Source organism: Nannobrachium achirus (assembly GCF_963921795.1).
Source record: "Nannobrachium achirus genome assembly, chromosome: 19".
Taxonomy (NCBI): Eukaryota; Metazoa; Chordata; class Actinopteri; order Myctophiformes; family Myctophidae; genus Nannobrachium; species Nannobrachium achirus.
The window spans coordinates 6,936,325-7,080,503 of record NC_137826.1 but is presented as its reverse complement, the minus strand read 5'-3'; the positions used below and the strand labels follow the sequence as shown (position 1 = coordinate 7,080,503).

Genomic DNA, 144,179 nt, shown 5'->3' with positions numbered 1-144,179 from the left:
AAATAACAGATATAGGAGAAAACAAGGAAAGTAAATATTCTAAGTAACATGAGCAGAATTAATGGTGCATGGTTAATAAGATGGCAAGGGAATGAGGCAGTTAAAATAGCAGCAGATATTTGTAATGCAGGGGTGCCCAAAAGGTAGATCGTGATCTACCAGTAGATCACCAAGGGTGTGCAGGTAGACTACATGACATGCCTCTAAAATATATATAATTAAAATATAAAATATATTTCAATATGACATCAAGAAGGGCCTGTCGGCTCCCTTCGTGGCTTCTAAAGTAGGCAAACCTCCAATGCAATACTTTGTTCAAGAGTTAGTAGCATTACAAAGAACCTCAAAACCTACTGTACCACTTCCATACAGAATGGGATGAAGACATTTTCCCCAGTATTTCCCATTTATTTCCCCCTAAAATGGATATATAAATAAGGTGCATATTTATTTTTAAACAAATAACAAGTGTCACGTGCAGGTGAGACATAAAACAGCAGATATCAGATTTCAATGGTGAATGATTTCAAGATTCAATTTATCCCCCGAGCAAGCAGGCAGAATTTATTTAATAGGTCAATGGAAAAGCAATGTCAGCACTTGAACCAGGTTCAAATCCAGAGCAGAAGAGGACAGTTTAGTGCAGCTAGAATTGGGAGAAGAGAAGAGTATGAAGATTTTAACTGCCTCTCAGAAACAGAACACCAAATATGAATAGGTTCAATAAGAGAGCTGCACTTGTGAGTGGGAGGTGCTGTTTGTAGAGGAAGATGTGGGTAGTAATAATAACTAAGACACATCTTTCTGCATTTTTTGCTTCCTGTTATTTCTTTCTTTTTTTCTTTACACCAGGTTCCCCCAGTTTCCCTTTCTCTATCTCCTTTCTCTATAGCTAACAAAACCCCTCTCTCCATTTAAGAACACACTTTAAAACCATTTTAATAACTATAGATAGGTCTATACACTAGGTCTCTGTAAACAAGAAGGCTGAAAAAGGAATCTAATCAAGCTGAATGTGGTATTTTATGTTATGTTGTGGAAATTGAACATTTCCTCTGTGAGAGAGTGAAGAGTTGATACAGTATATGCATTTTAGAAGATTTATTCAATACAAAAGATGACAATAATATGACAATAATTCCTATGTGATAGGCCTATTATAATAATGAGAAATATAACAATGAGATATAATAATGAGAAAATAAGAGTAAAGAATAGAAAGGGAAAAGGAAGGAGATGGAAGAAGGAAACACGGACAGGGACAGGTTGACCCGGAAGGCAATGGGAGTCTGACCCCGATCTCGATGTTGGGGCAGCTTAAAGTGATAGTTCACCTATTGTTTACATAAAGCTGTGTGAAATACTGGCCATTAAAACAGTGGTTAAAAATGTATTAATTGATTACCAGAGTCCCGTGGTCAGAGTTCTGGTCAGTTTTAGATGAATATTAAGTAGTTCCAATGGGGTGGGGGCCATTTGGCGTGGCCCAATCATTGAAAATAGATTAATCCACAAAACTAGCGTCATTTGTATTGTTGGCCTATTTCTACCATATAGACCGAGGTTTCGTTCTGATCAGCTGACTGCAAAGCACCTTGTTTTGGGGAAATACGTTGCAGCGGCGTAGTGATACTGGACACAAAAAATAGTACCATGTGACAGAGGGGTCAAAGTTGAACGAAAGTTGGTCTATTTGGTAGAAATAGGTCAACAATACAAATGACGCTAGTTTTGTGGATTCATCTATTTTTAATGATTGGGCCATGAGCCCCTGCCAAATCACCGGAACTACTTTATATTCATCTAAAACTGACCAGAACTCTGACCACGGGACTCTGGTAATGAATTAATACATTCGTAACCACTATTTTAATGGCAAGTATTTCACACAGCTTCATGTCAAAAATAGGTGAACTATCACTTTAAATACAGATTCTACGAGGACACATACAGTACACATAATTCTGAGGACTGACATTCCTTCCGTCTGACCAAAAGCACTTGAGTATGGAAGGTAAAGTCTGCTTGACTATGAATTGTGCCGCTCCACACTCGGCATCCGAGACTACGTCCAACCAACTATAGCATGAACGTGTGTTCCATTCTTATCGACTGAGAATGGAAGGCCCACTGCTATATGCCGAGGCCATAGTCACTGCCCTAGCCAGAATACTGACGCCCGATACGAGAATTCTCCTTGCGTTCATAAAACCTTACAACGTGTCGTCCTGCCGTCTGTCTGAAGCTGGCCTACAGAGGAACCGCTTGACCTTGCTGTATGAGCCTGCTGCTTAATGACTACACCGAGGGTGTACTAAAATCATAAGACATCATTTATCAGACTAATTTACTTCCCTTGCTAGGACAATAAATTCAGACAGATCAGCATACAGCCTATTAATACCAGTAAGACACCCTAAGGGCAAGAAGCAACCTTGCCCTAAAGGGTTGAGGTCGCACACATGGGTGCGTGCACACATCCGCCTGGGTGGAGAGACTCTTACTGTTTTTTCCTTCTTTTTTGGTGCAAACTTAATAAGGGTAATAATAATAATCTGTGATAAAAGTCATATGGGCTCTATTATGATCCAGGTCTTATGCCTTATGCCTTAACTTCTTTGCCTTTTTTTTTACTATATATACATTTTTTTTTTAAATATTTCAAATAGCTGATCTGCAAGCTCACAATGTGCAGATGTAGATCATCAGCATTTGAAGTATTTAAAAATGTTTTTCAAAATAGTAAAAAAAAAGGCAAAGAAGTTATAAGGCATAAGAGCTGGATCATAATAGATGTCTTAATTCTCATGGTGAACATGCTGGAGAAACACATTTATTTCACAAGAGCATAATGCATCTGTATTGACCTGAAGTGAAGAAATAATAATTATTAAAAGAAATCACCTAACACGCCCAAAATAGGGAAACCAGGCTGATGGTTAAATATAAAGACGACATAATTTGAATGCACAGGACAGGTTCAGGATCTTCCTGAGGGGCAAAACACACTGTATTATTGATATAGTTAGATTCTGAGTTTATTTTACCTCCAGAAAGCTCCAACATGTTCTCTAAGTAATTGGGTAGCAACTGTTCCTGAGTCATGTGGCCCATAGATAAATACATGTGAACATGTCCTATCCATATAATAATTAGGGAGATAGGTCAGTCAGTCAGTCAGTCACACAATGCATTATCTATTCACTCGCTTCAGCTACTGATCTCAAATTTAACATGGCATTGGCCATTTAGCATTATACACACGGTGACGGAGCCCGAATTTCATTTTTCCCAAATTCAAGCTATTTATTAGCGTTTCTTCACTCTACAGCTCTACAGCCTGTTGTCAGGGTTACGGTCCGTTCCTCCAGGCCATGGGATCTGTAGCCCCGGGCCCACACACACACCTCTCTCACAGTTAGGAATGTTGCTCTCTCTCTCTCTCTCTCTCTCTCTCTCTCTCTCTCTCTCTCTCTCTCTCTCCATGCATCTCTCTCTCTCTCTCTCTCTCTCTCTCTCTCCATGCATGGGTCATGCAACGGGTGATGTGTGTCTCATCTTCCAACGGGTATGGAAAAATTATGTGGAGCAAGCATATACATCTATTCACCTAATTTTGCTGTTAAATAATTTGTATCCATCATAAATATACACTCCTCCATGGGCTGCTCCTTACATTATGATGCTCCCACATATTCTCACGCACGCACCATGCAGTTACAGTTACCTGTACTTTCCCCATAACCCACACTCTGCACATATTTTGCAGCACATATCTTCGAACGGGTAAGGTCTAGTACATTCAAATTAAACATTTCTTCAATCAGGCTGCTTCCGACAGCCACTGAGTGGGACTGAGTTACTAGGGCCCAAGGTGGAGGGGCCTTAATTATTTTATACTTTAGCTAATGAATCCGTCCGAGCGTCCGCCCGCCCGTCCGTCCGTCCGTCCGTCTGCCCGCCCGTCCGTCCGTCCGTCCGTCCGAGCGTCCGTCCGTCTGTCCGTCCGTCCGTGAGTCCGAGCGTCCGTCCGAGCGTCCGTCCGAGCGTCCGTCCGCTCCCACTCACGCTCACAGCCCGTCCTCACACATCAGCCTCCGCTCACACATCAGCTCCCGCTCACACATCAGCTCCCGCTCAGTCCCCGTCCGTGTCCGCTTGCTCCGTCCGGACACGGACTGTCCGATCAGCGGCTCTTACTGTTTTTAAATCTGTGAAACAGATTTTATTAAAGACGTGCGATTGTGCTGAGACATTCAGGGGACCTAGGCGACCTAGGCGACCTATTTGCCTATTGGCTGTCCCCATGTCACATGGTAACCGAGCTAGTTTCATGATTGGGAGCGGCCAGAGCAGTATAATCAGAGAGTGGTGTCACCGCGGACACGCAACTCTCCATTCTAGGGCTCTGGGAGCGGCCTTGCGCTGTTCTTCTTCTCGAGTTTGGAAAAAAAGGATCCGTTCCGTTTGTCACATTGTTATGATCGTAAAACTATCTAGTTTTAACGTTCAGAACGTTTTCTTTTTGAACAATAAAAACATTGACAGCCAGGGGGAAAAAAATCCATGAAGGACACGGAATGCAATCGTTCACTCGCCGTTGGAAAATTGACATATATTAGACTATTCTGGATGTGTGGCTAACGGCTAACGCTAACGTTAGCTAGCGCTAGCTGCAGGCTAACGCTAGCTAGCGCTAGCTGCAGGCTAACGCAGGCATGTTATACACAATTACTCATGGAATAAAACGGCGACCCAACTCGGAATGCAATCGTTCACTCGCCGTTGGAAAATTGACTTAGACTATTCTGGATGTGTGGCTAACGGCTAACGCTAACGTTAGCTAGGGCTAGCTGCAGGCTAACGCTAGCTAGCGCTAGCTGCAGGCTAACGCACGAGTCACGGTGTGTAATAAATTCACTTCAACCTCGTGTTGAGCAGTTAAACCTATTTGCTACGTACGTCTACAAAAACGTTCATATTTCAAAGATAAAGTGCTTACTGAAGTCTCACAGATGTCACAGTATGGTACGCTCAAGCAGAATTACCTGTATCTTTCGTATTGTTTAATAAACAGCATTTTAATCCGATCAGACGTCATTTTCTGTTGTTTTTCAGCCATGCGACCCCATCGGTTGCGAGGTGTACTGCACTTAGATACATTAATACCTTTTTAAGGAAACGACGACCGATCGGATTAAAATGCTCCTCTTTAAATAATACGATCATTACGGGACATTCTGCTGGAGCGTACCCTATGGTGACATCCGTGAGCCTTCACTAAGCAATTTATCTTTGTAATCTGACCGTTTGTGTAGACGTACGTAGCAAATTGGTTAAACTGCTCAACAGCAGATTATGTTGAATTCACAGTTGGCGCAGCGTAGCGTCTTTACATTTAGCACAATAATGCTAATCTACAAAGCAATAACTGATTGATTGAAGAATTTATTAGAAGTTTGCAATAGAAAAAAGTACAGTTTCATGACAGTACAAATCACTGGTACAAGGTCAACTAGAGATCCTAGAAAGCCGAGGCTTATTTCCACAGGAACCACACTTTAAGTATCTCATATAACATTGAAAGACAGACGGGAATGGTCGATAGTGTGTGGGGTTGGCTAACTAGCTAGTACATGCTAACAGGGTTTTTTTCTTTCTTTAATTTTCCTATTTCCTTTTCTGACGAAAATACGCAACCCTTTTTTGACTGATATTATATGATCAAACGGCGTATGTAGACATGTCCGTTCCAACGGTTAATGCGAACCACTTGTTTACTCAATTGGGTATTTTGTTTACGGCGAATTCTATTGCGCCTGTGGTATGCTAATATGCGCTGTTTCTTTCTCTCCGTACATGACGATTACGTTACGGCGGTTTAGTTAAGTGTTAGAGAGCGATCGAATGCTTTGCACTTTATGATGACATGATTGTAGTCGAGACTTCTCGACATGTTTTCGTTATTTTTATACTTCATCTTCTTACGATGTGGCTCTAATATGCTGATAGCCTGAGTTGGTTGTTTGTTTTTGGTCGGTGGCCGCCATTGTGTGCCTCTGACAGGATGGACCAAACTGTGAACTCTGAACTCTGAACCACGCTCGACCTATGCGCTCGACAATTAATGGTTCTACGCTGCCTCTGCCGGCTGGGAGGTGGTATCACTACTATTTTTGTTACTTTTTCTTTTTTGGTTGTAACAGCAGCCTCTCTCGACTGGCAGGCCTTACTTTATTTTACAACTGACTCATGGACATTAGTTTTTTTTTCTCTTTTTACCTTTTAGATAAATATGTCGCCACATAGCACCTTCCCTCTGGGATTATATAACCTATTATGTTTTTGTTTTGTTTTTTTAAATTTCTGATGTCTGGGGGCTGCCTTTTGGGACCTGGTGGCAGTCCAGTATTGGGGCGTCTTGGTGGGCAGGTTAAACTTCCTGTCCACCACCATGGAGCACTACCTTCATGGTGCATTCGGCTTGGCCGGGCGCTCCAACGAGCACAATTGGCTGTGTTCGTGGGAGGGAAGTCGATTGGGGAGGAGGAACAGATTTTGTCTCTGCATTAACGGTTCCCACAGTGGTCAGGGCGCCTGTTCAGAGAGGGGTGGAACCGGGGAGGATAGCGTGTACCTCCACATGCGTTACGCCCCCCTGGTGAAGCTCCTTAATGTCAGGTGAAAAGAAGATGGTGGCATGACGGATCGGGTATCGGAGGAGACCCGTTGTTGTCTTTACCCTCCCAATGACTACTGTGGGGATTAGCAGGGATAGGTCTTAACGTAGAGTATGGGGATGGGGGAATTGGCTTGACACTAAATTGGGTATATGGAGGGAAAAAATGTTTTCTTTTATTATCTCTTAAGGGCAGGGTTTCTCTTCCTTACAACTGAATGTGTACGTACCGTGATCGCCTCAGATCTTGTGTTATTTTGTACCAATGATTATTGTGATTGGAATGTGATTTGGGGTGCCATCACTATGTGTGTACCTGCCTCATTGTGACATTGTACCTTAATAATAAAAAAAGATTTGAAAAGAAAGACAGACGGATAGAACATAGTACTTTATCTAACTTTAACTAAAGTTTAAAACATACATAAACCACTTTAGCCCTATGTTATACCAAGGCTTTTTGAAAATAGCCGATCTACAAGCTCACAACGCATTGCGGTGCGACGCGTTGTGAGCTTGTAGATCTGCTATTTTCAAACATTTTGTACTTTTACTTTTGGTACTTTAAGTACATTTGGATACCAATACTTTTGTACTTTTACTCAAGTACATTTTTAATTCTGGACTTTTACTTGTAACAGAGTGATTCTACATTGCAGAATTGATACTTTTACTTAATTATAAAAATGTAGGTACTTTTTCCACCACTGTGTAAACGTTTGTGTTCTCATGCCAATAAAGCTTCTTTGAATTGAAGATTGAATTGAAGATTGCTCCCCATGTGGCGGAGTACACAATAATGGTAAATAAAGTAGCTTACTCTAAAATAATCCATCCATCCATCCATCCATCTTCAACCGCTTATCCAGCATCGGGTCACTGGGGTAACAGTTCCAACTGAGATTTCTAGAGTTCCTTAATAATAATAATTAAAATAAACAATACTAATGATTATAATTGCGACCGTCAGGTCGCAGTTACTATGAAAACCTCCACCGCCTGTCTGTCTGTCCGTCAGTCTGTCTGTCACGTCACACTTTTTTGCCCCTATCCATGTGAAATTTTCCACACACAATCCTTGTCTGCCAATCCACAACCTCCACCCTTCCAGGGACCCCCGCAGCTCCAGGGACCCCCGCCAATTTTTTTAAAACACATTTTTGAATACTGCTCCTACAGTTTTTGCCCTAAAATCACACAAATCGCTACACAGTATGTCTACACTTATCTCATCGACATGGATCTGTCCCATATAGCGCCACCATCAGGTCGATTTTTTAACACATTTTTGGACCTAAACTTTTTTTTTTCTAAATTTTTTTTTTTCAAACTTTTTTTACACTAACGTCAACACACCAATCCACAGATTTTATATTGACTGTGTGTCAATTCTTGTTTCCTTCTTTTTTGGTGCAAACTTAATAAGGGTAATAATAATAATCTGTGATAAAAGTCATATGGGCTCTATTATGATCCAGGTCGTATGCCTTATGCCTTAACTTCTTTGCCTTTTTTTTACTATATATACATATTTTTTTAAATATTTCAAATAGCTGATCTGCAAGCTCACAATGTGCAGATGTAGATCATCAGCATTTGAAGTATTTAAAAATGTTTTTCAAAATAGTAAAAAAAAAAAGGCAAAGAAGTTAAGGCATAAGGCATAAGAGCTGGATCATAATAGAGCCCATAATGTCTTAATTCTCATGGTGAACATGCTGGAGAAACACATTTATTTCACAAGAGCATAATGCATCTGTATTGACCTGAAGTGAAGAAATAATAATTATTAAAAGAAATCACCTAACACGCCCAAAATAGGGAAACCAGGCTGATGGTTAAATATAAAGACGACATAATTTGAATGCACAGGACAGGTTCAGGATCTTCCTGAGGGGCAAAACACACTGTATTATTGATATAGTTAGATTCTGAGTTTATTTTACCTCCAGAAAGCTCCAACATGTTCTCTAAGTAATTGGGTAGCAACTGTTCCTGAGTCATGTGGCCCATAGATAAATACATGTGAACATGTCCTGTACATTCAAATTAAACATTTCTTCAATCAGGCTGCTTCCGACAACCACTGAGTGGGACTGAGTTACTAGGGCCCAAGGTGGAGGGGCCTTAATTATTTTATACTTTAGCTAATGAATCCGTCCGAGCGTCCGTCCGTCCGTCCGTCCGTCCGTCTGTTCGTCCGTCCGTCCGTCGTCCGTCCGAGCGTCCGTCCGTCCGTCCGTCCGTCTGTCCGTCCGTCCGAGCGTCCGTCCGTCCGTCCGTCTGTCCGTCCGTCCGAGCGTCCGTCCGAGCGTCCGTCCGAGCGTCCGTCCGCTCCCACTCACGCTCACAGCCCGTCCTCACACATCAGCCTCCGCTCACACATCAGCTCCCGCTCACACATCAGCTCCCGCTCAGTCCCCGTCCGTGTCCGCTTGCTCCGTCCGGACACGGACTGTCCGATCAGCGGCTCTTACTGCCCTGGGTGACAGCAGACTGGTTGTTGTTGGTTGTTTATGTTGGACAAAATGTGTCCATATTTTCCCAAATATGGAGATGAATGATGTCTGACAGTCAATGTTGTCATTGTGATGTCAGAACAGGTCAGTGCAAATGAATTATGTCTTGGCCATATGGAGCGTGACATGAGTGTGACATGAGACGTGACTCAGGCAGGCAGGCACGCACAGGAGCTGCAGGTTTTTTTTTAATAGTAAATGCAACCTATGCAACCTAAGAAAGTAACACCTCTGTAAAGAACCTGGGGGTGATCATTGATGCTGAATTAAATTTTAATACACACATTAATCATGTCACGAAGATTGCCTTCTTTCACCTTAGAAATATTGCACGAATTAGAGCTTATCTGTCGCTGAACGATGCAAAAACGCTGATCCACGCTTTCGTTTTCTCTCGGCTGGATTACTGCAACGCACTTCTCTCTGGTCTGCCAAAGAAAACAACTGACAGACTACAACTTGTTCAAAATGCGGCAGCCAGAGTTTTAACTAAAACTAAGATAAGAGAACATATTACTCCAGTCTTAGCGTCGCTACACTGGCTCCCGGTTGTTTTTAGGATTGATTTTAAAATACTTTTACTTGTTTATAAAGCTCTAAATGGTCTGGCACCTTCGTACCTCTATGACTGCCTGCATAGATATGTTCCAACCCGCCCACTCAGGTCCTCTAGTGCAGACCTACTTGAGGCGCCAACAATGAAATATAAAAAATATGGTGAAGCAGCTTTCTGCTTCTACGGACCGACAGCTTGGAATAAACTCCCACTACACCTAAGACAGGCAGCCTCTGTGGATAGCTTTAAAGCACAGCTCAAGACCTATTTCTTTACTCTTGCTTTTAGCTAAATTTTTAAATCCCTGTGCTGCTAATTGACGTCCGCACTGTTCTGAAATTGTTATTTCTCTGCTTAATTGTAATAATTTTAATTATTTCTTTTTATTCTGTATTTTTTATTTTATTTTACTGTTTCTCTGTTAAGCACTTGTGCTTCATTTTCTGCTCTGTAAAGCGCTTTGAGCTGCATTTCATGTCATGAAAGGTGCTATACAAATAAAGTTTTATTATTATTATTATTATTATGGTCGCAACAGATAAATCAATAGCCTAAAAGGAATATTTATTTCCGTCACATTTTACATATGTTTTAATACTTTTCAGACTCCAAATGCAGTAATACACATTAGATTTGAGCCTTCATTACTCATATCATGAGCATCCATCCAGTCTGGCCAGGAGGTCAGTCAGTCAGTCAGTCATAAAATGAAAATAATGCACGGTTTCCTCTGCTGTCGGTCTGTAAATGTGTGTTTTAATGTAATGCACATTGTAAGACTTTTGCATATATTTTCAATTTGGTGCAAACACACACACGCACGCACGCACACACGCACGCACGCACGCACACACACACACACACACACACACACACACACACACACACACACACACACACACACACACACACACACACACACACACACACACACAGAGTGATTTTTTAAAATATAAATCTTTAATCAAACATTATGACAATAATGACATACAATTAACAAGACAATACGAAACAGACAATACAGTACAGTCAACACATCATAGCCAGGGCCAGGGGGAATTACTAAACGAAAATATTACACATTGAGTGAGTGAGTGAGTGAGTGAGTGAGTGAGTGAGTGAGGTCACTGAGGTCAGGTCACTGAGGGAGTGACTGAGAGTGTGTGTGTGTGAGTGAGTTCAGTTGTAAAGCCAATAGATTGATGGCACAGGTCCCCCAGGGCCCTGTTATTTTCCTGACAGCACAGGAGGCCGCCAGCAACACCCACACACGGACCATAAACACGGTGGAGTGGTCCTTTATTACCATCCTCCGCTCCACCAATGGGAAGCATCGGTACAGATGTGCTGTGGAATCCAGCCCTGGCGTCGACCAATCAGCGACCGATGTTCCCTTTCCCCCCCCCCCAGACAGACAGCAGCAGCGTTTCGTTTCACTTCTGCTGCACGACCTGACGTTCTGACTTGATACACTGTAACTTCTGCTGTGTGTGTGTGTGCTGGCTACACACGCGTTAACGTCGGCCCGGGGATCTCATATTTGTAATCACTGTAATCGCCAATGTATGACAATCATCGTCAATACAAGACGGAATAAATCGACCCAGCAGACATTTCAATCTTCGAACGCGTTTCAGATCTCCAGTGGAACTGTGCAGACATGGGTGAGTAGTTGTTGTTTTTGTAATTTTTGTTGCCATCATTGTGGGTTTTCGGAACCCGGGCCGGCGGCCTAGAAGAACACAGAACGGTTAGGTTGATAAAACGGTTCGGTTTCATAGGTTACATGATGAATGAATCGGATCTTTGGCGACAGACCCTGTTTGGTTTGGAGGTAACGTTTCCAGTCAGTGTTGTGAACTGGCGATGGCTTCCTGGCTGGCTGGCTGGCTGGTCGGGTCGTTCACCTGGCTAGTGTGGCTGCATTCCTGCTGTCAGACTGGGCCGCTGCCAGGAGCTTTGTCTATACTATAGCATCATCCAGATGTTTAAGGTAGAGTAGACTGATAAGATAACCTTTGGTTAGGTTACATCATGTACCCTCCCTCTGAGAGTTAAACAAATGGATGAAGACTGAGGACTTCGGACTGTGTATCCATGGCCAGATGTTTTTGAAGGTATTAATAGGCCTATATACCGTAGGAGATTTGTCTGAGCATTGTCTAGCATCACCCCCAGCCAGATGTTCAATGCATTATATAGGAGCTTTGTCTAGCATCAGCCAGATATTAAAGCTATTAGATGAGCCTGCAGGCTTTCATAATAATCCCTGTCTACACACACACACACACACACACACACACACACACACACACACACACACACACACACACACACACACACACACACTACTTTTTATACTGTATTTTTATTTGGTGCACTCTCACCACATGTAGTCATGATCCTATGTACAGTAGTAGTAGTGGCTGAAATACTTACACATCCATATCTTTTTAGTGCGTTTTATTCAAGAGATTTGTGGACCGGCTTATCTCAGATCAACACATGCTGTGTAGCCTTATCTAGGTCAATTCCTAGTTTCATCAGAGCTCATACAAATACCACTTAACTATGCAACATAATAGTTGTGTAACTTACTCTGTTGAAAAACATGCTACCAAGGTATTTGCACTACTTGGGCCTACGGTATGTCTCTCCATGATGTGGCACGTACGTTGGCTAAATCTCTGCGTGGAAATGTTTTAAACAAAGTTAATGGTAGTTTCCCAAACCTATCTGTGCTGTCCTTGGTTGCAGATGCTTATGTTAGAACTAGGATGCATGAGCTATTACTACTACTCTAGCCAGATGGAGAGGAGCGGTTACTTACCTCTCCAAACACACACATGTCTACCATATGCCTGGCTATCTTCCCACCCAATGCACAGAAAAGAATATAGTAAATACCCTTCTTTCTCTAGTGTAGGAGTGCAACAGTTAATCAAACTATAAAAAGTAGGAATAACAAATTCCAAAAAGGTAGTACATCCAAATCTTTAAATCAGTGGAGGACAAAGTACATTTCTCCACTTTTTTATTGACACACAGCAACAAGAACGCTTACGCGTTTCAGCTATGAGTCTTCATCAGAGCATTGCTCCAAATGCTCTGATGAAGACTCATAGCTGTACGTGTTCTTTTGGGAATTTTTAATTCCTACTTTTTATGTATACTGGACTTTAATTTTAGCACTCCACTGAGGAAACCCCAATGCTGATGGGCAACCTCTTTTTCTTATTTAGTTAATCGAACTAATCCATTTTAATTTATTTTAAATATACAGTAGCAGATACACACATTATTGTAATCTTGTAGATATTCAATTTTCGTGTGACACCATTGTACGTCTAAGTATAATGGTTATGGATGAGCAGATAGTCTGGGTACTGTGTAATATTCTCCTCAATGACAAGTGTCACCAAGGCCTTCCATAGTTATTTCTGCAAGTAGTACAAATGCATCAGACAGTTAAGACGATATTTAACCCATTTAGAACGGGTACACATCATTGTGTATCATTATTTTATGCTTTAACTATTGAAAAATAGCAGATATACAAGCTCAAAGCGCGGCACCGAGTGCCGCGCTGCGAGCTTGTAGATCTGCTATTTTTAAAAAATCGTGAAAATTAGAATTTTGACCCGATTCTATAAGTGTCTTTTGAATCCCTCTAAGGTTTTTTGAAAAACCCTATGTTTCTATGTCAGCAATCTGGCCAGCCATCGTCAAAGAAAAGGTCCTTTTCACTTAACTGACTCAGAATGTATAAATAGGCTTTTACAGATGTGGTGGGGAAAGCTTTTATGCTTTAACTATTGAAAAATAGCAGATATACAAGCTCACAGCGCGGCACCGAGTGCCGCGCTGCGAGCTTGTAGATCTGCTATTTTTTTTTTTATCGTGAAAATGAGAATTCTGACCCGATTCTATAAGTGTCTTTTGAATCCCTCTAAGGTTTTTTGAAAAACCCTATGTTTCTATGTCAGCAATCTGGCCAGCCATCGTCAAAGAAAAGGTCCTTTTCACTTAAATGGAGCTCAGTTAGTCTGTTCTTGAGAGACTACTGTGTCAGTGGTTCTCAAACCTTTTCATGTGAAGGACCCCCAAAATGATGTTTATTTGGCCACGGACCCCCATCTAAAAATATTTAGTTCCAGGGACCACCCAGAAGCAAAATTCGAGTTACAAACTTCTCTTTGAAAATACATATATTCAAAGATTTGCACACATTTTCACAACTTTTTCAAAAATAGCAGATCTACAAGCTCGCAGCGCGGCACTCGGTGCCGCGCTGTGAGCTTGTAGATCTGCTATTTTTCACTGGTTAAAGCATTCAATAATTCTAGGCCTAAATGTATAAATAGGCTTTTAAAGATGTGGTGGTGAAGCCTTCGTCACGCTGCAGATTGCAGAAGTGAATGTGGGAAGTTGCAGCGTGGCCCCGTGCATTGAAACGTGATCTTGAAACGGTTTGCCTCGCGTTCGAGCGCGGTCTAGACTGTCACTGAAAACGAAAAACACGGGGAGGTAGCAATTAGTGGCTTTGCATACACCGTGTGAGTGTGTCCGAGTCGACGTTGAAACGGCCCGGCCGTTTTGTGTCTGCTGCGCCTGCCTCAAATACTGCTTATAAGAGAGCAGTGTTACTGGGCTGCCTTAAGCCCCAGTTCTTGGCTTGTGTGTGCTCACTTATGCTATGTATACAGTAATAACAGTATACCAGGGGTCTTCAGCGTTTTCAGGCCAAGGACCCCTTAGTCAAGAGAGAGATGAAGCAGGGACCCCCACAACCTTTTCATAGATTCCATATAGTTTCATCGCTTGACAGCACAATCGTCAGTGTATTTTGGATTCATGTCAATTTGTGTTTTCAGATATTTAACCACTTGAACCTTCAATACTTACTGAAACCTGACCTTTCACTCTGTAATTAGTCGTCTCTTTTCCCCCTCTACACCAAACTCTTTGCCAAAAATAGACGATCTATAAGCTCACAACACCTCGCAGCGTTGTGAGCTTGTAGATCGGCTATTTTTGGCTAGTTCTCAGAACAAGGACACTTAGGGTTCACGTGGTTAAAAACAAAAAAAAAGAAGGAAAAATGTTTCTATCACACAAAGATTTGGAGGTCCCCCTGTAGTAACTCTGAGGACCCGCTAGGGGTCCTGGACCCCTGTTGTATACTATTTAATAATATATCATGCCTCGCTTCACGTGTGTAACATTATTCCTCTGCTGTCTCGTGTAGGTCTGATAGGTGAGCCGTGGAGGAGCCTGGCAGGCATGGACGAACCCCAAGGCTGAGGCCTCAGGTCAGGAGGAGGGTGAAGAAGAATCCCCCCCCGGGGGACCACTATCTCGTTCACACCTTGTTCTCGGCCCCCCTCGACCACACCTTTTTGTCTGCATACCAGAGGGCCCCACCCCGTCGCTGTCATCTTCTCTGTGAACCTCTCCTGGGGCTGTCAAGTACAAATAAGACATCGTTCCTCTGAGTTCTAAACCGGTCGGTTTAGAACTCAGTCCTCCGCGGCTCCGCCGGTGTTCTCCATGGAATCACTGATGTCGATCTGACCCCCTCCTAGGTAGGGCTGTCACGATATGACATTTTACATGACGATTAATTGTCACTCAAATAATTGGCGATTAACGATTTAATTGTGTTTTTGTCGTTGATAATTACATTTCTGTTTGGCTTTTAGGCTTTGAAGTTGTACATGGTAGATATGACACATAACCTAAATATACAAAGAAATGACTGATATATTTGACAACTTACTACTTAAAAAATAACTTTGATAGTGGAAATAGCCGATCTACAAGCTCACAACGCGTCGCGATGCGACGCGTTGTGAGCTTGTAGATCTGCTATTTCCACAACTTTTTTTACTTAAAAAAAATATATGAACTTTTTTCAACATGGAAACGATTATGACGATTATGACAAAATAATTGCGATAATGTCAAATAATCACGATTAGACGATTATGTAATAATTGTGACCCCCTCCTAGGCGACCACCAACCATGAGGAACAGCAGGTCGACCGTGCTGTTGGGCTGCGTGCTGCTCTGCTCCGTGTCCCTCCTGTACCTGGGTAAGGGTTTACGATATTTATCGCGTTAAAGTTATACCATGTAACTTTTTTTATAAAACAAATCTTAAAATTGTCCTAACTCTTAAATCGCTAAAGTTTTAGAACACCCACTCCGTTATTTTCAGCTTCTGAAGCCTTCTCTTTATATATTTTCTTCTAGCAGTGACAGGGGCGGGATTTCCCGGCAAAATGACGTCATCATACACTACCGGCCAATCACAGCGAGGGTTATACACTGCCGGCCAATCACAGCACATCTTGAAGTGGGGTCGCTAGCTATCACAATAGGGCGGCCATATTTGTAGGCGCCCGTGTGTCTCTATCTATACTCGGGTGAAACACTCCGTTTCTCCGGAATGCCTGAACGCACAGGAACCAGGGACCCCTCCAAAGATAGATCTCGGCGAGATGGAGGCAGACGCGGGGGTGACGCGGGGGTGTGAGGCCTGGTCCGCGGCGAAAAACGGCCGAAAGACGCGGACGCTACTGACCACTAGTTGAGCAACTTACACAGTATAGCTTTAATCAAAATATCCCCAACATCCATTATCCTGGGGAGGGACATTTGCCATAAATGGCAGATCTACAAGCTCACTGCACCGCGTTGTGAGCTTGTAGATCGACTATTTTGACAGAGATTTGGTAGAAAGTGAAAAAAATATGTTATTTCTAGAGGTTATTTCGTTTTTACAAATTATAGAGGGTTTATGTGGTATCAGATATGCAGCTCGGCAAATAAAAGGTGAATTGATCCCAGTGCATGACAGAAAAAAATGTATCTCCACGATACGATTATTGCGAGTGTTTTTTACAGCGATAAGTTCTCAGTCCTGGGGACTGATTTCAGTCTTGAGGATTCCATAGGGAATATTTCTGAGATCAGTGCAGATCTGCAAAAAAAGTCTTGGGGTCCTTTTTGGCTTTAACCTCTGCGATAAACGATATTAACGATTATCGTCCCATCCCTAGGCATGAGCGGGGTGGAGTGTCCGCCCAAGAGCTGGCGGCGCCACCGCTGGGGGGCCGAGTTCGGGCCGGGCTCGGCCAACCAGAGCCTGTCGACACCCGGTCCCCCCGAGGACACACCGCTCATCTTCATCGGCGGCTTCCCCCGCAGCGGCACCACGCTGATGCGCGCCATGCTGGACGCGCACGGCGCCGTGCGCTGCGGCGAGGAGACCCGCGTCATCCCCCGGCTGCTGGGCATGCGCGCCACCTGGAGCCGCTCGGCCAAGGAGAGGATGCGGCTGGAAGAGGCCGGGGTCACGGACCAGGTGCTGGACTCGGCCGTGCGGGCCTTCCTGTTAGAGGTGAGATGACGTTCACGTAGGGGGGAGGGATATGGTGATGATTATCGTTGAGATGACACGATGTCTCCACGATATGCCTTTTCAGAGGTATCGTATATATCGTGATACAATTGAGGGAGCCTTGTAAATAATCCTGTGTAATCGTTAATACAGGGATTCATTGCCGAATTAAATAAACCAGCATTTTGGTCTAAATCAGAAGTTCTCAAACTTTAAAATGTCAAGGTCTCCACTTAACTCTGACAGTATACAAATGAAACCAAATGGACCCGTAAGGGTCCATTTGGTTTCATTTGTATACTGTCAGAGTTACATACTTGTAAAGTTCAATTTAGACCTCCCAAAAGGAACCCAGCGAGTCTAGTTTTTGTCAAGTAACTTGAAAAATAACCATAAAAAACTATGTGAAAAAGAATTGTGATAAGATTGTGTATCGTGATACAGCTTGGGAAAATATTGTGATATTGTATTTTTCCATATCGCCCACCCCTACGTTCATGCTTGCAAAATAAGCGGCAGAGTGTGCCTTCTGCCTCTGTGACAGAACTGCAGTGGAAACGAGAAATGAAGTTCAGCACGGCACTCACACAATAATTAAGCAATATTACACGAGAGGGTGTGCATTATCGTGGTTATTGGCACGCCAGCGTTGCTGCAGGAACGACGCGACAGCCGAGTTCCGTAGACAGTAAGTGCCAATAACCAAGATAAAGCCCGATCCTCGAGTGTAATATTGCGATTATACAACAGTTACCCTTCAAAAAAACACGTCAATGTAATTTCATTGTAATTAAGATATTCGATTGAAATGTATAAATCTTTAATGCCAGATTTCGCGATTATGTCCCTGAATTTCACATGAAAACTGCTAGTGTTGCCGCTTAGCATAGTGCTGGGACACGACCCGGCACAGCTGATGTTTACATTTGATTAGACCCGTGTGGTAATGCTCATTATTAGCACGGATAGAAAGCTATTTCAAACAATTCGGCTTCGGCGGAACTACCTGTTGTATAATATTCAATATTTCAATGACATATACCGGTATATTCTATTTTCTGAAGTTGTCTTTCTAAAAACAGGTCAATTCGCATAAACAGAAAAGCACTTAAAAAAAATCCATGAGTTTCACATCATCCACTTGACATGACAGCTGGCGTATGGTCAACAGTCAAACCTGTTTGCTTGGCCCAGCAGTAAACTGACCCATTGAACCCCTAACTGGTTGCCTCCACCGTGTAGTGTACTGTTCACATTGTAAAAATCAAACCTCGGTTCGAAGTGGAGCGGTGAATTTGAGCAGTTCCAGGTAAATATATATATATATATAATTGAACTCAAGTGTCCATGGCATGAGTAATCAATTTGAAAAAAGTCAACTCAATCTGAGTTCCCAGAGGTAATTTCTTCCGCCACTAGGTGGCGAAAACAGTTCAAACTCAACCAGATAGTTGTGGGACACTGGACACACATTGTTGTGGGACACTGGACACACATTGCTGCTCATAGCGGAGCTGTGCTTCACACCGCTCCAAAAATACTTAGACATGCAGAACATTTGCCATTCTTAATACATCGTTTAATTTGAAAGCATATCCTTGTATCGTTTTAACACAATCTTCATCGTGTTGTCACATTTATTGTTGAATTACTGTATATACGAGGGTTCCCAAAAAAACTATTTTCTAGGCCTGGTAAAGGTTTGGAATCAATACAATGTTTGGATATAATGTACATCATTTTTGGCCATTGATTTCGTCTAGCATTACGGGAAATAATGGCCTAATGTACAGTATGCAGGACGTTAGCTTGTACAGTAGATCTGTTATGTTTGTCACGTGACCCCTTTGCCCGAGTGTGTCTTGGTGCATTGACAGCACACTGGATTAAGAAAGGGCCTCATGGCATACTATGATTGCTATAGGCCTGTAAACAGGGTAAAATACTTTAGAAAAGTTACAGAAAAGTTTTGAAAATTAATTGTTAAAAATATATCTCCAGTCATGGAGTCAGGAGGCCACTTGTCCTCCTGAGCCCTTGGTCTTATTTGCAGCACTCCTTTGCATTTAGCTCCTTTTTATTGTTTCTTTGCGTTTTAAAAGCACTATATAAATGATCTTTATTATTTATACTTGAGGTTGTTTTAACTGAATATTAACTGTGATGTTCTGTATGACGTTGTGTATTCCAGATCATAGTGGGTCACGGGGAGCCTGCAGCTCGTCTCTGTAACAAGGACCCGTTCGCCCTCAAGTCCATGGCTTACCTCGCACGCATCTTCCCCAAGGCCAAGTTTGTCCTCATGCTGCGAGACGGCAGAGCGACCGTCCATTCCATGATCTCACGAAAGGTGCGTACAGGGTTGCTCCTCAGTAGCCTCACCTGGCTTGGCCAGACTATATACTAATGCAGCTAACTAACTGCAGTACATGCCCTCCTTGTTTTAACATGGGTGGATTGTCTAGCTGAGCTAGGCTAGCTCCTCAGGGCTGTGGTCCCACGAAGGTCCTTACGACTTTTACGTTACAAACATACTGTCCTTGCCTGTTGTTCTCATCTCTGTGAGGTATAGCCAGCACATAGAAGGTGCTCTTATTTGACGACGTCACTGTTGGGGGGGAAACCTTGTCAGCTATCTTTTTCGTCCATGCCTTACCCCTTATCCCTAAACCTCTTTGACCTTTTTTCTACTATTTAGATTTTTTTTTTTAAATAATTCAAATAGCCTATCTACATCGACACGTTGTGAGCTTTTAGATCAGCTATTTGAAATAAAATAAAATATATTTTATAAAATAGTAAAAACAAAAAGGCAAAGAAGTTTTGGGATAAGCGGTAAGGCATGGACTAAAATAGAGCCCTGTATGTCCAAGAAAAGAACCTGTGTACCAATGGATCCAATGTAGTTTTTAGTCACAATCTCTCAGTTCAGACAGACCACTTTCACTTTCAAAATGTAGTCAAAAATAGCAGATCTACATGATGCAACGCGTTGTGAGCTGGTAGAGCAGCTATTGTCTCTTCTTTTGACACTGAAGTAGTACTATAAAGTAGGGCATGCAACATACTGAAAGATGGGGTGCCATGATTTCCCCCCAATACATGATGATCAGGTATTATGATTATACTAGGAGGAAGACATTTTCAAAAAAAGGGTACAGAAAGTGCTGCAGGAGGCGTCTACCTTTTTATGTCTATGTGGGTGGTGACCAAGCTGAAGTTAGCCACACCCACCCACAGTGTTGGATGTATGGTAAAAGGGGAGAAGATGAGTTTATGATGTCATTAACTCTGTGTTTTTCGATCAGGCCTTTTGCACATGTGCAAATTTGCATAACCCCACCACATTACTCTATTAGAGTAATGTGTCTATCTACTCGATAGACACATACAAAACAGAAAAAGTACAAAACTATGGCACAACCTCTTGAAGTATGGACATAGTGGTATCTGCCCAACATATGTCATAGATACTGTATATTCTCAGGGCTTTTATTAGATGGAGCAATGTCGAGAAACGGCAACACAATTCTCCTCTCCTCCCCCTCTCCTCGTACAGGTGACCATCTCAGGCTTTGACCTGAACAACTACAGGGACTGCCTGACCAAGTGGAGTGGCGCGGTGGAGGCCATGTTCAGCCAGTGCCAGGGCGGGGAGGCGGAGGGCCGCTGTCTGCCCGTGCGCTACGAGCAGCTGGTGCTGCACCCCGAGGAGGAGATGCGCAAGCTGCTGCGCTTCCTGGAGCTGCCCTGGGACACAGCCGTGCTGCACCACGAGGAGCTCATCGGGAAAGCCGGAGGAGTGTCCCTGTCCAAGTGAGTGTGCACGCGTGTGCCGTGCACGGGAGACTTTGAAGAGCATGAGAAGTTTAGGCCTGACCTCGATTAGTTGAATAGTCGAATAATCGATTGAGGGAGTCTCAGTTCACTGCTTGCCTGGGATCCCTTCACTTTTCGGGGTTTTGATCCGGTCGGGAGCGGAAACCACTTTACGTCATGTTTGTAGTCCTAGACAGACTACACTTTCCCCCGAGAAACCCTGATGACGCGAGGTTAGTTCACTAACAATCTCTTAATCGAATAATAATAAAATTAAATATAATGTGTTATATGAATTAACAAATAGTTTGAAAAAATAGGATATATCATGATTTATTGGAAAAAACCAAGCAAGTATTCTTTAATCAGACATTAACTCATACCCTGCCAAGCCCGAGGAACCCGAGAATTTTGGGATGTCCCTCCCTGCCACGCCCGAGGAACCCGAGAATGGCCGCCATTTTGAAAGAAAAAAAAAAAAAAAATCATTTTTTTTTTATTTTTTTTTTGGACCCCAAAAACGTTAGTAGGCATGATAGCGATCGCGAAATTGCTTGTTTAACCCCCATACAACCCCCATACAACTCAGGTAGCAGACCTCCAAGCTCACAACAGTGTAAAACATAGTGGCTGCTATCTCATGAATGCCTGAACGGATTTCCATTCGGATTCTTTTGTTTGAAAGCTGTGAGCAATGTGGACACACGTGGTGCATTATCTAGGCATGGGTGTGCATGATCCGTGCACTATGAATTACATGGAAGTCTATGGAGACAGTTTGGCAGGATTGGAGTACGAAGGTATTGTTAAATGGCAGCAAATGAGTTAAGCACCCCCCACAGCCCAAATGGAATGATCTTTTATTGCATAAGATTGTTAATGCAATCAGATATATATACGCTAGCGCCAGACCGATAAATCAGTTTGAAAATATATCCAGCAATAGACATCCATATTGGCAATTATGCAGCTGATGTGTCTTTTGATTTTTAACCACTTTCACCATGACGTCCCTATTGTGGGCACTTCATTATAGGTGAAAATGTTCAAACTTTTTCCAATATAGCACAACTACAAGCTTCTAGATTCAATTTTTAAATGTTCAAACTTTAATGACGTCTAATATACACACACAGGGTTTGTAGTCCGTTTACTGCAACTGGCTCCAGTAAATTGGCAGGTTAGGAGTTTGGGTGAAGCCTGGTTGAAGCCATGTATTTCAGTATACAGTGTCAGTTAGTAACCTGCTCATACACACCTGTTGCTTGAAGACACACTGCATGGTGTGAACACAATATGTAACTCATCTTACATCACACTTTGTATGGTAAGTGGATATTGTATGCCGTTTAGAATGCAGTCATTGTTTACTTAACGCTTTCAGTCTGGGGTGTCTGAGAACCAGCCAGTGGCTCTGTCATCTGTCATTACAAAGCCTAAAATTACGTCTCTCTCTCTCTCCCACGCAAATTGGCATGCAGATTGCTGCTCTTGTCTTCCTCGTAATACTCTTCCTCATAATATACTTTCAGTACACTGTATCTATCCTTTTAGAAAGAAGGTAAATATTTACAGTACTTCTCCTTGTATGGGCTGTTTTTTCGTTAGTTAGTTACAGTAGCTCCATGGATGGAGGTCCGTGCTCAAATGGACATAGGGACCCACACACAAAGCCAGACCTAGGAGCATGTTAGCACCGCTCAAAAAAATATATATACTAAAATACCAAGAGCAAAACAATACACAATGAACATGAGACAACATACTGTTTATTATAGACACATTGCCTTGTGGAAACAGTAACTCTCAGCCTGAGTCTTTGAACGCCAAGGAGTAGACCTACAAGTGAGTTTTCAAACGTGATTTAAACACAGGCTGGGGTTGAGATGCTTTAACATGGGGTGGATGCTCTTTCTGGACACAGTTTGGGCACTACATCGTCACTGTCGGGCAGAAACCTCGTATCTCCAAGTTTCAAGTGTGTATGTTTTTTCGCGAAGTAAAGCCCTGCTTCATCAGACAAGGCCGTCGCACAAAAGTAGTGAAAACGGCAGATCTACAAGCACACAACGCCTCGCGGTGCGAGGCGTTGTGTGCTTGTAGATCGTCTGTTTTCACTAGTTTAGTTCATTTTTGTAAATGATGAAAACGAACAGTTTTGGACATACAAGGTTTCCACCCGACAACGACGATATATAGATTATGTTTCCGTGCTACTCTGCTTGATGTTTTTGAGAATCTACAGTAGGGTGTGTCCAAACCAGTGTGTGATACCAGGGGAAAGGCATTCTTATTTGTTCTTTGGCCTGTAGAGCAGGTAGAGCTGGAAGGCTTCCCGGACCTCTTCATACTGGTCTGAATAGAAGAACATGGCTTACACAGAATGCTCGGAATCCTCTGGCATTCTATTTCATACTGTAATTAAACTACCTCCAGTGTTTTAACCACTTGTGTACAAAAGAATGTGTACAAAATTCCTCAAACAAAACTGAGAAGGTTTTAAAAATAGCCAATCTACAAGCTCACAACGTGTAGTGATGTGATGCGTTGTAAGCTTTTAGATCAGCTATTTGATAAGAGCTTATGTACAAAATAGGGCTTAAGGCAGTTAATACATTTTGGATGATCCCATTTCAATTGATTTGTTCTTATTGAGAAAACTGCTTATACATGACCATTTGTACATGTCTGTCAAAAGGATAAAACACCCAAGTAGCTCGAGAGCTTACTTCCATTGTGGTCCTAGTGTGTGTGTCGTGCATGACTGGATTGCTACTGCAGATGCATTTTGACACCAAAGACGTGTACATGCGGACGTCCACAGGGAATAAAGCTGAGTGTGGTTCTTTCTAGGGATGGGGCGATAATCGTTATTATCGTTTATTGTGATAAAAAATACTCACAATCATGCAGTGGAAATTTAATTTAAATTATCCTCCGTCATGCACTGGGATCAATTCACATTTTATTTGCCGAACTGCATATCTGGTACCACGTAGAGATGGACCGATTGCAAATTTCTTGGCCGATACCGATCCACCGGTTTTATGAAAGTCTGACCTGCCAAAACAGATTTTTCCGATACCGATTTCTTTAGCTAAGAACTAGAAAATAGAGTTGCTCCAATACCCTTTCTTTTCAGGTCAAGTAGGCCTACAAGACATACTTTAATTTGAGTACCAATAAGCTAGAAGATCACTAATGCCAAATCAATCACAATAGTACAATATCCAAAATCACAGACAATATCCAGTCTAATATGACCGTCTGGACTAGGCAGGAGGAAAGCAGGTGACGCATGCTTTTTTTCCCCCTTCTTTTTGGAGATGACATTGACAAAGGATTATGGAATATATCCTTACATTGCAAAGGTAATCAGCACCATCTGTATTCTGTAGGCTGCCACTAAGTAGACTGGCTGCTACTTGCTAATGTTTACTTTAGTCACAGGACCAGAGCATCATGCTGTGCAGGGCCATAGACACAATTGGCATAAAACCGGTATTTATGTCAGTGACCTGCCGGTCACCGATTCGTCCGGTTTGATATCATACCTGCTGATTTTTGATATTGGCCGATTCCGATTTCCATCCCTAGTACCACGTAAAACAGACCTAAATAACAAATCTCTTTGCCAAAAATAGCACATCTACAAGCTCAATAACGCTAATAACGCTAGCTAATAACGAGCTTGTAGATCTGCTATTTTTTGGCAAATGTTACGCCCCAGGATAATGGATTTTTTTATTTATTATATCGTAAATCGCAATTTCTTTGGTCACAATAATCGTGACATGATATTTTCATATCGTCCCATCCTTAGTTGTGTCTTTGTGTGGTGTGTGTGCAGGGTGGAACGCTCCACAGACCAGGTGATGAGGCCGGTCAACACAGACGCCCTGGCCACGTGGGTGGGCCACATCCCTGCCGACGTGGTGAGGGACATGGCCGACGTGGCCCCCATGCTGGCCCGCCTGGGCTACGACCCCATGGCAAACCCTCCCGACTACACCAGGCCCGCGCCCATCCACCCCGTCTTCAACTACTCACAGGTCAGACACTCAGAGTGATGTTTATGCCTAAAAATGTGTAGTATGATTCAGAAATTGTATTTGATTGTTTTGAGGCATGTCTTCTTTATTAGTTCAGTTTAGTTTATTTCCAGCTCTTTGGACAACAACATCACAAGGCACAATCACATGAGAGAGAAAAATAATAAGTCCAAGGCACAGGTTGTCAAGTCCATTTGACATATCAAAGTGTCCAAGATACTGGAAAGGGGGACAGGGAGAAGCATAGTGCTTATCGAGCCCTACCCCAGGCTCAGTTTGCAAAAGAAAATAGATAATAACTAGACCTTACCCGTTCAAAGATAATTATGTGCTCCAAAATATGTGTGGGTTGTGGGGAAAGTTACTGTAACTGGTGCGTGAGAATATGTGGGAGCATCATAATGTAAGGAGCAGCCCATGGAGGAGTGTATATTTATGATGGATACAAATAATTTAACAGCAAAATTAGGTGAATAGAGGTATGGGGATGTATGCACTTACTCCACATAGTTTTTCCATACCCGTTGAAAGATGACCCGGTGCATGCATGACCCATGCATGCAGAGAGAGATAGAGAGAGAGAGAGAGTGTCTCTTCACTGCAACATTCCTAACTGTGAGAGAGGTGTGTGTGGGGCTATGGGATCCCATGGCCTGGAGGAACGGACCGTAACCCTGACAACAGGCTGAGCTGAACAGGCTGTGCTGTACAGAAGTGGTGAAGAAACGCTAATAAATAGCTTGAATTTGGTAAAAATGGAAATCGGGCTCGGTCACCGTCAGTATAATGCTAATGGCCAATGTCATGTGAAAATTGGGATCAGTTGCTGAAGAGATAAAGGTGGAAATGCATTTTGTGACTGACTGACTGACCTACTACTGACTGACCACTGACTGACCGCTCTCCCTAATTATAGTATGGATAGTAATAATAATATTTAATAATAGATCAAAATAGATAATTGTCAGGGTTTTCAGCACTCTTCAAAAAGTATGTGATTAAAGTGGTATATTTTCACACATTCATACTCTGCATCCCTCCTGCACATGTGACCTTTATCATGTGATGCATTTATTAGACAGTACAGTGTAGAGTAATGGGGCAAAGGGCGGATAAAGGGAGGTGATAGGCGATGTAGACCATGAGCCCTACTCAATCCCAGGCTGTCGTGGGTGGTCTGTGGTACAAAGTACCTTATTGAACCATCAGGGAAAATGACAGAGACATGTTTACCAAACTTGGATTTTGGGACTTTGTTCCCCAAACAGTCCCAATCCAAACTCCACGTGTAATTTCAGAGATGTATAAATGGATTGTTTTGCTTTGTTACAAAGAATGTGAAGACCTCTACTCTGAGGGTGGGAAACTTGAATGTTTATCGGCCGTGCAATTGATGGGTTCACAAGTTTGACAGTTCAATTGAACTCTCTCTTCATTTAAGCGCCAAATCACAACATGTTAACACACACACACACACACACACACACACACACACACACACACACACACACACACACACACACCCTGAGCAAGCATTTACTGCGACAGAAGGAAAAACGTCCTCTTGACTGGAACAAATATCAGACAGAGCCAAGCACTAGGGTGGGCGGCCATCTGCCTTGACCATGTGGGTGGGAAAGGCAGTTGATTCGGTACAGTAGGGCGCTCACAGACTAAAAAGGCCCAATAAAAAGGAACAACCCACAAGTACACTGGCTTTCATTGCTGGTCTGTGTGATTATCCAAATGAAGAGGAGGCAGGAGGTAATTGTTTGGCAGTTAGATATGGCAGTCAGGGTTATGGGTGCTGAACTGGTTTTTCAAGTTCTTCCCGTGAAACAAAGTATGAGATGGCTAGGGCTGCAAGCGAACCTTCGGGGATTCGAACGTTCGTTCGTTACGTTGGCAATCGAAGTTCGAAATTAATGGGTTCAGGTTTTTTTCTTTTTTTTTCTTTCTTTTTTTTACACGAAAAATAATTATCAGAATGTGATAGGCCTATTCAGAATATCACAGTAGTAGAGATAGCCAAATTCGAAATAAGTTAGGCCTACCGGTAAACACTAACTGTTAATGGTGACCATTATAGTAGTTATAAAATGCACCAGAACAGCTTGGAGCGATCAAGGACCGTCCTCCGCTCCAATTCCGCTCCTATTTGGGGCCGCGAACCAGCCTCGCTGACACACGCTTGATCACAGTAGAGTGAGAGCAGCTGAGCTGGGCAGAGACAGACGTGTGTGTGCTCTGAACAGCAAACACCCATCCATGCACCCAAAGATTAAACAGCCTTTCTCCTAAGCATGAGCAAAGATGGATTTCATTGCAACCCCCTAAAGGATTATATAATGCGATTTCTGGGGTTGTTACATCGAGACCAGTTCAGCCTGAACGCGACGCGCTCCGACGCAGTCACCAAGTCTAATCATCATCCGTGCAACTCCGCTATACATTGAGCCTGTTCGTCAACAAACTGCGCAACATTTTCTCCGATTGGGTTGGATTTTCCAAGTGTTAGCCTAGGTGTTAATGCGGCCACGCATCCACGCGTTTTCAATGGATAAAACAGCGCATTTAAAACATTTCCTACACTGTTTTAGCTGGTTAAAGGTACAGTACGTTCGATGGTTCGAAGGTTCGAACGTTCGGTTTTTATTCAATTGAACGAACCATCTAAGGTTCGATGGTCCGTTCGGAAAATCCCCCCGAAGTTCGAATCCCTAAAACAGGGCTAGATTACAGCCCTAGAGATGGCACAGAAGTAGGCCTACATATCTTGGCCAGAAATGAAAACGAAAGTTGAAAAAAGAAAGTAGAAATAGCGTTTTTGTTATCAACTTGTCTGCTTGTTGATTTTTGTCACTTATGGGGATATGTTTTATCCCTGTTTCCACAAACTTTCCAGCCAGTCTTTTATGTTTTATAATATAAAAATGTAACTATGTAAATGTGCCATGTGTTCCTATTTTGGACTGTTTTTTCAATAAATAAATAAATATAATATTTTTAAAAATACTCTATTTTCAAAATGTGTTGTTGTACGAAGAAGCAAGTATATACAGCTTGAGTCGTTAAGAACAACCCTCTTTGTTTTTTCTTTTTGCAGATCAAACCCTGAATGTAATGCATTGCAATGATCCCAGTAATGACAGCAACTGATGTCTTCCCTCTCCCCAGAGTCCGAGAGCAACAGAAGCCCCGCATCCCAGTTAGAAATCCAGCAGCTCTGCCAGGGACTTGCTGGAATGGCCTTCAGCAAAATGATATCGCTTCATACGCTCTGACTGCCAGCTCACCAGCCTTGCTCACCCTTACAAGAGGATTTTGAAATGTTCCACGCAGATTTTCTTGTCATAAGCCATAGCCATATTTGGTTTCAAGTCATGTCACTAGCAAGTTTGTGTTAGTCAGCAGGAGGCCTCTGTGACTGTGCGATAGTTTAGCTAGCAGAATACTTCAGACAAAGTCAAATTTATTTCAGCTGCAGCAGGCCTGGCTGAACAAAAAAAAAAAAAAACTCCTTTGGCATTCTATTTTCATAATCTAATTGAACTACCTCTGGTGTTTGAACCACATTTAACCAAATTGTTAAAAAGTGTGTCAAACATTTCACATTACATAAACAATAAATACAATCAAAACATTTTGAAAATAGCCCGATTCACAAGCTCACTCGCAAACTTGTTTCTATATGCTAAACAGTTTCGAAGTACGCAAACTGGGCTTCTATGCTCACTGCAGCTCCACTCGACCCGCACACTGTATACAGTGTTGTTTTTTTTTTTTTTTTTTTTTTAATCGTGGCGTGGATCTCCTCTGTTTGCTTTACATAACCTCCGACACATCATTTGTCTCAGAGCTTTGTACACCCTCAGACAGCCCTATCTTCAAACCAGTCCATGGTGCGTTGCTGTTAGATTGTAGAAAGAAGACGATAAATCACGAGCTGACCAAATCTGACCAATCACACAAGGTGCTCACATCGGTGCCTCTGCGGTGATGTTCGGCTAGACAATCTTGGAGGTGCTAGAAATGCCGAAATGAACTTCGGCAGGACAACATGTTTGTTTGTTTTCTCTGCTATGATGTCATGTTCTCATTGATCTGCTGAAGCTGAAAAAAAAGTTTGACTTGTGCTTGGAGTATGCTGCAGGCTTCAATCCTTGGACTCCTGCTCAGGGAAGTTACTTGTTACAACAATGTTACATCCTATTCAACGTTAGTTTTGTCTCTCTCTCAAAGTGTATCTGAAAGAATTTGTAATCAATTCACCACCAATATGAATGTGCTTTTAGACCATTGTTTCTCTCTAACAGGGTGGCAACGGTTCAGAGTATGACTGTATATTTTTGAAGTACGTTTATTTTCTTAATAAATTATTTTGTTGTCTATCATTCATTAAAGAAATTGACATTGCTTGTTCTATGACTTTCATTTTACTTATGATGAACAGAAGGGTGAAGATTATATTTTTAAACCTGTTTCATTCACTTGTGTTCTTGGGTGTTTTCCTAACACACAAATAAATAAATGGAAATGATGTCCATTAACTACTTTAAACCTGGCATCCCTATTTTGGCCATGTCATAACTGACAACTGACACATTTCAGAATTGTTATTATTTGTATATAAATATCAGAAATAAACCTGCAAACTCACAATGCAGTGCCTGGCCTATGCATTGTGTGAGCTTATATTTGCTGTTCGTCATAGGACGAAGTACAGTAGGTATATAGGCCAGTAAACCCATATACTAGCAAAGATAGCCAATCTGCCATATCCGACACCACCGTTCTCATCATGGGCTGCTGAGGCATTGGCATGGAGGTTAAGTCTTAACCAAATCAAGTCTTAACAAAATTCGGGATTCCAATTCAAAAAGTAGCAAAAATAGCAGATCTACAAGCTCAAGACGTGTCGCAGTGCGACGCGTCTTGAAAGGCCCACTTCACCTCTGGGACAACCAGATCTTATTTTGTTGTTGTTTGGGATACGATCAACACAATCCTGAGTTATTTTTTGTGTTCAATCTGTTTTGAGATATTTTAGTATTTCAGCATGACTAGTGATGCATTTTGCATCATATGATGCAGAATGATGCATCATATGAGCACTGGAATGGATTATTGTGATATACAGTAGATGAAGGCACCGCATTGACCTCCAGCTGGTTACAAGTAATGGTCCTCACCTGCTCACCTCAAGGCTGGTTTGGCCGTGGGGCCTGGTGTAGGGTGAACGTAATGTGTGTGTGTGTGTGTGTGTGTGTGTGTGTGTGTGTGTGTGTGTTTTTTCTTCCTCACCTGCCAATGAGGAGGCCCCACCGGGAGGACGTAGCACCTCTGTCCCACTCTTGTTCAACACCCCTTGCCAGTCTGTGGGGGGTGTTGAAAATGGTATACCAAGACTATTGCTCACCAATGGACTCCCAATAGACAGGTTGACTCCAGTCACTCCAGTATATGGACTCTCCACAGTGGCTGGCCACCCTGAACCTCACCTGAAGCTCATAGCGGGAGTTACTGGAGGGCAGGTTGGTACAGTAACTCAGTCTGCATGCTGAATGAAGAATTCTGAACAAAATGAGAACAATTTACAGCAGAGGTTGAAATGAAAGCAATGGGGGAGTATTTCACTGGTTAAATGTTAAATGAATAGATGACTTTAAAAGAAAGAAAGAAAGAAAAGAAAAGATGAATAGACAAAAGAAACAGATGGACAAAGTTTTTGTGATTCTGATATATCTTGTAAAATTCTAGCTTTTGGTTATTTTTGTAATAATTCTATGCCTATACCTCCCATTGGTTGTTGTTGGTCCTGTAGTGAACTTCATTTTCCAAACATTTGTACCAACCATTGTTGTGATTCCAATAGAAACACAGGTTGGAGACGTTCTTGACATTCACGTTGACTGGAGGATACAGCTTGACTGAAAGTTTAACACAGAATGAATGAAAGGAGGCAAAGAACCAAACAGCTGAGTAAAGTTCACAATAATAGCATTAGGAGCCTTCTATTAGGCCAATTGTATTTTAATGTTGCCCCCTAGTGGCACACTTGAATAAGCCATGACATTTCAATGGCATATAAGGTTTGACATATGGGTCTCTGAGGTATAGAATGTACACTCTTGGAAATTATCATCTGATCTGAACCTGAGCACAGAAACATGATCAGATATCAGTCATTGAACCCAATATCTTCATGGTCTGTGAGTGATAAAAACAAATCACTTTGCTTCTATACCGTATTCACTATTCATGCCTCTTCCAGCCATCCATCAGATCCATGTAGCTCTGTGATGAAGACACGAACCTGCTGGTGCCCCTGTTTCGAATGATATCAACGCACTTAATGTGAAATTCTCACGTGTTTTCAGACGCTTCAATGCAGAGGTATCCGTAGATACCGGATACTGGGTATCCCGGTATCTCACAGTGGATGGTTGAGAAAAAAACAATGAAACAGTGGCTTGATTAGTAGTGAAATGTCGACATCTAGTGGTCAACCTCAGAGGTACACATACACAATAATAAAACCTGAGCTGAATCCCAGCATCGAACTGACGCCATGGATTCTCTGTTCCCCGGTGTAATGCTCCACGCCACAGACCCCGACGGAGCAGTGCGGTATTGGGCGCCCATGACCCCCGTGAGTCGCCACCGAGGCGAGCGCTAGCGAGCCGAGTTGCCGCGACGAGCGGTGGGAACGGCGACCAATCCCACTCAGCCGCGTTACCGAGATATGTGTGCCGTTATGGACAGAATAGTAAATATTCAGTCCCTCACTATCCACGTCTACCCCACTGCACGTCTACCCCACTATCCACGTCAAAGATAAATGCACAAAAAAGGAGTCACATCATCCGTTCATTAGCTCAGTCATTAGAGCACGGATGCAACAACAAACCCACGGCTTGGGTTCGATTCCCGTGAGGGGAATATAGAGCATCGCAGTTGAAGCCCCACCCCGTCCTCACTCTGGTGTCGGAAGCGTTTTCTGCATTCATTTCTTCCATAGACATTTCATAAAGTATTCATTTAAACGTTTTTAAGCCTTGGACAAAGCCACCTCGGCTGGAGAGGAATCATGTCAATATTCACATTTTTTTGAATGCAAAGATTAATTAGAAAGCTGAAAAAAAGGGCAGGGTACAAGACTGTGTACATGATTATTTTTAAAATTGCGGAAACTACACTCCCAGAATGCATTGCGAATGACAGTCTTGTTTCCTGAAATACAGCCCTTAAATCACGCTCAGTTTAGTTATCCAGGCCAGCATATGGCCTGAAATGTAGTGATTGTCATCTCTGTGGACGCTCTTATCGTCATCCTTACATAGTGCATCATATTTGTAAATGTTACGGATGTGAGTATGCAGTGAGTTGTGTGTCAGTGTGTGTGTGGGTTTAGTTCAGTGTATGTGTGGGATTGTGTGCTTGTGGGTGTGAGTGTTAACTTCCAGGTGCTGAACATCATGATTGCTGGCTGCCAATCACCCCTGCCTTCTGGTGATTGGGTGGAGAAGACTACTTAAGAGCTGTGCACACCTGTGATCTCTGGCAGCACTTGCAGTAGTGCTGTCCACCCACACACACTTGGTGTTAACTGCATTCGTTTTTGTTAAAGTTATGTTCTCTGAAAGTATTGGCAAATAGTCTCATGACCTTAATGAGAACTTTAAGTTAACTTGTTATGGCCACGGAAGCCTGCTTTTTGTATCCGTCACAGTTTGATAGTTTATAGTAGAGCAGGTAAGCATCAGGGTTTTTATGTAACCTTATTTTGTGTTTGTTAGGTCAGTGTTTAATTGTCCAGGTTAGTCTTAGTGTGTTTATATTTGTTTCCCTGAGTTGCTCCGTGTGTCATTATGATTTGCAGTACGTTTCCAAATTCTGTATATATATTAATTATCTATTTTATGAATAAAAATGGGTTTCACTCCCACTCCATGTTACTTCCTCTTTTTCCCCTAGACGGGAACGTAACAGTAAAAGAAAGACGATCGCTCACGGAGTTCTGCTGACGTGCAATAATCCGCCGGGAAGACAGGGGGCAGTAGCTACTTCCGCGGTAACCGCAAGATATGTGAAAGAAGAAGAAGCTAGACCAATCACAGACGTCAATTTCACAGGATGTACATGTTTAGCAGCATGTAGTCTCGCGTGGCCAGACTGTTGCCTCCGCGATTTGGCCAAATGCTCCCGGCCGGCATACAGTCTGGCAAACCGGGGAAGAAACGATGAGTGCGAGATAAAGCGGATGTGACGCAACCGCTCCCTTGGTGCAGTAACAATAACATGTCCTGCTGGAAGCGTTAAGTCTCCTTTCAACATTTCTGGGGGCTTTATTTCGTCTTTCTCTGGTGTTGTTGGTGTCACCTCCATGATGTTTTCAAACGTTTTCTTAAACTATACACCCATAACAAGAATAGGCAGCTCGAATGACTTTGTCTGAGCTATTGTGTTTCTGTTATGTTTCCAATGGGACTACAGTTCAGTGCAGCACTGGCTACTTCCGATACTCGCCGTTCGGGAGCTGCTCTTCCAGACTCTATATAGCATTCGGAGATTGTGGAATAGTTGTCTGGCTACGCGAGACTAAGCAGCATGGGAAATGCAGTTCTTCTCCGTGCGATCTTGATTAAAACGTGTTTTTACTAAAACTATAGTGATTGCATACATACTTGGGGGTTCTACAGGAGCATATAGAACCATTTTACAACCACCAGCCTAGTGGTAAGTGTACATTGAATTGCTACGACTTTGTGGCTGATAATGAAAAACCCTATGGTAAAGATGAATGGCCAGCTTGCTTCCGACACCTCACTGCGATGCTCTATAATATTCAAGGCGACAGATATCGACGCATGCGTACATCAAAGTGCACGGAAACAGGATACCCCATGGATACTCCGTGGATACCCTGTGGATACTCTCTGCATTCAAACGTCTGAGAAATGGTGAAAAAGTCTGATTGAATGCGAAGAGAGCAGTCGAAGCTCACCTATAATGTATAGGCCTAGATCCACTGTTCCATTAGTAAACATGGGTTTACACTGCCATCTAGCGGCCAAACACAACAATGGCTAAATCACCTCATGCAGTTACATGTCTGCATTCCGACATGTCTCCTTTCCGACACTAACCCTATCCCTAACCCTAACCCTAAACCTAACCTCTATGGAAGTGCTGCCACTCCGACAATAAGAAGTCACTGTCGGAGTGGCGACATGTCGGAATGGCACCTCATGCACATGCACAACTACTTGACATGACGTTCACAAATCAAATCATTAGTATTATTTATAATAACCATGTCCATAGCAACATAATTAATGTGAAAGGAAAGTGCGCTAAATAAGGTTAATGTTTGACAGAAATCATCCCCCGCTGCAGATGAGGTCTGACACAAAGTGTGTTAGAATTAGGTGGGTCATGGGTTTAAGGCTGAGAGCTAGATAATTGGACTCGAGTCATGATGACTCGAGCCGAGTCTGACTCGAGTCACCTATTTGACGACTTGTGACTTGACTTGGGCAAAAACTTGAGACTCGACTTGACTTGGAAGACAATGACTCCCGACTCGACTCGACTTGAGACACGCTGACTCGGACGACTTGCCGCTACGCCACTCACCAAAGCAGTCGTGAACGCCACGCTATAGGTTCACACTTTTATTGATTGATTGATTTGATTGATTGGAGACAGGCATGTAAGCGAGAGCACAAGCACTATGATCAGACTGGGCACCGACCCCACACACACACAGCACGAATGGCTACTGCTGCCCCCCAGCCTGATACAGCCACTGCCGGTTCTGCTGCTGCAGTTCCAAAAGTTGTGCAGTTTGCATATAAAAACTTCCACTCCGATGGTAAACAGAGGATCGCTCAATGCAAAATATGCAACGCTAAACTCAAAGACAAAGAGGGAACGACGTCAAACTTTGTCCGCCACTTGAAGACGGCGCATGAAGAGAAGTGAAACCAAACATAAACATAACATTATTAGAAGTGTGTGCGCGTGTGCATGTGTGTGTTGGTGATGTACTGTCGGTCGTACATTTTTTGAACATTAATAATAAGACAACAATGTCACTCACCACTGTCACGAACGTTGATCTATGACTGCATAAATAATATCCAATTATCCATCATGGTAGCAAGCCTCCGTCTTCCAACACTTTATCACTTTTCATAACATACATCCAGTCGTCAGCAGGGTTAAGAACTTCACTAAATAACTCCCACGCAAAAGCTTTATTCCTTCTCATTTAGCTTTGATTGATTGATTGAAGACTTTATTAGAAGTTTGCATAGGAAAAGGTACAGTTTCATGACGGTACAGTTCACTGGTACAAGGTCTACTAAAAGGAGATCCATGAAAAGACTAAGCTTATTTCCACTGGAAACCATTGAAGTATCTCATATAACATTGAATGACAGACAAATAGAACACAGTACTATGCAGTAGATATGTAAAGAAAAACAAAAAAGAAAACAGTAAGTCTAAATAAACAGTATATACAAAGAAGGGGCAGGGGAGGGTAGGGTTGGGCTAGGTTAGTTTTTTACCAGTTGCGAATGGCTGCTGCCTGTAAGTGATTCTTCAGGGCAATTTTAAAGGATGCTAGTGATCCACACTCCTTTATGACCTTCGGTAAGGCTTTCCACATTTTGGTGGTATAGCAGAAAAAGGAGTTTGACCCTTTGTTGGTTTTGACTCGGGGTTGAAAGTGATCTGTGGCGCTGCCTCTGGTGTTGTAATTATGGACATCCTTAATGTTTATAAAGTATTTTGACAGGTACTTGGGTATCATAGTGGTGTAGTGTATCTTGTACACCAGGCCCATTGCAAGTTGCTGTACTCTGTCATCTACTCTGAGCCACCCCACTCTTAACTGGTGAGTAGCGGTGAGGTGAGTCTGATAGGGAAGGTGAAGTAGGACCCTAATTAGTTTATTTTGGGCTGTTTGGAGTTTAGTTTTTAGGGCTTGTGGGGCGTCACGATACCATACGTGGACTCCGTAGTCAAAGAGGGGCTGGATTATTGCACCAGCTATGGTCTTCAGTGTGTTGAAATTGACCATTGGGGCGATCCTCTGTAGGAAACGAGTCCGTTGGTTGATTTTATTTATTACTTTAGAAGTCATCTTTTCACTGGAAAGATTAGCTTCAAGGATACATCCTAAGTAAGAGATTTCGTTTTTTCGTGTTATGACCTTGTCACCCACTTTGATTGTGAAGTTATCGACTTTTTTGAGGTTATGATTTGATCCAAAGAGGATGGACTCAGTTTTTCCCAGATGAATTGATAATTTGTTGTCATTAAGCCATGTGCAGATCTTACTTAGTTCAGAGTTAAGTGTCTTTTCAACCTGCAAGCGGTCCTTGCCCGAGACTAGGAGAGCCGAGTCATCCGCGAACAGGAACAGGTTGCAGTCACAAGCAGATGCCATGTCGTTCACATATATTAGGAACAACAGAGGTCCCAGTATGCTACCTTGAGGAACACCACAGCTTACTGGGAGGGGGGGGGACAGGGTACCGTTAATCTCCACCACCTGTTCCCTCCCCACCAGGTAAGATTGCATCCAACTCACTGCTGCGCTGTCAAGACCGATGGCTTTTAGTTTCTCAATCAGAATAGAATGATTTACGGTGTCAAATGCCTTCTGGAGGTCCATCATGACCATGCCGCTATATTTGCCGTCATCCGCTTCGCGTTTGATTTGGTCAGTCAAATACAGAAGGCATGTGTCAGTGGAATGAGATTTTCTGAATCCAGATTGGAACTCGTAAATCAGATTATTCTCATCGAGATATCTTGCTATCTGTTCGTAGACTATTTTCTCCATGACTTTGGATATGGAGCTAAGAATGGAAACGGGACGGTAGTTTCCAGGGTCTAGTTTGCTACCTTTTTTATGCAGGGGGGTTACTTTTGCTAGTTTGAAGTCCTGTGGGACATGACCCTGTTCGATGGAAAGGTTAATTATGTGGGTAATGATCGGTGCAATGGTGGCGGCTGAATCTCTGAGAAATCTAGCTGGAATTTTATCAAGGCCAGTGGCCTTGTGTTGAGGTAGGGCGCTCAGTTTTTTAAACACTTCATCAGTTGTCACTGTGGCAAGTTTAAAACTGTCTTTTCTGACGCCCAGTTTATTGTAGAATTTCTTAACAAATTTTACACCATACCTCCCAGATGGGGCGACCAGTCTTTCAACCAGTGAATGGGCCATGGTGGTAAAGGTTTTGTTAATATGGGTAGCCACTTCACATTTGTCAGAAATGAGAGCGGCGTCCGTTTTGATGTTTATGCTATGGCATATGGTTTTAGGTTTTAAGCCTAATTGGTTGTTAAGCAACTTCCATAGGTCTCGTGGTTTGTTTTTGTATTCGTCAATTTTGACGTCGATGTAGTCTTTTTTGGCGGATCTAATTAGGGCGATTGTCTGGTTTCTGAGCTTCTTACACTGAGCAGTGAGATATTTGATTTGGATTTGGAGGTCATGGTTGAATTTTTTTCTAAGCTTTTTGCAGCACTTACGTTTTTCATCGTACTTTTTGTCTCTGAGTTTAGCTGATTCGGTAATATCTGAGTTATACCATGGCTCTTGGCGGGCTTTAACCCTGGTGGTTTGCAAGGGGGCCACGTTGTCTAGAGCATCGGTCAATTTGGTTTTAAAACCACACCATGCTCCTTCGACATTTGTACACTGCAGTTCAGTGGAAAAGTCTGTATTCGCTAGAGTGTGATTTAAAGCCTCACTGGAGTAGATTTTGAGGCTTCTAGCTACAACTGTTTTGTGGCCACTAGCCTTGGGTTTGTGTATTTTACGCGTACAGTAGATCATGTAATGATCACTAAGACCGCATACAATAGCCCCGCTAGCGGTGACTTTGGATTTGTCTGTGGTTACAATGAGATCTATGAGGGTTTGGGAGTGCTCCGTCACCCTAGTGGGTACGGTAACAAGCTGAGTGAGGCCATATTGATTACATAACCCATTAAAGGACTTGAACAGGGGTGTTTCTTTACGCAAAACATCGACATTCCAGTCGCCCAAACTGTAGTACTCAATACCGTCCACCTTTGCTAAGCTCTCTTCAAACAGCTCAAAGAAGTCATTCTGGTCAGGGGGTCTATAGACAGCGCATATTAGTATATTTTTAGCATGTTCAAAAATTATCTCGACCCATACAGTTTCAAGAGAGCTGTGGTGTAGGTCTGGGCGAGGGATAAAATTTAAATCATTGTGAATATACATGCAAACACCACCTCCCTTCCTGTTCCTATCATTCCGAATGACAGTGTAATTGGCTATTTCAATGCTAGCATCTGAGAATGAGTCATCGAGTTTAGTTTCTGAGAAGGTTAAAATTTGGACCTTACCATCAAGAAACATAGCTTGGATTTGTTCCAGTTTGGGTTTCAAACTGTTGACGTTGAGATGAATCATTTTCAGTCCTCTTTTCACAAAAGTACTTTTCATGTTGGAGGTGTCCAAATAACCATTGTCAGGGCTGGGGGAGGAGGGTTCCCCTTTGTTCACGTCCACAGCTGGAGTGTCCGTCTGTAGTGGGGGTGGGGGGGGCCGGGGGGCGCTGGGGGTGGGGGGGAGGTCAAGTTCCTTTGTTGTCTGAGACCCTAGACAGTGAGATATCCAGGATAATTCCTCGGTGCGGGGGATGGGGAAAGTGGCACAGAATGGATTCCATCCTAAAAATGTAGCCAGCCATGAATGGTTACGATCCCTGTAGACCCTCTGATCCGAAGCCTCGGTGCAGGGTGCCGCCGTGGTGGGCTGCTGGGTGGTCTGCACGCCCAGGTCTAGTGTCGTGTTGCTGCTGTTTACCTCGCGTCGACCTGTTTCCGCGGTAATGTTGCAGCCTGGGTCCAGAGACTCGGTCGCGGGTGTGATCGCCGAGTGTTCGCCGGGGGTCCGTGAGTCAAGGGCGTCACGGTCGATGGCCAGTGTCTCGGGCTCGGCGACACGGCTGACCTCACGCCGAGCTGTTTCCGCGGAGATGTCGTGTGCGGCGGCCGAGTGACCCTCGAAGATCCGTAGGTCCGTGGCTCGCGGCGGCGAGTTGTACACGGCGGCGTCCAACTCTTGTTCTCGTGCAAGGCGAGCAGCTGCTTGCCTCGTCAGTACCGGGCCTGGGTTACGTTCCACATCACCACAAAGTAACAGAAGAAAAACAAACAAGGAGCGCCTGTTTTCACTGAAATTCGGGGGTTTGTTTCTTGTAGAGATCAAGCCATAGACGGTTGCATCTCCGAGGCTGAGATGTTTATTCTCTAAGCCATCATGCATATAGAAATCGCTGTGTGACTCCCGTTGATTACGTACATACAGCTCCTTGTCCATTGTATGTACGTCCCGTGATAAACTTTGGGACGAATCCGTGATCCACGTAAGCAGCACCAGCAGTAACATCAGAAAAGAAAAAAATATCCTGTCCTTTGTTACCGATCGTGAAGCCGGCGTTAGGTGAAGTCGCCTGAGGAGTCGTTTGCGTGCAGAGCGGAGAGAGACACGTCTGTTCGTCATGGCTGCAGAACTCATGATCTCCGACAAGTTTTGCTTAGCTAGAGTTGAATTTAGTCCACTCCACTCTGTTATATTCCAGTTTGTCGCTGGAGCGTGTCGCTGTTACTACATGTCATCTTTTCGACACCTGACTCTATGGTCGAAATAATGTCCGTTCGGAAAAGTGAGATTGCCCCGTATCCTTTTGGAACATGGTGGGACCCCAAACAAATGCACGTGTAGTGAGTATAGGCAGCTAAATTTGTGCCTGATGAGAAATGACATTAATATACAGTACTAGTAGTACAAAACAAAGCATGCACGTTAAGATTATTGTGTCTTGTTTGTTTTTGTTTTTAAAGCAATAGGCCTGTAGCAGTATTAAATACATTTAAATAAATCTTGCAAAATGTTGAAAATAAACATTTGTCAAACATGCCATTTCTTTAATGGAGTGTAGCCTTTGCCATCTACCTAGGTTCTAAATGATCAGACATGTAATGGATAAATGAATAGCTTTTAAGCTGTATACTGGTTTAATTCATGCAGAGTTGCAGACTAATCTGCATGGTATTTTTTGACATTTACTTTAGGAAGAAAGGTTTCTCTCTTCAAGATATAAACCTGAGATACAACCTGTGACTCGACTTGAAAAGCGTGTGACTTTGTGACTTGACTCGACGCGACTTGACTCGACGCGACTTGACATGACAACCTTGTGACTCGACTCGACTTGACTTGACATAACCTTGCGACTCGACTCGACTTGACTTGCCCACAACAGAAAAAACTTGAGACTTGCTTGAGACTTGGACCAAATGACTTGCTACTCGACTTGGACTCGGATCAGAGGGACTTGTACAATTGTCTGAGTCATATCCATTTGTTTTGGGAGTTCTGAAGATTAGTTTTGTAGTGCTCATCGATTGTCTTGATCTAGCTCAACTTCAACAAGCTAAACAGACAGTTTTTCAGTCTCTGAACCTTCAGCTGAAAGGTTTCCAGGATCCAGCAGTACTTTGTGGAACACCTCAGAACTATAAGTGAGCTTCTTCTCAGATCCCCTATACACTGCAGAGGACAGTCACAGTGATGCTTGCATCAGTAGAGTGGTGGAGCCATTATGATGACTAGAAGCTCGGCCGCCCTTCGGGCGGCCGAGGGTCTAGCCCTTCGGGTGGCCGAGGGTCTAGTCGGGGACCGGCCTACACAGGAACGATGTAAATAGGGAATGAATGCTCCACCCTTTAAATCAAACCCCATTATACCTGTTGTCATAGGACCCGTTTTGGCCATCTGTTTGCCTGTGTCCATTTATGCCCATCTGTGTGTGCATTTATGCCCATATATGGAGCTATCTGTGTCTGTGATATATGGACATCTCTGTATGTGTCTGGGTGTGTCCCTTTTATGCCCGTATATGGAGATCTCTGTGTCTGTCTGTGTCCATTTATGCCCATTATCCTAAAGGAGTTCGCTATAAACAATGTTGTCAGTAATGCCCTTGTCATTATCCACAATGAAAACTTTTACAGCGCTGGCTCTCTTTCCTCTAGAGAAGGCTGTGTAGAGTTGGCCATGAGCGAACACAGGTTTAGGCAAGTAGATGCCAACTCGTTCATTCTCTTGGCCCTGACCCTTATTGATTGTAACAGAGAATGCTAAGCGGATAGGGAACTGTCGTCTAATGAAGGTGAAGGGAAGCTCACCTCTGTCATAGTGAGGTATTCTTGGTAGGAAGATTGTTTCACCCCTGTTTGTGCCTACTGCAATCTCACACTCAATGACTCTGTCCATCATTTGCATTACCACCATTCTGGTGCCATTCTTGAGAGTGCGGTCAGGACCTGATTGCAGGTTTCTAAGCAGCATGACTGGTGCGCCTACTTTCAATTTGAGGTTATGATCAGGGATTCCAGAGGGTGTCAGTGAATTGAGTAATTCCACAGTCACGTAATCCTTGTGGTCGTCCTCCTGAATTGAGTCGGCTGAAAGGTAGACTCTCTCTTCTGTAGGTAAGTCAGCCAAGCATATGTTGTTGATTTCTCGGATGTCATTGTTCAGAGGAGTGTATACAGTGCCTTTGAGAAGGTTGTCTTTGTTGATACATCCATTTTGCAGGTCAGGAAAGGTGTAAGAAATCAGAGTATTCAGATCCTTAACCAAGTGTTGTGGTGGAATTCGGATTTGAACTTCTGTGTCCTCGTGAGGGAGTTTTCCGTCCCCTAAAGCAAGAAGATAGTTGGAGAAGTCCCTTTCAGCTGTTTCTGTCCTCATGTTGATGTTAAGCTTGTGGTGCTTCATGAGAGGATACAGTGGTGACATCTGGATGCATGCTGTAACTATCTGGGCTCTGCTTGCTCTTTTAATAACAGGGAGTGTCTGCCTAGGGTCTCCACCCAGAAGGACAGTTTTGCCACCCCAAGGTTGTTGTGAGTGCATGAGGTCCCTCAGTGTTCTTTCCACACACTCAACATTAAATCGGTTAACACTGAATATCTCGTCCCAGATTATCAAGTTGCTCTCTTTGATGAGCCTAGCCAGGGAGGACTCGGCGTTGATGGCACAGACAGAGTCTTCAAAAATGGGGATTGGGATCTTAAATCTTGAATGAGCTGTCCTACCACCCTCCAGGTTCTGTGCCGCTAAGCCTGTGCTGCCCACACACAGTACAATGCCATTCTCTGCGCGAATCTTAGCTGCAATTGCCTTAAAGGTAAAGGTTTTGCCATAACCTGCTGGGGAGTTTAGAATGAACTGCCGTGTGATGGTTTCTTCTTTTGGTGCATGTACTGCCTGATAGACAGCTTCGTAGAGTGCCATTTGTTCTCCATTGAGCTTAGGAGCAAGTGACTTTACAATTTGTTCTTGCTGTGTTATGTTGAATTTTTCAGATCTGAAGATTTGTGTCAGTTTTTCCTGCTCAGTTAGTGGTCTTGGCTGTGGCATATCATTGTGTTTGGATAGACTACCTCCCATTTGCGAGAGCTCGTTTTCAATTGCAAGTAGTACCTGATTGTGTATAAATGTTGTGTCTACTGCATCTGTAGGGCACCTCTGTGCAGTGGCCTCCTCATGGACAAAGTCTTCACTAAGCTGTTCAAAGAATCTTTCAAACAGATCTTTGGGCTCTGAAGGTTGACAGTAGTGGAGGATGATGGCAAAGGTTTCTCTTACTTTCCTTGAGGAAGCGTAGCTTGAGACGTCACGCATGGCGGTAATCCATTCTCCATCGTCCTGAAGCAAGCCCATGGCTAGAGCAGTGTCTTTGAAAGTGTCATAGTGGTTGCCGTTATATACCTTAAGGTCATCATAGGTCTGTGGTCCTCTGATATGTCCTAGGAGCAGTTTCAAGTAGAATCTTTCTCCTTGGAGCACTGATACATTGGACATCCTGCCTATTGTACTTGGAAGTTCTGCATCCTTGAGTTGGTGGACTCTTTTTTGCCACATGTGGTCCTTTGCATCCCATTTGTAATGTTCTGGAATCTGCATGTAAAGATATTGCCTTGCGTCAGGGTCCCTGCTGTTTAGTTGGAAGAAGGCAAGCAATGTAGTTGGTTTGGCTGCCGCTAGGGCCTCCTGTGCATAGCCTTCTCTGAAGATTATGCTCTGCTGGCCATCTGTGTGGATAGCGAGATTGGTGACAGCAGGGACTCTGTCCTGGATCTTGTATTCCATTGTTCTCCAGTGTGCATCATGAGCATCAATGGTTCTGGCATTGATGAATCTGGAGATCTCATCCCTGTCTTCGAGAGTCTATCGAGAGTGCCAACATCAACTCCTTTATGGACGTATTTGTACAGGTACTTGATGGTACGGAAGGAGCCAACAAATTCAACATTGATGTGGCATTTATATTTAAGTAGGACCCAAGCGTTGTAAGGAACGACCCACCTGCTGTCAAACAGAAAGTCATTCTTCTTATGGGTGTGACCGACAATGGGCCGTCTGTACTCTGGGTAGCCATGACCATCATGAGGCAGTCGTGTGTTGGCACAGAAGTTTTTAGGGAATTTCTTAGTACAGATACCATTGACCATGCAGGGGCTGTTAGGGTAGGCCGGGCCACAGGGTCCATGTAGCATGAATCGACACACCAGCTCATACAGCTCTGGCTCCTTTTGTTTGTCAGGTATGTCTGCTCTAATTATTTGATCAATGTCAGTGACAGTCAAAATCTCATGTAGGAGTAGCAGTATGTGGGCATGTTTCAGTCCTCTCATCTGTCCTTCAATAGTGTGTATTCTAGCCTTCATCTTCCCAAAGACGCCGAGCTTTGTGTCGTGGAGGAGCTCATCCAAACTCCTTTTGAAAACTTTGTTAACAATGTCTGGTCTGTCAGTGGGCTGCTGTCCTGGAAAGATGTTACTCAGTACACCTTCACTCCTTGCGTTTGACGTCATGGTAATGAAGAGGTCAAACCTTCTATATCTGGCTGCTATGGCAAGGGCATCTTGAAAGCGCTTGAATTGGTATCTGGGGCTACCAGTGTGTGAGCCTGGAAGAATTATCTGTTGACCAATCCTGGTGGCCTCAGTCTGTCCTGGCTGTGCTTGCTGTGCAGTTAGGGCATCATCCAGACCTGAATACTGGTGGGCCCTGTACTTGTCTTGTTGTTCCCTACTCCTGTAGAATTTCATCCGGCAACTTTCAATTTTGGAGTATTGATCACAGAAGTATTCTTGAGTAAGTCTCCCTGACTTCAGAAGGGTGTTGAAAGAATTAGTTCTTTGTTGTAGATGGAATCTGAAGAACTCCTGAAGAGTGACTTTGCCTCTGGCTGAATTTGCATTAACCTTGAGGATGGGATTGTCGATGCTGAAGCCAGCATCTCCATATGGCAAGATCAAGGGATAGGCAGCTGGGTCATACATAGGGTGGAGTGAATTGATATGTGTAGTTTGTCTGTGATTAGGTGCATCAGCTGGAGTTCTGTACAGAACAATGTCTCGAGGTTGTGTCTGGTCTCCTGGTGCAAAAATAACAACGTCAGGGACATCAGGGTTAAGATGTTTTTTCTTAGCTCCCTGTGAGCTTTTGGACTTGAACACCATTTTCAGGTCCTGAGTTGGATTTGCATTGAACATCTCGGCTCCGGTTTTAAAGAATCTTACTAAAGGGTTAACTGTCTTTAACTCATTTTGAATGAGGGTCAGAGTGTGTTCCTTAATAAGTCCATCTCCCTTAGCCTGATGAAGGCGGTTCTTAATTTCATTGTCTTGATCAAATACAAAGATTTGTGAGAATTTGGGTTTGTTAGTGCTGTCAGGAAAGATCGCTGAGGGAGTGATGTGGTACATTCTGGAGTACTCATTTTTTTGAGAGCTGCTTATAGACTATATGCAGAGGTCTGTCAAGAGTGCTGGACTTAGTGATGTACTCCAGAATGTGGTACATTCTGGAGTACTCATTTTTTTGAGAGCTGCTTATAGACTATATGCAGAGGTCTGTCAAGAGTGCTGGACTTAGCTTAGAAGCCGGCTTATATACTTTCATCTGACACGTATGCCACGTGATGTCAGAGCCCTTTATGATGTGATGTCACAATGAGTCAGCGCTTGCGCGAGAAGTCTCTGCCTGTGTCCCTTTTATGCCCATATACGGAGATATCTGTTGGGTGTCGGGTCGAGTCAGAGCGAAATTTGGAGTCTGTAGCACCAACCATGTGTTTTCAGGGCTCTCCCGCTAATTCCCCTGAACCCAACCGCTCTGAAGAGCACCCTGAACTTTGCTCACCTCGGAGTGAGAGGAAGAAAGACTATAGTTTATGCCACACTCAGAGATTTTTTGTTGACTCATCTAGTGTATGTGATGCCTTTTATGAAGTGATGTCACAATGAGTCAGCGCTTGCTCCGGAACAGCCCGATGTCAGTCATCTCCGCATACGGAGATTCCAAACCTTTCGTGCCGGATCCGAAAAACTGTGTATCGGGTCGGGTCGAGGCCTAGCTAAGATCGTAGGCAAAGGTCTGAGCTATCTGTGTGCGAAATTTGGAGTCTGTAGCACCAACCATGTGCTTTCAGGGCTCATCCATGCGATTCGGGCCAATTTGGATTCGGCGTCCATTGGCTTCAATTAGTAGTCAGGACTCCGCATATGGAGATTCCGAACCTTTCGCGTTGGTTCCGGAAAACCGCATATCGGGTCGGGTCGAGGCCTAGCTAAGATCGTAGGCAAAGGTCTGAGCTATCTGTGTGCGAAATTTGGAGTCTGTAGCACTAACCATGTGCTGTCAGGGCTCATCCATGCGATTTGGCCCAATTCGGCCTCGGCTTCAATGATTAGTCACGATGGCATGTTGTGTGTGATTTGGAAGGTGGAAGCCGTTACAAGTCACACCAGCAGTATCCTAGGCCTATTATTGCTCGCTGGAAGAAATAAATAAATCAAACAAACACACTCCACCATGCATCAGCACATCATTTACACTTAGCCTACATGTGAAAGCTGGCATTGTTGAGTTTTATTCTTATAATTGTGTGACAATCAATGTATTTTCTCATGTTTATTTATTCATGGGGGGGGGGGGGAGGTGAAAAACAAGTAACAAGTAAACAAGTAACAGATTTAAGAATCTATCCACGAGTTTCCAACGCCCCATAGTGCATTGCGCAGACGCTGTACTGAGCTTCCGGCGCCGCAGCCGAGTGTGATTTACAAGTTCACAATGGGTTGCATCTGCGACGCGACGTGAGCTTGTATGTCTGCTGTTAAACCGGAAGTGTGGTCCAAACAGGTCCAAATAATCTCCAGTAAACTCCCGCGGAAACAGTTGGATAAAACAAAATTAAAACTGAGTGAGGCACAGTGAAGCGTTATCTAATGGTTAATTTTATATAAAAACAAGGATGTTATAAAAAGGTAAAAAAAGATTAAACAATGCAACATATTCAGAGGTATTAACTGTAGCATAAACCCCCGCGCTCTCTGCGGGTTCCGTAGCACCAAGTCTTTGGGCTGGCGTTCTGCCAGCAAGGTGTTGTTTGGAGAGCTCAAGTCTGTATGGCGTATGGCGATTTATAATCCCCCAGTTCATAGCATGTGTTTGGGTGCTTGGAGTTAAAGGAATAGAGAGAGGAAATGGGTGTGTCCTATTTCTTTGGTCTGACTTGTTCCAGAGAATTATTATTGGGACGTTTAAAAACAATAAAAATAAAAACTGGATATTTACTCGCAAGTCCCACAACCCATAAACACACTGGTATAAAAGACATATTTCTACCCTAAATGGGGAATGAAGTAAGACAATCACACCTAACATCAAAACACCTCATAGCTAGTTCTGAACAGTATGTGTCACTGTAATAGAGACAGGCTGAAGAAAAGGGATAGAGAGAGGACACAAAAAGGGTGTTTCTTTGGTGGGTTTCTGGTCTGGCTGATTTGGCCAGGGATTTCAGGGGCCCCAAATCAAAGAAAAGAATAAAACCATGCATAATAATATGACCATCAGACGTAAGACCTGATGGGTCAAAACAAACTAGTGGTGTCCTCTCCTGAACAAAACAAAACATAGGTTAAAAGGGGGCTAGGCCCAACATCCCACAACCCATAAAAACATTGGTATAAAGATAATGACATAATGAAGTGTCTCTGGAATGCATGTTTTTGTGCTTATATAGAACGTCCAAAAGCCATGGTTTAAATCCATGAGGAGCTGGTATCCGGCACGACCGGCAGTGAGGGCTTCAGTCTTCCTCCAGTAGGAAGTCTACATCAAGTGCCAGGTCTGGGTCTGACTCTCCAATCCTTTCAAGCTCAGAGTATAAGTGGGCAGCGGTGGCATTTTTCTTCTGGCATTTGCTCCAGTATTGCAGCATTTTAAAAACTTTGTTCCCATGGTTCCCTGGATTGTCCAGCTCGATCTGCTCCATCTTAACCTCAGGGACACCCAGCTCTGTGCCAATCGACTTCCATGGGTTTCCAATTTGATTAGCCACCTGCCTCAGCTGCTTCTCAGTGACTTTAGAGCCTGTGAAAGTTAGGGAGAGTTAGGGAATTATGACACGTTTCTACATGGGACCTTGCAGATCCGAGTTTACACTGAGTTCCATTAACACTGAGGATGTGACTGTGATAGCCTAGTATAAGAACCCACCAGCAGCAGCCTTGTTTGTAGATGGGACAGTCTCTTTTGGCCCAGGGGCTTCTTCTCCTGGTATAAAGAAAAACATTTCTGTTCAATATACTATTTTCTTTATCAACTGAAAATTAAATTTACATATGAAATTATCTGCTGCTGTAATGTTTGCTGTGCAATGTTTTTGTCCTCAGCCAGTGAAACATTTGCATAAAAGTTACAACTATTCTAAACTGCTTTATTTTTTAAATAAATTGCAAACAATGTTTAATACCTTTTCACAAGTAATATGGTATATACTATAGAATATAGAAAGAAAGTTTATATACGTACAGGTTGTGCATTATACTGAAGTTATACGGTGTATATTTATACAGTGATTAAAAGAGGATAATTATCTATGCAGAACGACTGCACTTTCTACCTGAAGACCAATGACCCTAACATGACAAATGGGGGCAGGTGATATAGACCAATGATCCTAACATGGCATATGGAGGGCAGGTGATATAGACCAATGACCCTAACATGACATATGTGGGCAGGTGAATGAGGTGATATAGACCAATGACCCTAACATGGCATATGGATGGCAGGTGATATAGACCAATGACCCTAACATGACATATGTGGGCAGGTGAATGAGGTGATATAGACCAATGACCCTAACATGACATATGTGGGCAGGTGAATGAGGTGATATAGACCAATGACCCTAACATGACATATGTGGGCAGGTGAATGAGGTGATATAGACCAATGACCCTAACATGGCATATGGATGGCAGGTGATATAGACCAATGACCCTAACATGACATATGGATGGCAGGTGATATAGACCAATAATCCTAGCATGGCATATGGGGGGCAGGTGATATAGCAGCCCGTTCTCACCCCCTCTGCTTCAACCTCCCGACACGATCCCAACTCCCTTTCAGCTTCACCCGTGCGACGCGTTGGGACGCTTACAGCTTACTGGAGCTCTATATCTGGAGCTTATGGTATGATCTGAATTCATTACTCCCTATATCTGGAGCTTATGGTATGATCTGAATTCATTACTCTTTATATCTGGAGCTTATGGTATGATCTGAATTCATTACTCTCTATTAGGGATGTGGAAATTGAAAATCGACTCGAAAATCGACTCATGCTCACCGCGACTCAAAAAGTATGAGTCGAAAAATCGAAAAATATATATATTTTTTTATTTTTCAAAAGTTTTTCCACCAAAAATCTTTCAATCGCTTGTTCAGAAACGTTATAAGCGTTAATGTTTTCCAAATGTGAGAGGACCGTGTGTGTGTCTGTGTCGGAGACGAGTGCATGTTGTGCATTCGCATGCATGCGGCGCTAGTCAGGTCCATGGACTACTGGTTGAGAAACACTGCTGGACCGGTCTGATGCACGCGTCATAGCAGTGCGTGCTGACTTGCCTGACTGGACCAGCTCTATGGACTGAATGCGTTTTGTTTACCTCCTGCCTCTGCATGCATGCTTGACACGAAAGCTCGCTTGTTAATGGCAGTGTCGCCGTCATGTGCGATGATCACAAAATACACTACTCATCGTTAATGCGACACACCCGTGGACGCGGTCGGGGAGAGAGCGAGGCAGACACTGCTCCACATTTGATACACTAGACTGGGGTGCCAGCCTGAGCGCTCCCACTATGTTCCATGGACTTTGTCACTCCGCTTCTAGTCTCTAAAGAACAGACTCCATGCTAATGCAAGGAAGAGCAATTATTTATTATAATTATTATTAGGGCTTTGATGCTTCTGATGGGTCCTGATGGGTGCAGCTACATAAGTTGTGTTGCTTAAAGTAATGTGCAGTTGTGCTCTCCTCTCAAGCTGCTGCTTAGCGGGAAAAAAAGTGAAAATAGTCGATTGACGCGTCGATTTGCAGCCGCGACGCGTCGATTCTACGCATCACACTAAGTCTGACCTCACCAGCCCATATTTGGGCATGAGCAACTTATGTCTCCATATATGGAGATATGATGACATCACACAGTCCTCAGCCGATGATGTGGCGTGATGTCATACAATACACAAACGAGCCCTACAGTATAAAGGGGCAATTCTTGCCAGGAAAGAAGCATTTCTTCGACTCAGACCTTATCGCCAGGGTTGGCTTATAGCAGCTGTCGGAAGATAATGCCGGTCTTATATAAGGGTCATTTGTGTACGGTGTGATGTCATACTGATGTCAGCAGTGTGATGTCATACTGATGCGGAGATATGAGCAGGGCAAAGGTGTGAAGTGTGACGTGTGACCGACGGACGGCCGGTGGAGGTTTTGATACCAGTAAGACTCCCTAATCGGGAGATAAGCGACCGTTGGTCGCTTATCTCCACAATCTGTCGGTAGATAATGCCGGTCTTATATAAAGGTCATTTTGTGTACGGTGTGAGTCATACTGATGTCAGCAGTGTGATGTCATACTGATGTCAGCAGCTATGTCTCTATATATGGAGTTATATGTTGTTCGTGTCCAAATATGGGGCTTGTGAGGTCAGACTTAGTGAGATTCGTCGGTTATCTCCATATATGGAGGGATGTAGGGTAAAAAACATGGTTGCTATGGTAAACAGTTGGTTGCTAAGGTAAAAAAAACATGGTTGCTATGGTAAACAGTTGGTTGCTAGGGTAAAAAAATGGTTGCTATGGTAAACAGTTGGCAGCTATGTCTATATATATGGAGATAACATGGTAAAAAACATGGTTGCTATGGTAAACAGTTGGTTGCTAAGGTAAAAAAAAACATGGTTGCTATGGTAAACAGTTGGTTGCTAGGGTAAAAAAATGGTTGCTATGGTAAACAGTTGGTTGCTAGGGTAAAAAAAACATGGTTGCTATGGTAAACAGTTGGTTGCTAGGGTAAACAGTTGGTTGCTAGGGTAAAACCATGGTTGCTAAGGTGGTTGCTAACGTACACTAACAGACCAGCAACAACAGACTGTTGCCACAGCAACGTACACAAAGGTTTGTGTACACATGTGGTGTGATGTCATACTGATGCGGAGATATGAGCAGGGCAAAGGTGTGACGTGTGACGTGTGACCGACTGATCGACGGACGGACGGCCGGTGGAGGTTTTGATACCAGTAAGACTCCCTAATCGGGAGACCAGTAAGACTCCCTAATCGGGAGATAAGCGACCGTTGGTCGCTTATCTCCTGTCACACTGCTGACATCAGTATGACATCACACCGTACACAAATGACCCTTATATAAGACCGGCATTATCTACCGACAGATTAGTAACAAGATGTCAAAATCATTGAAGGTTTACCCTACTAACCAACTGTTTACCATAGCAACCATGTTTTTTACCTTAGCAACCAACTGTTTACCCTAGCAACCAACTGTTTACCACAGCAACCATGTTTTTTTTACCCTAGCAACCAACTGTTTACCCTAGCAACCAATTGTTTACCATAGCAACCATGTTTTCTTACCCTAGCAACCAACTGTTTACCCTAGCAACCAACTGTTTACCATAGCAACCATGTTTTTTTACAGGGCCTGGGATTGATGACATCAGAAATCTCCATATATGGGCATGAAAGGGATTTTGTTTCTGGAAATATGTCTGTGGGGTGCCACATTTGGAATAAAACACTTACATCACACATCTGGATATCCATACAGCCCATCTAGTTTGCCTGTGTCCATTTATGCCCATATATCTGATGACATTGGGACAATGATCTCCATATATGGGCATAAAACTTATGTTAATTAGTAAAGCCTGGAGATCTCCATATATGGGCATGAGGGGTACCCTAAAAGGGCATCATCTGGGAATAGCAAATATAGTTATCCTAGAAAGTGAAAATCTTACATCAAAGGCCATAACTACCTACCACCATACTGCATTCCTCATTAAACTACCTACCAGTAAGATGCCTAAGGGAGAAAAGCAAAGGGCGAGGTTGCACCATTTCTTGGTCTTCTGGTCAGTGATGTATATCGGACCATTTAACCATATATGGAGACATCTGGTACCCATAGATATTCACAGATATGGGCTTAATATTGATGACATAAGGGATCTCCATATATGGGCGTAAAAGGGATTTGGTTCCCCTGGCATCACAGGGATCTCCATATATGGGCATAAAATGGATTTGGTTACCCTGGCAACACTGGGATCTCCATATCTCCATATATGGGCATAAAAGGGATTTGGTTCCCCTGGCATCACAGGGATCTCCATATATGGGCATAAAAGGGATTTGGTTCCCCTGACATTACAGTGATGTCAGTGGCTGGTTCTACAGAGGGGATCTCCATTTATGGGCATAAAAGGGAATGTATGTATGATGATGTCAGATATCATAGACGTCATAGGACTTTCACATAACGAATAACTGAGTAAGCATGTAAACCCGTAAAATCTATATTTGGGCATGGCTGATTTATGACCTCATCATGATGACACGAGCAAACACAGCTGAATTGTATAAATGATCAGTGCAGAAACCAACAGAAGTATTTGACCAAGACCTGTATTGTTTGGTCTCAATATATTGAATCCACTTTCACGATGTAAAGTCCAGTTCAACATTTCAAACACCAAAAATGGTAGTCTGACCTCACAAGCCCCATATTTGGACACGAACAACATATAACTCCATATATAGAGACATAGCTGCTGACATCAGTATGACATACCTTTGCCCTGCTCATATCTCCGCATCAGTATGACATCACACTGCTGACATCAGTATGACATCACACCGTACACAAATTACCCTTATATAAGACCGGCATTATCTACCGACAGATTAGTAACAATATTATGTCAAAATCGTCTAGGAAGGATGGTGTGAGTCATGCTGGCAGTGATGACCTGCCTCGGACCCTGCTTGCATCTAATCTGTCGGTAGATAATGCCGGTCTTATATAAGGGTCATTTGTGTACGGTGTGATGTCATACTGATGTCAGCAACGTACACAAAGGTTTGTGTACACATGTGGTGTGATGTCATACTGATGCGGAGATATGAGCAGGGCAAAGGTGTGACGTGTGACGTGTGACCGACCGACCGACCGACCGACCGACCGACCGACGGACGGCCGGTGGAGGTTTTGATACTAAACTGCGACCTACGGCCGCAATAAGCGACCGTTGGTCGCTTATCTCCACAATCTGTCGGTAGATAATGCCGGTCTTATATAAGGGTCATTTGTGTACGGTGTGATGTCATACTGATGTCAGCAGTGTGATGTCATACTGATGTCAGCAGCTATGTCTCTATATATGGAGTTATATGTTGTTCGTGTCCAAATATGGGGCTTGTGAGGTCAGACTTAGTGAGATTCGTCGGTTATCTCCATATATGGAGATAACATGGTAAAAAACATGGTTGCTATGGTAAACAGTTGGTTGCTAAGGTAAAAAAAACATGGTTGCTATGGTAAACAGTTGGTTGCTAGGGTAAAAAAATGGTTGCTATGGTAAACAGTTGGTTGCTAGGGTAAAAAAACATGGTTGCTATGGTAAACAGTTGGTTGCTAGGGTAAACAGTGGGTTGCTAGGGTAAAACCATGGTTGCTAAGGTGGTTGCTAACGTACACTAACAGACCAGCAACAACAGACTGTTGCCACAGCAACGTACACAAAGGTTTGTGTACACATGTGGTGTGGTGTCATACTGATGCGGAGATATGAGCAGGGCAAAGGTGTGACGTGTGACGTGTGACGTGTGACCGACCGACCGGCGGACGGCCGGTGGAGGTTTTGATACTAAACTGCGACCTACGGTCGCAATAATGATATAACAATATGTAATGCAATTTATCATTGCATACTGGAATGTTCTTTGAATACATTCAGTTATTGCTCCAACTGATCTGATACTCAGAGTTTAAATAACGGTTATGAAGGTATGTTTTAAAGGTGCATCAGTGATGATTGCGACCGTAAGGTCGCAGTTTAGTATCAAAACCTCCACCGGCCGTCCGTCGGTCACACGTCACACCTTTGCCCTGCTCATATCTCCGCATCAGTATGACATCACACTGCTGACATCAGTAACAACCAACCACAGCAACCAACTGTTTACCATAGCAACCATTTTTTTACCCTAGCAACCAACTGTTTACCATAGCAACCATGTTTTTTTTTACCTTAGCAACCAACTGTTTACCATAGCAACCATGTTTTTTACCCTCCATCCCTCCATATATGGAGATAACCGACGAATCTCACTAAGTCTGACCTCACAAGCCCCATATTTGGACACGAACAACATATAACTCCATATATAGAGACATAGCTGCTGACATCAGTATGACATCACACTGCTGACATCAGTATGACATCACACCGTACACAAATGACCCTTATATAAGACCGGCATTATCTACCGACAGATTGTGGATTTAGGGAGTCTTACTGGTATAGTAATATAAAATGTGTTATATATGATTGGTATTCAAGTGGTGGCACATGGGCCAAATCCAGCCTCAGTAGAGCTTTCTTGAGGCCCCTGGAACACATTCTAAATTCCAATTGAAAAATAAATGTACAAAATTAATATCAGGTGTTTGCTTGTACAGGATGACCATTTGAATGTTTTTGTCATAATTGTGTTACTATAACTTATCATGTGACACACACACACACACACACACACACACACACACACACACACACACACACACACACACACACACACACACACACACACACACACACAATCTAGGTTTTTGTGAGGACATTACATAGACTTCCATTCATTTTTATGCAAGTCCTGTGGCCTTACCCTAACCTCTATCCCTAAACAACCCATTCTCACCCCCTCTGCTTCACCCGTCCGACGCGTTCCCAACTCGCTTTCTGCTTCACCCGTGCGATGCCATGCACAGTCTCACACATAAAACCCACAGGACATAAACTACAAGATGACCTGTAGGATTTTATGAACTAGGGGAACCAACCCAATTTAAAATTGCAACATTCTTTCTTTTTAAAAACAAGATGGCGAAAGCACTTTTCTCTATACTGCATCTTAGGCCTTGACTTGGCCTAGGACAATATATTGAAGTCTTCACTCCCTAACCTAACCCTTATTAGGACCTACTATTGGTCCTCTCATTGTCTATTTTTTTCCAATTCTACTATACTTGTGAGGACATCTGGTCCTCAGTAGGTCACAAATGTAAAAGCACAGACACACACACACACACACACACACACACACACACACACACACACACACACACACACACACACACACACACACACACACACACACACACACACCCCTACCTTAAACAATTTACAATACATTTTGACCAGACACAATTATTAAAATGAGTATTTCACACGTTTGGGGAAAATACTGTACATACTTTTACTGATTTGCCTTAACCTTGTATATGTATGTTGTCTGCATTAAAATGTCCATGTGGATTGTATTGCTGCGACCGTAGGTCGCTATTTAGTATGAAAACTTGTAGCTCATGTCCATCTGTCTGTCACACCTCATGTCCATCTGTCTGTATATGGAGCATGCTCCATATACTGTATGGCCAAGACACAATTTCTTGACATTGTATTTCATAGTTTTCATGTATTCAGTATAATGTATGTTGTTTATTGCGACCGTAGGTCGCATTTACTACCAAAACCTCCACCGGCTGTCTGTCAGTCTGTCCGCCATGTCACACTTTTCCCCAACTCATATCTCCGCCACCGTTGCCCCAAGACATGCCAAACTTTGCACACACACTCCTTGCCTGCCAATCCACAACCTCCACCTCTCACGTCATACGGGCAGCCATAGTTACACCTGGAATGTTGAATCTCCATATCTATCAGATAAACCACCAAACTCACTCACTCACTCACTCACACACTCACACACTCACGCTCTAACGCTCTAACGCTCACGCTTATCTACGTTTATCTATTCACTCGCTTCAGCAACTGATCCCAAAGTTCACATGGTATTGGCCATTAGCATTATACCAACGGTGACGGAGCCCGAATTTCATTTCTCCCAAATTAAAGCTGTTTATTAGCGTTTTCTTTGCCTGTTGTCATGGTTACGGTCCGTTCCTCCAGGCCATGGGATCTGTAGCCCCACACACACACCCCTCTCTCACAGTTAGGAATGTGCATTCTCTCTCTCTCTCTCTCTCTCTCTCTCTCTCTCTCTCTCTCTCTGTCTCTCGCTTTTACCAGGTGCGTTTGATGTGTGTCTCATCTTCCAACGGGTATGAAAAAACTATGTGGAGCAAGCGCATTCATACTTCTATTCACCTAAATTTGCTGTTAAATTATTTGCATCATAAATATACACTCCTCCATGAGCTGCTCCTTACATTATGATGCTCCCACATATTCTCACGCACGCACCACAGTAACTTTCCCCACAACCCACACTCTGCACATATTTTGGAGCACATATCTTCGAACGGGTAAGGTCTAGTATGGAGATAACCTACGCATCACACAAAGTCTGACCTCACAAGCCCATACTTGGGCATGGACGACTTATATCTCCATATACGGAGATGGCCATATATGGAGATACGATGACATCACAGAGTCCACAGCTGATGATGTGGCGTGATGTCATACAATACACAAACGCCCGTATGACGTGAGAGGTGGAGGTTGTGGATTGGCAAAACCTCGACCAGCTGTCTGTCAGTCTGTCAGTCTGTCACACGTCACAACCGTTGCCCCGATCCATGCCAAATTTTGCACACACACTCCTTGCCTGCCAAACCACAACCTCACATGTGGTTTGGCAGGCAACCTCACATGACCCTCTTCTAACGCCACCATGAGGCCGATTCTTGCAAAACACATTTTTGGACACTGCTCCTACAAATTTTTACCTAAAATCACGCAAATCAGTACACACTTGGTCTACACTCATGTCTTCAACATAGATCTGTCCCATATAGCGCCACCATCAGGACGATTTTTTTCAAACACATTTTTGGACACTTCTTCTACAGATTTTGCCCTAAAATAACGCAAATCGGTACACAGTATGTCTACACTCATCTCATCAACATGGATCTGTCCCATATAGCGCCACCATCAGGCCGATTTTTTCAAACACATTTTTGGACACTGCTCCTACAGATTTTGCCCTAAAATCATGCAAATCGGTACACAGTATGTCTACACTCATGTCATCAACATGGATCTCTCCCATATAGCGCCATCATCAGGCCGATTTTTTTCAAACACTTTTTCGGACACTGCTCCTACACATTTTGCCCTAAAATCACGCTGCGACCTGGCGGTCGCTTATCTCCCGATTAGGGAGTCTTACTGGTTCTAATGGCTGAACTTATGATAGCAGGTGTGTCTACTGTCTGGTAATGAACCTGATGGAAGCTGAAGAAGAAACACATCCACTCTATGAGACTACCGTTTTTCTTTTGAATTAAAGTGATACCTGCTTTAAATAAATAAATAAAAACTAGTGCATCTGGATCTTACCAAGTTGGTGTTCATCATCATCATCATCATCTTCATCTTCATCATCATCTTCTTCATCTTCATCATCACCACCATCCTGTTGAACACATTCCTGAGAGTCACCTTTGTGTCTCTTCTTCGTTAAACCTTTTAAAAGTATCTTTTAGAAGCTTCCAGGATGTTCCAGCAGTTGTTTGTTCCAAAGAAGAAATATAGTCGTGGAAGTACCGCAAGACGCCAAGTCTCGCGCTACTTCCACGTCTCGTCGTCTCATCCACTTTGATTTTAGAGGAGTGGGAGAGATTTCAACTGAGTTCAGAGTTCAGCGTTTTAACAACAATGCTTGTATTTGTTGCTAACAGTGTCTGCGACTGATGTGTAGCGAGAAAATGGACTTTGCCAGAAAAAAATGGACTGCCGAAACATCCTGGAAGCTTCTAAAGGATACTTTTAAAAGGTAGGAACATCTTTTTCCCCCAACATTCTCCTTTAAGCTGTCTTGTGTATGCTGAGTGAATTTGAGGTTGATCCGATTAAAATGGCAGATTAAAATAATAATCTTTGCAATTACAATAGGGCTCAGCACTACTGTGCAGTTCCATGTGACCCACACATGGTTTCCAAACCGACTGTTGGGGAAACCGTGGGTTAAATAACCGTTTTTGTTCTTGGTTAAAGATCTTCATAATGTTTCATATTAAAGTTATAATTAAAGGAGCATGAAACCCCGCCTCTTAATTTGTTTTATGGGATTTCAAAATATGAAAAGAAATCTGAAATGTAGGCGTGGTTATCTGCTGCTGTGGGGGGAGGGGGCGGAGTAATGCGCATATCATTGTGTTCTATCTAGAGATGGGATTTATGGTTCTTTGAAGTGAGACGGATCTCTGGGATCCGTTCCTTTCAAAGAGCCGTTCAAAAGACTGTCTCATTCTGGTTACCATAGTTACTCTGTAGATTTTGATTATAATTGTCTCCACCAGCCGAAGGCTGAGGGAGAGTATGTTTTCCCCTCCGTCCGTCCGTGTGTCCGTGCGTCCATGTGTCCGTGTGTCCGTCCGTGTGTCCTCGCAGTTTGTGTGCAGCTAATCTCAGTCGCCGTTGGCCCGGTCGCTGCCAAAGTGAGCACACACATTCCCTGGATCCCAATCTAGAACCTCTGCCCTAAATTTTTCAAATGGGCTTTTTCTAGCGCCACCTAGTGGCCGATGTTCGCAAGACACATTTCTGTGCACTACTCTTACAGATCTTGTCCAAAAATCCTACAAATCGGTAGGCAGTATCTCGACAGTCATGTGATCGACACGGATCTGTCCGATTTTTCATATTCCATCCTGATTGGCTAAGATTGGCTTCCAAAGTTTGTAGGATTGAGCCGTTTGGAACAAAATGCCTCAAATCCCAAACGCAAAGTGCAATTATCATGAAATCGTGCACACACGTTCCCACTAGGTCGAAGAAGAAATGCCACTTAAAATTTTTGAAAGCAGCCTCATGGTGGCGCTATAACAGGCCGATTTGAGGTTTTACCTATAACTCCATCGATCAGTTTCAAACTTTGTAAGCACATTCCCTAGAGGCCAAGGAAAAACCCTTTCCCTGCATTTTTCACATCAGCCTTTTATAGCGCCACCAGGAGGCCGACTTAAGTAAAACACAATTTGTCCTATTATTCCTTGAGATTTTATCCAAAAATCATGCAAATCGGTACACAGTATCTCTATAGTCATGTGATCAAGTACGATCCGTCTGATATTTCATATTCCATCCTGATTGGCTAATATTGGCTTCCAAAGTTTGCAGGATTGCTCAGTTTTTGAACAAAATGCCTCAAATCATCAACGCAGCTTGCGATTACCGTGAAATTTGCCACATATATTCCCACTAGGTCAAGGAACAAATGCTACCTTTTTCAAATTGGCCTGTTATAGCGCCACCAGCAGGTAGACTTTAGCAAAACACATTTTTGGAACACAATGCTTCAAATCATGCATGCAGCGTCCGATTGCCATGAAAGATCTAAGGTGAAGAACATATGCCACCCTTTTTACATTGGCCTATTATACAGTAGCACCACCAGGATGCACAGCCTGGTGGAGACCTGTGCTCGGAAGAGCACTGCTTCTTGTTACAAATTCACTTCAACCCTATACATTTCAGCCATATAGGCTACATTTCCGCTATTTGAAAATAGCCGATCTACAAGCTCACAATGTGTCGCGTTGCGACGCATTGTGAGCTTGTAGATCTGCTACTTTCAAATTATTTTTCTACATTTTCTACATTGGAAAATCTGTGAAATGAGGACATTCTGCATAATGACTATTTTCTAATATTGGTATTTTAAGTGCATTTTGATACAGATACTTTTGTACTTTTACTCAAGTACATTTTAATTCCAAACTTCTACTTGTGGCAGAGTATTTCCACGTTGCAGTATTGATACTTTTACATAAGTAAAGAAACTAAGAGAGTACTTGTCCCATAAACACTGTCTGTTCATTAGAAAGGAACGGCTCCCTACTGCGAACCGGATCCCATATCGTTCATTTCAAAGAGCCGTTCAAAAGACTCGATTCGTTCGCGAACGTCCCATCTCTAGTTCTATCAAAGAGAAGCTATCGGGCGTCCGCACTTGTTGCATTTGCATTTCGGAAACAAATTTAAAACCAGCCATTGGAGGTGTAAAAAGTATAAAGATTCGGCAACTCCATGTTCTATAACCAGTTTAAATGTGCTGTCTGAGCTTTTATCCATGGTTTTTTAACGTTTTCCAGCCGTGTGGGGACAGACGGAGGCTGATGCAACATTTGGACGCTACGCTGTCGGCTATTGTGTGTGTGTGTGTGTGTGTGTGTGTGTGTGTGTGTGTGTGTGTGTGTGTGCGTGCGTGCGTGTGTGTGACACGTGTTTTGTGTGTGGTGACAGTGCGCGCATTGATTGATTGATTGAAGACTTTATTAGAAGTTTGCATAGGAAAAGGTACAGTTTCATGACGGTACAGTTCACTGGTACAAGGTCTACTAAAAGGAGATCCATGAAAAGACTAAGCTTATTTCCACTGGAAACCATTGAAGTATCTCATATAACATTGAATGACAGACAAATAGAACACAGTACTATGCAGTACAATAAAATTCAACCTAAGTAATTTCAGGCACATAAGACCATATCTCACAACAGATGCAGCTAAACTCTTCATGCACGCAATGATTTTTTCACACATATCATACTGCTTCACAACCTGGTCCCAGACCAACATCACAACCATGAAACCTATAGAGTCACTCTACAACCAGGCGTTAAAAACACTCGATCAAAAAAAATGGTTACCACCATTGCCATATAGTACAATTTATTTAACTTTGAAAGTTTTAGACATTTTATGGATTCCTGTCTTGTGTTCAAGGTTCTCAATGGGCTTGCACCTCCACCACTGAAACGGTTCATAAAACCTTGTGAAAGTTGTGGCAGAACAACAAGGGCTACTACCAGGGGGGACTGTGAGGTACCATCCAGGCAGAGCGTGTTTGGTAACACAGTTCTCTCTGTTAGAGCCTCCAATCTATGGAACAGTCTCCCGACTGAAGTAAGACAGTCCTCCAACTATCTGACCTTCAAGTTCAACCTCAAGAGGTGGCTTAAATCAAATCAAATTTGTAATCATGAGTAATTATCTGCTCCATCTGTTACTGGAGTTGCTCATAATTGGCTAGTATTAATCCCTTTAACAATTTACTATTTTACTATTACTATTTACTATTACTATTTACTATTACTATTTACTATTACTATTTACTAAAATTTTACTGTTGTCGGCTCTGGCCGTAAGAGGTGTCTTAGAGCAAGTCAAACTTACAATCATGGGTAACTATCGGCTCCATCTGTCACTGGAGTCACTCAACTTGCTATAAGTATGTCCCCTTAATGTTGTACTGCAGGGGTCTTCAACAGGGGGTCCGGGACCCCTAGGGGGTCCTCAGAGTTACTACAGGGGGTCCTCCAAATCTTTGTGTGATAGAAACCCTTTTCTCCTTTTTTATATTAACCACTTGAACCCTAGTGTCCATATTCTGGGAACTTTAGCCAAGATTTTCAGCAAAGAGGTTTGGTGTAGAGGGGAAAAAAGATCACTCTAAGTACAGAGTGAAAGGTCAAGTTTATTAAGTATTGACAGTTCAAGTGGTTAATTATCTAAAAATACAAATTGTCTTAAATCCAAAATGCACCGATGATAAATTATAATCTATGAACAGGTTGTGGGGGTCCCTGCTTAATCTCTCTCTCAACTAAGGGGTCCTTGGCCTGAAAACGTTGAAGACCCCTGTTGTACTGTACTGTTTTGTTATGTTTTGTTTTGTACTGTATTGTATGTATTGTATGTTTTGTAAGGATAGCCTTACCATCACTTTTGTACAGCCTGCCTCATCTGGCTCATTTACATTGACGTTGAAAAACACAATGTTGATCAATGTGCTTTGTCCCTGACAAATAAATAAATACATAAATAAAGTAGATATGTAAAGAAAAACAAAAAAGAAAACAGTAAGTCTAAACAAGCAGTATATACAAAGAAGGGGCAGGGGAGGGGAGGGTTGGGCTAGGTTAGTTTTTTTACCAGTTGCGAACGGCTGCTGCCTGTAAGTGGTTTTTCAGGGCAATTTTAAAGGATGCTAGTGATCCACACTCCTTTATGACCTTCGGTAAGGCTTTCCACATTTTGGTGGTATAGCAGAAAAAAGAGTTTGACCCTTTGTTGGTTTTGACTCTGGGTTGAAAGTGATCTGTGGCGCTGCCTCTGGTGTTGTAATTATGGACATCCTTAATGTTTATAAAGTATTTTGACAGGTACTTGGGTATCATAGAGGTGTAGTGTATCTTGTACACCAGGCCCATTGCAAGTTGCTGTACTCTGTCATCTACTCTGAGCCACCCCACTCTTAACTGGTGAGTAGCGGTGAGGTGAGTCTGATAGGGAAGGTGAAGTAGGACCCTAATTAGTTTATTTTGGGCTGTTTGGAGTTTAGTTTTCAGGGCTTGTGGGGCGTCACGATACCATACGTGGACTCCGTAGTCAAAGAGGGGCTGGATTATTGCCCCTCAGTGTGTTGAAATTGACCATTGGGGCGATCCTCTGTAGGAAACGAGTTCGTTGGTTGATTTTATTTATTACTTTAGAAGTCATCTTTTCACTGGAAAGATTAGCTTCAAGGATACATCCTAAGTAAGAGATTTCGTTTTTTCGTGTTATGACCTTGTCACCCACTTTGATTGTGAAGTTATCGACTTTTTTGAGGTTATGATTTGATCCAAAGAGGATGGACTCAGTTTTTCCCAGGTGAATTGATAATTTGTTGTCATTAAGCCATGTGCAGATCTTACTTAGTTCAACCTGCAAGTGGTCCTTGCCCGAGACTAGGAGAGCCGAGTCATCCGCGAACAGGAACAGGTTGCAGTCACAAGCAGATGCCATGTCGTTCACGTATATTAGGAACAACAGAGGTCCCAGTATGCTACCTTGAGGAACACCACAGCTTACTGGGAGGGGGGGGACAGGGTACCGTTAATCTCCACCACCTGTTCCCTCCCCACCAGGTAAGATTGCATCCAACTCACTGCTGCGCTGTCAAGACCGATGGCTATTAGTTTCTCAATCAGAATAGAATGATTTACGGTGTCAAATGCCTTCTGGAGGTCCATCATGACCATGCCGCTATATTTGCCATCATCCGCTTCGCGTTTGATTTGGTCAGTCAAATAGAGAAGGCATGTGTCAGTGGAATGAGATTTTCTGAATCCAGATTGGAACTCGTAAATCAGATTATTCTCATCGAGATATCTTGCTATCTGTTCGTAGACTATTTTCTCCATGACTTTGGATATGGAGCTAAGAATGGAAACGGGACGGTAGTTTCCAGGGTCTAGTTTGCTACCTTTTTTATCCAGGGGGGTTACTTTTGCTAGTTTGAAGTCCTGTGGGACATGACCCTGTTCGATGGAAAGGTTAATTATGTGGGTAATGATCGGTGCAATGGTGGCGGCTGAATCTCTGAGAAATCTAGCTGGAATTTTATCAAGGCCAGTGGCCTTGTGTTGAGGTAGGGCGCTCAGTTTTTTAAACACTTCATCAGTTGTCACTGTGGCAAGTTTAAAGCTGTCTTTTCTGACGCCCAGTTTATTGTAGAATTTCTTAACAAATTTTACACCATACCGCCCAGATGGGGCGACCAGTCTTTCGACCAATGAACGGGCCATGGTGGTAAAGGTTTTGTTAAGATGGGTAGCCACTTCGCATTTGTCAGAAATGAGAGCGGCGTCCGTTTTTGATGTTTATGCTGTGGCATATGGTTTTAGGTTTTAAGCCTAATTGGTTGTTAAGCAACTTCCATAGGTCTCGTGGTTTGTTTTTGTATTCGTCGATTTTGTCGTCGATGTAGTTTTTTTTGACGGATCTAACTAGGGCGTTCGTCTGGTTTCTAAGTTTCTTACACTGAGCAGTAAGATGCTTGATTTGGATATTGAGGTCAGGGTTGAATTTTTTTCTAAGCTCACACACTAAACGCCATGTCCACACACTAAACGCCATGTCCACATCATGCACGAAAAATAGCCGCGCTATATTTCTTTTCTCCTCTATAACTAGAAGTACACAGAAATAGCTACAGAGACAGCAGAAAGCTCTGAATCCCCAAGCCTATGGGCAAATTGAACCATATCACTGCTCCCTATCACAAGTGACTCATTTATATAATATATATTTATAGAAAAAGTGATTTTGTGTTTCATGGCCCTTTAAATAACAGACCTTCTGTTCAGATGCAGATGTGTTGTCATTGGTGAGTGGGCCTACTTCCTCTTGGTGGGGGTCTTCCTGGTTGAGCCCCTCCTCCCTGGTGTTTCCACCATCTGGTTGAGGAGGAGGCGGTAGGTTCTCCTCCCTGGTGTCTCCATCATGTTGAAGTGGGGTCGTCTCCATCTCTCTCCTCTCAGAGTCGCTCCCCTCTTCCTGGTCGCTCTTCTGCTCTTTTTCTGCTCTCTGAACCAATAGTTATAGCCAAAAAAGGAACAATCAAGTATGGACCAATCAGAAGAAGTTTGACGCTTTGCTATGGACACACCATTTTAAGAAAACTCAGGCTTTTGATAACTTTTCATCATTAAAAGGTGTCTTGTGTATTCTGTTCGAGTTTGAGGTTGATCTGATTATCCCTCTAGGAGGAGTTTGTTAAAGTATGCCCTGTGAAAATGGCAGAAAATGCAATTGCGTAATTGAGCCATTAGGCCACAACCCTTTTTGCCCATTTTTAAATACGTAATTTTCAACCACTTGTGATGTGATGTGTGCAAAGTTGTACAGCTTTTGGAGTATGTTTTACGCCAAAGGAACGCAATTCATTATCAGGAATAATAATAATAATAATAACTAGAAAATATTGTTCCTTCGAAACAATTGTGGGCTCGCTTCAAGCCAGAAAACAATGGCTATAAAAGTACAAAATGTCAAGAACGCAGGCAGTGCTCTCTTTGACGTTACTGACGTCAAAGATTGGTCCATTTTGTTCCAAAAATGTGTTGTGCAAAAGTTGACCCGCTGGTGGCGCTATAACAGGCCAATGTAAGAAGGGTGGTATCTGTTCCTTGACCTATTGGGAATGTGCTTGCAAGATTTCACGCACATTGCAGGCTGTGTTCATGATTTGAGGTGTTTTTGGCTTTGGCCACTTTATCGCTGCTTGCAGCTATATTTATTATTATTATTATTTTTTTTGTGTGTGTGCACTTCATAGGCATATTAGATAAAGGTCCTTCGATTGTGTGTAGAATGTTTCAAGCAAATTGCTAAAAGAATCCTAACGGGTTTAAGCGTTTCACAAACTGCTCAAAATGATATACCGCCCCCCTTTGGTCAATTGGTTTTAGTGATATTTGGACTAACACTCTACATCTTTGCCAAATGCCATGAACATGTTACTTTGCATGTATGATTTAGAGGCAGAAGAATAATTTGCATAAAACTGCAATATTCATTGAATTATTAAAAAAGCATGTTTCAATTTAAAAAAAAAATCCGATCTGACAGATCTTTAGATATTGATCCAAAGTTCATGTAAAAAAAGTTTTGTGGACGTGACGCGAAAATTCCAGAATAAAAGCGGGTTTAAGCGTTTTACAAACTGCTCAAAATGGCGGAAAATCTAACGGCGGAGCTTACTCAACAAAGACACAGATGTCTTCCGCTTGAGTCAAAGCACGCGTGTAAGCAAGTTGCATGTCTTCAAACGAAACGAGGCATGACTTATGCCCGTTTAAAGTTTGAATTTTCAAACGCTTCGTATAGCGCCCCCCTTTGGCTGATTGGAATAAAATTGGTTTCAGTGATACTTTGACTAACCCTCTACATCTTTGCCAAATGCCATGAACGTGTAACTTTGCATGTATGATTTAGAGGCCGAAGAATAATTTGCATAAAACCGCAATATTGACTGAATTATTAAAAAATATATTTCACTTTAAAAGAAATCCGACGAGACTAGTTTGACCGTATTGGTCCAAAGTTCATGTGAAAAAGTTTCGTGCGCGTAACGCCAAAATCCCAGGAGGAGATAGATTTTTACAGTTTTTCATATAATTCAAAATTCTGGGGGATCTAAAGGTCAGAGGTCAAAAGTCAGAGCGTAAAATTTGTTCGGCATGAGGAGACGCATACGTGTATACAGGTTTCATGACTGTACGTATAACAGAGCATGAGCTCTATCTGTTCAAAGTTCGCACTTTCGAAGTCCTCATACAGCGCCACCATTTGGCCGATTGCTGTAAAAAATAATAGCACACTTCGCCACTGTAAGCTGAACACATTGATGTTTTTATTTTCATTTTCTCACTAAGTATGTAGGAGTAGAAAGGAACCGAAGTTCCCGTCTACTGATTGCCTGATAGATAAATAAATAATGACAATATCTAAAGTGTGCTCGCCTTACAGGCGAGCCCACAATAATAATAAGTGTAATAATAATAATAATAATGATGACATCAGGGATCTCCATTAGGTCTGTGGATCTCCATCACTGGCAATTCGATACGAATCTCGATACACTGCCAGCGATAAGATATATTTGCGATACATTGAAATCCTGCCGATACGATGCACTACGATTCACCCCTGTTCCCGATATGATTCCCGATTCAATGCGATTTGTCTGCGATTCAATCCTGCACAATGCAAAACGATACGATGCGATACAATGCGATTCGGATACTACATAAATACTACATGAACAAACCGATACAACTGTGGAGTTTACCAATCCAGACACGCAGCGAACGATACACCACGATTTCAGCCGCCAACTGTTCGATCGATACACACTGAATGAACCGATTCACTTGTATCGCACATGTTTGTACCACGATTACGATACGTATCGATTAATCTCTGCATCCTTAATCTCCATATGGGCAGAATGTGATGTCACAACAATGTTGTCACAACAGGTCAGCAGCTATATATATTGAGGCGTTTTCATAGTTAACTACATGTGTTCCAATGCAGTGATGTTAATAACCCTGCGTCAGGCACGCATATTTTTTTATCTAACAAGTATGCTCTGGAATTTCTTCTGAAATTAATTTATAGTTCCCCATGCAGATTTGCAGCCCCAAGTATTGTTAAAAATGGGTTTGCTAATCTATTTGCTTTGCTGAGAAAATGTATTATTTTGTGTGTGTGTGTGTGTGCGTGCGTGCGTGCGTGCGTGTGTGCGCGTGCATGCTTGGCTAGCAACAGTGGTGGTTTTACTTGAAATAAATAAATTGAAATTTGACTAAAAGTAGGCTACTCATCCATAAAATCCAGTTTCACATGTTTCCGAACGTATTATTTGAAAATAGCCATGGCTGATGTGGTTAATGTATACTTTCCAAAGTAACTAAAGCTTCAAATAATTGTAGTGGAGTAAAAGTACAATATTTGCCTCTGAGAGTAGAAGGACTGAACATTGGAAATACTCTAGTAAAGTAAAATTACCTGAAAAATGTGCTTAAGTACAGCACTTGAGTAAGTGTGCTTAGTTACTTTACACCACTGCCCCTACACTGGACACTGGTACACACTCAGTAACCACTCCAGTTAATTTAAAGCTTTAATTTTAAGCTGTTAATACTGTTAATTTAAGTCTTTTACTGTGTGTGAGACCTAAACTCATTCTCACAATAGATAGGCTAGTCCTCATTACTTCACATTTTAAATAGGGTAGCCTACTTAATACCTTTTTTAATAGGCACACCACAAGAAAGAAAATAAAAAAGACCATTACTGCGTAATCAACGCACTACATTATAAAAAACATTAGCCAAATTGTAAAAATATAAGAAAGAGACAAACATTTTATAAGTAGCCAATCTACGAGCTCACAGCGCTCAAAAATATTTTATTGGGACCCATACATTTGTTTTCTGGGACCCACTTGAATGACCATCCGTGGGTTCCGGGACCCATTATATTGAAAACCTAGTAACATCACTGCAATGGATCCAATATAGCTATTATTTTCACACAAGCTCATATTAATATTTTTCATTGGTTGAATATTTATAAAATGCACAGACACACTTAACCACTTTCACACACAAACACAAAAGCAAAACTAGCAGAACTTCAAACTCACAACACGTTGCAACGCTGTGCGTTGTGAGCTTTATTAGTATGGTGAAGTAGGACATTCATTTACGGGAGGGGTGGGTGGTGGGGGAGAAACACAAGAATTTACATAATTATGGAATTATGAGGTTTCTGCTAACAGCAATGATTATATTCTGACCTGGACTGGGTAGTGGATGGACCTCAGAAAGTGTTCCTTATGAAGCCCCTTGGACTGGCAGGCAGAGCACAGGTCATAGTCAGGACACACTGTACACTGATACCTGGTCCCCACGATAGGATCCATCTGACAGCCATCACACCACGAACCAGGGTGCTGGATGTTAGGATCTGGCAAACAAAACAAGAGAAATGTATTAGTACTAGAAGTTCGGGTGGCTTCGCCTCCATCATTCGAGTGTTTGCACATGCCCCTTGCTCACACACACGCTCTCATGCACACTCTCATGCACGGCTGCTCCAAGCCATCACGTGTGTGTGTGTGTGTGTGTGTGTGTGTGTGTGTGTGTGTGTGTGTGTGTGTGTGTGTGTGTGTGTGTGTGTGTGTATGTGTGTGCACGTGTGTGCCTAGCTAAGAGACATTTGTCCCCCTCTAGTGGCAATGAACTGCAGGAGCTACAAGACTGCTAGACGATGAATTGAGTATAAAACTAGAAAAAGTCATATGTCCCGGGCTCCATATTTATTAGATTTAATCATAGTAAAATAACAAAGCAGTACAGTTGATTGTATGCAGTAGAACTTCTGAACTTACCTTGATCACCCAGCTTGGACCCTTGGATAGAAGAGAAAGATTACAGTTTACAGTTTAGGCATTTAGCAGACGCTTTTAATCCAAAGCGATTTATAATAAGCAGGTAAATACATATCACTATAATAAGCAAGATAATATGTCAGTACTTTAACAACAATATAACAAATGCATATGAATATCAATCTAGAAAAAATATCAATCTAGAAAAAACTACAGAGTGAGTCTGTAGTTCTAATGGAAGCTACAGAGTGAGTCTGTAGTTCTAATGGAGGCTAGGGAGTGAGTCTGTGGTTCTAATGGAAGCTAGGGAGTGAGTCTGTAGTTCTAATGGAGGCTAGGGAGTGAGTCTGTGGTTCTAATGGAAGCTAGGGAGTGAGTCTGTAGTTCTAATGGAGGCTAGGGAGTGAGTCTGTGGTTCTAATGGAAGCTAGGGAGTGAGTATGTGGTTCTAATGGAAGCTAGGGAGTGAGTCTGTGGTTCTTAGTGCGACAGGGAGTTTATTCCATAGTTTGGGGGCCAGGAGGGCAAATTGTCTAGGACGAGTGGATTACAGATATAATACACATCATGTAAAACTCTTACAAACACTATAGAATTACTATGATCAATATATTGGCAATGTCTTTGACATTTAATTATAAATACATAGATGGATGATATATCAAGACCCCTGTGAAGTTGGCACCTCATATGATGAAAACATGAATAGGCCTATAAATGGTGTCATGCTTTAGTGCTGGATTAGTGCTGAATTGTGCCCTACATTGTATAATTGTGGGCTCGCTGAAAGGTGAGACCAGTATATTATACCAAATCTTTATAGGTCAAGTTTATTCTCTGCATAAAAATTACCGACAGTACAAAGGCAAGGCCTTTAGCAAATGAGGAGCAGCGTTCTTGGTGACATCATCACCAACAAGTGTGACCTTTTATAAATAACAACATCCATCCATCCATTTACAGGGAATCGTGTGCTATTATTTTGCTAAGAGAAAGGTTCTATAGTTTAATTGATATTAATTTATTAGTGAATTAATTTCCCCATTGACTTATAATGGGAGCAGAGTTCAAGTATTTTTCTCTCAAAGGTCTTAAGGGCTACAGTTTTGTAATTTGGAGAGGGGATTCATAGTGCTTCTAAGGATTAATTGAAAAATAATTACATCAATCGGCCAGATGGTGGCGCTATAACAGCCCACTTTACGTTTCGGCCTATAACTCTCTAACCGTAGGTCGGAAAATTCATTCACCACTCCCTGGTTATTTTATCCACCCATGGCCACGATGCCATTTGGTCCCAACAAAAAGTATTTATTTTTACCGTAGTTCCACTTAACTGGGTAAATGCAAGGTACATATTCTAGTTACTGGGTAAACACTTAGTAATTACTAGGAAATGTCATGGAATTGACCCATGCTTTCTTTTACAGTACAGTTCAACTGTAACTACTGGGTAATTACCTGGGAAAAACCCAGTAACCAGATTTCTAGTTACTGGGTTAATACTGAGTAATTACCAGGTAAGGTCATCCAATTGACCCACGCTTTACTTTACAGTACAGTTCAACTGTAACTACTGACTAACTAATTACATACTTATAATTACCTGGTAATTACCTTGTAGTATCCAGGAAAATACCTGGTAACTACCAGATAATACACCTAGTAATTAATAAGTGTATTACCAGGTACTTAACATGTATTTACCAGGCAAATACTTAATATTACCTGGTAATTACCTGGTAGTTTTCAGGAACATAGCAGGTGTTTAGTTTTACCAGGTAAATTACTTGGTAAAATACCTGGTAGTTACCATGTAATTACCTGGTAAATAAATACTGGGTATTACTAATAGTTACCTGGTAATTGCCTAGTAGTTAACTGGTAATTACCGTACTGTAAAGTAAAGCGTTACCAATTATTCTTCTGCCTCTAAATCATACATGCAAAGTTACACGTTCATGGCATTTGGCAAAGATGTAGAGGGTTAGTCAAAGTATCACTGAATGTCATGACTCGTTTCGTTTGAAGACATGCAACTTGCTTACATGCGTGCTTTGACTCAAGCGGAAGACATCTGTGTCTTTGTTAAAGTTATACTATGTAACTTTTTTTATAAAACATATCTTAAAATTGTCCTAACTATTAAATCGCTAAAGTTTTAGAACCCCCACTCTGTTAATTTCAGCTCCCAAAGCCTTTTCTTTATATGTGTTCTACTGAGCCCTGGTGGCCGTGACCGGGGCTGTTTTTCCCGGCAAAATTACGTCATATGCATCATTCTGTACACGTGTCTCCCTACCGGCCAATCAAAGCCCAGATCATACACTGCTGAGCTCTTCAGGAAGTACACTGCAGTGTTTACACTGGGCTAGGAGTCTAGCATGTAACTCCCCAACCGAGGCTCGTAGAGGGACACGAAAGACCTCGATGGATAGGTCTCGGCGAGGCGAGGCGGACGCGGTGGTCTGAATGCCCGGTCCGCGGCGAAAAACGGCCGAAAAAAGCAGACGCGACCGCGGTTTGCTCTACTGCTACTGACCACTAGTTGAGCAACTTACACAGTATAGCTTTAAGTAAGCTCCGCCCTTAGATTTTCCACCATTTTGAGCAGTTTGTAAAACACTTAAACCCGCTTTTATTCTGGAATTTTCGCGTCACGTGCACAAAACATTTTTTACGTGAACTTTGGACCAATATCTAAAGATCTGTCAGATCGGATTTTTTTAAAATTGAAACATGCTTTTTTAATAAATTCAATGAATATTGCAGTTTTATGCAAATTATTCTTCTGCCTCTAAATCATACATGCAAAGTAACATATTCATGGCATTTGGCAAAGATGTAGAGTGTTATTCCAAATATCACTAAAACCAATCTTACCCCAATTGGCCAAAGGGGGGCGCTATATCATTTTGAGCAGTTTGTGAAACATTCAATTTAGATGAAACATTCTACACACAATCTAAGGACCTTTATCTAACATGCCGATGAAGTGCACAAAATAATAATAATAATAATAATAACTAGAAGAGAAAATTTCTAAGAAATTTTAAGTGTGCCTGCAGCTCGCTAAGTCTGTGCAACCTTGTGTAGCGGTTGGTGTTAGCATTAGCGTTATTTCATTTGACGCAACCCGCGTGTCTGTATGACAAACGGTTCACGAGATCAAGGGTCACTTCCTGTTTGGTGAGGGGCACTTCCTGTTTGGCGAAATAGGCCCCAATTAAGGTCATGGACGATTAATGAATTAAAGCTGCAAGCAGCGATGACCAGGCCCTCGCAGCTCTACCCACGTCACAAGGCCAGCAGCCAATCAGAAACCAAACAGGAAGTCAGCCATTTCGACTAATTAGTGGCGTTTTGGAGCATTTTTGGCCGTTATCACGGGTCGCACTTTAACGACAGTTTTTTGAGAAAAAATTGTTTTGTGAGAAAAAAAAATTGAGAAAAAAACTTTTTTGAGAAAAAGAAATTTTGAAAAAAAAATTGTGAGAAAAAAAAAATCTTGAGAAAAAAAAATGTGAGAAAAAAAAATGTTGAGAAAAAAATAATTTTGAGAAAACAATTTTGAGAAAAAAAATTTTTGAGAAAAAAAAAGATTTGAGAAAAAAAAATTGAGAAAAAATGTTTTTGAGAAAAACATTTTGAGAAAAAAATTGAGAAAAAAAAATTTTTGAGAAAAAAAAATTTTGAGAAAAAAAAAATTTTGAGAAAAAAATTTTGAGAAAAAAAAATTTGAGAAAAAAAAAATTTGAGAAAAAAAAATTTTGAGAAAAAAAAATTGAGAAAAAAAAAATTTGAGAAAAAAAAATTTGAAAAAAAAATTTGAGAAAAAAAATTTTTGAGAAAAAAAATTTTTTGAGAAAAAAAAAATTGAGAAAAAAAAATTTTGAGAAAAAAATTGAGAAAAAAATTGAGAAAAAAAAATTTGAGAAAAAAAAAATTTGAGAAATAAAATTTGAGAAAAAAAAAATTTGAGAAAAAAAAAATTTGAAAAAAAAATTTGAGAAAAAAAATTTTTGAGAAAAAAATTTTTTTGAGAAAAAAAAATTTGAGAAAAAAAAATTTGAGAAAAAAAAATTTTTGAGAAAAAAAAAATTTGAGAAAAAAAAAATTGAGAAAAAAAGAAAAGGTATGACACCAGCCGCAAGTCTGTACGACAAACGGTTCATGAGTTATAGAGGCACTTCCTGTTTGGTGAAGGGCACTTCCTGTTAAAGAGGGGGCGAGGCTTAATCAATTACAGCTCATCCCTATTGGTCGGAAAAAGACCAAAGTTGTGTGAGCATTTTACATTTTAAATGACGTTGCTAGGCAAAAGTATGGCAGAGTTATGTGGCGCCAAAGTTTCTGGGTTTTTTCGGAGTCCCCCATTCAAAGTCAATGGAGTTTTTGGGCGTTGTTTTTTGCGAATTACATCGCAATCGTAAAGCGGATCGGAAAGAAAAGTAACAGCACACCATTCCCGGCCGAGCCGCACATTTTGATGTATATATTGCGGGGGTGGCGTAAATCGTGCGGCAGTTATTACGTGCCGAAGTTTCCCCCATTCTAAGTCAATGGGGTTTTTTGGCGTCGTTTTTTGCGAATTACGTCGCAATGGTAACGCGGATCGGAAAGAAAAGTAATAGCACACCATTCCCGGCCGAGCCGCACGTTTTGATGTATATATTGCGGCGGTGGCGTAAATTGTGCGGCAGTTATTACGTGCAGAAATTCGTGGCGAAAGACTTAATTAATGACTTAAGTATGGCGGATTACAATAAGTGTTTTGCCATTGCGTTGCATGGCAGGCACACTTAAATATAGCTGCAAGCAGCGATAAAGTGGCCAAAAACACCTCAAATCATGAACACAGCCTGCGATGTTTGCGTGAAATCTTGCAAGCACATTCCCACTAGGTAAAGGAACAGATGCCACCCTTCTTACATTGGCCTGTTATAGCGCCACCAGCGGGTACATTTTTGCGTAACACATTTTTGGAACAAAATGCCTCAAATCACGCATGCAGCGTCCGATTGCGTCAGTAACGTCAAAGAGAGCACTGCCTGCAATCTTGACATTTTGTACTTTTATAGCCATTGTTTTCTGGCTTGAAGCGAGCCCACAATTGTTTCGAAGGAACTATATTTTCTAGTTAGTGGGCTCGCCTGAAAGGCGAGCACACTCTAGATATTGTCATTATTAGTGTGGTTGCCCAACAGGGCAACACACTATAGTTCTAGGGAAACTTTATTATTAGTGTGGTTGCCCAACAGGGCAACACACTATAGTCCTAGGGAAACTTTATTAAGTGTGCCTATGCATAGCATGGGCAGACTTATTGTTATCACTCATACTTAAGCCGGACACACACACACACATGGATTTCCCCAAAGTTTGGCACGCTACTCCTCCCACAGTTTTTGCACCACACACTCGCGCCATATATCAAATCGACCGGCTTACTCGGGAATCGTGTGCTATTACTTTTCTAAGAGAAAAGTTGTATCGTTTAATTGATATTAATTTATTAGTGAATACATTTTCCCCATTGACTTATAATGGGAATCGCAAAAACTCACATTCTATTATTTTTCTCTCACAAACCATAGGGGCTACAGTTTCAAGACTTGGAGAGGAGGTTCATAATGATTTCAAGGATTAAATAAAAAATAATAGTGTCATTTGGCCTCATGGTGGCGCTATAACAGCCCACTTTACGTTTTGGCCCGTAACTCTTGAACCGTAGGTCGGAAAATTTAAATTATTTTTTCCCTGGATTCCTTGGGTTGAGACGCATCTCCCCATATAGGCCACGCCCATTTGCGCCAGGCTAGATTTTCCGCCATCTTGAATTTTCTCCAAAACACACTTTTTGCTCCTTTTCCTACATATTTTCTTCAAATGTCTTAAAAAGCGGTACACATGATCTATGAAGCCATGCGATAAACATAGTCAAAGGATATTTCGAAAGTCCATACCGTTCGTTCGTAACGCGCTTCCAAAGTTAGCGGGAGGGGCATGTTTCGCAAACAATAGCCATAAATCACAAACAATAGGTCGAGTCAACACTGAATTTCAACCAAAGGTTAGGGGTGGCATACTCAACGAATCCCCAAAAGCATTTCCACTTGGCCACATGGTGGCGCTATAACGATAAACATATTCAAACGATATTTCGATAGTCCATACTGTTCTTCCGTAGCAGGGTTCCAAAGTTAGCGGGAGGAGCCCATTTTGTAAGAAGTAGCCATAAATCACAAACGAAACATCCAGTAAACACCAAATTTTAACCACAAGTGGCGGGCGCTATACTGAACATATACCCAAAAGCAAAATAATTACTTCACTCGGCCTCATGGTGGCGCTATAACGGCCCACTTTACGTTTTGCCCCGTAACTCTTGAACCGTAGATCGGAAAATTAAAATTATTTTTTCGCTGGATTCCTTGGGTTGAGACGCATCTCCCCATATAGGCCACGCCCATTTGCGCCAGGCTAGATTTTCCGCCATCCTGAATTTTCTCCAAAACACACTTTTTGCTCTTTTTCCTACATATTTTTTTCAAATGTCACAAAAATCGGTACACATGATCTATGAACCCATGCAATGAACATACTCAAGGGATATTTCGATAGTCCTTACCGTTCGTTCGTAACGCGATTCCAAAGTTAGCGGGAGGGGCCCGTTTCGCAAACAATAGCCATAAATCACAAACAAAAGGTCGAGTCAACACTGAATTTCAACCAAAGGTTAGGGGTGGCATACTCAACGAATCCCCAAAAGCATTTCCACTTGGCCACATGGTGGCGCTATAACGGACCACTTGCCTCGTAACTCTTGAACCGTAGGTCGGAAAATTAAAATTCTTTTTTCCCTGGATTCCTTGGGTCAAGACGCATCTCCCCATATAGGCCCCGCCCATTTGCGTCAGGATAGATTTTCCTAGCCTGGCGGGGCCCGACGTCATACTGCATTCACTCACTCATTCCTTCTACAGTATAACGTCTGGACTTCCAGGTATTGGCAGCGAGTATACTGATTATTTTCTGATCGGGGCCAATCAGTGACTGCTTCCGCACTACAAACGTAGCTGTCTTTCCTGACAACAAGTGAAAAGATTTCCCTGATTGGTCCATGTGTAGACGGTGACGTAGATAATAATAATAATACATTTTATTTATAAGGCGCCTTTCAAAGCACTCAAGGTCGCCGTACAACAGTATAAAAACAGCAGATAATACAAAATAGCAGTTAATACAATATAAAAACAGAAGTTAAAACAAATCACAAAATCACAATAAAAACAGAACAATTAGCAGCAGAGTAACAAAGAGGTCAGGCATATGCCTGCCTAAAAAAGTGGGTTTTGAGGTGGGTTTTAAACGTGGGGAGTGATTCACAGTTTCTGATGTCGGGGGGTAGGGAGTTCCAAAGGTGAGGGGCAGAGCGGCTGAAAGCTCGTAACCCCATGGTGGAGACACAGGCTGAGGGTTTGTCAGGGGGGGTCAGTTGGATGGCAGACGCAGATCTAAGAGACCGGGAGGGAATGTGTATGTCGATGAGGTCAGATAGGTATGGAGGAGCGAGGTTATGGATGGCCTTGAAGGTATGGAGAAGAATTTTATAGATGATGCGTTGTTTGATGGGAAGCCAATGGAGTTGATACAGAACAGGGGTGATGTGATTGATGGCAGGGGTTCTGGTGATGATACGGGCAGCAGCATTCTGGACCAGTTGGAGTTTACGGAGGAGGTTTTGGGGGAGACCATAGAGGAGGGAGTTACAATAATCCAGGCGGGAAGTGACGAGGGAGTGAACCAGGATTGCAGCACTGTTGGGGGTGAGTGAAGGGCGGAGACGGTTGATATTTCGGAGGTGGAAATAGGCAGACCGGATGGTGTTATTAATATGGGAGTGGAATCATAGGGTATTGTCGAGGACGACACCCAGACTCTTAACCTGAGGGGAGGGGGAAACCGAGGAATTGTCAATAGTGAGGGAGAAACTGGGCTGCTTGGTGAGTGTGGATTTGGAACCAATGAGGACTACCTCGGTTTTATCACTGTTCAGTTTGAGGAAGTTTGAGGTGAACCAGGCTTTGATTTCCTGTAAACAGGCACTGAGGGAGGAGGGTGGGAAGTTGGAAGAGGGTTTGGAGGAGACATAGAGCTGGGTGTCGTCCGCGTAACAGTGGAAATTAATGTTATATTTGCGGAATAGCAGTCCGAGTGGGAGGAGGTAGATAATGAACAGGATGGGGCCAAGGACAGAGCCCTGGGGAACACCGGAGGAGATGGGGGATGGATGGGATGTGAATGATTTTAACTGAATGAACTGAGTACGGCCAGAGAGATATGAATTAAACCAGTCTAGGGGTGTATCTGAGAGTCCAATGGAGGCTAATCGGTCAAGGAGGGTGGAATGTGAGATGGTATCAAATGCGGCGCTCAGATCGAGGAGGATGAGGATGGATACTAGACCAGAATTTGCTGCCACCAGGAGGTTGTTTGTAATTTTAATAAGAGCTGTTTCTGTGCTGTGGTGGGGGCGAAAACCGGACTGGAACTGTTCATAGAGGTTATTGTTGGAGAGGTGGGCCTGGAGTTGTGATGCTACTGCTTTTTCCAGGATTTTTGAGAGAAATGGCAGGTTGGAAATGGGACGGAGGTTATTGAAAATGTTGGGATCTAGACCAGGTTTTTTCAGTGATGGTGTAACAGCTGCGGTTTTGAGGGATGATGGGACGGAACCAGAGGTGAGGGAGGAATGGATGATGGCAGTTATCAGGGGCAGCAGAGAGGGGAGGGAGGCTATAACGAGGGAGGTTGGCATTGGGTCGAGTTGGCAGGTGGATGGCTTGGATTTACGGATGAGTTTTGATAATTCTGTGGCAGAGGGGAGTTGGAAGCAGGAAAAGGGTACCGAAATGGGAGGGCAGGGAACGAAAGGAGGTGGAGAGCTGGACGTATGATGGGTCAGTTGCTGGTGAATAGTGACTATTTTTGTGTTGAAAAATGACATCAGGGTGTTACAGTGGTCAGTGGAGTAGAAGTGTGGGGGGAGTGAGTCAGGGGGGCGGAGTGAGTTATTGACCACTGCGAACAGGGCCCTGGTGTTCCCAGCACCAGCAGTGATTTTGTCTGCAAAATATTGAGATTTGGCTGAGGAGATGGCGTTTTTATATTGTAGAATGTGGGCATGATGGATCTGCTTGTGAATAGTCAGTCCGGTTTTATTGGAAAGCCGCTCCAGCTGACGTCCTTTGGCTTTCAGTTGGCGTAAATGAGGGGAGAACCACGGAGCAGAATGGTGAAATGAAACAGTCCGGGTTTTGAGGGGGGCAAGTGAATTTAACAAAATTTGGAGACCATCAGTGTATGTGGAAACAAGTTGATCCGGGTTGCATGGGGGGGTGCTGATGGGGAAACTGTCAATACCTGTTGTGAGTTCTGGAAAAATTAATGTTTCTGATATTACGGAAGGACATAGTACGTGGCGGTTTGGTTTTGGACAGGGTCAGATTTACATTAAATGAAATAAGCTTGTGGTCGGAGATGGAGAGTTTGACACCAGAACAGTTGGAAGGAATTACACCAGAGCAAGAGACTAGGTCCAGAGTATGACCTTTATCATGAGTGGGAAAATCAATATACTGTTTAAGACCAAAGCTGTCCAGGCAGGAGTTGAAGTCATTAGTGAGAGCATGCTTAGTATTGTCCATATGAATATTTATATCGCCAACCAGAATTATATTAGGTGAGAGTGAACAGATGTGGGTGAGAAATGTGGTAAATTCATCAATGAAATCCTTATTTGATTTGGGTGGGCGGTAAATGTTGACCAGAACAGTTGGTGTGGGTCCGTTTAGTTGTAGAGCCATGGACTCAAATGAAAGGGACACAGGCAGTGTAACAGCTGAGACCTTCCAAGTCTCGCGGTGTAGTATGGCGAGACCACCTCCCCCTCTGCCGTTGCTACGAGGAAGCGAGGTGTAAACAAACCCAGGAGGAACAGACTCATTCAGCTGAGAGAAATCATCAACATGTTGCCATGTCTCAGTCAGACAGAGACAGTCATACTTGCGGTCACAGATTTGGTCCTGCACTAATTGCCCCTTATCAGTTAGGGAGCGGACATTAAATAAACCAAAGTTAACATCTGAATGCTGGTTGGAGAAGCCAGCGGTGGTTAGGGGGCATAGGGGGATTGATATTAAATTTGATAAAACTACAGAGCGTTTGATAGATGGATTATTTAACCTAGGACCAGTCCTAACTTGGATGGAATGCATTGGTGAGGCGATTTGGGGATACAATTCCACTCCCGGCCAGTAGGGGGCGATGGGGAGTTTAGATGGTGAGGAGTAGAGAGCTGGATGACCAGAGGTGACCGAGGAAGAGGGGGCCGGACGTCAACACAGAGCAGCGTGGATGCATGCTGCAGCATTTTCAAAACAACAATGGCTGCCCTCGCGATGCAACAAGTGTAACAGTTAACGCTCTAACCATAAAACAAGCAATAAGTGCAGTTATTTCAGAGTTGGAATCAATTACAACAATTAAAAAGGAACACGGGGGATGCGTTAGTGGAGTTTATCGGCCGAAAAGACGTGTTTTTTTTGCCGTTCTTCCAACTGGCTGAGAGATGTTCTGCTACGCTGATTGGTTAGAGGAGTTTGTCTGTCAAGGCAAGTACTTCCGCCCACTTTTCAAGCTGCCAATAGGCCAAAGGCCAGACGTTATACTGTAGAAGGAATGAGTGAGTGAATGCAGTATGACGTCGGGCCCCGCCAGGCTAAGATTTTCCGCCATTTTGAATTTTCTCCAAAACACACTTTTTGCTCCTTTTCCTACATATTTTCGTCAAATGTCACAAAAATGGGTACACTTGATCTAGGAAGCCACGCAATAAACATAGTCAAGGGATATTTCGATAGTTCGTACCGTTCGTTCGTAATGGGCTGCCAAATTTAGCGGGAGGGGCCCGTTTGGCAAAACATTGCCATAAATCACAAACAAAAGGTCGAGTCAACACTGAATTTCAACCACAGGTCGCGGGTGGCATACTCAACAGATCCCCAAAAGCATTTCCACTTCGACCCGTAGGGGGCGTCACAAACGCGCAAAACGTAACCGTTTCGTGCCAGAATGCGTTTTTCAGGTGGAACGACCCTCTCAAAACTTAACACAGACAACTTGGTGGATTGCCTCACCATCCAAACACGCACATTTAGCGAGCTGCAGGCACACTTGTAAAAATTGACTCTGTCAATTCTAGTTCTTTTTCTTTACTTCTAGTGTAACCAAAAGTTTGGCGCGCTACTCCTCCCACAGTTTTTGCACCACACACTCGCGCCATATGTCAAATCGACCGGCTTAATCGGGAATCGTGTGCTATTATTTTGCTAAGAGAAAGGTTCTATAGTTTAATTGATATAAATGTATTAGTGAATTAATTTCCCCATTGACTTATAATGGGAGCCGAGTTCAAGTATTTTTCTCTCAAAGGTCTTAAGGGCTACAGTTTCACAATTTGGAGAGGAGATTCATAGTGCTTCTAAGGATTAACTGAAAAATAATTACATCGATCGGCCAGATGGTGGCGCTATAACAGCCCACTTTACGTTTTGGCCTATAACTCTCTAACCGTAGGTCGGAAAATTAAAATTCCTTTTTCCCTGGATTCCTTGGGTAATGACGCATCTCCCCATATAGGCCCCGCCCATTTGCGTCAGGATAGATTTTCCGCCATTTTGAATTTTCTTCAAAACACACTTTTTGCTCCTTTTCCTACATATTTTCTCCAAATGTCACAAAAATCAGTACACATGATCTCTGGACCCATGCGATGAACATATTCAAGCGATATTTTGATAGTCCATACCGTTCGTCCGTAACAGGCTTCCAAAGTTAGCGGGAGGGGCCCGTTTCGCAAAAAATAGCCATAAATCACGAACGAAACATCCAGTCAACACCACATTTTAACCACTAGTCCTGGGTGGTATACTCAACAAATCCCCAAAAGCATTTCCATTTCTACATAGGGGGCGCCACAAACGCGCAAAACATAACCATTCCGTGCCAAAACACGTTTTTCTGGGGGAACGACCCTCTCAAAACGAAACACAAACGATATCGGGAGCGACGTAACAACGCAATCGCCTGGCGAAACTCGTGGGAGGAGCCTATTTCTTAAAAACAAGAAACCATATCCTTACATCAAGAACGCAGGATCCCAACGGCACCTTTTCGAATCGCGCGTCGCACGGCCCCGACGGTATCCGTCCAGAAGTCCTCTCCCTCGGGCCCCGGGGTTTTCCTCGGGGTCCCGAAGGCGCATCCCCGCCGCTCGCGCCGGGGCGGGGCGGGCAACCACACTCGCAATTTCACAAATTGCACATTTTCTAGTTAGTGTGGTTGCCCTAACAGGGCAACACACTATAGTCCTAGGGAAACTTTATTCTTTCGTTCTAGATAAACTTTTTTTTCGGCGCGTTTCACGGCCCACAGTTTTTGCGCCACACACTCGCGCCATATGTCAAATCGACCGGCTTCATCGGGAATCGAGTGCTATCATTTTGCTAAGAGAAAGGTTGTATAGTTTAATTGATATTAATTTATTAGTGAATTCATTTTCCCCATTGACTTATAATGGGAATCGCAAAAACTCACATTCAATAATTTTTCTCTCGCAAACCATAGGGGCTACAGTTTCAAAACTTGGAGAGAAGGTTCATAATGCATACAAGGATTAAGTGAAAAATAATGACATCATTTGGCCTCATGGTGGCGCTATAACAGCTCACTTTACGTTTTGGCTTATAACTCTTGAACCGTAGGTCGGAAAATTAAAATTATTTTTTCCCTGGATTCCTTGGGTCATGACGCATCTCTCCATATAGGCCACGCCATTTTGCGTCAGGATAGATTTTCCGCCATTTTGAATTTTCTTCAAAACACACTTTTTGCTCCTTTTCCTACATATTTTTCCAAATGTCACAAAAATCGGGACACATGATCTATGGACCCATACGATAACCATACTCAAGCGATATTTCGATAGTCCAAACCGTTCGTCCGTAACAGGCTTCCAAAGTTAGCGGGAGGGGCCCGTTTCGCAAAAAATAGCCATAAATCACGAACGAAACATCCAGTCAACACTACATTTTAACCACTAGTCGGGGGTGGTATACTCAACAAATCCCCAAAAGCATTTCCATTTCGACCCATAGGGGGCGGCACAAACGCGCAAAACATAACCATTCCGTGCCATAACGTGTTTTTCGGGGGGAACGACCCTCTCAAAACGAAACACAAACGATATCGGGAGCGACGCAACAACGCAATCGCCTGGCGAAACTCGTGGGTGGAGCCTATTTCTTAAAAACAAGAAACCATATCCTTACATCAAGAACGCAGGATCCCAACGGCACCTTTTCGAATCGCGCGTCGCACGGCCCCGATGGTATCCGTTCAGAAGTCCTCTCCCTCGGGCCCCGGGGTTTTCCTCGGGGTCCCGGAGGCGCATCCCCGCCGCTCGCGCCGGCGCGGGTCGGGCAACCACACTCGCAATTTCACAAATTGCACATTTTCTAGTTAGTGTGGTTGCCCTAACAGGGCAACACACTATAGTCCTAGGGAAACTTTATTTCTTTGGGGGGTCAACTTTATTTTGACGCGTTTCACGGCCCACAGTTCGTGCCATATGTCAAATCGACCGGCTTCATCGGGAATCGTGTGCTATCATTTTGCTAAGAGAAAGGTTGTATCGTTTAATTGATATTAATTTATTAGTGAATTAATTTTCCCCATTGACTTATAATGGGAATCCCAAAACTCACATTCAATTATTTTCTTTCTCGCAAACCATAGGGGCTACAGTTTCAAAACTTGGAGAGGAGATTTAAAATGATTTCAAGGATTAAATAAAAAATAATAGTGTCATTTGGCCTCATGGTGGCGTTATAACAGCCCACTTTACGTTTCGGCCTGTAACTCTTGAACCGTAGGTCGGAAAATTAAAATTCCTTTTCCCCTGGATTCCTTGGGTCATGACGCATCTCCCCATATAGGCCACGCTCATTTGCGTCAGGATAAATTTTCCGCCATTTTGAATTTTCTTTTTGCTCCTTTTCCCACATATTTTCTCCAAATGTCACAAAAATCGGTACACAAGATCTCTGAACCCACGCGATAAACATATTCAAGCGATATTTCGATAGTCCATACCGTTCGTCCGGAACACGCTTCCAAAGTTAGCGAGAGGGGCCCGTTTTGCCAAAAATAGCCATAAATCATAAACGAAACATCCAGTCAACACCACATTTTAACCACAACTTGCGGGTGGGATATTCAACAAATCCCCAAAAGCATTTCCACTTCGACCCTTATGGGGCGCCACAAACGCACAAAACGTAACCGTTTCAGGCCAAAACGCGTTTTTCAGGGGGAACAACCCTCTCAAAACGAAACACAAACGATCTCGGGAGCGACGTGACAACATAATCGTCTTGCAAAACTCGTGGGAGGGGGGCGGGGCGGGCAACCACACTCGCAATTTCCCAAATTGCAAATGTTCTAGTTTATCTATCAGTCAACAGTTCTCCTCAAAACTTCAGTATCTTACTACTCCTACATACTTAGACAGAAAATGAAAATAAAAACATCAATGTGTTCAGCCTATAGTGACGACGTGTGCTATTATTTTATACAGCAATCGGCCAAATGGTGGCGCTGTAGGAAGCCTTCGAAAGTGCGAACTTTGAACAGGTATAGCTCATGCTGTGTTTGAGGTCCAGCCATGAAACCTGTATACACGTATGCGTCTCCTCATGCCAAAAAACTTTTACGCTCTGACTTTTGACCTCTGACCTTTAGATCCCCCAAAATTTGGAATTATATGAAAAACAGTAAAAATCTATCTCCTCCTGGGATTTTCGCGTTACGCGCATGAAACTTTTTTTCACATGAACTTTGAACCTATATCTACACAGGCTATGTGGTGAGAAGTTTGTACGTTAAATAATGATTTTTTAATAATTCAATATATATTGCGGTTTTATGCAAATTATTCTTCGGCCTCTAAATCATACATGCAAAGTTACACGTTGATGGCATTTGGCAAAGATGTACAGGGTTAGTCAAAGTATCACTGAAACCAATTTTATTCCAATCGGCCAAAGGGGGGCGCTATACAAAGCGTTTGAAAATTCAAACTTCAAACGGGCATAAGACATGACTCGTTTCGTTTGAAGACATGCAACTTGCTTACATGCGTGCTTTGATTCAAGCGGAAGACATCTGTGTCTTTGTTAAGTAAGCTCCGCCCTTAGATTTTCCGCCATTTTGAGCAGTTTGTAAAACGCTTAAACACGCTTTTATTCTGGAATTTTCGTGTCACGTGCACAAAACTTTTTTTACATGAACTTTGGACCAATATCTAAAGATCTGTCAGATCGGATTTAAAAAAAAATTGAAACATGCTTTTTTTTAATAATTCAATCAATATTGCGGTTTTATGCAAATTATTCTTCTGCCTCTAAATCATACATGCAAAGTCACACGTTCATGGCATTTGGCAAAAATGTAGAGTGTTAGTCCAAATATCACTAAAACCAATCTTACTCCAATTGGCCAAAGGGGGGCGCTATATCATTTTGAGCAGTTTGTGAAACGCTTAAACCCGTTAGGATTTTTTTTAGCAATTTGCATGAAACATTCTACACACAATCTAAGGACCTTTATCTAATATGCCTATGAAGTGCACACACACAAACAATTATAATAATAAATACTAGTCCTTACCCGTTCAAAGATATGAGCTCCGAAATGATGTGCAGTGTGTGGGTTATGGGGTGTGCACTGTGCACACAGTATATGAGGGATGGAAAGTAACTTTCTGGTGCTTGCATGATAATATGTAGGAGCATCAATGTAAGAAATACCCGTTTCGTTTAAAGGCTACAGAGATACTGTGTACCGATCTACATGACAACATCTGAAAGAGGGCCAGCCAACACCCCCCCCCCCCCCCCCACACGCGCACACACACACACACACACACACACACACACACACACACACACACACACACACACACACACACACACACACACACACACACAGAGAGAGAGAGCTGGTTAAACATGTTGCCCCATGCTAGATGCAGAATAGATATGCCTCATGCTAGATGCAGAATAGATAGTAGTTACACCATAAAAATGCTAATATACAGCATATGATTTGTGAAAGTGACAAACGGGCTTCACAGTTATGTCAGGTGTGTTCATATGCTAATGGTGATGCGATTTCAGATCAATTGCTCCAGCCACTGAGGAGAAACGCTGTGACAGACACTCAGACAGACACTCAGACAGACAGACACTCACTCAGACAGACATTCGCAAAATTATAGTATAGATAGCTGCAAGCAGCGATAAAGTGGCCAAAGCCAAAAACACCTCAAATCATGAACACAGCTTACAATTTGCATGAAATCTTGCAAGCACATTCCCAATAGGTCAAGGAACAGATACCACCCTTCTCACATTGGCCTGTTATAGCGCCACCAGCGGGTCAACTTTTGCACAACACATTTTTGGAACAAAATGGACCAATCTTTGACGTCAGTAACGTCAAAGAGAGCACTGCCTGCGATCTTGACATTTTGTACTTTTATAGCCATTGTTTTCTGGCTTGAAGCGAGCCCACAATTGTTTCGAAGGAATAATATTTACTAGTTTTAAGCTGATCTTTGAGGTAGCTCCTCACTTGCAAATATCGATGAAATTGATTTCTAGCAATTCCATATTGATCTACTAAATATTCAAAAGAGACCACCTCATCTTCCTTGTACATTAATAGAATCTTGTGAGACCTTTCCCTTCCCATACCTTAAAAACTTGATCCATAGTATTTAGAGTGAAATCTGAGTCCCGTGACATTTCTCTCATAAGAGTCATTTCTTGTTCTTTGACTTTACTTATTTTAGATATTGTTTTCCAAATTTTGAAAGTATTGTGTATGGAGTGGTTGAGTGTTTTAATCTGTGCTTTATTAACTCATCTGGTGCCGATCCCGAACTAGTTCGGCTTTATTTCAATCCAATACAATCTTTTTTTTATTAATTCACTTACCCCGAGCTGCTTGTAAAGTCGTGGGTGGTCCTGGCTCGCTAGCCGCTAGCCAGCTAGCCGTTCTACTCTGTCCGACGATATATTCCATTAAAAATGGTTTAAAATACATTTTTGAGCTCCCCAATGTTCACCCGATGTTCGGCGCCGCTTCCGATGAGTACACGAGTGTGCCGATCCCGAAGTAGTTCGGCTTTATTTAATTAAATGAATAAAATGATAAGAGGCCTTCTGAAGCCTGGCTTGATTTTTGTAGCTACTAGCCGAAAGCTAACAACGTCCCGGCCGGCCGTAATTTGCGAACGCAATCGCCAATCTCCGCCTAATCCAATGAAAGACCGCATCTTTAAAGGCTTATATCTCTTTTTTGTGTTTTAGGAAAGCGGCGCGAGGTTTATTTACGGCGAAATCGCCCAAAAATGATCTTTTAGATGACAAAATGGGAATAGCCATTCTGTTAGCATCTTCATCCGGGACATTTCCATGCCGTGCATGAACGTGAGCACGTCAGGTCCTGGAAGCTGAAGTCCTGGAAGCTAAAGCGCTCGCCTATGAGAGATGCGCTGGCATTCTTTGGCCCCTAGAGGGCGCTGGCACTCAAAGAGTTAAAAGCTGTGAAAATCAGAGTACTGAGCGACTCAACCAGTTTAGACTCCATAAGCTTCCATTTAGGATTCATTTTATTGTTCGTCCAGATCAGGATAGATTTAATCTGTGCTGCATAATAGTAATACATTAAATTAGGTAATGCCAACCCACCTCTGTCTTTGTTTTGTTGCAATGTTTTAAGTTTAACTCTTGGCTTCTTTGCGTCCCATATAAACCTTCTCAACAGTCCCTCCCAAACATGAAAACATGTAGGTGGTATGTACAATGGCAGGTTTTGAAACAAAAATAAGAATCGTGGAAGAACGTTCATTTTAATAATCTTAATTCTTTCCAAAAGGGATGAGGGTATTATTCTCCATCTACTGAAATTTTGTGTTATGGCATTTTCCAGGGGCCCATAGTTACAGTGATATAGTTCATCTAAATTATTGGGTATGGTTACTCCCAGATATCTGACTTTGTTCTGATCCCATTTGATATTAAACTGTTTTTTAAAATCATTTTCCAAGTGACCACCCACTAACATAGCTTCTGTTTTATTTAAATTTAACTTACAGCCTGACATCACACCATATGTTGTTATTTCATTTAGTAGATCAGGTAAGGACTTATACATATCTGTTAGATACACTATGATGTCATCTGCATACATTGCCAATTTATGCTCTTCTCCCTTTATGATAACTCCCTTTATTTTATTGTTTTCCCTGATATGTTCTGCTAAAGGCTCAATGCACAAATTAAAAATTTGAGGTGATATCGGATCTCCTTGTTTTATTCCTCTTTTCAGGTTAAATGTCTTGGAGAGCATCCCATTAACTCTCACTCTTGCGTTTGGTTCTTTGTACATTCCTCCCATTCATTTAATAAATGTTTTATGAAAACCAAACTTATCACATACTCCAAATAGGAAGGACCAAGAGACTCGATCAAAAGCCTTTTCGGCGTCTAAAGTTAATGTCAGCATCTGTTGTTTCATTACTACCGTTTCATCTATAATGTTAAGAGTGCGCCTCACATTATCACTTAAAAGACGATCCTTAACGAAACCTGTTTGATCCAAGTTAATTATATCTGGGAGTACAACTGAGAGTCTATTGGCTATAATTGAAGTGAATATCTTTTGATCTACATTTAAGAGAGATATCGGTCTGTAAGATGAACAATTTGTCAGGTCTTTCCCTTCTTTTGGTATAACAGTAATAATTGCTGAGTTACAAGTTCCTGGCCACTTTCCTGTTTGTAAAATGTCGTTAAAGACTCTACATAGAATAGGCAGCACCAAAGATCTTATAGAATTCATTAGTGAAACCATCACTTCCAGGGCTTTTTCCAGTTTTAATTTTCTGTATAACCTTTGTAATTTCTGCCTCTATTGGCTTAACTAAATCTTTATTTTGTTTATCAGTTACTGTAGGAAGTTTTAAAGGTGTTAGATACTCTTTAATTCTTTGCATACTCACATCTACTGTTTCTGGGGTATAGAGATTTTGATATTAGTCCCTGAAACATGCCGCTATGTTTAATTTGCCTCTCGTAAGTACATCATTCCCGTCCCTAATTGTTACTATTGCAGTTTTTTTCTTTCTGCTTCTTTAATTTTGTTGCTAATATTTTTAGCGCTTTTGGACTATTATTAGTAGGTTTGCCTACACAGCATGAGATCTTTTTCGATTTCTTGTAATTCAATTGTGTCCAAAGCTTTTTTGGCTTGTTTCAATTGTTTCTGTATTTCTTTATTAAAATTTCTTTCATGCTGTTCCTGTAGTCTTTTTATTTTGTTTTCCAACATGACGTCTGAATTTTTAAGGGGGGAACACAATTGAGAGCAATTTATTTTTTGTGGTTTTAGTGTTTTTTGCTAAAAGAAACCCTCAGATGCTACAAGTGTTTGTCATTTCCCTTAATTTAACTAATATGTCACTATTAGACTTACATCATAAACACCTTTTGTAAAAAAAAAAAAAAAGAGACTTACATCATAAGCCTGTACATCAGAAATACAGGCATGTGATTGTATGCCTCATGGGATAATTCTGGCATTTTCACTTAGGATGTAATGCCAATGAATATAATTACTTTTTTTGACATGGCGATCGGTCAGAGTTTTGTAGTCTGTGATTCCCTGGCCTTTTTCTCAACCTCTTTTTAGTCAATGAATATTTGTTTACCCCAAAATAGCGAAAAGAATGGATCTACAAACTCACACGTTGCGATGCTTGTAGATCTATTATTTTAGCTATTTAGCTCAAATAGGTTTAATTCATCAATTCTTTTGACATTGACACATCTTATTTTTTTCTGAAATAAAGCCTCTGCAGTACAGTATCAGCATCTCATCTCCCCTAACATTAAGGGTTGTGGATTCAGGCCGGCGTCCCCACGGTTGATGCCTTGGGCTGGAAGAATGAACAACAATATTGTTTTGTATAATAAACAAATGTGCAAATGTGATGTAAACAAACCGGGATGGATGCAGATGAAATCCCTAAGTCTTAACATTCCATGTGTGAAACCTGTAGCAATTAAGTCTCTTTTATTCTGAATAAAATAATTCAGATTTTGATCGTAAAAGCATATTGTCATTACCGTCTTGGTTTAGAGTATTACCAGAGTAGTTGCTGGTATTGCTAGAAGTTTCACTCTTTCTCTCTGGAATTTGTGACCTAATGCAACACTGTCTACATTTCCGAACAGTATTTTTCTTTTACGGATGAACATGACTTTATATAATTTTCATCTATAGAAAATGTGAAACTGTCATTTTAATTCATTTCAAAGACGCCGCATTAGCATCGCAAATCATTCTTCAACTACAGTATAGTGTCAACTGATATGTTTGATATACTAGCCATTATATTACCAGTTTAGAGTGTTTGAGACTTTCTATGAAGTTCTACTTTCTGTGTTATATTGGTATAACGCTTCAGATATATAGATTTTATAGATTTTTAAGCACATTCTGTGCACCAGCCTGACAGGGGACTTCAAAGATGCTAAAGGTTTAGCAAGCTTAAGGCACAATTACATTATTGCACAGCAATTTATCATTATTGAGTGACCTAGTTTAAGCTTAATGACCGATGTGACAAAATGCCCCACAGAAAATTCTAACTTTACACTTTAAAAAAAGGGAAAAAGAGAAAGTTGTTCTAAAATTAACCCCAACCTTTTTTCTTCATGATCAAAACGGAGACTCCAACCAGCAGGATGAGGATACCAACAACAGCAAGAACACCACCAATAGCTGCGATGTTTGTTCCAAGGTCGTCACATGTGACACACATTGAGACATCTAAAATCCAGAAAGAAGAATATACTGTACTTACAAGACACATTTTTACTGATAACATTCGTCAATACTATGTAAACAGGGTCTTGCTCTAACAGAGCATGCACGCTCAGAACCTTACCCTATAATTAAAGATTAAATAAAGTAAATAAAAACTCAACTCTATCCATTTTAACATCTAAAAAGGCCTTTATTTAATTGTTTTTGCATATAGTGTAAACAAGCCTCTTACCCCAATCCTTGACTTCATACATTTTGGACGCGGGGTGTTTGACCTCACAGTTGTATATTGAAGGGTCGCTTCTTTGAATCTCCATATGCATCTTGATCTGGTGAGTGCCGTCGCCGTTGGGTCGGACACCTGTGGATTGTATGCTGTCCAGTTCATTCACCTCCTGCCCATTTCTCCTGATGTTCAGGGCCACGTCTTTGGGTAAGAAGCCCATCGCCATGCAGTGTAAGATGAGTGAGTGTGGATTCTTGCTCTTTGTGTCATACACATGGACCTCTGTTCGATCTGGGAAGCCATGAGGACAACATTGAGTTTTGAGAAGATATACCTGTATATGGGCATTGTAGGGATTTTTTATTTTTTTATTTAGTCATTCATTCATCATTATTCATATTTGTCAAAGGTTATTTGTGTGTGCTAATACCATGTACTTAACTCATTGACTGCCAAGGCCCGAGTTTCCCGAGTTATTACAGTAGTCCCAGGCTGCCAGAGCCCGAGTTTCCCGAGTTGGAAGCCATTTTGAAAAAAAAAAAAAATCAAAATTTTTTTTTATAAAAAAATGTCTAAAAATGCCTCAAATGTATTAGGCATGATCGCAATTGTGAAATTGCATGTGTAGCCCCATAACAAACAAACACATCTTTCAAAATGTCAAAAATGGCTGTTTTGTCTGACTTTGAAGGCTTGTAACTCATGAATGCCTGAACGGATTTCCAAGCGGATTTTTTTGTTTGAAAGCTGTTAAAAAGTACTACACATATGATGCATATATGGTGCATGGGCGTGCACGATCCGTGCACTAAAAATTGATCCGTGCACTAGAAATCTAGGATAGTGGCAGTCTGGTACTTGGGGGCCATCTTGAAATGGCATTCAATGAGTTAACATCTAATATATAAAGCTGAAAAACAGGCTACTGCATATCACAGGCACAACATTTTGCAGAACATTTATAACAGAATGTATCAACACTAGAGGTTCGCGGCCCTTCGGGCCGCTCACATCTAGAGTCCACGCCCGCTTCTTTACTAAAAAAATATTTTTTTTCAAAAAAAAAAATTTTTTTGAAAAAAAAAAAGTTTAAAAAAAAATAAATAAAATAAAAAATAATAATAATAATAAATAAATAAAAAATTTAAAAAAAAAAGAAATTAAAAAAAAAATTGGGGGGGGGGGGACTATTGTGGCGGAACTATTGTGGCGGAACTATTGTGGCGCAGAGCACGTTTCCGGTCGGACATATTTGACCGCCGGACGCACTTCCGGTTAAGAACTCCGTGTGCCACGTGATCAGTCCTAGCCAACCTCCCTCTGTTGTAATTCGATACACTGCTCCGCTCAGCTCTCACTTCTCTCTCTCTCTCGCTTGCCCGCCCCCCCTCCCCTGTTGCCTCCTCTCTCTCGTGCTTAGCGAATGAGCAGACGGCATAGGGTTATGGGCGGTATTAGAGTTCTACCGACATACATCTGATCTAGCTACATCTGATCTAGCTATGAGTTGAAGTCGACGTGAAGTGGGCGTGAATGGGCTTGGAAGTGGGATGCGGCTCTTAAAGGAATGTATATATAAGATTGTGCTTTACATCAAATCTATATTTATTTATGTATTTCCAATGAAAAATCAGGGATGCTCCACTTAACCAAATTTTTATTTTTCTCTCATCCAGAGCACCTTGTAACCTTGTTTTGAAAAGTACTACAATAATAAAGTTTATTATTGTTGTTTTGTGATCATTTTTATCTGTCCTACCTATAAAGTGCTTTGAGTTGTACACACATGTATGTGTGTGAAATGTGTTAGGGTTGTGTAAAATAATACTCACTGCTGTCCAGGAGTTGCGCTTGCCTGTAATCAACAAATTTAGTTAACCAGGTGGCGACACACTCCCTCTCCAGGTAGCCTTGGGTGTAGTCATTCAGCACCTTTACCTCGTCCCACTTCCGCTTGGTGGGAAGTGCAAAGGAAACTGCAGCGATCCAGCGCTTATTGGCATCATCAAAGGCCAGGTAGTCGTCACCGTCATAGGCGTATTCATCCATGCCGCTGATGAACTTGAATGAGTTGTCTTCGTTTCTCTCAGCCTTACAGCCGTGCCTCCACTGAAGAGTGTGCAAAGCTGGAGAAAAGGGAAAAGAAAAAGACAGGGGGATTAAATGTAAAAGGTATCATACCAGAGCAAACAGTCTTGTAGTTTTTTGTAGTTTTTGTAGTTTTGTTTTATACTATACTTTTTGCTGCATAACATTCAGAAAATAATGCACTTATTACCACTCAATTAATTTCAATTCAATTCCACTCTGTCATCTCAATTAAAAGTAACCCTAATTAAAAGTAACCCTATTATATAGCTAAACGTATACAGTGTTGTTATACAGTGTATAAGCAGTTGTTATACAGTGTATAACAACTGCTTGGATTTCTAACCGGTGTCATTCTTGTGTCCATTTCGTTCCTTGAGGATATCCAGGTTGTCTTTGAACCACTGCTCCTTGCTCTGGCGTGACTGGGAGCCTTTGTCCCAGTAGTCCTTGTCCAGCCTCTCCTCCATCCACGGCTGCATGGGGACCTTTTTCTGAAGCGTGCTGTCATAGTAGTCAATCATCCTGCCGTCCAGCAGGCCCATGGCCGTGAACTCATGGATCCCTGGTTGGTTGATGGGCTTGGAGAATGCTGTGTAGATGTAGGTGAGCGAGTGGGTATCTGGAAGTCCAAAAAAGAAGAAATAAAAAAAGGAGGAGGAGTAACAGAATAAATACCATGCAGTAAGCAAACAGACACACAGTGTTGGGGAAGTTAAAGTTACATGTAACTGAGTTACGTAACTAAGTTACATTTTGCTGTAACTTGCTGGTAACTGAGTTACATTCATATTTCTGTAACTCGTCAAGTAACTGAGATACTTTTTGGGTAATTTTTGGCTCAAGTTACAAGTTACAAGAAGTTACAAGCGAAGTTATAATTTTACATTTAAGTTTTGTTAAGATTGACGAACAAATGTCATGTAACAGTTTAATTAATATGTATAGCAAAGGTGTAGCTATCACTATACAAGGCACCAGTCTTTTTCTATTTTTTTACAGTTAAGTTACAGTTTTGCAATTGAGATGTGATCAAATTGAAGATCAAATGTTATGACTAATGTACAGTATCCTCAACAGATCCTCTTTTTTGTGGAATTTTATTTTAGGAACACAGATGTTTACAAAAGAAAATGTATAAAAATCAGTTGAGAGGCATATTTCTGCTGGCATGTGGCTTTTTTAGTTTTTTGTATATTTTGTTTCATGTACACCAAATGTACATTCTCAATTTAACACTGAAAAAAGTAACTCAAGTTACTCAAGTTACTTTTTCTATGTAACTTCAAACTTTACAAGTTACTTTTCTCTAGGGGTATAACTTTAACTTGATCAAGTTACTGCCATCATGCCATGGTGAGTTATTTATAACTGTACAAGTTACACTTTCAAAGTAACTTCACCAACACTGCAGACACACATCAAGATAAATATTATACCAGTAAGACTCCCTAATCGGGAGATAAGCGACCGTTGGTCTCTTATCTCTACAAATAGGCCAAAAATTAGTTGTACCAAAATCGTCCTGATGGTGGCGCTAGATGGGACAGATGCGTTTTGATTACATGACTGTAGAGATACTGTGCGATTTGCGTGATTTTAGGGCAAAATCTGTAGGTGTCCAAAAATGTGTTTTAAAACATCGGCCTGAAGGTGGCGCTAAATGGGACAGGTCCATGTTGATGAGATGAGTGTTTTGCAAGAATCGGCCTCATGGTGGCGCTAGAAGAGGGCCATGTGAGAAATGAGGGGTGGGGTCTCCGCGCCGCCGAGGCGGACGAATAGGTACCGGCCCCGGCTCTCCCGGTCGCTCCTAGCCTGAGTTAAGGCATTTTATGTGAGCTGCAGTGGAGGGGGTCCTCCACTGGGGGCGCCACCACTTTTGCATCCGTTCTGGAGCACCAGGAGTCGGTGGTCCCCGGGAATTCCCCGTGAGCAGCCCCGTTGGGGTGGTCATTTGGTAATTTTTGCACATTTGGTTCGGGTCATTTTTGCACATTTTTTACACCTGGGGGTCCCCCAGGGACTTGGGGGTCCCTGGAGCTCCGGGGGTTGTAGTTTGGCAGGCAAGGAGTGTGTGTGCAAAATCTGTCATGGATTGGGGCAACGGTTGCAGAGATATGAGCAGGGCAAAAGTGTGACGTGTGAAGTGTGACTGACAGACTGACGGACTGACGGACTGACGGAGGGACGGACTGACAGCCGGTGGAGGTTTGGATAGTATAGGAGTGCAAGTAACTGCGACCTACGGTCGCAATAATATAATGAGAGTGGTCTATTTCTGGTATTCCAATTTCTCTGTGCCTAGTCTGATTATTTGTTGGACTTTACATATGGGCCACTGGGCCACACACAGACACACGCGCACACACACACACACACACACACACACGTGCACACACACACACACACACACACACACACACACACACACACACACACACACACACACACACACACACACACACACACACACACACACACACACACACACACACACACACACACACACACACCCCTGGTGGTCCGCAGACCACACCGGTTGAAAACCCATGAATTCTGTATTCCCTCAAAAAAGATTCTAGAACACAACACGTAGTACTGGTGATTTCCTTGTTCACTTTTTACTTTATAGCCTAAGTAGGCCTACTGAACGCCTACAACAAATATACACAATTTAGGCTAATCATCAAACGTATATGGCAACTAATTGGGGACGTGTTTGCACGTGTATATAGCGACACCCATTCCGTAAAATACGGATTTGTCCCGTATTTGAGAATGTTCCGTATTTCCCAAATGCCCCATGTTGGCAGAGTAGCTATTTCTGGTATATATTTATATACTCGAAGTGAAAAATACAGACGGAGGATAAAATAACTTCACACAGGGAGGCATCAGCTTCATGCTGGAAAACAGCTCACACAGAACTGTGGCATTTTTTATTTTTTCACTTTAAATACTCTTGAGGCTAACAAGCACTTCCGGTCCCGCCCTTCACAATAATAAATCAATATAATGGGAGAGCATATCTCGACAACACCCCCACTTGATCTCACATTATATACATTTTTTTTCTTGCTCTTCTTCACAATACAATACTTTAACTCCAAATACATAAATAGATCTTCAGCATTCAACTCACATTTTAAACTGTACAATACACATTATTCAAATACTCTCTTTTTTTCCCTCTCTCTTAAAATAAAATTCAAACATATTTCTCCAAAAGTCTCTTTCAACATATCCAAATCAATATCACAGTTAAATACATGCTACCTTCAACTAATCAGTTCATCACCCCAAACAAATGAACACTTCTTTTTCTTTTTCCAGTTTCTTCTACCACCCCCCCCCCCCCCACACACACACATCGCAGGGTGGTTTTGCAGGCTGCATAACGGTGTGTGGAACTGTGGCAGTGGCCGCACCACTGCTGCTGGCGATCACACATTTTTGCGACATGGCCTCTCACACCACATCGATAACAGCGCCGCCGGTCACCTATAGTCGCCCACTTAACATTCGGCCGCATCTGAATCCCCATGTCGCAGTCGCCCTCCTCCGCTGCCGCCGCATGCCTCCTCTCAATGTCCTCACCTCTGAGCTTGGTCCTGGACTCGGAGAAAGGCACTGGCTCTTTGCTTGCATAGTACTCTCGGGGGATTCTGAGCGCCTTGCGTCCATCGTCAGCCGCTTCCCGCATAACAAGCGACACACTTTTGTCATCCAAAACTTGAATCAGCTCAGCGTAGGCCAAGGCATTTTTCTCCTTGTCTTCACCCGTCTCGGGTTGGTTTAGAATGGTTTTCTTCAATCCTCGAAGCAACAAACAACAACAACTAACACCTCGTAAATAAATGGTATTAGCTGGGCCCATAACCTGTTTGCAGAGTAGCTATTTCTGGTATATATATACCAGAAATACTCGAAGTGAAAAATACAGATGGAGGATAAAAATAACTTCACACAGGGAGGCATCAGCTTCATGCTGGAACACAGCTCACACAGAACTGTGGCATGTTTTATTTTGTCAACTTAAATACTCTGAGGCTAACAAGCACTTCCGGTCCCGCCCTTCACAATAAAAGTTCAGCAACACATCACAATAATAAATCAATATAATGGGAGAGCATATCTCAACACCCCATAAAGGTCTGTCACTCAAACACTGAATTTAACCATAATAATGAACTGGCAACACTTGCGGGAGGCAAGCAGGACATCCTGCGAGCGTAAACATAAAACATCCAGTGGCTCGGTGCGGTGGCTGCGCCCGGTTACGGTCTTTCAGTCTGTGTCCATGGAGTCCACTTGGGGGGCAGACCTCCATTCAGAAACACCCCCACTTAGAGGCGGCTGCTGCCTATGCAGTCATTTACGCTGCGTTGCGGTGAGCACCGTGGATTTACCCCACAAGTGAGCTACAAGCTTGAGTGTTTAGTTATTTAATAACAACACTCTAATAGTTCACAGAAGAGATGTCTGTGTAAATTCAATAGGAGACGTTTAAAAACACAAAAAGCACGAGCGCACCAAACTCTCTGTGTGCGCCTCTGTCAGGTTGGTGGGAGGAACCAGCAGCCACCAGCAACCCCTCTACCAGTTCAAGATAAGATACAATAAGGTGACATGAGATGAGATAAACCTCTATTGATCCCGAGAAGGAAAAGGAAACACATGAGAGGTATTTTGAGCTCACAACGTGTTGCAATGTGACACGTTGTGAGCTTGTAGATCTGCCATTTTAAAAATTTGAACATTTTTTTTTGAAACATTTCAACAACACAAATCTTGAATGACCTGGCAAAAATTATTATAAACTAGAAAAATGCTCCTCGGAGCACGGGTCTCCGCCAGGTCAGGTAGGATATTCATACAATTACATTTTTCATATTTTGGAAACCGATTTCAAACTGCAAAAAGCTTACACAATATTGTGTGTTAGTTATAACTATTCTTTGTATTTCAGGGGCTCAGGACTTTAAAAATAATTTTTCGCCACGCGGCAGTGCCGCGCGCCCGGAACGCACGCCACCGCACGGCCAGAAGAGGTGTCCCTTATTTCAGTTTCTGAAAGGTGGCAACCCTACTAGTCTAGTACATAGAAGGGGTTTTCATGCACCCCCCGGAAATACATTTCTAATCAGTGTTTCCTTATTGGAAAAAATGTGCTGAAAATGATTAGCTATGTTAAAAAGTTGTCAAAATGTCCCTACTACCCCAAAACCCCCCTTTTGTATATTTCTCTGGTGAAATTGGGTAAAGCCAAATATTAATTCACTAAAATTACATAAATAGACATGGAAGTCTGAAATTGGGCATGGAGTATCCTGACACATAGGGGTAAGTAAGAGAATAGGATTTTGGGGCGTGCTACTATTGTATTTGTAAATATGAACAGCATCATCCCCAGAAACACACAAAAATATACTGTCCGATTGACAAACAACAACATGGATGATTAATTTCCAGCACTTTATGGTGAATATCACTGCCTCATTTGTCTTTAGACCCTATCCCTAAGCTTCGATGTGAGCCCAAGATGACCTTTCTATCTTGAGAATTACTCTTTCTGTAGCCAACGTTCTGCACTATACCTCAAATCAGAGAAAATTGGATATTTAGTCAGTAGCTTTCCAGAAGCCCTAGAAGTATCATGCAACCCCCGGATATATATTTCTAATCAATGTTTCCTTATTGGAAAAAATATGCTGAAAATGATGAGCTATGTTAAAAAGTTGTCAAGATGTCCCATCTACCATATTTATGCAAATTAGTGCCGCCATTATTGAAAAGTCAACTGTCACTATGTCTCAGCCAATATTGCACTAAAATGATCAAATAAGGTGTCTAGACCTATGTTTTGAGGGTCAAGGATCTCATTGAAACTATTCTTAAAGTGGCCACACCTTGTTGGTGTGAAAATCAGTCCCGCCATTACAATATAATCACATTTCCACCAAGTAAGAGATACTGTATAACTTTACAAATAAGGTGTCTAGACAGATGCAGAGTGTTTTAACCAAGCTACTGTATATACGCATGTGCACACACACACACACACGTGTGCGTGCGTGTGCGCACACACACACACACACACACACACACACACACACACACACACACACACACACACACACACACACACACACACACACACACACACACACACACAAGCCTGCCCTATGCAAAACAAAATTCACACAGTCAACCAATGACATTTAGTGGGGGACCACATTAGTGGTCTAGATGCACTACATGGGTCTACAGATGCACTAGAGTCATCTATAGATGCACTACAGGGGCCTACAGATGCACTGCAGTGGTATAGAGATGCACTACAGGGGTCTACAGATGCACTACAGGGGTCTACAGATGCACTACAGGGGTCTACAGAAGCACTACAGGGGTCTAGATGCACTACAGGGGTCTACAGATGCACTACAGGGGTCTAGATGCACTACAGGGGTCTACAGATGCACTACATGGGTCTACAGATGCACTACAGGGGTCTAGATGCACTACAGGGGTCTACAGATGCACTACAGGGGTCTACAGAAGCACTACAGGGGTCTACAGAAGCACTACAGGGGTCTACAGATGCACTACAGGGGTCTACAGATGCACTACAGGGGTCTACAGATGCATTTCAGGGTCTACAGAAGCACTACAGGGGTCTACAGATGCACTACAGGGGTCTACATAAGCACTACAGGGGTCTACATATGCACTACAGGGGTCTACAGATGCACTGCAGGGGTCTACATATGCACTAGAGTGTTTTACAGATCACAATAATTGTCTACAGATGCACTACAGTGGTCTATAGACCACTGGTGTGATCTGTAGACCCCTGTAGTGCATCTGTATACCACTGCAGTGCATCTGTAGACCCTGAAATGCATCTGTAGACTACTCTAGTGTATCTGTAGACCCTATAGGGGTCTACAGATGCACTACAGGTGTCTACAGATGTACTATAATAGTACATCTGTAGACACCTGTAGTGCATCTGTAGACCCCTGTAGTGCATCTGTAGACCCTGTAGTCCATCTGTAGACGACTCTAGTGCATCTGTAGACCCCTGTAGTGCATCTGTAGACCCCTGTAGTGCATCTGTAGACCCTGTAGTGCATCTGTAGATGACTCTACTGCATCTGTAGACCCCTGTAGTGCATCTGTAGACCCCTGTAGTGCATCTGTAGACCCCTGTAGTGCATCTGTAGACCACTAATGTGGTCCCCCACTAAATGTCATTGGTTGACTGTGTGAATTTTGTTTTGCATAGGGCAGGCTAGTGTGTGTGTGTGTGTGTGTGTGTGTGTGTGTGTGTGTGTGTGTGTGTGTGTGTGTGTGTGTGTGTGTGTGTGTGTGTGTGTGTGTGTGTGTGTGTGTGTGTGTGTGTGTGCGCACACACGTGCGTAGCTACATACAGTAGCTTGGTTAAAACACTCTGCATCTGTCTAGACACCTTATTTGTAAAGCTATACAGTATCTCTTACTTGGTGGAAATGTGATTATATTGTAATTGCGGGACTGATTTTCACAAGGTGTGGCCACTTTAAGAATAGTTTCAATGAGATCCTTGACCCTCAAAACATAGGTCTAGACACCTTATTTGTTCATTTTAGTGCAATATTGGCTGAGACATAGTGACAGTTGACTTTTCAATAATGGTGGCACTAATTTGCATAAATATGGTAGATGAGACATCTTGACAACTTTTTAACATAGCTCATCATTTTCAGCATATTTTTTCCAATAAGGAAACATTGATTAGAAATATATATCCGGGGGTTGCATGATACTTCTAGGGCTTCTGGAAAGCTACTGACTAAATATCCAATTTTCTCTGATTTGAGGTATAGTGCAGAACGTTGGCTACAGAAAGAGTAATTCTCAAGATAGAAAGGTCATCTTGGGCTCAAATCGAAGCTTAGGGATAGGGGAAGTTTTCTAAAGACAAATGAGGCAGTGATATTCACCATAAAGTGCTGGAAATTAATCATCCATGTTGTTGTTTGTCAATCGGACAGTATATTTTTGTGTGTTTCTGGGGATGATGCTGTTCATATTTACAAATACAATAGTAGCACGCCCCAAAATCCTATTCTCTTACTTACCCCTATGTGTCAGGATACTCCATGCCCAATTTCAGACTTCCATGTCTATTTATGTAATTTTAGTGAATTAATATTTGGCTTTACCCAATTTCACCAGAGAAATATACAAAAGGGGGGTTTTGGGGTAGTAGGGACATTTTGACAACTTTTTAACATAGCTAATCATTTTCAGCACATTTTTTCCAATAAGGAAACACTGATTAGAAATGTATTTCCGGGGGGTGCATGAAAACCCCTTCTATGTACTAGACTATACGTGTATATCACTAGACACGGTTTATAAGCCGAAAAGCATATAGGATCTCCTTTTAGTTGACCTTGTACCAGTGATTTGTAGGACTACTGTCATGAAACTGTACCTTTTCCAACAGAGGCAATAAAAACATGTTATTGCACCTATTGCGCAGTAACAAAAAAACGATTTAGTTTCACTTTCGACATACAGTAAGTAACAACATTTTATGTAGCCAGGCTACTCACCACCTCCATTCGCTGGGTGAAACCACATATGTGTCAAAAACACAAAAAGAAAGGCAGTAGACTGAACCATAACTGTAAAACTGATATTATGTCTGTAGAGAGTAGCCTTCAGTGCTCTATCATGTACCAGAAATACTGGAAGTGAAAATACAGACGGAGGATAATAAAGAATAAAATAACTTCACACAGGAGGCATCAGCTTCATGCTGGAAGAAGTCGACACACTGACCTGCTTTATTTTGACACTCATTAAATACCAAAATCTGCTGTGATGTCATTAGCATTTCCTGTTAGTCAGTTTCACAATAAGAGTCAGTAATAAATACAATAATAAATACAATTGAGGTTATATCTCAACACCCCACTTGACTTCACATTGGATTTTTTTTTCTGTTTCTCTTTTCTTTAAAAATCACAATAAATATACAATTCAAACGTAGCTGTAAGCATCATTTTGACATTATCACGTTTTCATTTTAGCTGCAATAATCAAATACACATGTTACTTTCAAACCATCACCATACACATTATTAAAATACTTTTAAATAATCATCTCATGATCCCAAAACACCTTTTTGTCCTCTCTCTCATTATCATACAATTCAAGCAGGTTTCTCTAAACAGAATGAAAATTTATTTTTATTTTTCCAGTTTTTATCCCCCACTGCTTTCTTGCCCTCAAACAGTTGGGTTACAAAGCATCATTCCTGTTCAGTGATTCAGTTTCCTCATTCATTGCAATACTAGACTTCAAGCCAGAACAGTAGTCAACAGATACATATAATCGGGGGATATCTTTAGAAATAGTGTCAAATCCTGGAATAAATTCCTTACCAAAAGAATTCTTCATCAACGTGTTTGTAAAGGTGTCTAGTAACACATCTCACAAAGACTGAAATTCAGTTTCCCTAGGAAAATCTTTGACAGCTAGGGTAATTCTGGGTCTCATTCACTCACTATACACTATACTATAGGGGGAAAAAATCACTCCCAAAAATATGCTTTAAGTGGGATGTGAGGGGTCTAACTAGGTGTTTTTAATTATTCTGAATCCATTGCAAGCATTTGTTTTGCACCAAAAACATTCCTTGGGCTAGAAATGGACCCCCATACCACTGTGAAAAGTGATGACTCATCACTAAACCATCATTTTATGGGCTGTTTTTAGCCCAATGAATGTTTGTTTGTGCAAAACAAATGCTTGCAATGGATTCAGAATAATTAAAAACACCTAGTTAGACCCCTCACATCCCACTTAAAGCATATTTTTTGGGAGTGATTTTTCCCCCTATATAGTGTATAGTGAGTGAATGAGACCCAGAATTACCCTAGCTGTCAAAGATTTTCCTAGGGAAACTGAATTTCACTCTTTGTGAGATGTGTTACTAGACACCTTTACAAACACATTGGTGAAGAAATGCTTTGGTAAGGAATTTATTCCTGGACTTTTTAACTTTTTCGCCGCCGTTGACAGTCCTCACCGTCATTGAAAGGGTTAATACCATGGCGCCGTTGACGGTGAGGACTGTGAATCTTACTGTATATACAGTAAAGATATTATTACTTACTTAATGTCGCTCCGGTCCCGCTCGCATCGGTAATGTCGGCGATTTGTTTACAACGCACGTTGGGCGTGCACGCGAAGTGAAGCTCCTCAATGTTAAGTCAATGGAGAGGCCCATAAAGAAACTTCATTTAAACAAAATAGCCATTTTGAGACATTTTGCAGCAGATCTAAATGTAAACAAGGCACAAGGCAGGGCGCAGCCATCTTGCCTCTTCTTGTCCCACACTGTCATGTGACTAGATGACGTAATCGTTGCCGTCAAGTGATAATCCAAAAAAACAAAAACAACCCCCTTCCAGCCCTTCAAAATAATAGCGGCGGCCTATGGAGGAAACCGCGTGGCACCGAGGCACCAAGCAACCTTCAGATTAAGAGGCACTAATTGTGTTAAGATATCCCCCGACTAATAGTCATTTGAAGTTTCTAGTTTTATCCTCCTCATTCTAGGTGGGTAACGTGTAGTTTTACATTTAGTCTCAGACTTGATCTGGTCTCTCTGAGGTGCAACTAATGCAGCCTCAAAAAATAAACATACATGTGTGTCTCTCTGTGTCTGTTTCTCTGCACACTTAGACCTGCGCTTCTGCACCCGTCTGTAGGCATTACACATAGACTCGACCTTCTGCATAGGCCTGTTGTAACAACCATTACAACAGTCATCACCATCAAACTCATTGTTCACAGTGTTCAAATAGTACAGACTGTTGTGCACATAAATGTTAAACTTCGTTTAACCATCTCTGCACTTCAGAACACTTACCTTTCATGAAGATGACAGAGGCACCTCTGGGGATTGCTGCCTGCACAGAGAACATGTCTTGCGGGTATGTAGGGGTGATGTACAGGGCCTGCCTCAAGGTAGATGTGTGGCATTGCCCCCTGCTGTCGATCATGGTCACCTGCGCATCACCTCTGCACTCTGCCACTCCACTGCGTCTTGTATGCAATCAGTCTTTGGCTGGAAACTGTTGTCGAAACTCTTAAACTTTTTAATGTCTGCGATGATGTCAACCATCAGACCTGTCTTCTTCACACGATGTCCTCGTTGAACCCCAACATCACCGCCACTCACTCAGAATGAGTACTCGCGACCACTGCCGCGGCTGCCGCCGTACCCCTCCGAGACTCTTTGCACATTGTCTCGCTGGCACCGCTGCCGTCTCCTTCTGCAGGCTGTGTACCGGTGTGTGGCACTGTGGCAGTGGCCGCACCACTGCTGCTGGCAATCGCACATTTTTGCGATATGGCCTCTCACACCGCATCCGTAACACACGCTCCCAGCTGATCCCCGCCGGTCACCTGTAGTCGCCCACTTCACATTCGGCCACATCTTAATCCCCATGGCGTAGTCGCCCTCTGCTGCTGCAAGCCTCTTCTCAGTGTCCTCACTTCTGGGCTTGTTTTTGGACTTGGAGAAAGGCACTGCATAATAGTTTCTCAGGATTTTTAGCGCCTTGCGACCATCATCAGCTGCTTCCCGCATTACAAGCGACACGCTTTTGTCATCCAAAAACTGGAGAAGCTCTGCATACGCCAAGGCATTTTTGTCCTTGTCGGTCTTGTCTTCTTCACCCTTCTCTGGTTTGTTTAGGATGGTTTTCTTCAATCCTCGAAGTAACAATTGCCCCAAAAATCTCGTCTCCCAAAGTTCATACTCATCTCATCGTCAAAAACCAGCCGACTCCAGCGGCTACTCCTACTCGAAATAGCCCACATGGCTGTTGTTGTTAGCCTAGCACGGATAGTCGGCTACAAACATTTCACCTCGTAAATAAATCTGGTAGTACCTGGACCCATAACCTGTAGTCTGTAGAGAGTAGCCTTCAGCGCTCTATCATGTACAAGAAATACTCAAAGTGAAAATACAGACGGAGGATAATAAAGAATAAAAGAACTTCACACAGGAGGCATCAGCTTCATGCTGGAACCTGTCGACACACTGACCTGCTTTATTTTGACACTCATTAAATACCAAAATCTATTTGGCTGAGTAGGTATGTCGGTGTCTGTGTGTGCTCAAGGAATGCAGGTGTGTTTAAGCCCGTAGCCCAGGGGTGTCCAAAGTGCGGCCCGGGGGCCAAATGCGGCCCGAGGACAATTTTTATGCGGCCCCCGGCTTCATTCCTAAATTGTGCTATAAACGGCCCGCCAGCACCGTCAAACAAGAATATTTTCCCAGAGTATAATCTGTCAGGATTGTTTCCTGTTGTCTCATTCTGAAGGGGTCAAAGAAAGGCCATGTATTGTATTTTTACCTTGCACGACTGGTTACATTTGGGTGTTGTTCAGAGCACACACCTGACAAAAGACCACTGATATAAATATCGATGATGATAGTTAAATACAATATTTTAATTGCGATGCACATGTATGTGACTTTGTTATGGTCCAACCGAAAGTACATTTTGCCAGGAAAGTCGGCCCTTGGGTGTTTTAATATTTTATAATGTGGCCCCCTTTGAAAAAAGTTTGGACACCCCTGCCGTAGCCCAATCAGGGACCAGCAATTCTGGCAACGTCATCATTAACAGCCAGTGAGGGACCTGCATTCCTGGTGATGCCAGTGGTGATGTCACTGGCATCGCCAGTGGTGATGTCACTGGCATCGCCAGTGGTGAGCACACCTCATGGCGCGCTCTGTTGGCAGAACTTGGCACACAAGTAGGCCATACTGTACATGGCCTACTTGTGTACAATGCACAAGTTGGCACCTCGACAGAGTGCAGTTCTAGTTTTCTTTGTGGAGCTTCCATCCTCACTCACAAAAGACCTGAGGTATTTGAAGTCCTTTACTTCTTCCAGTGTGTGTGTGCGTGCGTGTGTGTGCGTGCATGTGTGTGTGTGTGAGTGAGTGTGTGGGTGCGCACGAGTGTTTGTGAGCGTGTGCGTGTGTTTGTTTCTAAGAAGTAAAAGGACAGAGGAATTGTAAAAACAATTCTAAGAGTCATCTTCAACAGGATGTGGTCTATCTTATACTGTGTGTGTGTGTGTGTGTGTGTGTGTGTGTGTGTGTGTGTGTGTGTGTGTGTGTGTGTGTGTGTGTGTGTGAGTGTGTGAGTGATTGTGTGTGTGTGTGTGTGTGTGTGTGTGTGTGTGTGTGTGTGTGTGTGTGTGTGTGTGTGTGTGTGTGTGCACGCATAGGCGCCGATATTCTGTGCAAGCCACTGGGTGCAGAACCCTGGGTGCAGAACCCAATCAACAGGATGTGGTCTATCTTATACTGTGTGTGTGTGTGTGTGTGTGTGTGTGTGTGTGTGTGTGTGTGTGTGTGTGTGTGTGTGTGTGTGTGTGTGTGTGTGTGTGTGTGTGTGTGTGTGTGTGTGTGTGTGTGAGTGTGTGAGTGATTGTGTGTGTGTGTGTGGGTGTGTGTGTGTGTGTGTGTGTGTGTGTGTGTGTGTGTGTGTGTGTGTGTGTGTGTGTGTGTGTGTGTGTGTGTGTGTGGCATAGGCGCCGATATTCTGTGCAAGCCACTGCAGGTGCAGAACACAAATCAAGCCCCCGTGCGACAGTGCAGTGGCTGGAGACGTGCCGTGTGTGTGTTTCTAAGAAGTAACAGGATGTGGTCTGTATATAGTAATACCATAGAGTTATAATAAGTAGGTCTATACTGCAGGTCTGAACAACATGAGTTTTTTTTTAATTCTCACACCAACATCAGCTAAACTCTAGCTGCTAGAGTATCATTCTGTCATCAAGCACCGATTATTATACTTTTACACCACTATAGTTCTTAAGATAAAACAATATTCATGGTCATAGTTATTATTTTATTATTAAAGATGGAATCTCTTTAGACTGAAGGGATTATTCATTTATTTAGAATAATTTGAAGAAATCAAATAATGCAGCCATTCATCTGCTGTCATTAATGTTCTGTTACAGTCAGACTATTGCCTATCATTAAAATTAATTTGGGGTTGGTTGGCTGTGGTACCTACCGTACAGTCCGACTCCCACCTGACTGCAGAAGAAAAACCTACAACCATTGTCAAAAGCTGAAGTAAAACCTACAGCCATGGTCAAAACTACAGTATAGCGTTGTCCCCCCAGTGCGACAAGGTCGCCTTGGAAAACAAGGAAGTGCTGATTAGATAGAAAAATCCATTTTCTGATACTACAGTACGTCCCCTATTTCTCGCTTAAAATATTTTTAAAAACATTCTCGAGAGCAACGTTTAGCTCTAAATGTCGCTGTGTGTTTATTTACATGGCTGACATGTTGGATACAGCGCAAGATTCACGCAGTGCAGCTTGACTGCAGCAGGTGCTCTGAGTCTTTGATTAGGCAGCGGTCTGTTATAGAGCGGAGCGGTCTGTTATCCAGAAATAACAGACCGCTGATTTCAGCAACTGACCAATCAGAATCAAGCATTCAAACAAGACGGGTAATAAAAGGAGATATGTTTGATACCATGGTGCGATTTGAATAACATGATGACATCATTGATCTTGTCGTTTGCCATAATGAGTCTGAGGGCACAACTCCTTCAGTCACCCTTTGCTCTCAGGGCTTAGGCCTGGCTCCAGACCATAGACCACGCCCACTGACTGAGTGGACTGCCTGGCTTCAGTCTCAAAATCAGGATCGTCAAGGAGGGCTGGCCCGGTCCCCCAGAACAGGAAGCCGCTTATCTGATAATGCAGCTGTGCTAACCCTAACCCTGGGTTGCTACCATAGAGTTATAATATTAATAGAGAGGACACATATATCCCCGCCCGTCCACTTGCATTGAGTTGCTCACCCAGCGCATGAGGCGTTTTCACCCCTCCATCCGGGTAGTAAAACGTGACGTAGTGGGTCTACTGTGACGCATTTTGCGTCATCGAATTTGTTCATGGACGCGCTTGGGCACAAAGTCATGAACGAGCACTGCCACTGTGAACGCGCTGGGGCTCAAGTCATGAACGAGCGCCGCGAGTACGAGCTCTGTTGGTTTAGACGGTTGAGAAACGCTCTCTAGTGGGGAAGAAAGGGAAACGCCGCCCAGTACAGCTCCTCTCCCCGGTTGAGAAGCACTCTGCTCGGATTCGATCTTACGATACGTCCCGCTGGACTGAGGCATCGCCTGGAAGTGTAACTCCACGTTGAATTAATTAACCATTGTGTATTTCATGGTTTAACCTAGGGGGTCCGCGGGGACACTGCAGGGGGTCCGCGAAATTGTTGAAAAAAAAAAAAAACGTTATATATTTTTTATTTTTATTTAAAAAAAGAAAGAAAAATAATAATTTGTCTTTAAATATAACAAAAAGACATGATTCTGTCTCTTTTGAATAGCTTGTATACATGATTATTGTGCAATTGACAGATTGTTAGTGATAGATTGATAGTATTGACATTGGTTCTCAGTTATTAAGGTATGTTTATAAATGGAAGTGGTACAGCCATGCACTTGTACATGCATGTTGGATGGAGCAGGGACCCCCAAGGTAGGGGGTCCCTGCTCCATCTCCCCATCAGTTTGGGGGTCACTGGCCTGAAAACGTTGAAGACCACTGTAAACAAACAAACAGAATGCATTTCAAATAGATCAGTGGTTCTCAAAGTGGATTCCAGGGACTCTGTGGGGTCTATACAAGTGTATACTGACAGTGTACAAATGGAACCAACATTTGGTTAATTTGGTTCCATTTGTATGCTGTAAAGAGTTAAGGGGAGACCTTGAAAATGTGAAAGTTTGAGAAACACTGGAATATTACCAAAGTGGAATCCATATTAATAACCAAGTCCATTGCTTGAAGTTTCTGAGGTAAATTAGTTAATTTATACCTCTATGAAATTAACTGTTATGGTTTATACACACCATTGACAATGGTCTAACGTTTTTACATGTGAAATTCATTCAAAAAAGTGTGTTATTTTGTGTCATATGGTCCTGGCCTGTGGCCATCCTGGCTATAGTCCAAACCTTTTACATATAGCCTAACTAGAGTATTAACTAACCCAATTAACCAAACCAAACCTGGTTCAGAGACCACAGATAAGTTTATGAATACTTTATAAATGTAGATATTATAATGATTATGATCCAATATTTATCAGACAACCAACAAATGTATCACAAAGGATTTATTTTGTATAAACCAGAAGTAGGCCTACTAGAGGTCACACATTAAAAAAACTCATTCTGGTCGATGTTCAAAGTGTTAATGATTTATTGATACATGAGATCCTAGAAAGCACTTGGCTTATTTACACAGGAAACCACTTAGGAATCTCATACAACATTGAATGACAGAAGGATAGAACACAGTACTATGCAGTAGAAAAAGAAAACAGTGCAGGAAAATTATATACAGTAGATATTTACAATAGAAGGGTCAGGGGCTGGGCACGGTTTGTTTTTAACAGTTACGAGTGCTGCCTGCTGCCTTTCGGGGCGATTTTAAAGGATGTTGGGATTTACACTGCTTTAAGGCCTTCGGTAAGGTGTTACACATTTTGGTGGTATAGCAGAAGAACGAGTTTGACCCTTTGTTTGAGTTGACTCTGGGTGGACGTGATCTGTGGTGCTGCCTCTGGTGTTGTAATTGTGGACATCCTTAACGCTTTCAAAGTATTTTGTCAGGTACATGGGTATCTTAGTGGTGTAGTTTATCTTGTACATCAGGCCCATTTACAAGGCATTGGTTACAGAAATGAACTAAAACTAGGCTTTAGAACTGTACAAAGTGAAAGGACAAACAAAAATGACATCACATTTGCTTGATGACAGCGTGTTTTTTAAAACGGGGTTCCCACACATTTTTACCAATTAATTTCCAAAACCTTTCCAGAATATTTAACCCAATTTCCAGGCCTATATAACAATAATTCAGCTCAATAACAAGTCGCTTACTCCTATGCGCAATGCCCAAAGACAGGTAGTGTATGCCAGTGGTTCTCAACCTTTTCAGACCATGACCCCAAAAATAATCATATTTTAACTGGGGACCCGGCACCCTGACGAGCACTAGTTGAGGAATTTTGTATAACACTGTTCTATTGTTTGTTTGTTCTATCTATTGGAATTGGCTGGGAATGTATTCTGTTGTTTCAGAAATGTATTTTCAACATGGTATGAACAATGTATAATTATAATAAAGCTCTATATTCTGATAGCAATCATTACCATAAGAGTATGTGTACAGCAACAGGTGTCTGTATCTCCAGCTGTATAAACTGAAAATGATTTTAGGTGGGTTGACAATTGTATCACTGTACACTGATTGAGTGTACAGTGAGTGCTCCAGTTCCAATGTTGCATGCTCACTTGTTTATCAACTATCATGACATAAGTTCTTGCTTTGGATAGAAGTGGTATTTTGGACTCTCCCATTATTTACAACAGGGGTCTTCAACAGGGGGTCCGGGACCCCTAGGGGGTCCTCAGGGTTACTATAGGGGGTCCTCCAAATCTTTGTGTGATAGAAACTTTTTTCTATTCCACTTGAACCCTAGTGTCCTTATTCTGAGAACTTTAGCCAAAAATAGCCGATCTGCAAGCTCACTGTGAGCTTGTAGATCTGCTATTTTTGGCAAAGGGCTTTGGTGTAGAGGGGAAAAAGAGCAGACTAATTACAGAGTGAAAGTGAAGCTTATTAAGTATTGACGGTTCAAGTGGTTAAATATCTGAAAACACAAATTGACATGAATCCAAAATACACTGATGATTGTGCAGTCAGGCGATTAAACTATATGGAATCTATGAAAAGGTTGTGGGGGTCCCTGCTTCATCTCTATCTCATCTGGGTCCGTTGCCTGAAAACGTTGAAGACCCCTGATTTACAATATGAACCTGTGTTGTCATTCAGTGTGGTAATCTTAGCATTTTGCATGGATTCCTTGGGTGAAACGAGTCATAGTTAAAGTTACTGGTCTGTTCTAGACAAGCCTATAGAGTTGTGTTCTGTTCCAGAAACAAGTTTAAATATAATTCATATAGTAGCTACAGTCTGAAATAGAGTATTTTTATTAGATGACAGTGTCTTGACATATAGAGACATTCTTTGAAATCCACATTAGATATTATATATATATACTCTATGCATTAGATGCACTTTGTCCAAAATGAATACATTTAATTACGCATTTGTAAGTGTCACAGACAGAGTGATGGAGACAGGCCATGAGACAGACCCACTTATAACTATGAGACAGACAGGCCTACTCAGAAATGGCTTTCGCCTACTTGTGGGTTATCAAACCATGTATGTATCGCATTTAAATTCCATTTTGATAGTAAATCTTCATTAACATTTCACGTAAAGCTTCTATTTAAAAAAAAGATCGGACTTTTCAGAACCCAATGCAAAGTCAATGGCAGACAGCCTCTGTCAAGATGACAAAACGCGAAAATCGTAATAACTAATACTAATGAGTAAACCAACAGTTTTATAAGAACAATATTGTTGTAACTAAGAGATTCGGGAAGGTATCTATATTTAATAAACACAGAATAAGAAGTAATAAGAAGAAGTCGCTATGGTTATTTCCTGGTTTAATGCGGTCTGCGGTGCGGTGCTCTCCGCTCCGGAGAGGAACAGAGGATTCAGCTGTCTGGTAGTGATGTGTCGTTCATGAGTGATTCGTTCAAAAGAATCGAATCATTAGCATGACTCGTGAACGATTCGTTCAAATCCCTGAAATGGGTCGTTCACACTTTCGTTCACACCCCCGCCCCTCCCCCTATTAGCCCCGGCCGGCAGACAGGACGTGACGGCGGGCTGCTCGCGACGAAATAAAAACGCTCCCGCGATTGTGTTTTTCACGGGGCGATCGCGCTATGAACGAGTCTTTTGAACGAATCTTTTGAACGGATCATTACCGTGAACGTGAACGAAATGATCCGTTCACAGAAATGAACGGGATTGCCCATCACTACTGTCTGGAGTGGAGGGGGTGGAGCCAAAATGCGCGTTCATGAGATTACACCCAACTGCAGTACCTCAAAACGGCCAACATGTCCTTTTGGTTTCAGGGCGCCCCCAGGGTTCTGGGGGCTTGGTTGCTACCTGCCCTACCAGAGTCAGCCAACTCTGGTAGGGCAGGTAGCAACCCAGTCGCTATAGACAACATTCGTATAGCAACGTTTTTTGACGATAATACGTTAATATCCAAACGTTTTCATGTTGCGACTGGGTAGGGTAGGGGGAGGCAGGGGACTCTGAAGGATACTGAGGTGCCTTGGAGCGTTTGAACATCCTGACGGATGGTTCTGAGGGCGAGACTCTCTGGCGTGCCCTGTAAGCCAAGCTTCTCTGCTGCTGCTGGAAGGACATTGTGCGCTCGGCCCCGTCGTCTAATATGGCGTAGGTATCTAGTGTGCGTTTACCGTGAAGCAGGATTACTCTGATGACCTTCAGCAGTACACGGTTGTGTACGGTTGTGCTGTTGACCTCATGCAGAACTTGCAAATGTCTGCCCTGGCAGATGCCACAGGGCTTTTTGAGGGTACACTGTGCCGCCTGAAGGGACCTTCCGCAGCGCCAGCATCTGTTGTTGGAGCGAATCCACTCTGTGATTTGGACCTTAGTGAGGCTCTGGATGGCTGAACACTGGTTCAGGTAATGTGCAGCATTGTCGCAGTAAGGGCAATAAACCTTCCCCTCAGAGGCAGGGGTTACAGCATCTTCAGCTCCATGGAGAACAGATGTTGGACGCATTCCCTGACGGCCTGACTTATGGGTCAACTGACTATCAAAGTCTTGGCACCAAGACTTGTATTGGAGCCACAAGGCAAAGTCCTGAAGTAGTCTCGGCCAAGGGTCTTCAGCAGTCCCACCAACGACTGAACCTGCAAGGTAAACTTCTCAAAAGCAGCAGCATCACCGTGGCGAATGTCAGAGGAGTCCATGACACTAGCAATCTTCTTCAGCGCCACTTGGTGCGGCTGGCTGTACCTTTCATTCAGAGCTTATTTCAGCTGCAGCAGGCCTTGCTGAACCAAAAGGCTGAACCAGAATGCTCAGAACGGGCGAAAGTCCTCTGGCATTCTATTTATTTTCATAATCTAATTGAACTGCCTCTGGTGTTTGAACCACATTTAAAGTGTGTCAAACATTTCACAATACATAAACAATAAATAACATCAAAACATTTTGAAAATAGCCCGATTTACAAACTCACAGGCAGATCTCCTCTGTTTGTTTTACATAACCTCCGACACATCATTTGTCTCAGAGCTTTGTACACCCTCAGACAACCCTATCTTCAAACCAGTCCATGGTGCATTGCTGTTAGATTGTAGAAAGAAGACGATAAATCACGAGCTGACCAAATCTGACCAATCACACAAGGTGCTCACATCGGTGCCTCTGCGGTGATGTTCGGCTAGACAATCTTGGAGGTGCTAGAAATGCCGAAATGAACTTCGGCAGGACAACATGTTTTTTTTTCTTTTTTTTCCCTCAGCTATGATGTCATGTTCTCATTGATCTGCTGAAGCTGAAAAAAGGTTTGACTTGGCTTGGAGTATGCTGCAGGCTTCAAGCCTTGAACTCCTGCTCAGGGAAGTTACTTGTTCCAACAATGTTACATTCTATTCAACATTAGTTTTGTCTCTCTCTCAAAGTGTATCTGAAAGAATTTGTAATCAGTTCACCACCAATATGAATGTGCTTTTAGACCATTGTTACTCTCTAACAGGGTGGCAACGGTTCAGAGTATGACTGTATATTTTTGAAGACGTACGTTTATTTTCTTAATAAATTATTTTGTTGTCTTTCATTCATTAAAGAAATTGACATTGCTTGTTCTATGACGTTCATTTTTGCCATATTACTTAGTGATGAACAGAAGGGTCAAGATTATATTTATCAAAATAAACCCGTTTCATTCACTTGTGTTGTTGGGTGTTTTCCTCACACACAAAAAATAAATAGATGCAAATGATGTCCATTAACTATACTTTAAACCTGGCATCCATATTTTGGGCATGTCAACTGATACATTTCAGAATTATTATCTATAAATGCGAGAAGTCTCTGCGTGTCTGTCTGTCTGTCTGTCTGTAATCCGCGTATCTCGAGAACCGTTCGTCCCACCGGCTTCAGATTCGGCACGCGCGTTCCCCGCCGCGGCGCGGAGTGCAGTGCCGGGCCTCGACCCGACCCGCCACGCGGTTTTCCCTAACCAGCGCGAAATGTTCAGAATCTCCTTATGCGGGGCTGATTGTTGACATCAGGCTGTTCCGGAGGAAATCGGCGCAAGCGCTGACTCATTGTGACATCACTTCATAAAAGGCTCTGACATCACATACGCCACATGAGTCAACACAAAATGCCATGGTTACGTATTGAATGTCATCAGTATGAACCGGTCGTCCCACCGGCTTCAGATTCGGCACGCGCGTTCCCCGCTGCGGCGCGGAGTGCAGTGCCAGGCCTCCACCCGACCCAACACACGGTTTTCCCGAACGGGCGCAAAGCGTTCGGAATCTCCTTATGCGGAGATGATTGTTGACATCAGGCTGTTCCGGAGGAAATCGGCGCAAGCGCTGACTCATTGTGACATCACATCATAAAAGGCTCTGACATCACGTACACCACATGAGTCAACAAAAATGCCATGGTTACGTATTGAATGTCATCAGTATGACATGTTTTGATGTTCCTATGGGCATGAATGGACACAGGCAAACATATGGTCAAAACGGGTCTTATGACAACAGGTATAATGGGGTTTGCATTAAAGGGTAGGGCATTCACAGAGATCTCCATATACTGTATGGGCATAAAATGGACGCCCATATGTGGAGCTGATGTCTGACATCATCAGCTCCACATCTGAGTTATCCGGAACCGGCACTGTGTCTGCAGAGATCTCCATATATGGGCATAAGTGGACACAGGCAAACAGACAGATAACTCCATATATGGGCATAAATAGACACAGGCAAACAGATGGTCAAAACAGGTCCTACAGAGATCTCCATATATGGGCATGAAATGGACATTGACAGATATCTCCATATATGGGCATAAATGGACACAGGCAAACAGATGGTCAAAACGGATCCTATGACAACAGGTATAATGGGGTTTGCATTAAAGGGCGGGACATTCATTCCCTATTTACATCGTTCCCGAGTTGGCCAGGTTGCCGACTAGACACTCGGCCGCATATCTCCATATATGAGCATAAATGGACACAGGCAAACAGATGGTCAATACGGGTCATACAGAGATCTCCATATATGGGCATAAAATGGAAGTAGACAGACAGATATCTCCATGCATGGGCATAAATGGACACACGCAAACAGATGGTCAAAACAGATCCAATGACAACAGGTATAATGAGGTTTGCATTAAAGGGCGGGGCATTCATTCCCTATTTACATTGTTCCCGAGTTGGCCAGGGCGCCGACTAGACGCGCGGCCGCGGCCGAGCTTCTAGTTTAGATAAAAATATCAGAAATAAACCTACAAACTCACAGTGCAATGCCTGGCCCATGCATTGTGTGAGCATTATTTATTATTCGTCATAGGACGAAGTACAGTAGGTATATAGGCCAGTAAACCAATTATGTAGGCTACTAGCGGAGATAGCCAATCTGCTAACTCAACACTTCAATGCGTTGTGAGCTTTTAGATTGCTGAATGTTGTCCTATTATGACATCACATGCCTTATATAGGGATGTTAAGATGGTTTCATGAGGTCACGGTTGTACTGAGTGACACCACCATTGTCATCATGGGCTGGCTGAGGCATTGGCATGGAGGTTAAGATACAGTAGGCCATTGGTTCTCAAAGTGGGGGTCCTATATCCATTTATATGTTGGCTAAATATTATACAAATATTCCAATAATTACAATTACTTGTACTGCTTTGGAAAAAAAAGGAATACAAGCTTGTACATCTGCTATTAGTTTTTTTTTAAAAACTTTTACAAGATTGTACATCTGTTTTTTTATTATTATTGGAATATTTGAATATATATATATATATATACTGTATATATATATATTTTTTTTACAAATCTTCTCTTCTGAGAGTCCCTGACACAAAACCTTGACAGATGGGGTTACGCGGCCAGATAAACATCAATTTGGGGGTCCCGTCCTTAGCTTGGCACATAAAGGTTTGAGAACCACTGCAATAGGCTACTCATGTCCAGAACCATATTTAGCCTTCTGCCTGCTGTCCTAGAATTAAATCCAGTCAGAGCTTTTCCAATGCCAATTACCTCAGCCTTCTATGTAGTTTGTTGTCTTTCAAAGGGAAATAGACCTAGAAATATTTCTTATAAATATTTCATGGTCTTTCTCTTGAATTATTGACCCCACATATCAGGTATTAGTTTCTGTTCCTCTTCTTTCAAGACTGTTGAGCCTGCTGTAGTAAAATGTGACTCTGTAGCATCCATGTATGTGTATTGTGAACAAAGTGAAAGGGTGATTTCAGCTTGGTTTCATTTACATCTTTAATTTCCTCATGAAACATGGGTTACTACATAGTTATTTTAAATTAACTGTAACATCATGAATAAATCAATGTAATTACATCAATAATAATAATAATACATTTTATTTGTTTTGCACTTTACATTTGAAAACAAACCTCATAGTGCTACAGAACAGAGATAAAACATAAGATAAAAACATTTGCATCAGGTAAAAGATAAAAGGAACGGAAAGGCCTGGTGTTATGAATTGACCGTGTTAAATCCTTGTAGGATGTTTGAATTTGAGCTTTTAGAAGATTCATACCAACGTATTGCAATCATTGTAATGAACCCATCCTTCAGTCCTCTGGAGATCTGAAGCCACTAGAAAGAAAGTTAAAGAAATTTAGATGTCTTGTCTTGTCTTGTCTTGTCTTGTCTTGTCTTGTCTTGTCTTGTCTTGTCTTGTCTTGTCTTGTCTTGTCTTGTCTTGTTTTGAATAGGAAAACATATTCAGTGTACAGCACAATACAATGCTTTACTGTCCATCACTGTTGCATCAAATTGAGATGATCTGAGCATTAACATCAATGGATATTACTGTACCAGAGCCCTATATCTAAAATCACAACAGGCTCTGTTTGGGTCATCCATATCTGTCAATATATTTGATTCTAAGTCATGGCAACATTAAACAGACAACTAACTCGTCGAGTACAGTGCAAGCAAATCAGGTCTGTTTTACTAAGCATAGAGGGTCTACAGTAAGTGGTTATGTTACTGATCTCTAGATGTTACTAACCTCTACATTTCTATGGATCAGGATTTCATTCAGGTTCTTGCCCAGTTTTGGAACAACAGGGATGAGGATGATTCTGTGAGGAGATAGAAACGGTTCAGTAACTACTGTAGTGATCATAGAGAACAACCTGGTACTGTACCTACTGTATGGAACCAGGTTGGTTGGTGTGTAGGATAATGATTTGGCTTTGCGTGCTTCATTCCCACAGTCTCCATTCTGTATAGGCCTACCTGTGCCTTTGATCTCCATGGACCCCCAGTAGACAGGTTGACTCCAGTCACTCCAGTATATGGACTCTCCACAGTGTCTGGCCACCCTGAACCTCACCTGGAGCTCATAGCGGGAGTTACTGGAGGGCAGGTTGGTACAGTAACTATTCATGCTGAATCTAGAACTCTGAACACAAGGTGGAAAAATGTACAGCAAGAGAGGTTGGAATGAAAGCAATGGGGCAGTATTTCACTGGTTAAATGAATAGACGACTCAATATGAATGAAAGAAAGAGAATACAAATATGAATAGGGGGGAAAAAAAGGCAACATAAGGACAAGATTATGCGATTCTGATTCTGATTCTTCATAAAAAATTCTAGCCTTCGGTTATTTTCGTAATAATCCCATGCCTACCTCCCATTTGTTGTAGTTGGTTCTGTAGCGAACTTCATTTTCCAGACATCTGTACCAACCATTGGTGTGATCCCAATAGAAACACAAGTTGTTGGAGTCATTCTTAACAGTCACGTTGACTGGAGGATACAGCTTGACTGAAAATGTAACACAGAATTAATGATACAAGGCAAAGAACCAAACAGTTGAGGAGAGTCCACCGTAGCATTAGGAGTCTCATATTAAGCCTATAATTTCCCCAAAATGTTAGCCCTAATGTATTAGTTCAACAGAGCTACATTTTAATGTTGTCCTCTAGTGGTTCAGGCCCAGGGTTTGAGATATGATACATGAATTTCTTAATTGAATGTTTAGTTGCTGCGAAAGAAAAATACTTAGAAATAATCATAAATATAATGTGCTATTATAAACCTATGAAAAATTCTTGGAGCAAGAAACAAAACTTACCTTTGGGTTTTAAGTTGTGTGTCTGGAGAAAACTGTCATTGCCATGGGTCAGCTTTGTGTAAAAAGGAATGAACCTCTGAAGATGTAGCTTGTTGTATGGCTGCTTACATCCAGTAGTAAAGCCATTCTCTGAGGTATAGGATGTACACTCTTGGAAATGATTATCTGAATGGAACCTGAACACATAAACATGATCAGTCATTGAACACACACACACACACACACACACACACACACACACACACACACACACACACACACACACACACGCACACAGACGCACACAGACGCATGCGTGCGTGCATGCTTACGTGTGTGTGCATGTGCGTGCAAAACAAATCCTTTGCTAATGCATGATCCAAAGTGTCCAAAGCTCTGTGATGAAGACTCTAACCTGCTGTAGAAGGTGTAGTTGACCTCTGTGTTCTGTCCATCCCAGCTACAATGGACATAGTCCAGATCCACCAGCAAACAGTTCACATCTACACTCACAAACATAGACAGTTCAAACCACAATAATTACATGACAATGCACCAAATATATTGTGTAGGAGCTATTATATTTGCACTGGATTGGATTATTGATATGTGATAGATCAGATAATAGATCAGTGGTTCTCAACCTGTGGGTCAGGACCCCCAGGGGGGTCCCCAAATTATTTTGTGGGGGGTCCCCAGGTGATTAACTTAATGTGCAACGTTGTTTTCACTAGAAAAGACCACACCATCAAACAGTGAACCAATTGAGTTGTATTTATTGAACAATTGAGACATGGAAATGCATTTGGTACGATGGAAGCTGTTGGAGGAATAGAGAAGTTGTTCGTTGTTGGCTGGGAGGGCGAGGTGCCTTTGGGATTGAAGGCAGGCCAAAATGCATAAAGTTTAAATATATAGAGGGTATCTGCACATTTCTAAAATGGCAATTTAAGGACTTTTTAATACCTCTAAAATGACAAATTAATCAGTGAACAAATTGTCAAATATTAGAGGCAGAAAGTGTGAAAATAGACGATCTACATGCTCACAACGCCTCGCAACATGAGGCGTCGTGAGAGCATGTAGATCTGCTTTTACACAATGTATTGCCTCAACTCTGTGTGTGCTCGCCAGGGTGGGGGGGTCCCCAGTTAAAATATGATTATTTTGGGGGTCGCTGCCTGAAAAGGTTGAGAACCACTGATATAGATGAAGGCACCGCATTGGCACTTTGGTGGAGGGAGTGTCTTGGTATAGGTGAACAAGTAATGGTCCTCACCTACTAACCTCAAGGCTGGTTTGGCCGTGGGGCCTGGGGTAGGGTGAACGTTATGTGTGTGTGCCGTACGTGGGTTTTTCCTCACCTGCCAATGAGGAGGCCCCACCGGGAGGACGTAACACCTCTGTCCCACTCCTCTTTTTCAACACCCCTTGCCAGTCAGTGGGGGGTGTTGAAAATGGTATACCAAGACTATTGCTCTCCAAGGACCCCCAGTAGACAGGTTGACTCCAGTCACTCCAGTATATGGACTCTCCACAGTGGCTGGCCACCCTGAACCTCACCTGGAGCTCATAGTGGGAGTTACTGGAGGGCAGGTTGCTACAGTAACGCTTCATGGTGAATCTAGAACTCTGAACACAAAGAGAAAGATGTACAGCCAGAGAGGTTGGAGTATAATTAAATAATGAGGAAGTATTGTATGTTGCAGTGGTTAAAAGTTATAAATAAATGGATGATTTGATAAAAGGTTGACTTTTTGATCCATTGAAAGAATTTGGGCCTTTGGTTATTTTCTGATCAATTTCATGCCTACCTCCCAGTTGTTGTTGTTGGTCCTGTAGCGAACTTCATTTTCCAAACATTTGTACCAACCATTTGTGTGATTCCAATAGAAACACAAGTTGTTGGAGTCATTCTTAACAGTCACATTGGCTGGAGGATACAGCTTGACTGAAAATGTAACACAGAATTCATGAAAATAGGCAAAGAAACAAACAGCTGAGGAAAGTTCACATTAATAGCATTAGGAGCCTTCTATTAGGCGTCCTATAATTGTATTTCCCACAGAGATAAAGTTTAATGTTGCCCCCTAGTGGCACACTTGAAGAAGCCTTGACATTTAAATGGCATACAGTAAGGTTTGAGCTCTGGGGCTCTATTTTCGTCCATGCCTTACCTACCCCTTATCCCTACATCTTTCTTTTTTTTGCAATTTTCTTACTATTTTGAAAAACATTTTTTAATATTTCAAATAGCTGATCTACAAGCTCACAACGTGTCACTGTATTTCATCTATTTGAAATATTTGTATATGGTTTTTCAAAATAGTAAAAAAGGCAAAGAAGTTTAGGGATCAGGGGTAAGTAATGGACGTAAATGTATGGTTCTGTTGTTTACACAATTTTAAAATTGAATTTTTAGTTGCTGCAGAAAAATACCTCTTAGAAATCATTATGTGCTATTATAAACCTATGAAAAAGCAGGAACCAAACAAATGATGTTACCTTTGGATTTTAGGTTGTGTGTCTGGAGAAAACCGTCATTGTCATGGCTCAGCTTTGTGTAAAAAGGAATGAACCTCTGAGTTTCTAGCCTGTTGTATGGCTGATTACATCCAGTAGTAGAGCCATTCTCTGAGGTATAGAATGCACACTCTTGGAAATGATTATCTAAATGGAATCTGAACACAGAAACATGATCAGAGATTAGTCATTGAACATAGCCAAAAACTAACCCATGAAGCTCTGTGATGACTGATGAAGACTCTAACCTGCTGTAGAAGGTGTAGTTGATCTCTGTGTTCTGTCCATCCCAGCTACAATGGACATAGTCCAGATCCACCTGCAGACAGCTCACATCTACAATCATAAACAGACCAGTTACAACCAAAATAATGACAAGGACAACAAATGCACCACAAATGTTGCTTTCTAATTCAGGGGTCTTCAACGTTTTCAGGCCAAGGACCCCTTGAGTTGAAAGAGAGATGAAGCAGGGAGGGACCCCACAACCTTTTCATATAGATTCCATATAATTTCGTTGTTTAACAGCACAATCATCAGTGTATTTTGGATTCATGTCAATTTGTGTTTTCAGATATTTAACCACTTGAACCGTCAAATACTTAATAAAATTGATCTTTCACTCTGTTCTTAGTCTGCTCTTTTTCCCCTCTACACCAAAACTCTTTGCCGGAAATAGCCGATCTACAAGCTCACAACGCCTCGCAGCCCTCACCCCCTAGGGGTCCCAGACCCACTTTTGAAGACCTATGTTCTATATTGGTATATGATTTCTGCGTCACCTACAAACATTTCCCAAAGGAAAGTATTGTTGACCGTTGACTGTTTATACTAGGACAGGTACCAGTACTTCTACGAGTCTATACATTTTCCAGAGCCCTGCCATGTAGCTGCAGTGTTGGCACACACACACACACACACACACACACACACACACACACACACACACACACACACACACACACACACACACACACACACACACACACACACACACACACACACACACACAGTTAGGGATGGAGCTCGTAAATTTGTATTGATAATGAGCATCTTATCGATCCTGCTTATTGAACCGGGCTTTTATGGATCCCACTATTGAGCATTTTCTAATATTTTGTGGAAGAAGTGAGACAAATTCAGATAACAATAACAGAACTGTTATCTTTTTTTTCTTTTTTGCCAGTTGTTGTGACTGTGAGTTTGTGGCTGAACACCATCTACAGTATTAAGATGACAATTGCCAACAAATATTATCATTAAATATCATTAAAACAATCATTCATTAGTGTGCAATAAGTGTTAGATGGCTTTATACTATGAATGAGGCTACTGTAATAAGTCCTTAATCACCTCCTGTGATTGATTGATTGATTGTTTAAACATGATGTCATGGGCTGCTATGCTCAATAACAAACTTGATAAGCCCAAAGCTTATTGGTACTCAATACATTTGTTATCGGGTTTGTAGCGGGCCCTTGTTTCGAGCCCCATCCCTACACATACCGGTAGGTGTCGCTTGACACCGCAGTTATGGTTGCCGTTCTGAGAAATCAGTCTATAGATGCATTAACATAACTTGCAGCGCATAAACTGACATCAAGGGGAATTATCAACGTTATTATCTGAGAAGCCACAGTTCCCTAATCTACTTTTATCTTTGTAGCCTATCTTGTATGTTGTCACCGCAAGCTGTTTAAGAGGTTCAGTATGAAAAACATCTATTTCTGGTGGATTTACAGTATAATTTAAAACAAATCTGAATTAATAAAAAATAACCACATTTACTAACCTGGGTTTCTTCTTGCGATCACACTGCCAGCCAGGCAGAGAAGGAGAGCAAATCCAGCAGGTGCCATGGTAGAACAGCGACCATGCAAAACTAACTGTAACTTTATAGTCTTCTTCACTTTCACTTTTATATTTACACAGCTGGGGAGGGGGGGGGGCATCATTGGGGCCCTTTGGGAACATTTGACTTCAGTCACAGACTAGTAAACACAACATATTGATCATTGCATGAGGTTGCAACATTAATACACAATGATTCCGGTAAAGCTTGTCATTATGAAAGTGACCTCCTGTAGTGTGTACAGTAAGTTATGATACTTTTGTATGCTCTTGCCCCTTCGTGGAATTGCTTCAGTAAAACTGTAATCCTATTGAATTCTCATAATTTTATTGAAGTTTTGTCATTATTCAAAATAACTACATTGACATGTTTTCAACAGTTGCTCAGCATTTGTCCCAAAATGATGACATGCAATAACAAGATATGATTTTGAATATTTCGATTTTAGGACTGGGGTTTGCAAAGGACCTTGAATGCAGTGGGTAAGTACATGGTTATGTACAGAGTGACATAAATGAACTTGCAGTACTTGTCCAACAAGGGATAGGATAAAAGACTAAGAGCATAACTACTGTGACACAGCCAACACAGTTGCATTGGGCCCGGGACATTTAGAGTTAGGGTCCACCTGTGTCTTGAGTAAAATAAAATAATATACATAATGTACAATTTACATTTATACTGAATACATAGATGCTGGCAACATGACCGAATTAATTTGGGTGGAGCCTGGTGGCTGCTGCTAGCGCCAACAACAGGAAGTCAGAAGAGGCTTGGACTTTTTGATCGATTGAATACTTTATGAATACTTAAAGACATAACATACAAGAAATCCTCCCCACTAGCAATAAAAGGTAAATGGTGCATTTATATAATGCCTTTATCAAAGGCTCTTTACATAACGGTAGATTGTGCATTACATTCACCCATATTCATACACTGATGGGCGATGCCGATGGTGGAAGAAACCATGCAAGGCCTGCTCATGGGGAGCAATTAGGGGTTTGGTGTCTTGCTCAAGGACACTTCGACATTAACTCTGGGGGAGCCCGGGATCGAACTGGGAACCTTCCGCTTGCCAAGCGACCACTCTGAGCCTTATGTACAGAAAACAATTGGGGAGGGGGAGGGGGGACATTTCTGGTGTCGAGATAGAAGACCTTTCTAGGACCAGTTGCAAATTGCTGACAGGCGCTCTCTTATGTCGGGTTTGAAGGAGGGTAAGGGGTCACATAAAAAATTATCACTTTTGAATGGCTCACCAACTCTGCTGCATGAGCTGCTGCGCTCCTCACAGTCACGGCAGGTGCAGCTGATCCATGAACGGGCCTGTCGGGCTCAGGCCCAGGGGCCCAAAGTTCATGGAATTGGGTCAACTGAGACGCACTTTTCCAGTAGCCCCGTAAACCATCTTCCTCTGGAAAGCTACATTCCATTTGCTCTCAAATTGAATCAGAATTTCAGGAGAAGGAACCCGCGCCCCCTTACAGGTTTACTTACTTTTCCTTCCAGAATCCTGAATTCTGGAAGCTGAACCAAAAAGACCCCTTTGGTTTTCTCAGTTTACTCTTAGTTAGAAAGGTGTTGTGAAATGCTTTGTGGTACATGTAGTTCTGTTCTCCGTCGCTATGTGCATTTGTTGCTGATAAGGCAAATACATGCTTCCAGTTGTTACACAACTCAGATTTCAGTTCAGCAATTCTTGTGAAATGCTTTGTGGTTTATCAGAAAGTACCCTTCCAAGTAAGTTGCAGTAGACTAACCTTTCTTCACATGTGCCATTTTTGCTGATGAGACGAAAGCATTTTCCATTCGACTTTAATACCATTAATAATTGCGTAAAATGTGCGTGGTGGGTTTCCTCCCTGATAAAAACTTTGGTGTGGGGTTTGTGGTCAGTGATCTCTAGAAGCAATGGTAAAAAGTGTTGAGGTAACCTGAGAGGGAGGGTGTGAAAGCTCCGTGGCTGGTTTTCACTGAATTCATTACCACATCCTTGCCATAGTCAGACTAGGTGGCTCATTTCCACTTAATGTGACTCAGTCATAAGGTTAAGGTTAGCTGTGCCGTCTTGTGGAAGTAGCAGTGATTATATAAAGCTCTGAGTCGCACATTTAGTCCTATTTTTTTCCATTAGATATGTTGATGGACAAATGAAATACAAGGGCTGGGAAAATCGATCCTTGCAAGTTGCAAGTTGCAACACATTCTCACTCCCAACTCATAACATACTGAGGCTTGGTCAGGTCCTCCTTGCATCATTGGGCAACACATTATGTGATATGGCTTTAGCTTTAGCTGGGTTTTTTAGCGTTGCTTCAGAGTATGTGATGTGCAATGCAGACTCAGTGTTCAAAACTCCAATGAAAACACTCAACGAAGGCACACTATCAGAGTGACCACCATGGCATTGTGCGTTCTGTCCTCGACTGTATGGTAAGCAAATGGAGTAGGCCTACGTTAACATAAAATTATAATGGCGGGGGGGGGGGGGGGGGGGGGGGGGCTGAGGGGAGAGGGTAGCAATAACTTTATTAGGAAAAAAACGTGGCTTACTAGTAGGAGTAGGCCACGTTGGCGAAGCACATAGGAAGAGGATGTATTGATGAGAAAATATAAATGTGGTGCAACTACTTAGTACAGTGTTTTTGGCAACAAGTGTTTGAAAACAAAATGGTCATAACATAGTAAGTATAAATTGTTATTTTGTGAGTAGTTCACGCCCAAAATGACTTTTTTTTCTAGTGATCAATCACCACCATGGACACTTGAGTTCAATAATATTTTTTTGTATTTTTGTACAAGACAAAAAAATATTCTTGAAATCAAGTCTCCATGGTGTGAAGAATCATCATTTTGGGGGTGAACTACTCCTCTAACAGACATTGTCTTCGGCCATCACTGGTGTGATGATATCTTGGCCGTATCTCCAGTTCTCGTCAGTGTTGTCGGCTCCTCCGGGAGCACTGGTCACGTCACTATGTGCGCACATCAGCGGAGGCGTCTGTGGTGGTGGGGGGGGCTTGTGGTCAGTGATCTTGAGGTGAGCACAGCATCTTTTAGCTCGTCTGGGAGGGAATGAGTGGCATCTCGGTTTCGCTCTTAAGTTGTTGCCGCACACCTTGCCACAGACTACGTGGATTGTTTTCCACTTAGATGTGAACCTGTGACTCTTCATTCCGTTATTCAATACCTATATTTTTATACATCACAGCATTTTCACACCTGACACAGACACAGAACCAGAGTCCAGGTTAGTTTCCATGTGCTATAATGCTGTCATGCCAAGTCACTTAATCGACCGGTCAGGAGCCCGGCCAATGATGGAGTCATTCACTTGCTTTCTCTCCTTTACGTGGGGAGTGGACCAGAGTGCTATTTGTATTTTTGACGTTTTTGAAGTCTTTGAATATTTCAAATCCTTCTGAGGTTTTTGAAAAACCTATGTCAGTGGTGCTCAAACTTTTTCATGTGAAGGACCCCCAAAATGATATGTATTTGGCCACGAACCCCCATCTCAAAATATTTAGTTCCAGGGACCCCCCAGAAGCAAAATTTGAGTTACAAATGTTCGCTTAAAAAAGTACATAGTATATTGAAAAGATTTGCACACATTTTCACAACTTTTCAAAAATAGCAGATCTACAAGGTCGCAGTACGGGTCTCGTGCCACGCTGTGAGCTTTTATACTATTTTTCAATAGTTATACAAATAGTTAAGGGCCCCTCCACCTTGGGCCCTAGTAACTCAGTCCCCCCCCCCCCCCCCCTGACGCCCCTTGTTCCTGGTACCTTCATGTCTCATCCGAGCCACGACGACCTCAACTGCAAAACACTGAGGAATGGACAAATCTGTTCAGAGGCCTGTCAGCGAATAGTCAGCTGTGTGACCAGCCGTAAATGAGGAGAGCCACCAAAATCTCAGTCATCACGGTTTACTCGACCAACAGGAGATGTAAAGAAACATCAGAGGTTTCAGTAGGCCTAGTTTAAGAGACACCAGCATATCCACACAGGGTAAAGGCCCATTCCCACTGGGCCAGATAAACAGATAAAAAAATATCTTTCTCCATTCAAGTGGATCGTAAGATACTGATAAAAAAAAAAAAGATATCTGTTTTTTTTGACATTTTGTTTATCTGGCCCAGTGGGATGGACCTTAAGAGAAGAAACATTCTACTGTAAAACATGTGACAGGAGTTTCAATAGTCACAGCATGTTCAATGAACATGCTCTTTTTATAATAATTTCCCACATATAACAAGTTACTGAAATTCAACCACTTGTGTTTGCTACTGACAAATGCAATTAAGTTCAAACATAAAATCACAGAGGCTTATGTTCCCTAAAGATGGCCAAAATGTTTGTAGGATTTTTACCCAGAATTTCAAGATAAAGCTTGTTTCTATAGTGGGAAATTGACATGATAGTTCAGTTGGTGATAAAAGCATGAAATTTGGCACAATTCATCCGGCAGCCATATTGGAAAATATGCCACCATATTGGAACCTAATGTTTTTCTAATCTTGCCTGGTCTAGACCATATTCTCTTATATCAAAATGAGGGGGAAATCAAAGATTTACAGCCTAAGCAAAGTGATCTTGTCCAAAACGTAGGTCCAGTTACAACCATTTTGAAAACTCTCTGGCCATCTTGGAAATGTCAGAATTTTGCGTGGCCAGAGGTTTGATTATCAAATAGGATCATATGAAGGTCATCTGTGCCAAATATCATGCTTTTATCACCAACTGAACTATCATTTATTGAAATCAGCAATTTCACACCTCACTAATCATGCTCCATTTCCATGTAAAAAACACCTACTCCGTAACTAATCATGCTCCATTTCCATGTAAAAAACACCTACTCCATAACTTTCAGTTGACAGGAAGTGGGCTGTGTCAGGTGCATCATTTTGTCACATATATACAACATACATGTACTGCCAGTCTCTATTCTGCCATGGCCCCTGCTGGACTGTTTCTCCTTCTCTACCTGACTGGCAGTGTGATTGCCAGGGACACCCCAGGTTAGTAAATGTTGTTCTTTTAATCATTTAGGATTAAGTTGTTATTGCAGTTTTAACTGTCTATGTTTGTGTTTGTGTTTGTAGATGTGAGCTGTCTGCTGGTGGATCTGGACTATGTCCATTGTAGCTGGAACACAACAGAGGTCAACTACACCTTCTACAGCAGGTGTGTGTGTGTGTGTGTGTGTGTGTGTGTGTGTGTGTGTGTGTGTGTGTGTGTGTGTGTGTGTGTGTGTGTGTGTGTGTGTGTGTGTGTGTGTGTGTGTGTGTGCGTGCGTGCGTGCGTGCGTGCGTGCGTGCAGTGGTTGATCTCTGATTCGGTTTCTGTTCAGGTTCCATTCAGATTATAATTTCCAAGAGTGTTCATCCTACACCTCAGAGAACGGCTCGACAGGGTGTGATCAGCGATACAATGACCTAAAAAGTGAAATATTCAATACTTTTTACACAAAGCTGACACATGACAATGACAGTTTTCTTCAGCAACACAACCTAACATCCAAAGGCAAGCACATTTGATTATAATATAACGTTTATAAATAAGGGACATAAAACATTGTATTTATAGTATTATTATCTTTAGCAGACACCAGCCGCATCAATCTAATTATCTTATTTAAGAAAAAATAATAATATAACAATCTCCAATGTCAAGTAATTTCATTCTTTATGAGATACCTCAGGGCTCCTAAAGCTATTATTGTTAACTGTTACTTTACCTCTTTTTATTAAATGTGTGTTACCTCTTCAGTCAAGTTGAATCCTCCAGTCAGCATCACTGTCAAGAACAACTCCAACAACATGTGTTTCTATTGGAATCACACCAATGGTTGGTACGACTGTCTGGAAAATGAAGTTCGCTACAGGACCAACTACAACAAATGGGAGGTAGGCATGGAATTTATAAGAAAAGAAGCAAATGCCCAAAGGATATCATTTTCATAAATGTAAGATTTGTAGATTCACATAATCATGTCTATGTCTCATCATTCCTCTTTTGTCACCTTTCTTTCTTTCTTTCTTTCTTTCTTTCTTTCTTTCTTTCTTTCTTTCTATCCTATTTGTTCGAAAGGTTCACCTTGTCATATAATCTATTCATTTTGGAAAATTTATCTGGAGACTTCTGTACGATCTCAATGCTTTCCTTATCGTCCAACAACCTGTCTCTGTTGTACCCTTGTCTCCTTGTGTTCAGAACTCTACATTCAACATGCAGAGTTACAGTATCTACCAGACCTCCAGCACCTCCCATTATGAGCTTCAAGTGAGAAATGGGCCATGTATTTAAAATACACATTTCAGTTATTCTTTAATATACTTCTGGGAACAGTATTGTTTCGTAACTAAAAGAAACAAAATAACTGACAAAAATGTGATAATAGTAAATGTACCCCTATTGATTCCGGATGGGGACCAAAATGCATTTGGGTCCCCATCCGGAATCAATGGGGGTACATTTATTGTAATCAAATTATTGTCTTAGGAATGCCACAAATACAAACAAATATTATTGAACTCAAGTCTCCATGGCATGAGTAATCATTAGAAACATTTTTTGGGGTGAACTAGTACTCCTTTAATTTTCGATTAATTAATTTCAAAGCCTGTAATTAATTAGATTAGTGTTATGCTGGTCATTTCATTGTGGAAACCAGCAAGTTCACAAATAGGAAGTCTGCATCTTCTTGTTCCCTGTGGAAGTTCTTGACTGCCATGTGTTCAGTGTTCCAGATACACCATGCAGAGTTACTGTACCAACCTGCCCTCCAGTAACTCCCGCTATGAGCTCCAGGTGAGGTTCAGGGTGGCCAGACACTGTGGAGAGTCCATAGACTGGAGTGACTGGAGTAAACCTGCCTACTGGGGTTTTATGAAGATCGGAAGCACAGGTAGGCCTATAAAAACTAAAACGACACTTGGGCCGGATCCAAAATGTAATATATGACTAATCAGTGTGTGAGATTTTTGTTAATATCCATGAGTGTGAAATGTGAAATACATACTAAATTCAGGAAATATTAGCCTACACTGTAGGCTAATATTGGTGACTGTTGCATACTGTAGGCCCTACAGTATGCAACACTGCACATTATGCTATTAGTATTTTGCTGAAGCAGATGGGTTTGCTCAGTGTCATGTTCCCTGTATGTGAGAGCGAGAGCATGTGAGAGAAATGTGGGCACCAGGAAGAGTGGGCACTCTGTGTGTGTGTGTGTGTGTGTGTGTGTGTGTGTGTGTGTGTGTGTGTGTGTGTGTGTGTGTGTGTGTGTGTGTGTGTGTGTGTGTGTGTGTGTGTGTGTGTGTGTGTGTGTGTGTACAGACAACTTATACCTGTACATACAGCCCCATGTTCAGACATTTAACCAATTTGAAAGCAAAAATCTTTTGTTGTTTGTAGATGTGAGCTGCTGGCTGGTGGATCTGGACTATATCAATTGTAGCTGGAATATACAAAACACTGAAGTCAACTGCACCTTCTACAGCAGGTTAGTGTCTTCATCACAGAGCTTAAGTGGATGGTTGGAAGACAAATCTAGAAGCAAAGTGATTGCCTGTCCGTGTGATTATGTTGCATCACAGATGTATCTACGGTTAGACACTCACACACACACACACACACACACACACACACACACACACACACACACACACACACACACACACACACACACACACACACACACACACACACACACACACACACACACACGGAATATGGAATCCATATAAAAGAATAGAAGAGGGATGTAAACAAAGTCAGCCTGACAATGGCCAAAATCATTATTTTACGCTTTTTGTCGTCATTTTTTAAAAGAAACACATATGAAGCTCTTTTTTTTTTAAATATTTTCGTAACATTATTTTTCTGTTTTTCAAGAAAAAGTTGACTATAGCTCCTTTAAGTAAAACATGTGAGTAGTACTTCTTCCATCTTTAAGGATGACTTAAAGCTGGCAAGTGTCAATTAACTTTAGGTCTGGAAAAGTAATTGGGAGCCTCACGTAAGTGAAATTCTCTTCTCCACTCTGATCCACCCAAGGCTACTAGTCTAGTAAATCTAGGGAAAACATACACTCAGGTTGGACAACATTTTATTATTTAGTTTTTCAACTGATTCTGTTAGGAAATTAGGTCTACTAGCCAGGATAAAAAATCTACCATGATCTGCTCACTGCATCCACTCACAGTGGCCAAATCAAGTTGGGCTCCCATCGACTTTCTATACAGGAGGAAAATACCCAGAAAAAAGAATCAGCTTTAAGTAGGATGTGAGGGGTCTAACTAGGGGTTTGTCATGGTGCTGAATCCATTGCAAGCATTTGTTTTGCACAAAAAACATTCCTTGGGCTAAAAATTGCCCCAGAAAATGATGGTTTAGTGATGAAAAGTGATGAGTCATCAAAGAGATCATCTTTTGTTGGCGTTTTCTGGGGCCAATGAATGTTTTTTTTGTGCAAAACAAATGCTTGCAATGGATTCAGCATCATGACAAACCCCTAGTTAGACCCCTCACATCCTACTTAAAGCAGATTTCTTTTTCTGGGTATTTTCCTCCTGTATAGAAAGTCGATGGGAGCCCAACTTGATTTGGCCACTGTGGGTATTTGCAGTGAGCAGATCATGGTAGATTTTTTATCCTGGCTAGTAGACCTAATTTCCTAACAGAATCAGTTGAAAAACTAAATAATACAATTTTGTCCAACCTCTGCCTTAATTTTATCGGACTATACTGACATGGCCTCTGATCTCTGATAATGTTTCTGTGTTCAGGTTCCATCCAGATAAGGATTTCCAAGAGTGTACATCCTACACCTTAGAGAAAGACTATACTACTGGATGTAATCAGTCAAATTATACGCTAGAAACTCAGAGGGACCTTATTTTTTACACAAAACTGACACATGGCAATGTCAGTTTTCTCCAGGAGCACAATCTAACATCCAAAGGTAAGATCATTTTAGTCCATGATTCAAGTATTCCATTGATTTAATGAGACATGGCACATGGCATATTGTTTTCTTAATTATTTTACTTTATCAACCCTCAGAAGATTCAAACACTTTTTCAATATTAAATGTCCCAACGCTCAATTTATTTTATGCTAAATGTCAAGCTGTCTCCGGGGGCAACATTAAACTTTCCCTCTTTATGAGAGACATTATCTTAGTGTTCATTATCATCATTAACCTCAGGACTCCTAATGCTATTATGCACTACCCTCAAAGTTTTGCCTCTTTTCACTAATTCTGTGCTAAACTTTCAGTCAAGCTGTATCCTCCAGTCAACGTGACTGTTAAGAACGACTCCAACCTGTGTTTCTATTGGAATCACACCAATGGTTGGTACAAATGTTTGGAAAATGAAGTTCGCTACAGGACCACCAACAAATGGGACAACAAATGGAAGGTAAGCATTACCCCCCCCCCCCCCCCCCCCCCCCCCACACACACACACACACACACACACACACACGCACACACACACACACACACACACACACACACACACACACTTTTTTCTTTCTCTTATTCCTTTCAGGCCTCCACTCAGCCTCTCTTGCTGTAAAATGTTCTCCTTGTGTTCAGCATTTTACAATCAGCATGCAGAGTTACTGTACCAACCTGCCCTCCAGTAACTCCCACTATGAGGTCCAGGTGAGGTCCAGGGTTGCCAGCCGCTGTAGAGAGTCCAACTGGAGTGACTGGAGTCAACCTGTCTACTGGTACTGGGGGTTCATGGAGAGCATTGACAGAGGTATAATACCAGTAAGACTCCCTAATCGGGAGATAAGCGACCGTTGGTCGCTTATCTCCTGTCACACTTCTGACATCAGTATGACATCACACCGTACACAAATGACCCTTATATAAGACCGGCATTATCTACCGACAGATTAGTAACAAGATGTCAAAATCATTGAAGGTTTACCCTACTAACCAACTGTTCCATAGCAACCATGTTTTTTACCTTAGCAACCAACTGTTTACCCTAGCAACCAACTGTTTACCACAGCAACCATGTTTTTTTTACCCTAGCAACCAACTGTTTACCCTAGCAACCAATTGTTTACCATAGCAACCATGTTTTCTTACCCTAGCAACCAACTGTTTACCCTAGCAACCAACTGTTTACCATAGCAACCATGTTTTTTACAGGGCCTGGGATTGATGACATCAGAAATCTCCATATATGGGCATGAAAGGGATTTTGTTTCTGGAAATATGTCTGTGGGGTGCCACATTTGGAATAAAACACTTACATCACACATCTGGATATCCATACAGCCCATCTAGTTTGCCTGTGTCCATTTATGCCCATATATCTGATGACATTGGGACAATGATCTCCATATATGGGCATAAAACTTATGTTAATTAGTAAAGCCTGGGGATCTCCATATATGGGCATGAGGGCTTTCCATAACCGCTATGGAACAGGCATACAGTAGCAGCAGCGGCAACCTTTTATTTCACAGGATGGAGGATCAAGTGCTTTAAATGCCACCTCAATCGTTTGAACATGAGTGCTGTGTTCAGATCGGATGGATTTTGTCTCCATGGTAAATAGCCTACTCCCCTACGGGAGTCCGAGATCAGGTCATCTGTGCACTGTGCAGTATAGGCTTGTTTTTTCTCCAATACCTTATGGGTCTTGATTAGACCTTAAGGCGACATAATTTGCCAACCATATTTCTTGTTCCCTCATTTTTCAGTTCAAAGATATTACTCTTTAAATAACTCTGTCTTAAAGGAGTGCAAGTTGTTGTATTTGACCAATTGTTAATTTATAACCAAGTACACTTTTGGTTAATCGTCCCGAAGAAGTTCTGGCTAATTCAAAGGTCTTTACTCACACCTAAGTCCATGTTTGCTGCATCCTTAGTGGCAACAACATAAGGTCCCCAAACAACCTGTTTGGAGCAAGGTATCTTCTTCGGGACGATTAACCCAACGTATACTTGGTTCCCCAATTGGGGGTTTGGACTCCGAATGCTCAACGAACAGTGCGCAGCACCTTTTAAAGATGTGATGACCTCATCAATAGTTCAACCCACTTTATTCAGTCTACCTACAACCTGCCAATAAATAAATACATAAATAGTACCTCTATTAAAATGGGTTCATCACGGAAGTACTGAAAATGACACAACAAAAGAGTCTACCAAGCTACACCTAACCGGACTAAATTGGTTTCAACAGAACACAGATGTCATCAGAGTGATCTGATGAACTCAAGGGGATACACTCCCTGCTCCTAACATTTTTATGTCCCAGCCATTATTTTTGTTTTAACTGTTTGTGATTGTAGATGTGAGCTGCTGGCTTGTGGATCTGGACTATGTCCATTGTACATGGGCCGGAATTGACAAACCACTGGTGAACTTCACCTTCTACAGCAAGTTAGTGTCTTCATCACAGTGCTTAAAGGGGAAAAACTCTTGGCTGATTTTGTAGTTTGTTTTCCAGTTCAGCCTAAAAACATCAGCAGATTAAAAACCCTGCACAATGCTGCTGACCTTATACAGTGATGTATAAGCAACCAAGCTGTAGCTAAAAACTATAATGGGTCTTAGATTTAGGTGTGTGAATGTGCAAATATGAAAAGTGCCACACCCATCTAAATTTAACACATCCATTTTTTATTTGATTAGCTGCAGCTGTGTTAATTTCTTACTAAACTGCCATTTTTTTTTTTTTTTTTTACTTTTTTTTTATTGCAGCAACCACTTTAACTCATTTACTGCCAGAATTATTTTCTGTCTTTGGTCTCGTCCAACTCCTCAGATGATAGTCAATGAGTTAACTCATTCACTGCCAAGAATATTTAATGAAAATAGCCCTTATTGACAGCTATATTTTGTTTTTCCTTACCTTTTAGACTAGAGTAGCCACAGAAAAAAAAGATCTGTTTTTTTACATCGATCCCCCAGTCATTCTTGCATGCTTACATGCAAAGCATACATGCTTTCTGTGCTTCTGTAGGGGAAAAAACGACTCGTTTGAGACATGCAATCCATAGTTATCGCTGATTTAACCGAGAGCAAGCGAGAACACGCAAGCAGAGAAAAAGACGATTCTGTGAAAAACATAAACAGGAAGCGAATGGAGATGTGGTTTTTCGATTACGTCATTTCATGTGTTCCGCTTCCGCTGTGATTTTCCAAAAATGTTTTGCGACCAGCCCCATCTGGGGAGTGCAGCTTCTGATTGCGATAACTTTGCATGCACATTCACAATATAAGGAACAAATGCCAACTTTTTAACATTGCCCTCTAGTGCCACCAGGAGGATGAATTTTGCAACAAAAAAAAGTAATATTACTCACATATGGTACAAATTTTGTCCAACATCACGCAAATCGGTACACATTATCTCTATAGTCAAGTGATCAAGACGGATCCACCTGATAGGCGAATTCCGAACATTTCTGGCCCACAATAATAACAATCTGACCTGGCGGAGACCTGTGCTCCGAGGATTGCTTTTTAACATATTTTAGTGTACTGTTTAACTTTAAAACAATTGTTTATCTGATTTAATCACACATTATGTTTTAGTTTGACGGGCAATAATGAATAAATTGACTCTGCGTGCATGTATACGTCTGTGTTCAATGACTGATGTCTGATCATATTTCTGTGTTCAGGTTCCAATCAGATAATCATTTCCAAGAGTGTACATTCTATACCTCAGAGAATGGCTCTACTACTGGATGTAAGCAGCCATACAACAAGCTAGAAAATCAGAGGTTCCATCCTTTTTACACAAAGCTGAACTATGACAATGACAGTTTTCTCCAGCGACACAAACTAAAATCCAAAGGTAACATCATTTGGTTCCTGCTTAAATAATTCTTCTCATATGTTTATAATAGGACATAGGCACATAGCACATTGTACCACCAATGTTGTGCCACACGTTCCTAGTCCCTCCCCTGCACGCCATACAAGGGCAAGGGCCGGGCGTCTCTCTCAGCCTGCAGCCAGCACAGGTGTGACTGATCCCAATCAGCCCAGCTGCTCCTCATCACCATCATCAGAGGCTGCCCTACATAAACCGCAGAGAGCCGGCGCCCGACGCTTGAACGTTAACTACTGTGGCTCCCTCCAATCCAAACCCAGTGTCTCCACGCATGCTCCTCCGTCCACTCTACAACCCCTCACTGGATTCCCCAAATGCCACTCTCCATCCTATGGGAGGCGCTCCCACAACCCGTAATGTTAAAATAAATCTATATTCTATAACTTGACTTTCTTGACTCTGTTGTCTTTGTCCTTGGGGCCCCCGGCATATTTGGCTCGCTACTTTAGTCCAGCCTAACAGAACGTTCAAGCCAATATGAGCGAAGCCGGGCCCCCAGGGGCAGAGCAACGGAAACCACCTGAACTACGTGAGCTAGTGTTTGGCCATGCCTCACAACTTTCCACTTTAACTGAAGAATTGAACGTGGCTTTCCCCACCGTCCAAACACAAATATCTAAGCTCGAGAATACTTCTCAAGCCACTGTTGGAAATGTGGCTGCTCTTACTGGTCAGGTGAATGCCATTGCGGGACTCTTAACAGGCATTCAAAAGTCCCTAGATGCCCTTACAGCCCGTATCTCTGCCGGAGAGGATCTAGCTCCTATTCCCAGCTCAGGTTCAACCCCTTCCAACCAACCTGCCAACCCTGTCCTCCCTGCTCCTCAGCAGCCTCGGTCTGAGCCTGGTTTAGTCACTCCCAGGCCATTTAATGGGGATTTTGGTCAAAGCCGGGGCTTCTTGGCACAGTGTGAGTTACTATTTACACATCAGCCCTCCAAGTACGCTTCTGATGGCTCCAAGATTGCTCTCATCATGTCCCTGCTGGTCGACGAGGCCCTCAACTGGGCTATAGCAGCAGTGGAGAACAACTCAGCTTTTGCCACTGACTACTTACAGTTCCAGAGTGAGTTTCGAGCTGTGTTTGATCACCCTGTGGACGGACAGGACGCTTCTAGCTAGCTAGGTGTTCTGTGGCTCAGTATACCTTACAGTTCCGGATCCTTGCTGCTGAAAGCCAGTGGAACGACCACGCCCTCCTGAGTGTCTATCGCAAGGGGCTGAGTGATGCCGCTAAGGATCTTATCGTTCGTGACAGTCCGAAGACCCTTAATGAACTCATATCCCTGGCCCTCAAGATGGATGCACGGCTTCAGGAGCGTCGTGCGGACCGTGCCCAACAAAGCTCTCTTCGCCCTGTGCCCAGTCGCTCAGTTTAGGTGTTCCCCATTACACAGTCTTCCAGTTCCACTCCACACCCACGATTGCTTATGCTTCCATCGGCTCCCTCAACACCTGGGTCTGAGGAGCCCATGGAGATTGGCCGATTACGGCTTTCACAAGCAGAGAGGGAACACAGGTTGAGTAACCAGCTGTGTCTCTACTGTGGAGAGCCAGGGCATTTCAAAAGGGCCTGCTCTATCCGCCCCAAGAGATCCCGCTCGCCGACAGGAAGTGTTCTGGTGAGAACAGTAACTGTTCCTCCATCTAAGAAGAATCCCAACCGTCTTTTCCCCGCTACCCTGGCCTGGGACAAGGATTCACTGTCTGTTAGTGCCTGCATCGATTCTGGTGCTGATGAGTGCCTTATAGACATCTCTCTGGCTCACCAGGCAGGCATTCCCATGGAACCCTTAGATCACGCTCTGACCCCCCAAGCTATTGATGGGCACCCCTTAGGTCCTATTTCCTTTGCCACTGTACCTCTCAAGCTCACACTTTCTGGCAATCACACTGAGTCCATCCGCTTTTTTGTTCTGCACGCCCCGACTACGCCTTTCGTGTTAGGTAGACCTTGGTTGGAGAGGCATGAACCACACATCTCCTGGGCCTCGGGTCAGATCTTGGGCTGGAGCACTGCATGTCATGCATCCTGTCTGCACTCCGCCCTGTCACCCCCCAGTCGTCCCAGGCCTGTGTCCTCTCCCACTGATGTCACTGGCGTTCCATCTGTTTATCATGACCTGGCCCTGGTCTTTTGTAAGGATAAAGCCCTTTCACTTCCCCCTCACCGGCCTTATGATTGTGCCATTGACCTCCTTCCTGGGGCGCCTCATCCTAAGGCACGGCTCTACAACATCTCCCTTCCGGAGAAGGAGGCTATGCGCAATTATATTTCGGAATCCCTGCTCTCAGGCATAATAAGACCATCGTCATCCCCACTTGGAGCAGGCTTCTTCTTTGTGGCCAAGAAGGATGGCGGCCTGAGGCCTTGTATTGACTATCGCGGTCTTAACGACATCACTGTGAAGAATAAGTATCCACTTCCCCTCATTAGTTCCACTTCTGAGCCACTCACTCATGCCCGTGTGTTCACTAAGCTAGATCTCCGGAACGCCTATCACCTAGTCCGGATCAGAGAGGGCGACGAATGGAAGACGGGCTTCAATACTCACCTCTGCCATTTTGAATACCTGGTGATGCCGTTTGGCCTTTCCAATGCCCCGGCAGTCTTCCAAGCCCTTGTGAACGATGTATTAAGAGATATACTCAATGTCTTTGTGGTGGTGTACCTGGACGACATCCTCATCTTCTCCAGGTCTTTGGAGGAACACCACCAGCATGTTCGTCTGGTTCTCCAGCGGCTGTTGGAGAACCGCCTCTATGTCAAAGCCGAGAAATGTGTTTTTCACTCTGACTCTGTGACATACCTTGGCAACATTGTGGAAGCTGGACAGATGCGTGCCGATCCCGCCAAGGTCAAAGCAGTGGAGGAGTGGCCACGTCCCACTAACCGGACTCAGCTCAGACGATTCTTGGGTTTCCCTGGTTTTGTACGCCGCTTCATCAAGGGATTCAGTCAAATCGCTGCCCCTCTCAATGCCATTACTTCCATCTCACGTCCCTTTTCCTGGACCCCCGAAGCCGAGGCGGCCTTCTCCAAGCTCAAGGCCATGTTTTCTACAGCCCCTGTGCTGATCCACCCTGACCCAGAGAGGCAATTCATTGTGGAAGTGGACGCCTCGGATACTGGCGTTGGAGCTGTCCTCTCTCAGCGCTCTGAGGAGGACCAAAAGGTGCACCCATGCGCCTATTTCTCTAGGAGTTACGACTCAGCTGAAAGGAATTATGACGTGGGAAACAAGGAGCTGCTGGCGGTCCACGATGCCCTGAGGGAGTGGAGACACTGGTTGGAGGGAGCGAAGCTGCCGTTCATCGCGTGGTCAGACCACAAGAATCTGACCTATTTGAAGACGGCGAAGAGCCGCTGGGCCCTTTACTTCAGCCGGTTTAACTTCACTATCACCTACCGCCCAGGCTCAAAGAACATCAAGGCTGATGCCCTCTCCCGTCAGTTCTCTAGCGAAGGTCCTGTTGCCCAAGAGGGTCCCGACACCATCCTTGCCCCTGCCCGGGTGGTAGGTGTCGTCACCTGGGCTATTGACTCGGTGGTAAGACAGGCCTTACAGACCCAGCCTGACCCGGGCAACGGTCCCCAGAACCGGCAGTTTGTTCCTGATGCTGTCCATACACAGGTGTTGGAGTGGGGTCACTCCAGTCGTGTTGCCTGTCACCCCGGAGAGCGCCGGACTGCACAGTTCATTAGCCAGAGGTTTTGGTGGTCCACCCTTAAGAAGGATGTCAGGGAGTTTGTAGCCGCCTGCACCGTCTGTGCCCGCAGTAAGGCTTCACACCGTCCTCCTGCAGGCTTGCTACAATCCCTTCCCATTCCGAGTCGGCCATGGTCTCACGTAGCGATGGACTTCGTTACCGGCCTCCCGGTGTCTCAGGGCTGTGACACCATCCTGACTGTGGTTGACCGTTTCTCGAAGGCAGTCCATTTCATTCCTCTCCCAAAGCTCCCGTCTGCTGCAGAAACGGCGGACCTCCTCACCCTTCATGTCATCCGCCTTCACGGAATTCCTTCTGACATCGTGTCCGACCGTGGTCCCCAGTTGGTCTCCAAGGTGTGGAAGGCCTTTTGCAAGGGTATTGGGGCCACTGCCAGCCTCACCTCTGGGTACCACCCTCAGTCTAATGGACAGGCTGAGCGCGCTAATCAGGCAGTTGAGGAGGCTCTTCGTTGTCTTGCTGCCAGCAACCCCTCTTCCTGGTCAAAGTACCTACCTTGGGTGGAATATTCCCTCAACTCCATGGAGAGCTCTGCCACTGGAATGTCACCCTTTCAATGTTCGTTGGGTTACCAACCTCCTCTCTTTCCCGAGCAGGAGCTGGAGGTGACCGTTCCGTCCACCAAGGCCCACCTCCGCCGGTGTCGACGCATCTGGAAGGCTGCCCGGGCTGCGCTACTCCGTGCCTCTGCGTGTGCCCAGCGGGGTGCCAACCGGCGGAGGGTGCGTGCCCCTGTTTACCAGCCTGGCCAGAAGGTTTGGCTGTTGGCCCGGGATCTGCCCCTCCAGACTTCCCAGACTTCTACCCGCAAGTTGAATCCCCGGTTTGTCGGCCCCTACACAGTGGACCGTGTCATCAACCCTGTTGCGGTTCGTCTGAATCTGCCTCCTGCTCTCAAGGTTCATCCTGTGTTCCACGTGTCTCAGATTAAGCCTGTGGCCATGAGTGCCTTGTCTCCACCAGGCTCTGGCCCTCCGCCCCCTCGAGTCCTGGCGGACGGTGATCCTGTTTGGACGGTTCGGAAGGTACTCGCCGTCCGTGGTCGGGGAAAAGGGTTCCAGTACCTAGTGGACTGGGAGGGCTTCGGCCTTGAAGATCGTAGCTGGGTGCCCCGGTCCTACCTTGCTGACCCCTCCCTGTTGGACGACTTCTACCGGGACAACCCAGGGGCCTCCCCTAAGGGGGGGGGGGTACTGTTGTGCCACACGTTCCTAGTCCCTCCCCTGCACGCCATACAAGGGCAAGGGCCGGGCGTCTCTCTCAGCCTGCAGCCAGCACAGGTGTGACTGATCCCAATCAGCCCAGCTGCTCCTCGTCACCATCATCAGAGGCTGCCCTACATAAACCGCAGAGAGCCGACGCTTGAACGTTAACTACTGTGGCTCCCTCCAATCCAAACCCAGTGTCTCCACGCATGCTCCTCCGTCCACTCTACAACCCCTCACTGGATTCCCCAAATGCCACTCTCCATCCTATGGGAGGCGCTCCCACAACCCGTAATGTTAAAATAAATCTATATTCTATAACTTGACTTTCTTGACTCTGTTGTCTTTGTCCTTGGGGCCCCCGGCATATTTGGCTCGCTACTTTAGTCCAGCCTAACAACCAAAATGTAATTATTTAAAATGATCGTTTATCTTTAGCAGCCCTCATTTAAAATAATTATTAATTTAATTAATAAAATGGTACAAATGTCACATATCTCACATAAATGACATTATCTTACTGTACGTTCATCATTAACTTCAGGGATCAGTTACTAATGCTAATATTGTGAACTTTCCTCAGCTGGTTTGGTTCTTTGCCTCCTTTCATTAATTCTGTGTTACATTTTCAGTCAAGCTGTATCCTCCAGTCAATGTGACTGTCAAGAATGCCAACCTGTGTTTCTATTGGAATCACATCAATGGTTGGAACAAGTGTTTGGAAAATGAAGTTCGCTACAGGGCCAACAACAACAAATGGGAGGTAGGCATGGAATTGTATATTTTTTAAATGAGCAACTGCCCAAATTGTTCCCACAAAGGGAATATCAGTAATAAGAATCATGCAATGCTGAACTCATCATTCTTCTTTCTTTTTTCTTTCTTCTTTCATTCTTTCTTTCTTGTTCAAAATATCAACCTTTTATCAAATCATCAATTCATTATTAACCCGATACTATACTCATTGCTTTTCCTCCATCTGAACTTGTTTTCAGAGTTCTACATTCCGTGAGATGAGTTACTGTGTCAACCTGCCCTCCAGTAACTCCAGCTATGAGCTCCAGGTGAGGTTCAGGGTGGCCAGTCACTGTGCAGAGTCCGTATACTGGAGTGACTGGAGTCAACCTGTCTACTGGGGGTCCATGGAGCGAAGAGGTATTTAAAAATTCCCACTAGTTTAACCAGACCAAACTTGTTTGAACAGATTTACATCTGTCTCGCTTTTGTATTATATTACGAATTAGATCAAGCCACACTCCGAAACACATTATATTATATTTGTCTTATTATTGTGTAACAATGTGTAGACTAAGATCAGATCTCATTTGTTTTGACAGGGGTCAGTCTGGAAGAGGTCCGCGACAGTGAGTAGAGAAGATTGATTCATATTCTTATCATTTGAAGACCTCATTTCACCGGATTAGTGCAACTCCAGCAAAAAGGCTACAGGTTCTTTCTTCGACTGTTGCAAGAGTTTGCCACAGTCTAAGAAATGCAACCATATACTTTGATCTTATAGCTTACCTTCACTGGTTGACAGTGCATTTCAGGATTGATTTTAGGATTTTACTAATAACTGTTAAAGGCCAGTCTCCCAGTTACATTGTAGATACGATCAGGCTTTTGTGGCCAGGGCACCAAGGATAAGGCTAGTCAGTATCATCTTTTAAATCACTTACGAAGATTTTTATATCAATCTCTTGCCTTCTCTTTTGTCTCTTTTATCCATGTTTATTTCCTCATATATGTTTTATTTTTGTCTCAATTTTATTTTATTTGTTTTATGGATGTTTATTTGTCTTCCAGAGACAAATAGTCATGACTGAGACTTTGTTTTCACCCCTGTATTAGTTGTAGTACAGTCTTTTTATTACTGTTACTTCTACTACTACTACTACTACTAAATTGTATAATGGAGTTTTAAAAACATTTAAAGCCCAAGAAAACCTAAATAGGCTATACTGAAAACAATGTTGATTAATTTATACTAATTTGATTATTAATGTCAAATGTTCTATGCAGTTGATCAGATCATCCAGCGTGTCGCTATGGGAGTCAAAGTGTTGGCAGTGCTGGTGTTTTCTTTGGTCATGTTGGGGATGTGGTTGTGGATCTGGTGAGTTTCCTGTCATTACTCTTGTCAGTATTGCAGCAAAAACTAAAAAGCTTAAAAGATGTAGCTATTCCTCTTTAAAACAATGTGTCATGTTTTTTTGTTTTTTTTTAAAGGAAACAAGACTCTGTTATGGACAAAGAAGTGAGGAGAGCTCAATTATTCTCATTGATTACACTTCTTCATATACTGATGAATTTGATAAATGATGATTTATTATGAATGTGATTCATAATGCACTGTGCTTTCATGTTCCAGAAGTGCGGTCCAGATTATGTAAACATCAGTGGAAGTGTTGGTCGTCGGCGAGGCTTCTTCTCCCCTGCTGATTCGGACAGCAGGGTAGTAGAAGAGGAATCCAGCATGTAAAGCAGTGGTTCTCAACCTTTTCAGGCTACGACCCCCCAAATAATCATATTTTAACTGGGGACCCCCTCACCCTGACGAGCACAACAAGTTGAGGCATTTATTATAACATGGTTCTATTGTGAAAATAACAGATCTACATGCTTACAACGCGAGGCGTTGTGAGCATGTAGATCTGCTATTATCACAATTTCTGCCTCTAACATTTGACAATTCGACCAATGTTTAATTTGTCATTTTAGAGGTATTAATAAGTCCTCAAATTGTCACTTTAGAAATGTGCAGATACGCTCACTTAAAACTGTATTTGTTTACTGTTGAGTGAGAAAACAATGTTGCACATTAAGTTAATCATCTTGGGATGCCCAAAATAATTTGGGGACCCCCCTGAGGGTCCCGACCCACAGGTTGAGAACCACTGATGTAAATAAAGGAGAGAGCAGCATGGAATGGACTAAACTGCATTTGGAATGGACCTGACAGCTGAGTGAGCAGACAAACCTTATCTGCTGCCTGTATACTGAAATACAGCTTGTGAAGCCAATTAAGATCATTTAGCTCAGGGGTCTTCAACGTTTTCAGGCCAAGGACCCCTTAGTTGAGAAAGAGATGAACCAGGGACCCCCACAACCTTTTCATAGTTTCCAAATAGTTTTCGGTTATTTTCAGTTGTTTGACAGCACAATCATCAGTGTATTTTGGATTCATGTCAATTTGTGTTTTCAGATATTTAACCACTTGAACCGTCAATACTTCATACATTTGACCTTTCACTCTGTACTAGTCTGCTCTTTTACCCCTCTGGACTAAACCTCTTTGCCGAAAATAAGCTGCGAGGCGTTGTGAGCTTGTAGATCTGCTATTTTTGGCAAGTGGTTAATATAAAAAAGAAGAAAAAAAAAAGGTTTCTATCACACAAAGATTTGGAGGACCCCTGTAGTAAGTTAGTTTAGCAGAGGAAAGGTGTTTTTCTATTATTTTTTGTTCCTGCTATGAAGTTACTGCACCTCACCAAACATGTTATAGTCTGCTAGCTGCTGAAAACAACATGCCTAAAATGATGTACAGGTCTAAACCAGTCTTTCTCAACCTGTGGGCCGTGGCGATATTGCAAGTGTGCCCCCAAATAATTGGCAAAATACTAAGATTTTATGATTATAAATTAATATATACATTTTTATTTTATTCTTTACTATCTTATTGTGATACTGGTCAATAGGAAAGCAGTGTTAGATCCATTGAACCAAGACGGATCACAATTAAACATGCTCTGAAAATGCACACGGCCACCCATCTGCTGCTGGTCAGATGGGTGGGCCGCCAACAGTTTCAAGATCTCCGAGAGGGCCCTGATCCAGAAAAGGTTGAGAATCACTGATTTAACACTCATAGTTTTGACTGGCTGTGTGTAAATAATGTATTTAACCCATTTAGGCCTAACCTATAGTTAGGCCCAAATCAGAAATTAGCCTACAAAAACAAATATGTTGATACATACTGTACATGTACTGTAAGCCCCTCCCATACACTAAAATGTGTACCCGGCCTGAATTAATATGACAGGTCAGGTGATAGGAGAGAGGGAGAGAGAGGACACCTAACCAAGGCTCTGTAGAGGATATCCTTCAAATCAAGTTGACTATAAAGTCAATTCTTATGCAGGGCTATTTCTTGTAATATAAACCCTGAATCACCAGTGGCCCCCGCACCCTCATGTCCTCATGGTTTAACTCATTCTGTGCCAATGACGGTTTTTGACGGTTTTTGTGTTTTTTGTATAGAAAACATTTTTTCTTTTTTTTAAAAAGATGTCAAAATGACCTGAGATCAGAGAGATGCTTTTCTCTGTTTGTGTGTTCGCTCCCTCGTTTAGCTGATTGAGAAAATGTGTGTTCATGTGTGTTCATTCTAGTGGATGGACACTTTTTTTCATTCAAACAGCTCTATCTCTGGAACCATTTGTCTGATTGACAAAATTATTTTTGCCACTGAATCACAACAACTGTGTCTGTGGGGAAAAAAATTATATAAAAAAAAAAAAACATTTTTTTTCATTGCATAGTAAAGAAAAACATACAAAATCGTGGCACACCTACCTTGGAGCCATTTTGGCATTTGGCACAGAATGAGTTTTAATACCTGTATAGATTTTGACATTTTTTAACAGTGTTTTTAATGCAAATGCGTTTTTGTTGTGGACTAGAAAACATCCAAGAGCTGGTTTTCCATCTAAAA

General features: G+C 42.5%; 5 protein-coding genes across 7 annotated transcripts; 3 read left to right on the top strand and 2 right to left on the bottom strand.

Moving 5' to 3' along the window:
* Positions 1–11,197: 11,197 nt before the first annotated feature.
* LOC308304539 (protein-tyrosine sulfotransferase 1-like) lies at positions 11,198–29,447 on the top strand. 2 transcript variants are annotated; one of them, XM_080749163.1, is made up of 8 exons: positions 11,198–11,418; positions 15,003–15,339; positions 15,768–15,850; positions 16,820–17,160; positions 19,352–19,510; positions 20,720–20,976; positions 24,830–25,031; positions 28,209–29,447. In XM_080749163.1, exons 3-8 carry the CDS (start codon positions 15,781–15,783, stop codon positions 28,242–28,244), a joined length of 1,065 nt encoding a protein of 354 aa, XP_080605289.1. In that variant the 5' UTR covers positions 11,198–11,418; positions 15,003–15,339; positions 15,768–15,780; the 3' UTR covers positions 28,245–29,447. The 2 variants fall into 2 exon arrangements, with proteins under 2 accessions (XP_080605289.1, XP_080605290.1); XM_080749164.1 differs by having other exon boundaries at positions 28,138–29,447.
* Positions 29,448–47,263: 17,816 nt separating this feature from the next.
* On the bottom strand, positions 47,264–100,506 carry LOC308304180 (H-2 class I histocompatibility antigen, L-D alpha chain-like; the record flags this gene model as incomplete). Its single annotated transcript, XM_080748739.1, has 10 exons — positions 100,472–100,506; positions 92,212–92,487; positions 91,610–91,903; positions 89,784–90,068; positions 89,429–89,554; positions 68,531–68,551; positions 67,937–68,106; positions 63,925–64,155; positions 48,080–48,095; positions 47,264–47,547 (listed from the first exon to the last, which is right to left on the bottom strand). The coding sequence occupies exons 1-10, from the start codon at positions 100,497–100,499 to the stop codon at positions 47,264–47,266; spliced, it is 1,731 nt and encodes a 576-aa protein (XP_080604865.1). The 5' UTR covers positions 100,500–100,506.
* Positions 100,507–115,429: 14,923 nt separating this feature from the next.
* On the bottom strand, positions 115,430–121,685 carry LOC308303987 (interleukin-13 receptor subunit alpha-2-like). 2 transcript variants are annotated; one of them, XM_080748537.1, is made up of 11 exons: positions 121,578–121,685; positions 120,034–120,121; positions 119,768–119,943; positions 119,077–119,213; positions 118,627–118,894; positions 117,678–117,765; positions 117,284–117,459; positions 116,837–116,973; positions 116,441–116,606; positions 116,211–116,283; positions 115,430–115,897 (listed from the first exon to the last, which is right to left on the bottom strand). In XM_080748537.1, exons 1-10 carry the CDS (start codon positions 121,642–121,644, stop codon positions 116,240–116,242), a joined length of 1,347 nt encoding a protein of 448 aa, XP_080604663.1. In that variant the 5' UTR covers positions 121,645–121,685; the 3' UTR covers positions 115,430–115,897; positions 116,211–116,239. The 2 variants fall into 2 exon arrangements, with proteins under 2 accessions (XP_080604663.1, XP_080604662.1); XM_080748536.1 differs by having other exon boundaries at positions 115,430–115,792.
* A 269-nt stretch (positions 121,686–121,954) lies between these two features.
* LOC308304179 (uncharacterized protein) lies at positions 121,955–134,885 on the top strand (the record flags this gene model as incomplete). The annotated part of the gene is made up of 13 exons (XM_080748738.1): positions 121,955–122,119; positions 126,526–126,666; positions 126,751–126,832; positions 126,999–127,171; positions 127,418–127,554; positions 127,862–127,930; positions 128,390–128,555; positions 129,065–129,152; positions 130,438–130,613; positions 130,931–131,073; positions 131,253–131,421; positions 132,976–133,066; positions 134,594–134,885. The coding sequence occupies exons 2-13, from the start codon at positions 126,600–126,602 to the stop codon at positions 134,883–134,885; spliced, it is 1,653 nt and encodes a 550-aa protein (XP_080604864.1). The 5' UTR covers positions 121,955–122,119; positions 126,526–126,599.
* A 4,789-nt stretch (positions 134,886–139,674) lies between these two features.
* On the top strand, positions 139,675–142,195 carry LOC308304178 (uncharacterized protein; the record flags this gene model as incomplete). Its single annotated transcript, XM_080748737.1, has 7 exons — positions 139,675–139,756; positions 140,098–140,228; positions 140,461–140,620; positions 140,803–140,829; positions 141,488–141,581; positions 141,695–141,722; positions 141,837–142,195. 7 exons carry the CDS (start codon positions 139,675–139,677, stop codon positions 141,945–141,947), a joined length of 633 nt encoding a protein of 210 aa, XP_080604863.1. The 3' UTR covers positions 141,948–142,195.
* Between the last annotated feature and the right edge of the window lie 1,984 nt (positions 142,196–144,179).

Bases quoted from the DNA above. Each gene is read 5' to 3' on its own strand.
- LOC308304539 (XM_080749163.1), top strand. From the start codon at position 15,781: ATGAGGAACAGCAGGTCGACCGTGCTGTTGGGCTGCGTGCTGCTCTGC. The intron at 17,161-19,351 runs GTGAGATGACGT...TGTGTATTCCAG, and splicing joins TGCGGGCCTTCCTGTTAGAG to ATCATAGTGGGTCACGGGGA. The intron at 20,977-24,829 runs GTGAGTGTGCAC...GTGTGTGTGCAG, and splicing joins GGAGGAGTGTCCCTGTCCAA to GGTGGAACGCTCCACAGACC.
- LOC308303987 (XM_080748537.1), bottom strand. From the start codon at position 121,644: ATGGCACCTGCTGGATTTGCTCTCCTTCTCTGCCTGGCTGGCAGTGTG. The intron at 117,766-118,626 runs GTGAGGAAAAAC...TTGTGAGTGTAG, and splicing joins TGGGGCCTCCTCATTGGCAG to ATGTGAACTGTTTGCTGGTG. The intron at 117,460-117,677 runs GTTAGAGTCTTC...TTATGTGTTCAG, and splicing joins AACTACACCTTCTACAGCAG to GTTCCATTCAGATAATCATT.